Genomic DNA, 144,179 nt, shown 5'->3' on the forward strand with positions numbered 1-144,179 from the left:
ATTAAATAATGAGAGTCATGGTTCCCCACTCATCCTAGCCTTTACTTTCCTGCTCCATATCCCACCCTAACAAGTGGCAACAGAGCAATTAAAATCAGTGTGAAATCACTTAGAAGACAGCTAAAAATGCCTGTACCTCATCCTGCTGCAGGGAAAAGGAGAATGCTTTATCTTAGAAAAGGGAGCTTTTGGTCCAGTGAGCAAAGCAGAGTTGGATGAGGAAGACTAGGACCCTGGAGACAGACTGCCTGAGTTTGCTGTTTTGCTCTGCATTGTCTTCTCACTTAAATCTTCAATTTCCTGCCCCAGTTTCATCATCTGTAAAGTTGCTCAAGAGTAGTACATTTATCATGGAGTTGCTATAGGATTAAATGGGATAATCACATGTAGGCACTTAGAATACTTACTACTTGGCACATAGTAAGTGTTCAATAAATGTTAGCTGTTAGGATAGTTGAGTGTATAAGATCTGATCTTCTGGGATCCAATCAACATCTCTTGAGCTTGATACTCACTTGGACAATTCCTGACCCAGGAAGGTCAAGCATTCCAGAGGGTGTTCTACACCTGAATGTCATAGATGTTCATTGATTCATCCATGTTTGTGCATAGAGGGAAATGTGCTAACTAGCCGGTTGTCTTAAAATTACTGGCAGTACACTAACCTCCTACCTGAAATAGCTACAAGAGGAGGGAAGTGCAGCCTGTTTTCTAAAAAAAAAAAAAAAAAAAAAAAGTTATGTAGGGTTAGGGTTCACTTTTACTTCTTGAAACTTGGCTAGTCACTGCACAGACCTAAGGAAAGCAACCTATTTCATTCAACAATTGCTGGATCTGATTGTTGTGTCTTGTCTATTTATTTCTTCTTTTAGTGCATGAGGTTTTAAAATTTGATCTTCATTTTCACTAGTATATTACCCAGGAAACATCTTTTTTACTGTTGCAGTTATCCCTTTTATTTCATTATTGAAAAGGCATTACATTACCCTTTTTTTCTGAAACAGTGAGGTTGAGAACTAATGTCATTAAATATCATTTTGAAAAGAAACCTTTCCTGTTTCAGGCACATTATCGTAAAAGAAAGAAAGAAGGAAATGATGAGGCAGGGTTTTTCTAGGGCACAATGAGATCGCATTAAAATGACACACAGTTCAAAATGGGAATATAAGATGACTGAAAAGAACTGAGAGGTAAGACATGAAATATGTTTCTAACACATTTATGTTCCCCAAATGTTCCTGATTGATAGTTCCCCATGTAAATGTAACTCCTTTTTTCCCCCCAAACTCAGTCCTCCAGTGGAGAAATCAAGAGCCAATGTTCCAATGATCTTGGCAGATGCAGACAATCTCACTTCTAAAAGGGTATTTCCAAACAAAACTCTAGCCTGAAGGAAGATAACATTTTACTAGTTGCCTGCCCTTTATTAGGGAACCAGTTTATGCAAATCCTATGTAGTGACCTCAAGTGGCAGTTTGAAATGCAAAACATTGAGACAGAGAGAGAGATTATACTTTGTACTTTGATAACGCATAGCATTTTGCCAAGAAAGAACTTGGAAGAGAATTTAAAATGAAATCTTTTCTGATGAGGTTTCTAGCTTTTTTAAAGTTTGTACTGACTCCTTCACCTGGTTTTTTAACATCCAGCCCCATCGAGAATTAAAAAAAAACACACACACTTTTTTTTTGCCTCCCTGATACTGTATTTTGTTGTGCTCTGGGATGTAAGATGGTATTGTGGGAGACACCAGGCTCTGTCCCCCAGCATAAAACTCAAAGACAGCCATACATGAACAAAGATAGAAAGCTGAGTCCACCTAAGAAACTTCTGCCACTTAGAGGAGCAAAATGCTGGGAGTAACTGCAACTTAGCAGCAGCAGCAGCAGCAACTGCATAAAAAGAGTAGGAAGAACCGTTTTATTTTGCCTACCTCATCTCATCCTTCAGGCTGATATTGTTCAACACCAAGAGGAAACTTCTCAGACTGAGTGTCCCTCCCTTAGAACAGGAGAGCAGGGTAGATGACCAGATTCCCCCACCTTCCAGGGTACTGCATGAAGGAACTTCAGTTGCAGTATACCAGGAGACTATCACAGCTGATGCTTCTTGAGATGCTGAAAGTGAAAGTCGCTCAGCCTTCTCCGACTCTTTGCGGCCCCATGGATTATGGAGTCCGTGGAATTCTTTAGGTCAGAATACTGGAGTGGGTAACCTTTCCCATCTCCAGGGTATCTCCACAACTCAGGGATCGAACCCAGGTCTCCCGCACTGCAGGCAGATTCTTCACCTGCTGAGCCACAAGGGAAGCCTAAGAATACCGAAGTGGGTAACCTATCCCTTCTCCGGGGGGTCTTCCCCACCCAGGACTCGAACCGGAGTCTCCTGCATTGCAGGAAGATTCTTTACCAACCGAGCTATCAGGGAAGCCCAAGCCACAAGGAAACGGGCAAGGCTACCAGTATCTTCCACACAGAAGGAGTCACCACGTGTCCCACTGGCCTGTTCTGCAGAAAACCCCAGCAGCCTTTGCCTATGAGAAACTCAGTAGCCCTTGTTAACACTGGGGACCCCTCATAGGCCTAAGCAGAATAGCAAAGATCTATGTTGGATCCCAATAGCATTTACCACTGATGAAAGCATATCTCCTACAACCTCTGTACCTTCTGCAGCTTCCCTGCACATTACAAAGAAAGACAGCAAGAGAAGGAGAAAGGGTATATAAAAATGCCTAGCAAACAGTTCAGTTTGCAAAATAGCAGTAGTACAGCCATATCTATCCATACATACTTTAAATATAAATGAACTAAATTTTCCAATCAAAAGATATAGAATGGCTAAATGGATTAAAACAACAAAGGTAACCCCATGCATGCTGCCTACAAAAAAACTAGCTTAAGCTTTAAAGACGCACACTGGCTAAAAGTGAAGGAATAGGAAACAATATTCTATGCAAATGGAAACAGCGCAGAAGTAGCTATACTTCAATCAGACAAAATAGATTGAGGCAGAAACTGTAATAAGAGGCAAAGAAGGTGATTCTATAATGATAAAGAAGCCAGTCCATCATGACAAAGTAACATACATATGCACTCAGCTTTGGAACACCTAAATATACAAAGCAAATTTTAACAGATTATTAAGAGTAAAATAGAGTATAATAATAATAAAAGACTTCAGTACCCCACTTTCAACAATGGCTAGATCACCCAGACAGAAAATCAATAATGAAACATTGAATCTAAGCTATACTTTACACCAAATGAAGCTAACAGAATTTTATCCAAATGAAGGTAACAGAACATTCTATCCAACAGCAATGAAATACACATTTTTCTAGAACCCAGGAAACATTCTCCAGAATAGAGCATACATTAGGCCATAAGACCTAACAGAAAATCAATTCAAAAAGGATTAAAGGTTTGAACATAGGTCTTGAAATCATACAACTTCTAAAAGAAAGCATAGGAGATAAGCTTCTAAACATTGGCCTTGGCAATGATTTTTTTTTTTTTTTTTTAAGATTTGACACAAAATATAAGTCAACAAAGGCAAAAATAAACAGATGGGACTTCTTGAAACTAGCCAGTTTGTACACAACAAAGAAAACAGTCAACAAAATGAAAAGTTAACCTACACAATTGGGGAAAGTGTTCATAAGCCATAAGGAGTTAATATTCAAAATATATGAAGAACTCATTCAACTCAATAGCAAACAAACAACCTAAATTAGTTTACAAATGAACAAAACACCTGGATAGACATTTTCCAAAGACATACAGTCAACAGGTAGATGCAAAAGTGTGTTTTCATCTTAGTACCTACTGTCATGCCACCTCTAAATCAATTCTTTGTTCTCTGGGATAACCAGTAATCACCTACAGTCTTAATTTCTCTTCAACAGTCCACCTACTCTTTTCTGTAAATGTTAGGTTTGTACTCAAATTGATTTGGGGCTAATAATATTCCTATTGAACCAGTCCTTTTTTGGGGGACTTTAGTTTGCTTTGGTTCTATCATCCAATTTTATATCTCTGCATTCACTAAAATAAACTAATAAGGACTTATTTTCCCATCTTAATATTTGAGTCTTAATTCCCTCTAAGATAAGGCCTTCTCTGGCCTAGTTTATATCCAGAGAGAAATAATAATACGATAAATACATCCACTCATTAATCTATTCATCGAATATTTTCTGAAGATGGCACATCACACTCTGTAAAGGCTTCAGGAGACGATGGACAAGCACATTTGGAAGTTAAGATAAAATGCACAGCTACAGTATAAGGGCTGCCACTATCAGGTCAAAAATAACTGACATATTGATAGCAAAAACTGTAACTGGTAACTGTAAAAGTCAATAAAGACATTTTATTACTAAAGGGTATAAAACTGGGTTTTGAAAGTTGTTTGTCTCTCAAGAAATCCTGGAGCTATGATAAGGGCATCCAGACAAGAGAACTAGGATTTCAGAGGTTTGGAATAAAATGATCATACCTTCCCTCCAAAGCTTCAAGTTGCTTATGCAGAAGGAGACCATTTTTGAAGCATGGGTGATAGACGATTATGAGCAACACACCAAAGAGAATGGGTTTTATAGTTAATGTGATGCCATTGCAAGTTTGTCAAATGAATGAAGATGAAAGTCTCTAATACTGTTGCTTGCGTAATGTGTAACCTAAGTTGGATACACTCAGCTGTCAACTCCTTCAAGACTGGGACACATTGCATGTATCTTTGTATTCCCTGAATCACTTAAATAATGGCTTAATGAAAGAAAGAAGAACAGTAGTGCTTACCTGGATATATTTACAGAGGGTTAGACTAAGAGATGAGCTGTAAGTCAAGGTATCACAGCTCATTACATGGGACTACATCAGAGAAGGAGACAGGTAGTCCTGAAAAATTATTTGGACAGAGGAGCCTGGAGTGTTTGGGGGTTTGGATAGACAGTGTTCAAAATTGTACTTTGAAGGAGTCTAGAATGTTTCTCTGGTAATGGAAATCAATCAAAGGGATTAAAGTATGGATCAGAAGTCAGACATTTTAAAGAGGTTCTCAGGATTATCTAGCATTTGTTCATCAGTATTTCTAATACAAAAATCTATGTAAATGATTAGTTAATAGTTCAGAATTTATTCATTTGTTTTGCAATATTAAGTAACACTAATGGTGGTTTAGTCACTAAGTCATGTCCAACTTTTGCAACCTCATAGACCAAGCCCTCCAGGCTCCTCTGTTCAAGGGATTTCCTAGGCAAAAATATTGAATGGGTAGCCATTTCCTTCTCCAGGGGATCTTCCCCACTCAGGGATTGAACCCAGGTTTTCTGCATTGGCAGGTGGGTTCTTTACCACTGATCCACCAGGGAAGCCCCATATGCTAATGGAGAAATTGAATTTACTGAAGAAACCGAGGTAAAGATCTCATAACTTCCTTTACAATTGCAATGAACACAACAAAGATAAAAGTTGGATATAAGTATTTTGTCTACATACCTGTGGAAACTTTTGAGAACAGAACTTTACCTTGGCAGTGATAAAGTGTGTGTTCATAAAATAGTTCAAATTTTATCTGAAATATTGCCATATTCTCCAGCTTATTCCTTTCCAAAGATAGTTTTGCTGTTACAGAGTCTAGAGCAATAAATTCTATGCTAATTATTTGCAAAGGCCTTTTTTCCAATTCCCCTGTTGAAAAAATATACATCTACTTACATAGGACCAAGTACATTATTTTAATCAAATTCAAAACATAGCATGTTACTATTGTCCATTGAGATTTAATGTCTTTGGATGGAATTCACACTTGCCCTCTATACTGAAAAAACATTTCCAAAGAGACTGTGGGAACAACTGTTATTTTCTCATTGTCAGACTGTCTAATAGTGATAGTTTAAAATTAACACTTCTCTAGCTTGACTAGAGGCATTAGTCAAACCAAGTGAAAATTACATTTCCCTAAGATGCTGAATCTGCCTCCAAATCACTTTACCTATATTACACCTCAGTTATTCTTGAAAATAAAATTAAAGTTACATGTATTTCATTTGTTGAGAAAACAAACTTGATATTTCAGTATTTTATAATACTCTTTTGTAATGGGACCTCTAGACTCTTACCTTTCATTGACTTTCTTTGGAAATCTGATTTTCTTTTATTGTTTTCCTGTAGACAGTGTTAACTTTTAAGGTGGAAAATATCTACTCAACTTGAAATGGTCATAGTTATCCAGACTCCCTTCTTAGATCATTCTTCCTGAGTTTAAGGCAAACATCTCCCCAAGTGACAAAACATGCTTGGAAGGTACTCTTTTCTGTCTCATGAAGTGGTATAAAACTCTGTAAATTATAGTATTCTAAATAGAAAACTTTACTTTCCAGTTTAAAAGTTGGCAGTATTCTCAAACCAACAGTTAAAAGGAGATCTCATGGTTCAAAACAACATAAATAACTGTAGGTAAAAGGGTAAAATCCTAATTCTCTCAATTCTCAATACCCTCAATACCTCTAGATTTATCATCTTGAAATAAGTGCATTTTTACAACATCTCTGTGGATAACAAATGTTCACTGTGCATGGGAAAAATGTAAATTATAAAGCACCAAGTTATAAAACCAAGAATTAGACACAGCGTGCTTATTTGGAGCTGTCTAATGCTTAAATTATAACAATGTGTTTTCCAGATCATGCTTTGGTCTGTGAAATCAGCTATCATTCTTGTTTTAGATCTGTATATGTTTGTATTTAAACCATTAGTCCAAATTTATTTTGCCATCTTATAAACTGAATACTTTGTTTTATGGTGCACATAAATGTGTTTTTAGATCTATAGTTTTTCCTTTCCTAAAGTAATAGATTGTTTCCTGAAGTCAAGGAGATAGGAATACATTATATGTGTGTGTGTGTGTTTATGTGCACGTATATTTTTTTTTCCATGTGTCACTCTTTGTGAAACACTCAGGACCAACTCGGATAATCTCCATTCCTCTCCTTTTAAGCTTTTGCTAAGCAAGATCCAGGCCTCACCTAACTAATTGAATCCTAAGTAAAACTAATCATTCTCTGGGTTTGCTAGATATCTGTATTAGTCTGCTTGGACTACTATAACCAAATACTATAGATTGGTGACTTAATCAACAGATATTTTTTCTCACAGTTCTGGAAGCTGGGAAGTCCAAAAAGAAGGTTCCAGCCAGTCTAATTTCCGGTGAAGCTTTCTTCTTGGCTTATAGATAGCTCTCAGAGCCAGGTCCTCATATGGTAGAGAGAGAAGTCTCTTATATCTCTTCTCATAAGAAGATTAATCCCATCATGAAGGCTCTGCCTTGCAGACTGAATTACTTCCCAAAGATCCCATTCCCAAATACCATCATCCTGGGGGTTAGGGCTTCAATGTGTGAATTGGGGGAAACAAAATTTAGAGCAATGCCAATTTTTCCAGAATTAGTCCACTCCAGTATTCTTTTTTTTTTCTTTTTTCATTTATTTTTATTAGTTGGAGGCTAATTGCTTTACAGTATTGTAGTGGTTTTTGTCATACATTGACATGAATCAACCATGGATTTACATGTATTCCCCATCCTGATCCCCGCTCCCACCTCCCTCTCCAGCCGATTCCTCTGGGTCTTCCCGGTGCACCAGGCCCGAGCACTTGTCTCATGCATCCAGCCTGGGCTGGTGATCTGTTTCACCCTAGATAATATACATGTTTTGATGCTGTTCTCTCAAAACATACCAGTATTCTTGCCTAGAGAATCCCGTGGACAGAGGAGCCTGGTGGGCTGCTGTCCATAGGGTCACACAGAGTCGGACACAACTGAAGCAACTTAGCATATAAATAATTAGTTAATGATGCAATGCTACAGGAAAAATTCTTTTATGATCATGTGTTCTTTTTTAAATCAATTCATTTACTTAATGGGATTAAAATTCTAACCATTAATAATTTTTGCGTATTGCTGGTTGGGAAGATCCCCTGGAAAAGGAAATGGCAACCCACTCTAGTACTCTTGCCTAGAAAACTCCATGGATGGAGGAGCCTGGTGGGCTACAGTCCATGGGGTCGCAAAGAGTCGGACACGACTGAGCGACTTCACTTTCTTTCACTTTTCACCATCAAACCTGATTTACCATCAGATCCCATTTAACTGAGGGCTTCTCTGGTGGCTCAGTGAGTAAAGAATCTGCCTGCAATGCATTAGATGCAGGAGATGCCGGTTCCTTCCCTGGGTTGGGAAGATCCCCTGGAGGAGAGCATGTCAGCCCATTCTACTGTTCTTGCCTGGAGAATCCCACGGACAGAAGAGCCTGATGGGCTACAGTCCATCGGGTCGCAAAGAGACACACATGAAGTGACTAGTCATGCACGTACTCATTTAACTTTTACCTTCAATGTCTTAACACAGAGTGATTAATGTAGGCAATTGAGAGATGATATCAAAGGTGGGAGGCATGCCTGTCATAGAATCAACCTTCATTCTCATCTAAAGATTGTCTACACATGTCCCTGGAAATTCATGTATCTGGAAGCTTTATTTATTTTAATCATTAAATGTGTCATTTTTCATTCATTTGTGTATTTATATAGCAAATGTATTTTGCTACACTTTACATTAAATATATACATATCTACTTATACTTTAAATACATTCTAAAAATTATACTACAAACTGAGTATTGGGAATAAAAAAAATGAGTAAGACAAACCCTTGCCCTCAATGGAATCATTACCTCTTAGGTGACAAGTTCATAGACAAAGAGTTACAAAGCACTAAAACTCTTACATTCTTATTTATATGTGAATTCTACTAGCAATTGTTATTAATCAATATCTTTTATTTTTTTACTTTTAACTTATTTTGCACTTTGATTTAGAGATTTTAAGTTTTTTTCTTTGTGTAACAATGGACAGACAGAAGATAATGTTAGTATATTATTAGGCGATATAACCCCACATATTGTATATTTCTGACCCAGGGGAGATAAAATTGGCTCTAGAGTAGCATGATAATAATGCTTGCAATGATATGTAAAGAAAATTTTTTAACTTGTATTAAATAACTGCAAGAGAATGTTGTACTTAAATAAGGATTCTTGTTATTTAACTATTATAGGAAGCCATAAAGACCCAAAGTCAAAGGGCCTGTTATAAGATATCTGAGGCATTAACTCTGTGAATGTAAGAAATACAAATGGAAGAAGAACAGTTCAGCTCTTTCAGGAGCTAGTCTATGTGAGACATCTAGAAGATCACAAATATTTTGACTTCAAAATTTTGCCTTCTATGCTGTTTCACAGTCACTGTTTTCTCCATTTTTTTTGCTCCATCATTTGCTATAGGATGGGCTGATATTACCAAGATATGTGTCTGTGCAGCGTTCCAATCTTCTTTTTGGTTTCTTGAAAGACCTATGCTGATCTATGAAGGAAATATGTTAGAATCTCATGAGCACTATTTCCATTAATTTCATTTATTTATTTTGTAAAAGAGAATGTGCCATCCCAGTTTGTCAGAAATGAATGAATAAGTAAATACAAAAACAAGCCAAGTGTATGGCAGTGAAAGTGATGTGCGTTTTAATGACCCTACGAATACAAGAAAGCATCAAAGACTAAGATAAGACAACTTAAATTTAGAAGATTAAGTAAATGCATTGTCAAGAATGTGCAAATAGTAAAGAATTGAGCAGGGTTCAAATTCTGATCCATCTGACCCCAAATAAGAACAGTTAAGCCAGAGAGGGGAGGGGCATAGGGAAGGGACAAGATCTGGGCGGGGGAGAGAGGGGAGGAAGAGGGGGTTGGAAGGAAGGACCTGGATGGATCCATTTGCCTTGGAATACCCCCTTGATTTCCTTATTACCCCCATGTTTATTCCCCGTAGTGGTCTGTCTGTAACACCTCATCTCACAACTAGTACTAAGAAAATTCTTCATGTTTTTAACACTAGGGATCTAAGAATCACTTCTGATGATTCTTGAAAAATCTAAGTATAGAAAACCTTGGTAAAAATAAATGGAGCCAGGAAAATGTCTTGGTTCAAATGACAGGGTGATCTTTACACATCCTGAAAACACTGTGAGTACAATCAGGTTTGAGTACAACACACAAACACACACAATTATAATATGAACAGACATGTCTACACATGTGTATGTACATAATTTAGCTTTGAATTGAATTGTTGAATATTTGTCAAAATATTTGTGGAAATACATTGAAACAAAATATATGCTGTTATCAGGCTGAAAGGTGTTTAGGAAAAAAACTAACAAGTGTATAAATTATCTTCACACCTCCATTGCCTAGTGTAGCACCTGAAAAATTTGACAGTTTTAATATTTGCTGAGTTGAATTATTTTAAGGGTGCTAAACTGACATTTCTTTAGTTTATAAAATCTAAGCCATGGCTCTTATCTGCTTAAAATACATAAACCAATAACTCCCTTTCTATTGAATAATTTATACTTTAACTGCCAAATTATTTGATGCTGTGAAGTTACGTAAGAATTTAATATCCTTTTGCTATAGAGATATCTGTGTGAGTAATTTTCATTCTATTTTTCTTTTAGAAACAGATGCTGGGGAGTTTCCACAAACGAGTGCTTCTCTGTGATGACTTGAGGACATATGTGATCTAGTGTGAATGTGTAATTTATTTCAACTTAGGGTAATGTCAGTGCATCGTATTTCTACATGGTAGCCTGCGATTCACATTGGTTGTTCTGGTAGTTTGCTGAGGTTAAAGTGATCATTCAACATTCACTCGTGAAATCAAGTATCTTCTTCTTCTTGCTCCCCATTTGTAAGTGCTATTTCTGGAAACACTGTTTTGCTGATCTAATGTAAAACACAGTTCTTTCCACCCCTCCCTTCACACTTCTCACTGCTGCAGCCAAAGTTTCAGGCCCCTTAAGCATTTGTGACTCTGTTCGGGAGACTTCCACCCCCCACTGTAAGAGCAGCAGGCTGACTGCCATGGTTGATTGCTAACACTCCATAACTCTGCCATGTCATATTTGAGTGTGTGCTTTATAGCATTCTGGTGCCGGCTGTATTTACAGTCATCCCTCAGCTCAGCCAGATGCTTGCTTAGGTATTACACTGTCCTCTCTAGTTCAAATACATGGACTGCAGAGCTTTGGTGTCAGAGTGCATAAAGCCTATGGGCTGGTAGAGGGGATTTGTTATGAGCAGGAGTTGATTGTTATGGCTTGTCATTGAATGTTGAATTTGCTTTAGATATGATCCTGTTTTGTTTTCTTTTTTTTTTAATCCAGTAAGCTACACAGAAAGTCATTGGTAAGTCCTGAATTTACAGCTGTTGGCACAACAAGAGACAAATAGTATTTCCTCAAATGATGGATATAAAAAGAGAAAGTATTGAGTGTATTGTGAATATTATTCAGCCTTGGGAGAAGGATGGTAATAGGATGACTCTCTGGGAGGGGAGGGGATCAGATTTTTGCATTTTTGGCTGGAAAGTTCTTTTAGAGAGTAAGTTTAGCTTTGTTTAGCTTTCACTTCGAGGATAACTTTCAGCTGCCACATTAGGATTTCTGGGACCTATTCAGCTCTGTCCCCACCTCACCTTTCTTCCATCACAGAGTCGATGAGATAGAACTTTTAAATTTATAGTGCGAAATTTAGATAAAACTCTCATCATGTAAGATTTCTGCTTGATCTAAAAAGTAACGTCTCACAAACATTAAACTCTGGCCAACTCACCAGAGTAGGCAGTATCTCAAAATCGGCCTGCAATCAGGAGGTACAGGAGGTGCGGATTTGATCCCTGGGTCAGGACGATCCCTTGGAGGAGGAAATATCCACCCACTCCAGTATTCTTGCCTGGAGAATTCCATGGACAGAGAAGCCTGGTGGGCTACAGTCCATGGGGTCTCAAAGAGTCTGAATAATTACAGCAACTAAACATGCACTCATACTTATTCTAGTTTTCAGATATTTTATCAAATGATATCTAATTTTGTTTCTCTGATTGAGGTTAAATCAATTGAAGTATCAGAATATTAAATTATTTCTAAGAAAAATTTGTTGATATACATGGTTTAATCATTTTTGCCTCGTCACTAGTGAAATGTCTGACTCTGCCAAAGGACTATAATTTGTTCACAGTCTAGATTTAATTATCTTGATATTATAGTGTTCAGCATAATTTTGATACATTGTCGTAAAGTTTGCTGTCTTAATTTCTTCAGGCAAATTAGTAATAAATCAGATACAATTGTATTTAAAATAATAAATGGGATATTTATGTCCTTAAAATGCATTGCATTCCTAAGTAATAGTACATTAAAAGTGTTTAACTTTACAGTCAGATTTTAAGGTGTATAATTGGATACTTTATCTGAAATATATATTTTTTCTTTTTTTCATTTTCAAAGAATAGTGGACATTTAAATTTTTAGGTAAAAAGAGGGAAAAATTGTGCCTGTGTGAAATATCTACATCATGTATTTCAGGATCATATGTTCTAATAGGTTAAAAAGAGCTAATAAAAATATAGCTGAAATATGTCACTAAATGAATTTAGACTGTCAAGTTACTTTTTAAAAGATCTATGAAATTAACTACCTTATGCCCCAGAATCTCTGGATAGTGTATCAGAGAGCTAGTAAGAAGTGATCAGGATCCGCTACTATTTAAGATCACCTTACAAATTCTGAAGTAATGTGCCTGCCAATGGAGATTCTAGTTCAAGATCCATCAGGAGTTCTCATCCAATAACAGCAATAATATGAAGATAAATGTAGAATATTATTGAAAATATTTAAAAAAATAAAAAAAGCAGTATTTTGCAATCTGTTAATAATCAAGGATAGCTACTTTAGCAAAGATCTCAAAATGATTATGGCTTAAAAAAGACGGAGATTTTTTTTTTTCTGACAAGACAGTCCAGGTGTAGGGACTGTGGTCCTGCTCTAGTACCTCTGTGACATGGAGGATCTGGTCCTTGCATCTCATGGCAGTCATTCTCAACATGCATCTTTAATCTAGTGACTCTGACAAAGCTGCTCTAGGTATGCCCTCTACCCTCCTCTCCCAAATCTGCATTGCTAAGCAGAGAGAAGGAGTAGAAGTCATGGCTCTTCCCCTTAAAGGCATGGCTTGGAAATTACACAATGCGCTTTTGCTCCTGCACCTCTGGCCAAGACTTGGTCGTATGCCTGTGCGTAGTTATAGGGGAGTCTGGAAATGCAGGCTTTAGATGGTCAGCCGCATGCTCAGCTATAATTCTGGATTCCATCTTAAAGGAAAGGAGGAGAAGAATGGGTATTGAGGGAACCATAAAACTTTCTGCCGTATAGGCATAATTATGAATAATTATCATAATTTATTGTGGTCTAGAGTAACCTTGAGAAACAGTGCCAGGTTTGGCTTCTATGTCTATGCTTAGACATCTGTCCAATGTGCTTCTAATTAGTTCCACTATACCTGACTAATTCCTGCTCAGACTTTGGTAGTTCTCTAAGGTAATATTTCCCTAAGAAACTTTCATAGGCACCTAGGTAATGATCCACAGTAATGGCTTAGGTAATCATTGACTGTATTTCCTTAATAGCTTATACATGTCCATTTGATTGCAGTTAAAATAATGCATTTTGATTATTTCTCCCCATATCTCTGTTCTCCTGTGTTCTAAGAACTTTTAGACAAGGACTGTTCTATTTTTGTATTCCTAGACCAGCACCTGGTATATGATAGGTATTCAGACACTTTTTAAATGAGTATATTAATGAATAAATAAATGAGGTTAGGTATTCCAGAATATTCAGTTAGATGTAGTAGGATCCCAGGCATAGAATTGTACCTGCCAAAGGCTTTCAGCTTCAGATCCAAAGACTGGTGTCATCTCATTAGTGAGCATGTTTTGTTCTTGATACTTAGTTAAGGATGTGCAGTAATCTTCCCAAGTGTTCAAATAAAATCAAAGGGAACGATGACATAGTTTCAGTGGCTGAGCACAGAGATGTAGGTTTGCACTGCACGCCTTAAGGAGGGCCTTCCACAGGGACTAAACTTTACAGTGACAATTCGCAAATACAGTTAGCACGGAGCACGTAAACACTTTTAACCTTATATAACAAAGCAAATTCTTTAAAGAAGCATTTAAAAATAGGGAAGGTTTCATAAAAGTTGAAGATACTTTAATTAGACTTTTAAAATAGTGTAAGATAAATATAGCATTCTGAGGAATAACACATCTATGATAATTAGTGCCATTTATAATTTGGCCTTAAAAAACTATTAGCATTTTTATTGTAAGATTTAGACACATATGAGAGAAAAGAAGCATTTAATGCTACAGTTCTCAGGTACGAAAAATTAGATCTATGTGTAAGGTTTATAATAAGTTGAAGTATAATAGTAAATTACTTAATCATACATATATATTATGTATGTATACACATATATACACACACAAATATATAATTATATTACAAATATTACAAATATATTACAAATATATACAAATATATTACAAATATATACAAATATATTACAAATATATTATAAATATATTACAAATATATTACAAATATATATTATATTAACCTCTGGTAGGTATTTCACCCACTTCATCTTATTTTGCTATTAATCAACTTTAGTTATTTTTTTTCTCTAGTTGAGGTTTGGGAAAATTTTACTAGCATTTGTATTAAATATACATAAGAATAAGGGAATATCATAATCTCTTTGTGGTTGAGTAGATTTCAATCCTTAATATTGAAAACTTTGTTTTTAAATAAGTTCTTTTTAAAGGTTATCAAAGGAAAAGTATATTTCTCAAAATATAATCATTTGTTAACATCAGCTTTCAAACAGATGTGTAATTAGTTGTGATTTTGGCTTTATATTATTACATTTCATCAAGTATGGTGCTTGGCATACAAGTCCTTAATACATGGTAACTTATTTTATGGTGATGCATTTCTGAGATGAGTGAATATTAAAAGTCACAAGTTAGGAAAATAAAATAACATTCTAAGACAATGCTGTCTAGTAGAACATTATGTAAAAATATTTGTGCAATTCAGTAACCCCCAGTGCATGTTGCTGTTGAGCCCTGGGATGTGACTAAGACAACTGAAGAGTTTAATAATTGATTTAATTTAATAATTTACACTTAAAACCAAATAGCCATAGATAGCTAGTGGGTACCATTGGCTAATGCAGTTCTAAATGATTCTGGAAAAATTATATGGGAAAGTTATCCATTTTAAGGCAGCACAGGAATTCAAAATTTTGCATCTATGTTTAAAAGCATAATTGAAATTAGTTTAATATTTGTGCTTGGAAGTAGAGTATGTGGTTTAATTATCTAATCCGTGGTATTTTATCAAAGAATAAAAACATGCTAAATAATTTTCTGTTTAGTCTTAGAAGCTACAGTAACTTAGGAATTCTATTTAAAAATTTCACCATCATCATCATGATAAATGGAGGTACAGATACATAAGTTGAATGATTTACATATTATATTGACATCTCTAATACATGCTAACATATCCAACTCATTATTTTGAAATATCAAATTTGGAAATGGAACAAGAAGACACATTAGGATAAGACTTCAAGTAAATAATAGTGCTATTGGTTTATAAAATGCAGTACTTAAATGACAACTTACTTGTTAATAGGAAAAAATGTTAGTAAAGTCATGCTGCTTTTAAACTAGAGTCAAAAGTGATTTTCACTATAGAAATGCCTTATTTTAAATCAAGTGGAAATATCAGATAGATTAGATTAAAATCTAAAGAATTAAATGATGAACAGATAGCAGCTGGCAACAAACCCAGGTAGCATGTCTCATTGCTTTCTCTGTGAGAGAGATACAATCAGATGAAAAGCAAATGGGAAAATGTGCATTAGGTGCCTGGTTTAAGGGGAAAAAAAGAAAAAAGCTGTCTGCAATCAGTTACAGTTGACTGCAACAAAAATTAGTTTCCAGGGATCAAAGGAAATGAACAGCTGACCAGGGCAACCCGAATATCCCACAGTGTGTTAAATATTTATTACTGAGCCACTCTGCCCAACACAATCTGAATCTTGGCACATTTCCACCAAAATAGCTCATCAGTAATTAATTTGGCATGCCATTTTGCATAATATTTGTAATTAATATTAGTCTATATTATCCGGAACTTTTTTCACTGCAGGATTCAATCTCCCTCCTTTCAAAAACGTGATAAAATGGCCATTTTCTGTTTTGTTTCGAACTCAGGCCATATATTAAAAAGAAAGAGGAAAACGCATTGCAATACCCATGAAGGAGACAGCGAAGTTTATAGACTCAATTTATTTGAGGTTTTTCAAGGTCATTGCATTTTTTTCCCTTCCACTGCTTCATATTATGAGGCTGTAATATGAATAGATCTCCAGGCCAGTACCAGAGTTTTAATGAACTATTAAGGCAGATCCATGATATTCTCTCGTCTTTTAAATGGGTCTCTCTCAAAGTTTAACAGGTTATAAATGGAACTTCTGCAAAATACATCATTTGGCATGGACTTTTTTCTTGATCTTTTGAAATTATTCCCTTTTCTAAATAAGAACAGTATTATAAGGAAATGGCTGCATTAGTTGATGAGCTGTCCCACCTACCTTTCTTAAGTTTCAGCAAAATCACAATGTTAAAGCATCATATTCTTTATGGACTTTAGTTTCAAGGAAGAAATTATTATATTTAATTCAGTTATTTAAAGTTAAATTCTACTTTGCCTAAATAAAAAGCAAGCTCAACTAGTTGTTCATTCCTATCTCTTGGTGACATTTCCTCTCCAATTTTTCTTTAGAAGCTACTTTTAGCAAAGGATGGCAGTGCGGGAGACCTGGGTTCAACCCTTTGGATGGGAAGATTCCCTGGAGGAGGACATGGCAAATCAATCCAGTATTCTTGCCTGGAGAATCCCCATGGACAGAGGAGTCTGGTGGGCTACAGTCCATGGGGTTGCAAAGAGTAGGACATGACCAAGCGACTAAGCGCAATGCACACATTTAAATGAAGTTTTATTATTGTAGTTTTTTTTGTTTGTACTTTTCTCCAAACCTAATTTATGGGAAATTTTGTTTAAAAAAAAAAAAACAAAAAACTTCACATATACTTGTTTTAGTTTCTTTTTCAAAAGCATGAGGTTAAGCACAAAAAAGATCAATACACACATAATTGCCCTATTCCTTGTCTCCTTGTAAGTTGCTCCAGGTCTTGTCTGCCTTCTCTGGATATCTGGCCATTATATGTATGATCCCTTCCCTTGCCTTTTCCTTCCATTTGTTTTTAATTTATTTTTTGGGGGGACAATTGCTTTAAAATATTGAGTTGGTTTCTGCTGTACATCAACATGAATCAGCCATGGGTATACGTTTGTCCACTCCCTTTAGAACCTCCCTCACACCCCCTTTTTCACCACACCCCTCTATCTTGTCACAGAGCACTGGGTTTGAGCTCCCTGCATCCTACAACAAATTCCCACTGGCTGTCTGTTTTACATATGGTAATGCAGAGGTTTCAATGCTACACTCTCAATTTGTCCCACCCTTTCCTGTCTTCTGAGATGGCATGCATGCTGAGATCAGCTGGCCTAAAGGCAGAGAAATATTAATGGTCCTCCTGCATTTCTAAGTCAGCTACTGCAACGTGATGGATACACATCTTTTGTATCTGGACCAAGCAGTGAACTAGGCACTTAACACTTGTTTCTGTTTCATTGAAGTTCAATAGCAACTTTGTAGAAAGTGTTACTCACTCCATTGTTCAGTTTAGAAAACTAGGGCTCAGTTCCAAGTCACTTGCTGAAGGCCATATAGTGATTAAAGCAGATGGAATGCAAATCCCTCTTTAAATAAGGAAACTGATTCAGCTCTACTGCTTCCCAAGTGCTGGTCTTATTTAACTGGCTGCACCACAGGGCACCCTCCTAGAGACAGACCTTCCCACAATGCAGGACGCTGTTAACTGATGCTGTGGGACCTGTGATCTCTGCCTTCCACCAGAGACATGTAGCAGAACAACACTCACACATGTGCTACTTGCCACCCAACTCATTTGACTGGCTCCCTGTTCCTGGTCTGACCCACGTGTTTCATGATCAGTCCTGATATCAGAGGTACTTTAAAGAGTCTTACGATGCAGGACTCCATGAGCTGGGTTTCTACTCTAAGAAGTTTTCATAGTTACAGTAATATCCCTGAAGATATTAGCACTTCTAAGGGCAGCGTATGTGACATTCCTGGGCTCTGCATGCCTAACTCTACTGCACTTGATATTCAGTCACTATGGCAGGAGAAATTAGTTAATTGAAGAGCAGCTGGTAGTCTCCTTTATCTGGTGACTAGTTAATGCACTAGGGACATCTTCATTAATACTTTTCAACACACCAATTAATAAATTAACCACTGCGTCTAACATCAGCTCGTTAGGTTACCAGTTGAACTAAAACCCCCAAAACATGTGATATGCAGGGTAATAAACTATGAGCATGGAAATTACAGTCAAATGAAAAAGTCTACAGTTTAGAACAGGACCTATAAGTTCATATTCTGGGAAGTACACAACAAATGGCAGTCTTAACAACTGAGGCTTTTAGAAGTGAACCAGGATATAAAGAATAAAGGGACAGGTTTCAGTCTAACAGTGATGATAACTAAGTGAAAACTTCCTTTTTTCACAGAGAAATCAACTTCTGTTCCTGTGGTGAAGTCTTCAGGCCATGCGTTCATTTTTTCAGCAGGCCAACAATGCCTGGTATCAAAGCACTGATGCTAGTGCTTACTGTCTAGTATCTAAAAGCTCATCCCTCAAGGACTTTACAGTATAAAAGGAAAGGAGGAAATTACTGTTCTACAACATATACAAACAATATATGCAATACAGGAGCATGATAAGATATTTAAGAGTCATGTCTTCAAGAGTTAAGACAAAGGTGGCAGTTTGGGGAGGTGGACCATTTTTGTCACTTAGCCAGCGTATATCCTTTTTATTCCAATAAAGGAAAGCACGATACCAATGACAAGGAAGGAACTGTGAGTTTTTTAAAAAGTAGTATTAGTTAATGCTCACAAAATTTTAAGGCTGTAAGTATTCATCAGTTCTCTGTTATGATGAATATTAGGTTCTTTTCCTGCAAATTGTTGAGTTGCAGATTTTTTTTTTTTTTTTTTTTTTTTATTGCAGAGATTGTTTTCATTCTTGGAATTTTATCTGCTTTCCAATAGTCTTTGGAAAGCAGATGAAAGTCCATTTTATTTGGACAATTGAGCACATATCTGTTTGTCAAGCAACCCCTGGGAAAAAAAAAAGAAATCCAGTAGCTGAATAATTTGGCTTTTCAACATCTGGTACTGCTGATTTTGTCTCCCTCTTGCCCCTCCCCCAACACTGACTGACTGATAGTGTTGCCTTTACATAAAAGCCCATGTGAGTCAGATTTTCCCCAGTGAATTTCATTTACTAGTAATGTCAAGTACAAATCCGTTTTAGGCCACGTTGATGCCCCGCGTAAACCCCTTTAATCGCCTAATTGTTTTGCCAGGGAGAAGCCGCTCTAGGAGAAGAATAAAGTTCCTTCAGTGTTCATGACAGTGTCCTCCAACCTTCTAGATTAAGAAGCAACAGAAAAACAAAGGCTCTAAACTCATTTAGAGAACCTATTATTGGATCTTAACCCCCTTTATTTTATTTCCTGTTTTTCAAAAGAATCTTTATCCTTCTGGACTGAGTGTGATTAATTATGGCATAATACATTAAGATAGCATTTTTCCCCCCTGAGTAAGCTATATTTCAGAGAGGCTTCGTGATATATAGATAAGCTTATCTTGACATACGAAATGATTAAGAAACAGACGCAGCAGAACTTCTCAGGAAAAATGCTCTCCATGGCTTAACTGTGAGCTTACCAAAATTTGTCTGGAGACAAAACTAAGCCTGCCTTCAAATTCTATATTTCTTGGCCATTTTCAAGTTGGAGCAGAAAATACTTTATTTTTACAGGCTGTGGTGTAGTTTTCCTGAATTTTAATTTCTTAGGTACTCTGTTAATACCTGTGCCACAAAGTGCTCTGTCCCTAAGGAAAAAATAGACACTATTTTAATGGCATAAAAATGTCCCAGTGGTGATTGCAAAGAACAGCAGTTATCCCAGCTTTATTTAGCTTATTTATTAATACTAAAAATAAATCAGACACGAAATTATCTAAATCAAGTATGATTTAAAAATACATGTACTCCAAAATCTAAGGTGGTTAACATTATGAACTAGAAACCAACATGTAGCTTGTAAAAGGCCAAATGAGAGAACTAAAGGAAGCATTGAGACATATTTTGGGAATGAGAGAGTGAATATGCAAATGCTACAAAACAGTTAGATGGTGGCACGTTGCTAGTGCGGTAGTAAAAAAAGGACATGGTGGGTGTGTATTCTGATCCAGCGTTTCTTGGTTTTGCTGATTCTGCATCACTTGCAGAGAAATACCTTGTCTAAAAGCCTGTAGTGGACTGAAGGTGAGTCCCTCCAGACTTCATGGGTTGAAATCCTAACCTCAGGTGCAATGGCATTTGGAGGGAGTCGTCTGGGAGGTGATGAGGTCGTGTGGGTGAAGCCCTCCTGAATGAGATTAGTGCCCTTATAAAGGGACCACACAGAGCTCCCTCATCGTCTCTCTGCCAGGTGAGGACACAATGAGACAATGGTCATATACAACCCCAAAGAGGGGTCTGACCAGATCACGATCATGCTGGCACTCTGTTTCAGAGCTGTGGCCTCCAGAGTAGATACATTTCTCTGTATAAGCCACCCAGTTTCAGGGAGGCTGTGATAGCAGCGTGAACAGACTGACAGAGCTGTTGTGTGAAGTCACTGTTGGCTCTTCGCCTGCTGGATCCTTTCCCATCCCTTCCTCAGACACCCAGTGTTTAATCCCACTCTTCACTCAAGGACACTCCCATCTGTGTGGGGTCTCATATTCTTCCTGCCACCTTTTAATGACTCATTGTTAAAGGGCTTTTGGATCTTGTAAGCCAAGGCTGCTGGTGACTACTGAATAGAGAAGACACGCCCGCTGAAAATGTGGGAAGAACTGAACCAAATGAGGCTTTTTGCCAATATTAGGGTAAATGCGGAGTGGCTGCCATCAGCATCACCTCCCCATAACACCAGGGCCAAAGGGAAGGAAGGATAGATTGCTTAAGTAAGTAGTGCTCGCACCTGAAAAGTGTCAAGGCATAAAACAGCTGTGAAGACAGGTAGACAGTCTTGGAAAAAGCACTGTCAAACTCTAATTGTCTGGAAACTGTTCACTGTTTTCAGCTTTAGTCCCTCTGGTGGCCACTGTGCTTTATTGTCTCCCCCACCCCAATGCACTGATTTAATAGGAGAAAAACTATTTAAATAATTTAAATTTCCTGGTGACTTTACAAATTCCTGGACGCCAGGGCAAATCATCTGACCTAGAAATACACTTAGTTGAAAGGGTGAACAATCTTTGTCTCTGCTGATTATCTGAATATATAGTAAAAAACAAATTGTCTATAAAATGTACTAATTTGTATTTGCCACAGTATTCTGTGAAATAAATATATGTTTATATATATATATGATATACATATTAGAACATGCTCATATGTGTCCTAGTGAAGATTTTTTTTCAAGGTTAACCTGTCACCTGTGTTTAGCAGTAAGAGTTCTTGATATGCTATGAACGTTCAAGGTATTACAATATTTTATGATTTCCTATCAATAACTAATATAAGCTATTTTCTGTTGTACAAGTGGTCATAAACAGGTCACAGCCTTAATAGAGAGAAAGCAGGTATTTAAATATGATTGCCAACAGATGCTATTTTTTTTTCTTGTCCTAGCCAAATAGTCATCACACTTAGCCCACCGATTCTTTACACAGGAAAAGTAGTCTTCTTCCTCCAGTGTTCTCACTTCCACCAAAATCCCTCAATTGAACTTTGAGTTCAAAGGGTCAGTTCTGCTTGCTGTCATTTGAAAGAAAACAGACAGACTTGGGTGGATCTGCTGAGAGCACCCCTTCACCGCCCTGCACCAGGCACCTGGCAGCATCACCCAGGCCCGAGGTGCCAGCATCAGGGCCTCTGGGAGGCGCTCTGGCGGAAACACACTCAGGTCAGTGCCCCTGTGATGTGCTGGGTGGCACAGGTACTTGAATGGGCAGCTACAAGGTCTCCAGAACCCATTATCTTCAGCCGTATCTGTTTGCTTGTTGATTCTTGGGCACTGGTCAACAATCCTTCCTTTTTTGGGATGTCCTAAACTTTGGCTTCTACTAACTGCTGACTTCTGTGAAGACCTTTCCAATAGATGAAACAAGACTTCAACATTTTGAATACAAAGAGAAGGCATTTTTGGTTTATAAGGCCTTTCCTCCCTGAGGAGTTTCTGACTCCCACCAATTTAACATCAGTCCCTTCTTTATTCAAATGGAAAAGCTCCACAGAGCAAAGGGTGTAAGACCACAGATGCAACCTCATCTCCCTGCACGGTGGAGCTCCTGGTTTGGCCTAAGGCAGCAAAACCCCCTTACCCTTCAACCCTTCTTTCTCAAGTGGGGTGTCTATTTACATCATACCTACACAACTAAAGGGACATTTCAGCGGTTCTTTTATAAACTAGTAAGGTTTGCTCCAAAATGACTTTGAACTTTTTTATTGGAGTATAGTTGATCTATGATGTGTTAGTCTCAGCAAACTGAATCAGTTACATGTATATATATATATATATATATCCACTCTTTTTAGAATCTTTTCCCATTAGGGTTCCCTGTGTCCTTATTAGTTATCTATTTTATATATGACACTGTGTATATGTCAGTTCAAATCTCCCGATTTACTCCTCCCTGCCTTTTTCTCTGGGTAACTATTGTTTTCTACATCTGTGCCTCTATTTCTGTTTTGTAAATAAGTTCCTTTGCACCATTTTTTTTTTAATTCCACATATAAGTGATATCACATGATATTTTTCTTTCTCTATCTGACTTCACTTAGTGTGATAACCTCTATGCCCATCCATGTTGCTGCAAATGGCATTATCTTGCTTTTTTGTTTCTCATCAGTTGAGTGGGTAGGGTTGACAATCCTTGTTCTGGGGTAAATCTTGCAATATATAATGATCATAGAAAGAGTCTGAATGTGAGAATAGATCGTCCCAGAGTATTGATGGAGTGACCTTGAGAAGCTGGTATGCTATATAATCACACTTCTAATGGAGCCAAAACTGAAATAGCAAAAGTAAGCTGAAAGTGTTAGTTGCTCAGTCATGTCTGACTCTTGGTGACCCCATAGACTGCCTGCCAGGCTTCTTTGTCCGTGGAATTCTCCAGGCAAGAATACTGGAGTGGGTAGTCATTCCATTCTCCACTTCTATGGCATCTTCTAAACTCAGGGATCAAACCCGGGCCCCCCTCATTGTAGGCAGATTCTTTACCGTCTGAGCCACCAGGGAAGCCCAAAAGTAAGCTGAGAGAAATGTAAATAACTTCATCTTTAACATATCACATAACTAGGATGTTTCTGAAAGCTTGTCAAATAACACAGCAGATGCCATAGTCCATGGCACAGGTAAAAGTCAACTTTTATAGGAAAGTCCACTCGGATATGTCTCCCTATTTTTTTCTTCTGCAGATGCTAGCATGTATGAATCTTGACAAGAGATATCCGTCTGTCTTTCCCTCAATCTGTGCAGCAGGAGCTGTCTGTCTTGTGCTACCATTTTTTCCCCAAATCCTTGCATGCTGCCTGACAGAGTATATATTTAATGAGTGAATGGATGTTGAGTTAAGAGATTTATAATATCACTGCAATAGGGATAATACTGATATCTCAAGTTCATTGCTCTGCAAATGCTGTTCTTGGGTTCTTGAACAGATGCCGTTGTATAAAATTTTTTAAAAATTGTTATAAAATTCAAGTAAAGATAGTCATTGATTAAAACAAAACATGAAATTTGGTACTGAAAACCTTGGAAAACTGCTAATATCTCTGTTAATTAGACCAATACCTCTTTACACTTCCTTTGACTTTTTAAATGCAAGGGAATATTATAGCACACACACAGCTGAAATAAGTCTTGTTAGGAATGAAATTCAGTATTAGCCTGAAAAAAGTCATGCTACTGTGCCACCATTTGGTGAGATTCTGGAGTTGCAAATAATTATTGCTAATTTTCAGATCAAAATAGAATAGAGATATTCCTATTTATATTATTTAAAATTAGAAATAAGGCTGGAGATTTTTAAGCCATGCCTTAATTATGCATGTAAGTGTAAACTCTAAATCCATAATTGAAAAATGTCATGAATCAGTTTCTAGTAAGAAGAAGTTTAGCAGTTAAGGGAAGTTCACGAAGGACAGGGAAGTCTGGCGTGGGGTCAGTCCATGGGGCCACAGAATCAGACACAACTTAGGGACTCAGCAACAAGATTTTTGTATGGCTGCCTGCTGGTGGTTGTTTTACGTGTTAATTTCTGACCAGTGTAAACAGGGGCAAAGGGATTCCAAGCTGTGGGGTCCCGTTTCTTTTCTAAGGTTTCAGGGCCTAAGAGGCTGTGCTTGCTGTTTTCTGTGAGGCTTGACCTTAAACTAATGAGACCAATTTTGCTTGTGTGGTTCCTAGGTTGGCTATAAAGCCAGTTCCCAAAGAGGACCTGAAAATGTTCAGCCTGAAAATGGACTGGACAAGGACAGCATTGTAGGAAACAGTATTTACCTTCCGAGGGGACAACCTCATCGACAGGAGAAGCTGTCGGTTAACTGGAGGTCACCTTGGTGAAGATGGATTTTCACCAGTTATCATTTTGTGGCCAGATCCCCCAAATTCTGTCTGATTCTGCCATTGGGGTTTTCTTGCTTTGGTGCCCGCTTCTCTAGGGCCACGTGGGGTCCTCTTGAAGGCGAGAATGCTGCCCACTGCAGCTGGGCTCCCTGCAAGTGACAGGGGCTACAGAGAAAAAGGTGTTTGAGGAAAACTTGAACTCTGGCTACCTGCTGTGATCTTCTTCCATCAAATTTCTCTGCCACTTGGGTCTTTTGGACACAGCTATTGTTAGCAGACTTCAGATTGTGCCCAAGCAAGAATAGATTTCCTTGTGGCTCAGCTGGTAAAAAATTCACCTGCAGTGCAGGAGACCTGGGTTCGATCCCTGGGTTAGGAAGATCCCCTGGAGAAGGGAAAGGCTACCCACTCCAGTATTCTGGCCTGGAGAATTCCAAGGACTGTATAGTCCATGGTTTCACAGGGAGTCGGACATGACTGAGGTACTTTCACTTTCACTTTCAAGAGTAGATTGGGAAGATTACACGTTTTGTTCATTTCAGATTTTTCTTTTCATTCTCTTTTCTAAGTTTGCTGATTTATATTCTCAAAAGAACTGAAAGTCTTATTCTTAGAAGGCACGGTATCGAAAAAGATTTAGAGGAATGCTGAAGTTAAGTTCTCTAAATGTGTACCCCAGCCATAGAAAATCATTTGAACATAATTGTGAGAAATACCATTTAAAATTAGCATAGTCCCCATTGAATTATTGTGATCTGTATGGAAACAAATAACTTTGATGTGACTTAATAAATCTCTGCAATTTTTGGATAAAATGCCTTTAACTTAGCTGCAAAATTCAGAGTAATCTTGCATATGCTATAGTTAACAGTTAAGTTAAAATGCCATACAGGTCAGGAAGAATAATCTTGTCTCTTATTACCTGGAAGTCACACCACCTCTTCAGGCCATAGAGATAAGTGTTTGGTGAAGACAGACTCTACATGAAATATTTTTACATTTAGATTACTGTATCATGTATTAAAACTGTCTAAAGGTGTCTTAGGCTATTCTTAGGCTTCCCTTGTGGCTCAGCTGTAAAGAATCTACCTGCCAAGGCAGGAGACATGGGTTTGATCTCTGGGTCAGGAAGATTCCCTGGAGAAGGAAATGGCAACCCACTCCAGTATTATTGCCTGGGAAATCCCATGGACAGAGGAGCCTGGCGGGCTACCGTCCATGGAGTCACAAATAGTCAGACACGACTGAGCAACTGAATTTGAGGACAAGCACACAGGATTATACATGAAATTCATTTAATGAATTCTATTTGAAGTTTGTTGTTTGTAGAGAACATGAAACATGTCATAGAGAGGGTATGCAGTTTCTGAAAACTAAAGCAATAGTCTGTGATTACTTTAAAAATGCATATAAGGATCATACAAAACATTACAACTATTATTTTGTTGTTTATGACATTGATTAATGCTGCTAAATAATTGGTAAGAAGGATTCAAATGCTGGAACAATAGGGCTATTTTTGTTTTCATTTCCACGTGGTGTTTTGTACCCAGATTTAATGAGAACTTCTGTAACCCATCTGCACTGTCTCATCCCGTGGGAATGGCAGTATCAAACCTCTGAAAAATTCACCTTCAGGGAAAGATGGCACACAGCTTCTGTTGCTGAATATTATATTTTAGGATGAAAATTCTCAGATATGTGTTGGATAAAATGTTTTTAGTTAAAGCTGTTCAGTCAGTAATGGCATAGGACAGCAATGAAAAAAGTGAACTCAGGAAAAAAAATATAATAGGTGGAAATAGTAGAATAAAAGAGTTAAATAACAATAAAATTAAACCTAGATTTTGAAATTCTAAATCATAGGAATTTTTACTAGAAAAAAGATTTCCTTTTGGATTTTAACCCAATAAAACATAATATTGTTGCTCAGTCTCCCAGTCATGTCCAACTCTTTGTGACCCCTCACTGTCCCTCACTGTCTCCCAGAGTTTTCTCAAGTTCATGTTCATTGCATTGGTGATGCTGTCCAGCTATCTCATCCTCTGATGCCCACTTCTCCTTCAGCCCTTAATCTTTCCCAGCATCCAGGACTTATCCAATGAGTTGTCTGTTCACATCAGATGACCAAAATACTGGAACTTCAGCTTCAGCATCAGTCCTTCCAGTGAATATTCAGGGTTGATCTCCCTTAAGATTCACTGGTTTGATCTCCTTGCCGTCCTGGGGACTTTCAGGAGTCTTCTCCAGCACCACAGTTCAGAGGTATTAATTTTTTAATGTTCTGCCTTCTTTGCGGTCCACCTCTCAGAACCATGCATGACCACTGGGAAGATCATAGCCTTGACTATATGGGCCTTTGTCGGCAGAGTAATGTCTCTGCTTTTCAACACACTGTCTAGGTTTGTCATCGCTTTCCTGTCAAGAAAAGCAATTGTCTGCTGATTTCATGGCTTCAGTCACCATCTGCAGTGATTTTCGAGCCCAAGAAGAGGAAATCTGTCACTACTTCCACCTTTTCCCCTTCCATCTTCATGCAGTAATGGGGTCAGATACAGGGCTTCCCTGCTGGCTCAGACAGTGAGGAATCCGCCTGGAATGTGGGAAACCTGGGTTCAGTCTCTGGGTTGGGAAGATCCCCTGGAGGAGGGCATGGCAAGCCACTCCAGCATTCTTGCCTGGAGAATCCCCATGGACAGAGGAGCCTGGCGGGCTACAGTCCTTGGGTTGCAAAGAGTCAGACATGACTGAGCAACTAGGCACAGCACAGCACTGCCATTATCTTATTTTTTTTAAATATTTAGTCTTAAGCTGGCTGTTTCACTCTCTTCCTTCACCCTTATCAAGAGGCTCTTTAGTTCCTCTTCACTTTCTGCCATTAGAGTGGTATCTGGGGTTGTTGATGTTTCTCCCGCCTGCCTTGAGTCCAGCTTATAAGTCATCCAGCCCGGATTTCTCACGATGTGCTTAGCGTATAGGTTAAACAAACTGTTCAGTTCAGTTCAGTCGCTCAGTGGTGTCTGACTCTTTGTGACCCTGTGGACTGCAGCATGCAAGGCCTCCCTGTCCATCACCAACTCCCGGAGTTTACTCAAACTCATGTCCATTGAGTCAGTGATGTCATCCAACCAACCAAACAGGATGACAGCAAACAGCCCTGTCGTACTCCTTTCTCGATCTTGAACTAATCAGTTGATCCATAAAGCATTCTAACTGTTGCTTTTTGACCCGGATACAGGTTTCTCAGGAGACAGATAAATGGTCTGGCATTCCCATCTGTCTTAAGAGCTTTCCACAGTTTGTCATGATCCATACAAAGGCTTTAGCATAGTGATGAAACAGAGATAGATGTTTTACTGAAATTCCTTTGCTTTATAATCCAGCTAATGTTGGCAATTTGATCTCTAGTTCCTCTCTAGTTCCTTTTCTAATCCCAGTTTAGACATCTGGCAGTTTTTAGTTTGCATAATGCTGAAGCCTAGCATGCGAGCTTTTAAGCATGATCTTACTAGCCTGGGAGATGAGTGTGATTGTCCAATGGTTGGCACATTCTTTGGTACTGCCCTTCCTGGGAACTGGGATGAGGATTGAATTTTTTCAGTCCTGTGGTCACTGCTGGGTGTTCCAGATTTGCTGACATAAAGAATGAAAAATCTTGATGGCATCATCCTCTAGGGATTTGAATAGTTCTGCTGGAATTTCATCGCATCCACTAGCTTTATTAACAGCAGTGCTTCTTCAGGCCCGCTTGACTTTGCACGCCGGAATGTCTGGTTCTGGGTGACTGACCACACCATCCTAGTAATCTGGTTGATTAAGATCTTTTTAATACAGTTCTTCCATATATTCTTTCCATCTCTTCTTGATCTCTTCAGCATCTACTAGGTCTCTACCTTTTTTATCCTTTATTGTGCCCATCTTTGCGTGGAATGCTCCCTTGACATTTCTAGTTTTCCTGGAGATCTCTAGTCTCTTTTGTATTTTCTTCTATTATCAAGTATTGTTCATTGAAGAAGGCTTTCTTGTCTCTTCTAGCTGTTTTTTTGAAACTCTGTTTGATTGGCCGTACCTTCCCCTCTCTCCCTTGCTTTTTGCTTCTCTTCATAAAAGATAATATTCAATAGTAAATACTATTTTAGACCCACTTTAGCAACACTCTAGACTGTTAGAAAAGTACATTTCAAAGCAATTTTAAAGCTTCTTAAATTATCAGCTAAATGATGATTACAACAAAGATATGGTTATCTCAAGTAATCAATGTAAAGGCCCTAATTACATGTGAAACATACTATGAAATGGCTTATATCCAGGCGTTGTCCAAACATCAATACACCTACTGTTTATTCTAAATTATTTTGCAGTATCTCCTTGCATCACTGTATTAGTAGCACCAAAAAGTTGCTTTTCCTTTTTTCTTCTATTTTTTGGGCTGACTTTGCTTCTTTGGAAAGCAGACACCTGGAATAATAAATCACTTGAAAGTGTTCTTTGTGCATTTCCTCTTGTTTTCCTTACAAAGAAATTCTAAGAATTAGCAAAAATTCATATCACCATTTGTTTGAGAGTGGATAGTTATGAATGGTTGTTTTTATCATAGAGTCTATCTAAAATTAATGGTATTTGAACGTTTACTGCTGTGCTGTGCTGAGTCAAGTCCAACACCTTTCGACCTTATGGACTGTAGCCCGCCAGTCTCCTCTGTCCATGGGATTTCCCAGGCAAGTTTACTGGAGTGGGTTGCCATTTCCTTTTCTAGGGGATTTTCCTGACTCAGGGATGGAACCTGTGTCTCCTGTATTGGTAGCTGGATTCTTTACCTCTGTGCCACCTGGGAAGCCCTTGAATGTTTATTAGTAATAATGCTTCGTTAATCAACAAGAATCAGTTGAGATGGGAGGTAGGAATTGCCAAACACATGAGGTTTATTTGAGCACTTAAGTGCTAAAAAACACTTTGTGTATTTTAAGGTATTTTAAAAAATAACTTACCCTTATTTTTATGGTAGTTTAGTGAGATGAGGATGAGAGAAAGATGAGGCAAGCACAATTGACATTTTATAAGACTTAAAATGGCATTCAAAGTTGCTTGCTAATATAGGTTCAAATGCTTTCCAGGTACTGCTGTGTCAAGAGAAGCACCTGGATTTATTTTGTTCTCATCTTCTTTGGATTAAATTTCAATATTGCAGCTCCAAAGTGCTCAAGACCTAGCAGGTCCCCACCCTAACCCCTGCCATTGGTGCCTTGAGGAACAAGCAACAACCAAACAACAAATCCTCAGTCATTTGACTAGAAGCCACTGTTACATCTCCCTTTATCATCAGCCCAGGAGGAATCAGGGCTTGTAACCAGGGTGGCTTCTAAGTACACAGCAACATATCACGTGGGATTTGAGTCATTTCATGGACTCTCCCCTTACGCTTTCTGTGTTACCCATCATGGGAAAGCATCCCACTGTGGACTTTTTGTTACCATGAGTAGTTGGGCAGAAAGAGTAACTCAGGCCACAGCTAGTGTAGAAAAAGCAGGTTGAATCTGGTTTACAAACAGATTTGTATTCTTTTTCCCTTTTCTTCCTTTGCTGGCTACAGCTCCTTCCAAGCACAGCTACCTTTTTTTGTTGTTGTTCTTTGATCTTATACTGTGCCTTAAACCACACTGAAATTGTGAACAGCTAATAATGTCACTGAATTATGGTATTTGGCCAACTCTCCCACATTACTGTGATTATAACATTGACCCTATGGCCAAAAGACACAACCAGGTAGAGAGGACATATATGTTAGTGGTACTTTATAATATGGTCTGCTATCTTGTAGGGATTATTAGTAACACTGTTCAGATCCCGTAACTGCGGTCACAGCTTTATAGGGGTAGTGAAGATTTAAGAAAACTATTGCAATAATTCCAACCAAAAGCACAATCCTCTGCTATCTATCTATTCATGTACTCTAAAATGGTCAGATGATTGATCCAAATTATAATACAGATTTAAGCATACAATATCCAGAGTTCAAGTTTTAAAACTCTCATGAAGCTTTATCTCAACTTAAGAATGTCTAAATCAGATGAAATATAAAGCGGGAACTATAATTTTCAAAAGATTCAGACTCCTAGATATGTCTGCTTGAAACATCTGGTGTGTGCTCCGTCATGTCTGACTCTATGCAACCCCGTGGACTGTAGCCTACCAGGCTCCTCTGTTCATAAGGTTTTCCAAGCAAGAATACTGGAATGGGTTGCCATTTCCTTCTCCAGAAGCATCTAGTAAATTGAAATAAAAATTCTACTTGAAACTGGAGCTTCTTTCAGTGTTTTCATGCACTGAAGCTTTTTTTTTTTTCCCCCTTCAGCACTGTATCTTTGCCAACACAGAATCAAAGTTGTTTAGGAAGAATAAAGAATATACATCAAATATCAGAATTACCACTCAGAAAACATCTTCTGCCACAGTGTGTGGTAGAGCTTTTCATGTTTGTTTTCCGGTCAGGATACATTGAATGTTGTTCTGACTTCATGTGGATAAGTGCAGAACCGTGATTACAGCAAATTTGCCTTTAATCAGCCATGGGTATTTTGGTCCATCTTAGAGAGTTTAGTTATCTGATGGAGTTTTAGGAAGCTTATAAAATGGAACGGGGAGTGTGGAAAGTCACTTCTCTGCTGTTTGGCAACTTTACATCATCATTATTATCATTTACTGTCTTTAAATGTAACTCACAAGAATCATAGATTCTGCATTAAAAAACCCTTTGTTCAATTAAAATTAAATTTTAATAAAATCAAATGGGGTGTCCCCCATTTACTTTTTTTTCCATAATCACTGATATCACCCCAAGTATTTATTGTTCTATTTATGTCTGTAAAGTGCCTTGAATAAGTACTAATTAATCCTATATTAAGCTTTTTCTCAAATTTTTCAATAATAGTCGACACTAAATAAGACATCATTGGTTTCACAAATATTGAATGTTGCTTTTAACTTTGATTTTTATAATTTTGCTTTTTTTTTTTTCAGTAAAATCTTGGTAAAGTGCAGCCATCTCATAGGTCTGTGATATTTAGAAGAATGATCTTGGATTAAGACCTTAGGGTTATTAAATGAAAGACTGCTGTCTTAAAACCTATGGATGTTTGTAGCCAAATTGCTACTGTGATAGTGTTTGAGGTTTAAGACTCTTGGTGAGAAAGCCACCATAGTGAGTTTACAGAAAATAACTCTTGTTATCTCTAATTTCATTATTTAAGCTCTACTGAATAGAGCATACATAATACAATTGTTTTCATTTATTATGCAGAATCTTTTTTCAAACAAATATGGAGACTGATGGAGGAGTTAGCCATTCTTCACTGAAGGAAATAAAGGATGAGGCTGATTTGGGAACACAAGAGAATTTTAATTTAGTTGAGATGAATACTGTTTTATGTGGGAAGGAAGAAAAAGGCAGGGAGTTTTTAAAGGAATTGTTTCATTTTACCATTTATCTTAAGCCTTTGTATATTACAGTTAAAATGACAAGACAAATCATTTCTGAAAAAAATCAAGCAATAGAAAATTTCTTCCTCAGGATAAAAGTACGCGATCACTAAGTGTTCCTTTCTCCTCTCAAAAATGGTAACTGTTCTTCCATATTAATACCTTTTTTATGTATAGCGCATTACTGTTTCTCAAAAGTACTACTAAAATTGAATAAATTGTTTTGAATAGCAATCATTATAGAATGCAATTACTATTTTAATTGGGAGCTAAATTTGTTTTAATATTATAAAAATTAGTCAAGATGGGCTTAATTAGAATCATTTTAATAATTTCATTTGGGCCTTTAATGTTATTTAATATAGATCAATGAATGCTATTTAAATGTAAAAATACAGTCATCCCTTGGTATCTGCAGGGGATTTATTCTAGCACCACCACCTTGCTCTACCCCTACCCCCAGGACACGAAAATCCTCAGATGCCCAAGTACCTTTTACACAGTGTATAGTGGTTGCATATAACCCACATTCGTCCTCCCATATACAGCCACACTTTGTCTGATTGTGCTTCTGGATGTTGCATTGTTTTCAAATTGAAGGTTTATGGCAACCTTTGGATGTCAGATGATGGTTAGCATTTTTCAGCAATAAAGTATCTTTAATTAAGGTATGTACATTTTTTTAGACATGGTGATGGGTTAGTCACTCAGTCGTGTCCAACTCTTTCTGACTCCATGGACTAGAGTCCCCCAGGCTCCTCTGTCTTTGGGATTTTCCAGGCAAGAACACTGGAGTGAGCTGCCATTTCCTTCTCTGGGGTATCTTCCCAAGCCAGGGATAGAACTCAAGTCTCCTGCATTGTAGGCAGATTCTTTACCAATTGAGCCATACTGAACAGATTACAGTATAGTATAAACATAATTTTTGTATCCACTTGGAAACCAAAACACTTGTGTGACTTACTTTAATGAGACACTCACTTTATTGTGGTGCTCTGCAACCAAATACACAGTATTTTCGAGGTTTGCCTGTATGTTAAATCATTTCTAGATTTCTTATAATGCCTAATACAAGGTAAACGCTATGTACATAGCTGTCAGCACACAGAGAATTCAGATTTTGCTTCGAAAATCTTTCTGGAATTTGTTGTTGTTGTTGTTTAATATATTTTCAGTTTGAGATTGGTCGAATCTGTGAACCTGAACATGCAGATTGAGTGAGCTGTACTCCTTGGTGTTTGAAAGTTTTCCACTCATAAGAGAAATCTGTGGATCCTTTTCCCATGTGCTTGGGCTTATTTCTCCTTTTCCAGGGCATCTTAAAGAAGAAAACGAACACAAAATTAGTATTCCCAAATTACTATTTCTTTGTATCGCATGTTTGTGTAAGGGAAGGAATGTATAACGTTCAGAAATGTAGTAGCTTTCTGATCAATAATATGGAGATAATGAGGTAGAAATGTATGTGAAGACTTTATAAGCAACAAAATTTTTTAGAATTTTTATTAAAGTACAGTTTATTTATATTTTTAAAATAGTAGTTGTGTTATTAAAATTATTTTAAAGTAGTATCTACAGTATTTGTTATGAGCATCAGTATACTTGACTTTTTTAAAGTTTCTTCTTTCTCTAACCATGATATATAATGTAGATATAACAAACAAGAGTAAAGTAATGAATGACAGTCAGTGGAACCATTTCCAAGTCAATAGTCAGTGTAAATTTCAAGACTTAAAAAATAAGGAAATCCTAGTACTTTTTTTGCAGATATATTCTACTACCCAAGTCAGTAGCCTCCCCTTTTCTCATCACTATAGAAACACTGCTTAAATATCATGTTTGCTTTTGTTAAACAGTTGTTTTCTTGTCATTTGCAATCCATTTAATTCTATAAGATTCATAAATAATTCAAAATTAAATCTGGAATAGTGCATAATTTCTTAGATCAAGAAACAGTGGACTTAGATTTTATTAACAGATTTTTTTTTAATCTATCACATTAAATTCTACCTGCTCTCACGATATTGTACTAAAAATTAACATGCTACAGTTTACAGTAGCAATTCATCAAGTGTGGCTCATCAGCGAGGTTTATTTGGGACCTCCAATTTCATCTTTTTATAGAAGTTGTCCCTTTCTAGTAGATGACTATTTTACACATTGTCACAGTAAACTGACAAAATCACTTTTGAGGTCAAATATTTTTATAACTAGGATTCTTTAAAGAGCAGTCATCAGAATTGGCCAAAATGCCCTTGTAAGCAAAATGTTTCAAAAGAAAAAGTACTCCCCTGATTGAAATGGCTCTACTCCTTTAGAATTAACATCATAAACGCTGCCTAAAGCAACAGCAATCACAGACAGAACCTGAGATTCTTCAGTATTTTAGGATGTTGAAAATATTTAAGCTGCAAGCAATCTGTTAAACCAAATAAAGGGTAGATTTTCAAATGAGAACGGTCTTGCTGCCAAAAACTGCCAAAGCTGCAGCAAAAACAAGTTGCTTGTGAGAGCTACGAAGAGGCCACAGGACGGGGTTGTCCATCCTTCCATGAAGATCAGTTTCTGTCTCCTCTCCTTGTGCCTGCCCAGTCTCTTTTTCTGTCTGGATTCGATAGTGTCTGTATCTTCACGAGCCCTGTAATCCATCTTGCTCCCGTGTGTCAGCAGCCCTCCGTGGAAAACAAATCCCTGACTTTGGGCTTAGAGTGAATCATGGAAGCAAATGTGCGCACGCGCAAAGGGGATTTGACCTGTGTTCCACCGAGATTGAGACGCTACAATGCCACAGGGCCCGTGGGTGTCACCAAATCCGCACACAACTTGGAAGGGATGCAGGCGGCTCTCTGGGCTTCCCTGGTGCCTCAGACAGTAAAGAATCCGCCTGCAATGCAAGAGACCCGGCTTCTGGCTCTGGATCAGGAAGATCCCCTGGAGAAGGGAATGGCCCTTCGGAGACATCTTCCTTTCTGTGAAAGCTCCCTCTCTCCGACTCTAGGCTTCTTCTCTGCTCCTGGGTCCTTCCTATTGCACAGAAGAGTGAGACTGTGAGCGAATGCTTCTTTCACAGCAAAGAATACAGACGCCTGTATTCTTGAAAGGAAATTGTAAAGACATCAGGGAGACAGTGAGAGCTTCCTTAATGCAAAGGGTGGCACATAAAAAAATTTTTTTTCTACTGTGAAAGAGAATTGCTGTATTTTTGGTTTTGGTTTTTTGGTTTTAGTGTGGGGTGACAAAATTCTCCCCACACCTTTTAAATTATAGAATGTGGTCTTATTATTATTTTTTTTTCAATCAATACCTGCTCACATGACTGGCTCTATAATTTATTTTCTGAGGCTACTTAATGAGCAACAGAGGTTGATCAGGAATTCAATTTCAGTGTAAGTATATAATTAGATATCTTTTCTCCAGGAGGAAAAAGCTTGCATTTGACTTGAATTGTTGGTTGGTTTGAAACCAACACCTACCAAACTCATATCTCCTTTAATGGTTGGAAAAATACATTCCACAAGAGAGAGATGTTGTATCTTTCTGTTACTGCTTTCTGTGAATTTGGCAGCAAAAGAAGATATCACAGAGATAGCATCATTTCGACAGATTAATGGAAACATTAAAAAATATGTTGAGTGGCCTTTCTATAGAAGATTGTAGGTTAATATCCTCATCTTCAGGATTTTTTCTCTTTGAATATATGCATGAAAGAGACTTCTAAAACTTTGATGTTACAACACTCATTATATAGCTAAATGTGGAGATGATTGTAGGGAATGATTTTCGAGTTGCTAAAAGGCAAGATTACTAAAAATTATAACATCTTACGTGTATATGGTTTAAATACTGCTTTTGTAGGTCTTGCTGGTTTTGTAAATTGTTTATTTCTTTTTTTTAAAATTTGGGCTTTTATTATCAGACTAGCATGAAAGCTAGATTAGCTTTTTTTTGTGTGTGTATGAAATTATTTTATATTAATTGTAGCAAATCACTATAGTAAAACAGTGCAACAAATAACCCTGGGAATATACTGTAATTCAAATACCAGCCACTGTTAACACTTCTCAGGAAAAGTTTCTCTGAGAACATATATATGTACTTATATATCATAAAGAAAGAAAGTGAAGTCGTTCAGTTATGTCTGACTCTTTGTGACCCCATGGACTGTAATCCACCAGGCTCTTCCATCCATGGGATTTTCCGGGCAAGAATACTGAAGTGCGTTGCCATTTCCTTCTCCAGGAGATCTTCCCGATCCAGGGACCGAACCCCGGTCTCCCACATTGTAGGCAGTCTGTATATATTGCAAGGTGGAATCATATATATACAAGCCATTTTTAACCTCTTTTCACTCAACAGTATACTGAGTAGTATGACACGTGACCTTTAAATGACAGACCATATAACAAGGGTCAAGTTCAGCTCCAAAACATTCCGCTGCTTATTCTGCTACGTCTTTCTTTATCCCTCTCTTCCCATCCCCGCTTTGGCTCCACTGACATGCAATTGTTTCTTACTCAGGTTTCTTCCCTGATGCTGAGTGAGCCAATAACCTGTTCTAGAAGAATAGCAGCCCAGGCTCACTTCTGTTCATTACAAGCTCTAATGTGATGGCTCCACACATGAAGTATAAATACTTTCAAGTTTCAGTTATGCTTTCATTGAGAGGGGTTATTGGTAGGGGTTATTGGTATGTGGCGAGATCTGACAAGTTTGCATGGATGTACCTGAGCAGGGTCCAGCTGTACGCTCTCAACAAATGCCCTGGAGTTGGGAAGTGTAGGAAATTGCAGCAGCGGCGATGTGTCCAGACTCGCTGGGGCAGGATTCGTGCTGGCTGACCTTGGGCAAATTAGCTAAACTCTCTGGGCTTGGTGTTCTCCTTTGTAAAATGGGGCTGGTGCTAGCACTTCCTTCATAGATGTTTCTGGGAAGCAGGGAGTTTGCACACACACACAACAGCCCAAACAAAGCACCCAGGACAGTGTCTGATGTGGGGCAGGTAGAACCTGAGAGGTGCGCTGGCTGACTTGCTTCAGCTCTTGGTCAATCGCTGGGGACACTGTTCTTGATCACTGTCTGTGCTAATAATAAAGCAAATGTGTAGTGGATTTTACAGAAGGAAGCTTGGTCAGTTAGCGTGAATGCATTACTTTGCTGATGGTAATCGTTAGAAGAAAAATTTAAACAACTCTGTTAATGCTTATCTGGAGTGCCAGAGGGTGACTCAAGGACATATGTTCCTTTATTAAATCTATCTTATTATTATTATTAATCACATCATTTATGACTAGATACTGCTGCATATCTGAGTAGATACATTCCATTTTGGAGGCATATGGAGACTTGCTTCTGTCAGTACATAAAATGTGGAGCCCAGGGCTTACTGCTGATAGAACACCTATGGAGAAGGGGCTACATTACTGACTCAGAAGTCCCACATTTTATGAAGTTTACCTTCTAGTGGAGTCACATTACAACACGTGACAACCAGAGTGCAGTCCAGGAGATGACACACTCTCCTCTTTGAAACAACATACATATGCATTTAGTAGTTTGGCAACAAGAAGCTTCATGAAGGACACAGGACTTTACAGTCTCCTTGAAGATGTGAAAGATTGGGGGAAGCAGGAAAAAGGTCAGAATTAATTTCAGGTAAGGGGAAAGCAACGAGAATAAAGGCAAGACTAAACTATGGAGCGGATGAGCCTGGGTTAGAAAGCTGAGAGTTTGCAGAAAGGATGTACAAAGAGTTAGGCAAGGCGCACACCAGGGGGAACGGTCCATATTACACTGATGTCCCGTGTGACATGAGCATTCAGGTGTCCTCGGGGCCACCAGCACTTCAGGCCTGCTGGCGATAAATTCAGGGGTTCCCATGGCCACTGTCAGATGTGGTGGTTCACTAGACAGACTCACAGATTTCACTCAGAGCTATTATGTGCATGTGAAAGTGAAAGTCACTCAGTCCTGTCCGACTCTTTGCAACGCCATGGAATATACAGTCCATGGAAATCTCCGTGGGTAGCCTTTCCCTTCTCCAGGGGATCTTCCCAACCCAGGGATCAGACCCAGGTCTTCCTCATTGCAGGTGGGTTCTTTACCACTTGAGCCACAAGGCAAGCCCAAGAATATTGGAATGGGTAGCCTATCCCTTCTCCAGTGGATCTTTCTGACGCAGGAATTGAACCAGGGTCTCCTGCATTGCAGGTGGATTCTTTACCTACTGAGCTGTCAGGGAAGATGATATTATGTGCGTGGTCACATTTTCATAGGGAAAAGATACCAGTAACCACCAATTGAAGAAAGAGACCCAGAGAAGGAGGAACTTGAACACTGAGCTTCCAAATATCTTGTCCATGGAGTCAAGGATGGCATTTTTCCTCCCTGGTCAATGAAGTGTGATAGTGCATAGACAACACAGCCCACCAAGGATGCTTAACCAAGCCTCTGGGGCCCTAGAGCTTTATGGGGGTTCTAGCACATCATATGCCTGACCAACATTTGTTCTCCAGCCCTTCCTAGAAGGTTAGAGCTAATACTTTTAGTCTTTAGTTCCTCTGGAGCTTGGAAGCTCTACGGCTTGTCCCAAAGCCTCCATTATTAATCACATCATTTGGCTGCCCTGTGGCCAAACCCCCAAGAAGACAAAGACATACCTACCAAGCAGGGTTTTACAGGTACTAAGTTATCTCCTCTCAAGACCTGAGTGAAGGCAAAGACCAGAACCCTCCCCAGATTAATTTGATCCTTCCCTCCAATGGATGTCATAGCAGTGTCAGATTGAAGCAGTTAGTACTGTGGAAATGCTGCAGTTTATTGAAACTGAGACAAACATATTAGATGCAATCTTTTAAAAAGTTGATTCCATTGTAACTGTAGCACCTAACACAATGCCTGACATGTGACTGATAAACATCCTGACAGAAGAGACTACTTTAACATAAAGGGATAACGTGTTTAAAAATATATATTTCACTTCCCTTGTAAATGTTGGTGTCAGAAAACCTTCATGAAAGGTTGGAAATGACATGGATGGTGTGGGGCAAATGTGCAGATGTGCTGAATCTGAGACGGTAGGAAATTCACTCGAAAATTTCCTGAAGCAGTTGGATGGTGGTCTCAAATCTAGTTAACAGATGGAGGGTAGGCATATTTTTCTTATTGTTCAGTTGCTAAGTTGTGTCTGTCGCTGCGACCCCTTGGAATGTAGCCCACCTGCCTCCTCTGTTCATGGGGTTTCCCAGGCAGGAAAACTGGAGTGGGTTGCCATTTCCTTCCCCAGGTAATCTTCCCGACCCAGAGATCAAACCCACGTCTCCTACATTAGTAGGCGGATTCTTTACCATTGAGCCACCAAGAAAGCCCTCGGCATAGAATATAATTCTGTGGTTATGGAATTGGGAATCGTGAGTGCAAATGATTCTTCAAACACATGATATTTTTTTTAACTTTTTTTTTAAAAACCAGGGATTTAGATTTTTTCACAGTTATTTACAAACACATAAGTACGTGAAACACATAAGCTACATATTCCCTTCATGTTTATGTGCTGTCTTCTCTATCGAGGAATGCACTGTGGAGTAAGACCATAAAAATGAACATTTCTTTCTTCTAGTCTAAGGGAAGTGGCGGTTGGCTTTCTCATTCTCCGTCATTCATCCCCTTTCCATCTCTGTCTTCCAGAGAGGTGGCTGCATAACTCAATCTGAAAATAGGTCAGGGGCTGAGGTCTACACTGCAGCTCTGGGCAGACTTTGTCTCCCTTTTCTTCTGCTCCTCTCTCCTTAATGCCAGAATGTAGCCACACTAGAGTCAAGAAGAAAGAAAAAACCTGAGAATACTTTGCAGGTGTCATGGAACTAGTGAACTGGCATTAGCTGCTGCCTAATTTTTGGACAACTTGTTATACAGACAATAAATCTCTATATATGCCAGACATTTTATTTGGGTTTACTGATGCAGTCGTATTCTGAATTTATAAGCTTGCTGACTCAGACCCCTCATTAGTAAAATGTAGATGATCTTCATAACACCTAACTACTCCTGTGGCTGGGAGGATTGAATTACATTTATGAAAATGGCCTCACAAATTGTAAAATGCCATACAAATGTTAGTTGTTATTGCTCATAAAAATCATGTGTTCCCTTTCTCCACATCCAGTTATGAAGCTCAATGATGATGGTTGAAACAGTAAGTTTGCTGAAGGAGAAAGGAATAGGTCTTAATGAGTTATTAAGAGCAGTCATCTTCCATGGCCACACTTCGAAAGAGGACATCTGACTGCTGTGGGGCTGGCTTCTGCTGTTCCACTCCAGAGGAATTCACATCTGTATTCTCATTTCTCCCAGGTTCATAGCTTCTGTTCCAGAATTGCTATTGGAATTTCTATGAAAGGAGAATATTGTGTTGATGATGTGACTAAATGTGGGACGTTTCTAAAAGAATTATGCAAAAGGTGAAGTCCTTTTTAAAAAAAGATGCTATGCCACAATATGCCCAGTGTCTCCACGCCAAACGAAAACACAAATAATTGCATTACAGTTCAGGGAAAGTTAAATTAATCAAGATGGCAAAGCACATAGTTCATATGCTAACCCGAGGCTGCTATTGAATGAAACAGAGTTCATCCACAGTGTGTTGGCCCGTCATGGAGAAAATGTTTAGGAGTTTACTTTCTTCACACAAAATGTGTAAAACTGTAGCTACCAGTTGTAATCTTTCATTTGACTTTCCTATACTTCCAAGTGCATGAGGATTTGTTCTGAGTGAGTCTTTTTACACCAGCCTTATAACACCAAGTGAATACTCAAGTCACAGCTCTTTGGATTCTATATCGTGCATGACATTGGACTCCTGAAAGAAGCTCCTTCACATGCCTTGACCTGGGACGCTATTCCAAATTTCCTTCTAGGAGGATGCAGATAGGCCTCCAGGAAAGCTGTTCTTGCAACCTGCTTCTCACCTACTTTAGAAATTATAACACAGGACAGAGACTGGGGTGAGGTGAGTAAAAACAAGCCTCAGTGAGCAAGACAAAAAGTTCATTGTGATATCTCAAGTGATCAAAAGAAATGGAAAACATCTGTGATGAGCAAAGTACCAAAAATATTTGCATTATTTTGAATTTTTAAAATTTGCATTAAAATACAGTTTATCCTAATTACTAAGGGTGTGTGTGTGTGTGTGTGTGTGTGTACTAAATTTTAGGTTCAAGACAAGTGCTTTACTAACCCTACCCTAGTTACAGTCCTACTTGAGAGGAAAAATAATTTATTATGAGAAAAGGTAAATCCTCCATGTTGCTTTATCATATGGTTCAATGTTCACTAATGGAGTGAGCTTCCTTAAAGTCAATGAGATGGCCAGTCTGGTTTATTTTTTCCTTGTAATTATTACCTGGCTTCAGGTAACTTTACCCATCGATCCAAACAGTCAGACATGAAGTATAGTGATGTAGTATGAGTATCATAAGCAATAATCAGCTTACTCTCTTAAATTCTTCCTGTTAATTATTGCAATGTGCCAGCTTTTCAAACATCTTTCCCAATATCTCAACCCATTACCCTAACAACTGAGGGAAGGAGAGCCCACCATAGTCTACTGATTCTTTTATTAAATGTACATCAACTAATATTTATTCATTGGCTCTTATTCAATACCTCTTTTGTGCAAGTAATTTTTAAGTTAACTAGGGATACAGAATTGAATAAGCTGTCAGTAAATTTATGTTCATTGTGGTGCTAGACAAAATAAGCAAATGAATATTTAATACTATGAAGAAAGTAAAGCAGAGTTAGAGAATAGAGTGATGGTAAAGAGACTTTCTTTTACATCAATCACTTCCTCTCTTTTCCCAATGTTATTATATTCTTGATATGTGAACAAAATTGTTGGCAGTCTTGCGAAGTTCCAAATTATGACTGAAATGTGATGTTGGTTGTCATCTTAATGAGGTTTGCTTAGTAATTTAGTGATCTTCTCCAACATATGAGACTTAAATAACCCTGCTTCGTAGTTCTGAAGGGAGCTGGCTGTACATTGCATTATTAATCCACTCAACAACAATCCTCACTGCAGATTAATATTATCATGGATATTAAAGGCCGTCTAGCAAGAGTGAAAACTGCCAGTGTTGGCTCATTGTCATGAATTGTGAGGGTGTCATATCAATGCTGCCATGTATTGTCAGTATTGTCAATTATTGTAATACCATCATGCATGGTCAGTATCAGATAACTAGATATGTTAGTAATCCTTCCAAAGTACATAAGCTTTAGGCTTCAATGCCCAGTATTTTAGTGGCTTGTTCTCTCTTAAAAGGAACAGAGAAGGGACCAACATATAAACATCACTTTCAAATGTTTCATTTTACACTTGATACATATGCAACTTACAGTGAAAGCAAAAGTCACTCAGTCATGTCCAACTCTTTGCAACCCCATGGACTATATAGTCCATGGAATTCTCCAGGCCAGAATACTAGAGTGGGTAGCCTTTTCCTTCTCTAGGGGATCTTCCCAACCCAGGGATTGAACCCAGGTATCCCACATTTCAGGAGGGTTTTTTACCAGCTGAGCCACAAGGGAAGCCCAAGAATACTGGAGTGGGTAGCCTATCCCTTCTCCAGTGGATCTTCCCAACCCAGGAATCAAACCTGGGTCTCCTGCATTGCAGGCGGATTCTTTACCAACTGAGCTATCAGGCAAGTCCAATATGGTTTTCTGTCCCTTTAAAATGGTTTTCTGTCTAGTTAAAAACCATTTAGTAAGCACTTTCTCTGGACCAGGAAATACTGTAAGGGTGAGGGATCGAGGAGGTTAACAATACAAACCTTGATTGTTCTCCAGTGGAGTCTATAAGGAAGGAGAGTATGGATTTGAACTATTACAAACATTACAAAGATGAAGAAGTAAAGAAGGATGTTTCCTGCATGACTGAAGAAATAGATCTAGGTTTGTGGGTCAAGGCAGGCTTCTTTGGGGCAAATGATGTTTAACTTAACTGAAGAAGTCATTCAAAAGATGTCAGTGTTTGGGAAGAGAAACTGAGAATATGCAGTATGAACTAAATCTATGAGGTAGGCACATGTTTGTGGTGTTTCAGGAAATAAAAATAAAACCAATGGGCTTGAAGCGTTGACATGAAAGCAGAAAATTGCCTTTTATGTTGGTGAGGTTAGCAGGAGCCCAGTCAGGCGAAGTCTAGCAAGACAGATTTAATTGTTCAGAGCTAAGGGGCAAGAGGAGGTGAACCATGGAGTTAAAGGGGAATGAGGAGACTGGTGTTTTAAATAAATCCTTCTGGCTTATTAAGATGAAAAAGTAAAGATAAGATTAGAAATGATTCCAGATGATGAGTTAAGTGCCTGGTATAGAAGTCAGTGCAAGGAATGATGCAGACAAATCTACAGCATTGATAGTTGACTTCTGCCAAATGGGTGGAATCCGCAGATGTGAAATGAAACAGCCTGCAAGATTCGGCAAATGACTGAATGAGGTTCATGAAAGAAGGTATCAGGATTAAATCCAGATTCCCGAGGAAATGAAAAGAGAGTGATGATCTTTATAAGATTGCTACCTCTGTGCCCGGATGACTGTCCATCTTCCCCAGGGAAGATGACTAGCATTTTCTACACCCACCTGGGCATTATTTTCTGATTCCTCAGCTTTAGTCACTTCCCAGGAGGATTCAGAAAGTCATTTCAAGTTGGAGGACTGATCAGGGTTTGCCATCAACCCCATGGCAATCACTATGAGGTTTCTCTAATGGGCAATTCATTTAGTTCAGAAATTTCAGCCAAAAACTTGGGTGAGGGAAAGCATTCTTGAGTTCCACTGGAAGGCTTAAAAGTCTGAGGCAGGGTACTGGTTGTGTTTGAAAGAAAAACATGGCTCTTATCGAGTTGTAAGCTGTAGCTCTCAAGTTCTCAGCTTCTGGAATGTTCAGTGAACATCAGGCTTCAATCCTTGCAAGACTTGAAACCCTGCAACTTTGCCTTCCCTGTCCTTCTTTTGTGGCATTTTGTTTTGTTTTTTCTATCCTTCTTTAAAGGATGAACCCTTGGTATTAACACCAAACATATTCATCTATTCTTTGCAAGCTATTTCTTCCCACTTCCTGATTTTGTGTATTTATATGTCTTTCAGTGCTTAAATTTTTAATAATTTTTTAATTATTCAGTGTGCTGTATTTTGCTTTTTACTAGAAAAAGAAACTGGATATTTCTCTTGTCCTACTACTGAGGATCTTAAAGAAGCTTAATCCCATAGAAACACCACTATTCTGAGCTCTTATCTTCTTATGCTTATACCCCAATCCCCTATATAAACCTCTGCCCTTTTTAATGTGTATGGTTCTCACTTGCTCATTGTAAGACTATACTCCTCAAATGTATTATCTGTCTATCCCACTGATGGGTATAAAACAATGATCTAATGGTATATACAGATTGTAAAAAGGGTTTGTCATCTAACTGCTTAAATCATGTGATAGTGCAAATGATAGAAAATTTGTATTAATCAATATTCAATTCAATTCAAAATGTATCTACATGTTCTCATCTGTCAAGCATATTGGTTCTCAATTGCAGATCACCTTCCATGCTAAGAAGGGTGACGTGGCATTCAGATCTACTCGTGAACCCTCTTTTGGACATCTGTTCATTCTCTGAAAAGAATAGGATCGCTTCAATTAGATTCAACATCATAAGTCCTGTCCTAGTCGAATGTGACCCACTTTTCGCAGTCTAGCTCTGTGCTTATATGTTCTGTTCTCCATCCAGAAGGCTGTAATAGTTAGTCCATGTTCTCAAAAAAAAAAAAAAATCAATATGTATAGATTAGATGAACCATCTCAAATCTGTATCTCATGCTTTCTAGCAATATTGAGCAAACTAATAACCACCAGAGAATCAGAAATCATTTTAGAAATTTTACATCTTGACTTTCTTTTGCAATTTTATAGTCAACCCAGATGAAGCATTTATCCCAGACTTCGAAGCCAAAGAATAAATCTAGGCATTCATGTCTGCAGAAATGTTACTATAAATGTTCTCCTTGCCTCCCTCTTTTCCACTGATAAATTAAATTAAACAGACTCTGAGGTCACTTCTAGGACTATATATTTCCATGATTTTTACTTAATTCACATTTTTTTTAAAAAATGGGAAATCAATAAATCGTGACATCTTCATAGATAACTTTAAAATTTTCTTGATGTGTGTTTTCGCTTCTAAAATTGTTGATTGTTCTTAAAAATGGAAAAATGCATACAGCCAAACTATATGATATTTTTCATGGCTCAGGTCAAAATTTACTGGACAGCCTTTCCAGTTCAGTGCCTGAGAATCCTGTGTTAATAATACTCATTCAGAAGAATGCATTTAAGAGTCTGTATCAACACCGTAGTATATATCAAACTCTTTCTATAAAAGAAGTAGTTTCAAAGACCTGTTAATGCTAGTATCATACACTAAAATAGGGTGTTATCATAATCACTGCATATTAAAATCTTTCATCACCTCAATCTTACTTTAATTCATTTCTGAACTGGCTCCTGTCACAAGCAGTACATTTATTACGTAGGTGTGTTATTTTATGTATTTGTACATAGCTGCTGCTGCTAAGTCGCTTCAGTCATGTCTGACTGTGCGACCCCAGAGACGGCAGCCCACCAGGCTCCCCCGTCCCTGGGATTCTCCAGGCAAGAACACTGGAGTGGGTTGCCATTTGCTTCTCCAATGCATGAAAGTGAATAGTGAAAGTGAAGTCACTCAGTTGTGTCCGACTTCCAGCGACCCCGTGGACTGCAGCCTACCAGACTCCTCTGTCCATGGGTACATAGAGGTTATTTCATTGCATTGTAGGTAGAGTTATGGATAGTTGGTTTGATTATTTTTAATATACTTTACAATGAAGAGAAAATAGAATACTTTTAAATTTTTAAAATATTTTTATTTATATATCCACTGGCAATTTTTAAAGGCTCTACGAATTTCAATATGAATAATATATGATCTGAGTATTTCAACTGGAGAAAACAGAACATATCAAGATAACAATTCTCTTTTTAGTCAGGGGAAATTTCGAGATTTATTTTAAAACAAGACAAAAAAAAAAAAAAACCCTCAAATTCAATCCAGTGCCATCCTGACTTCAGTGTCTGCAAAAGTCAGGTGACATTTAGTGAGAAAACAACTAACAGATAGAAACCACCCCTCCCACTACTGCTTTGTGACCAGATCTTACTATGTAATGAAGGAAACAATACTATTATTACTTGCTCATGAAGTGTCCACTTTTGATTCCTCCTGTAATTTATCTTCAATTGAACTGATATTGATTTTGTGGGGAAAATTGCATATTCTCCAAGGAGAGTTTTACAGGACTAATCTCAGTTTGTGCTTTATTTCCCGCCCCCCTTCCCCCCAACCCTGGTTTATTCTTCCCAGTGATTTATCTACCTAATAACATTATAGATAAAACCTGGTCTTTCAATTTATTTCTTCAGGAGCTGTTCATGTTTGAGCATGCTTTGCCTTAATTGCCTGGGGATTTTTAGATAGCCCTGTCTTCAGTGGTCTGAAACAAGTCGCAATGTAAGTAATTAAAGCACTGAGCAGCAGACGTCTATAAACGGCTGTTTTGCTTCCATGTGTGATATTTAACTAATTGCTCATTGCTGTGAAAACCTTTCACTTCATAGATGCCATGACTTTAAGTGAATAAACATTGCTTTTGTATTTATTAAAACAGTGTAGTGTAATAATGAATACTACAGCTTCCAAGTACTCAGAAACACTATATGCTGTGTCGGTTGATTGCAGATGGTTGAGATGATCATCCATGCCTTAAAAACCTGTAACATACATTAGACTTCTACAGAGAAACTACAGGATGTGGTAGGGTGAACTGGGTTAGCTGGGATTGAGAGACTTGGATCCTAGTTCATTCCTGCCTACTTTTACTTCTGTGGTCTTATTGCCTCATGGAGAAAATTAGGGATTACATTAGGTGACTGTAAATAGACCTTTCAACAGAATGTTTCCATGGGAGATAAAAAAGGAGATGTGTATGGAGTGAGACGAATGCCTTGTATCATTCAAACATTGTCATCTAGATAGGCAGTCTGCTATTTGGAAGATATTTTTTGAAAAAACAAAACAAAAACAAATTTAAATAGATGTTTCTTTGGCCCCTAAGTTTTGACACATTGGTAAAACCTTTTCCTGAACTTGAATGCTCAAATGATATTCTTGACCAATCTACCAAATGCTGCTTTAGGGAAGACTTTTACTTGCTGGCTCTGTGTTTCTTGAAAAATATATTCAAGAAATGTGATGTGTGAACTTGTTCTGAAGTTTACATTACGCATCCTGAACTCTGTACCTGCTATTTATTTTTTATCATGGTCCTTTCCCTTGAAATGTCATTGGCAGCTTTTCTCCTCCCTGCAGTTTAATGCCTGGTAATAATAATGTCCCCCAAAATACAACCACAACGAGTAAATAGCAATAGTTCTTTTAAGTCCCTCTCAAAGGAAAATTTGATGCCTCGCAAGACATTTTCTTCTTCTTCAGGCATTTAAAATGACCTGAGTCTGCAGACACAATCTGGTATCATCTCTGCCTATAATAGAGATGTCAATATTAGAAAGCGTGCTTTTCAACACTTTGCATCTTGGATGGATCACTAGTTGGATGATTTTATTCCTAGAAGGCTGGCAATTGAGTGCACACAAGACAGACTTGAAATATTCTCTCCGGTAGGATTTTTTTTTTTTCCTTGTTGTGGTTTCCAGCTTGAAAAGGAAAAGAGGGATTTCAGTCTGAAGCTGACTTTATAAAAGAGAGACGGCTTCAAAGCAATAAGAAGTAACAACATTTTTATTCAAAGACACTTGAAGCTTGTGGATATTTATGCAGAGTTTGCAGGGCTTTTCTGCAGATACTTGAGGTTTTTATCAATAAGAATCATAAAGCCTTGGCAAAGGAATACATAGAGGAGAAATAGCAGGTCTTATTAGACCTTTTCAGCCAGCTGGTGTAAAATTCCTTCTTTCTTTTACAAAGGAAACATTCCTTTATAAAATTGCCAGGGACCTGGAAGTCGTCCATCTTTATTAGAAGGCTGATTGTTGACACCGCTAGGTGGCAGTAGAGTCACGTACTTATGTTTTTTCACGGTTTCTTCCCGACCGGGAGGGCTTCAGGCCACAGTGATTCTAAACCCCTCCTGCCTCCTGATAATCTGTCTCCTTTATTCAGAGGACAAGCATGTCTGTGCTAAATGACTTAATCTGTGTATCAAACTCTGAAATTTCCACTTATGTTTGCCTTTATTTTCAAATAAAATGTTTCACTGTATTTTCAACCCGGTAGTACAAGTTACCGTGTAGTTTTGTTTTTTTTTTTTTTTTTAAATGATCAATAGGAGAATGCTCTTATGAGGATATGAAAATGTAAAAAAAAAAGAGAGAGAGAGATGACAGTGTTTTGAAAATTCATTCTAAACAAAAATAAAGCTTAAATTTGTCTGATTATTTTGAAGGATAAATGAACCTATATGATCCAAATCTCAGAGTATTATCAAGGGCATCAATGCTTGAATCACTTAATGTATTCATGTAAAATATTTTCTCTTATTAGACTTTTTGGGAATAATTATGTTTAGAGGGGTGCATTTTATATAGTTATATTTTTTGTATGGTTCTGAATAATTTATGTAGATTATTATAAATTCTTTCCTAGAAATAAACTAATTTGTTAACAACTGATATATTCTCACATTCCTTTGCAGAGAAACTTGTAATACCCCATTTCATATATTTTTGGAAGACTTCCATGTTTCAGGCTTTTATCACCTTCTTTGACGTACAAAGTACAGTATCTGTAATTCAGAGGGTTTTTAAAAAACTCAATAGCATTATTTTCCGCTTCTCATGACTTTTCTTGTTATACTAAAATAAAAGAAAATAAAAATCAAGCCCAGAGAGGTATACATCTGACTAAACTTGTTTTGCATATGAAAATTCTAAGCTTTGTTTATTCAGCTGCCTCTTCATTCTTGGTCTGATTCTTTCTAGAGAAGCTGATCTAAAGAAAACTTGAAAGAACCACTCTTAGCTCCTCCCCTTGCAGGAGACAGAAGGGAGCTCACAAATACAGCTTCTTATAGAGGAGGGACCCCACACCTACTTCCCTTCCTCAATCTCACCCAGAAATTCTCCATACTGAGGGCCATGCCTCACACCGCCCTATCCTGTGAGGTCTGGGAATTGCTGACTCAGATTAGGAAACCCCACTGCAGGGGAGAAAGCGAGGAAAAGACAGTGGGCAAGAGCTGAATGTCATGTTTTGTGGGGCTGATGAGAATATTTTTAGGACGACATATGGGTCTACAGTGCCAGACTACCACAGTTTCATCATAATGCGATGAGTGTCTGCAAACGAAACAAAAATCGATCAACCGTAGAAAAACTTTTCCTTACTGACCTTCAAAACATTCATCTGCTAGGCTTTATAACTTCTCAAACTTCATTGTTTATCTCATAGGGTTTTTTCCCCGGTTGTTTCGTTTTTGTTTTTCCCAGTAGGTGGGAATGATAACGTAGAAGGACTGTATTCAGTTGTCCCATCCAAGGCTTTGTGACCCCATGGGCTGTAGCCCGCCAGGCTCCTCTGTTCCTGGGGATTCTCCAGGCAAGGATACTGGAGTGGCTTGCCACCTTCTACTCCAGGGACAGGAGGAGTGTTGCAAATTCCTATCAGATGTGTAATTCTAGTGGTTCTCCTCAGGGCATGTGGCTTCATCTGTGCTTCACAGTGCCTGCTGGTGGCAAAAGAGATAAAAACCTCCGATGTGTTCTGAAATTCCTGCTCTTCTGCAAATGTTCATTCTGACCTGTTTTCATTGTCTCGACCTGGTTACTTTTGAGATAGATTGTATCAGAACATCTTTTGGACTCCTGTGAGCAAGAACATTCATGATTAAACTCATGCATCCGGCTTTAAGCCATGCATGGAGGAGGCGGACACATCTTGGAAGGGTAAGAGTCTCTGATAGAACACACAGCTCTACATTTTATTAATACAACCACTGACCCTGGGGAGGCGAGAGACTGGATATGGGACTACCAATCTTCACTCTTGGTGACATTCTTACTGGATTTGTAAGGGTACGATAGAGACAATAGACAAATCAGAATGCATCATTTATCCATAGAGAACAAGTTAGGTCCTGGGGAATCCTGGAGTGCAACATAAAGGAAGGCATAGATTTTCTTCTGTCTCCATCTTTCATAATTCGAGCTATTTAGATTTAATGCCCAAACAATTGACTTTTCAATATTTAAATTCCCCCAGTTGAATGACATGACCACCCTCTTACTTGTCACATTTTGGCTTTTTCTAAAGATTTCCATTATTTATCTACATTGATTGGATGACCTTTGCCATCTATTTGCCAGCTTTTAAGAGAATGTAAATCTTCCATAAGTATAATCTGACTGCATTCTCCCAGGTTAATTAGTATTACTGGTCTCCTGCCATATATTTATGAATTATACTTTCTTTACTTTTGTACCTGCTCTGACTCATTTCAAGACTGTATTATCCTTATGAGGTACAAAGATTAACCTTTATTGCACAACCTTAAGAAAAACATACGACTTTTATGGAACTAGAATTTAAAACCTTTCTTTCAACATCTGCTTACTCTTGTAATGTTGAAACTATTGTACATATCAACTACTCCATATCAAAACATACACAGACCAATTTGTGAAGACAATAGTGCAATGCAGAGTCAAATGAAATGAAAATTTTTGTGTCTTCTCTGGCTTTGGAAATAAGGAAAGACTATAACATAGGTTTGAATAGCTTTGATTTTTCTCAGTTCACTACAGGGTTTCAGAGCACTGAAGTTATCTTTTGAACTATCTAAAATTTTCCAGACTTTTCAAGGAAGAATGATATAGGTATATTCGCTGTGATATAAAATAAGTGCAGTTCGAATACTGAAAGAAAATATGCTACAACCCCTTCATGTAGAAAATTGGGAAAACAGTAAGTCAGATTTGTAAGGCTGTGTGGGAAAAGTGTTGACACATAAATTTCCAAACCCTTCTCCAAGGTTTCAATAGGATCAGTGACTTCCTGTCGTGTTCATGTATGGAGGATCATCTACGATAATTGTGAAACTTGGGGTCAAAATTCATTTGATATCCGTGTGTCTTGGTACTGTCCCTTCAGCCTCAAGAATGTGGTACCACAATTTAGTCATGTGGGAATAGCATATCCCTTGAAACAAGGCTGTAATTTTATTTCATTATGTAATGATTATAACAACTTTGTGAATAACCAAGATCAAAATATTTCCTTTGTCCTTTCACACATGACACTATTCAACCATCCCTACAGGTACTGCAGCAATGCTGCTCCCCACAGAACTTACAAACTCAACTCAAAATCAATTGCATCCACAGTCAGTAAGGCGCTGTATCACATGCACAATGACCAGCTCTTTAAAATGTAAAATGATATGTCCATTTTGCTAAGTTCTAACTTACCATGTTAAAAACTTCCGAACAGTAGGCGAAGTTCCTGTTTTAAGATCTAAAAATTTGGTTCTAGAGTCTTTTTTAAAAAAAAAAAAACCCTCTCTAAAAGCTTTTCCTCTTGAAGAAAAAGGAAAAGCAGAGTTGGTGTTTTATATTTATTAATTAACCTAATTTGTGGCTACGTGTTTGGGTCATGAATGTAAACATTTTGCAGGAGCTCAAAGGAAAGTTAAATTTCTAGGAACTCTTGAGCAGAGTGGACAGACCTAAGTGGGAACAGGTGAACAAGAAGACAGAATGCTCAAGGTTTGAGTGGTGACATCACTGAATACAGCTCAGAGGAAGGAGCCCACACAGGACAGTCTTGATTTACTCGACAAGATGGCCATGGCCTCGAGTGAGGAAGCAGACAGTACACAGTAGTTTCCAGGTGGGGTTTCCCAAAACAAATGCTTACCCTGGGTGGAAAACAGGAAGGCTTTACCTCCATCCCAACTTGTCCATCTTCTTCAATGTCTCCTGTTTTCAGCATAAGTTTGTTTGGTCTCCTCACACTTTCCTTCTTGCTGGTCTTGAGTTTTCAAATTTATCATAATTTAACATTACTTATATTGACTTGCAAAGGACGATTTAACATTACTCACATTTACTTGGAAAGAACAAGAAAGGGAGGGTCGGTTATGGATCGTAAAGACCACGTGTTTCTGACGTTCGGGTATAAGTTTGAAGTGGTGTCGTGGTAGAGAGGATGTGGTCCAACCTCAGTTAGACTAGGTGACTCAGAAAACATCCCAGGGGTAGAACCAAGTCTTCTTGTACCCCTCTGCATAAATTGTTTGCAAAGTGGAGGGTGGCTTCTCCATGTAAGACTATGTCTGATTCCTCTTTCAGCCACCTGAATCACCTGCACTCATGACTCACTGGTGCTCAGGTTGGGACAGTTCACTGATGTGACTCTAGGAGGGATGAGGGACAGTCACCAGGATGGCAGAGCATGTGCTGTACATATTGGTGAACTGCACATAGGCGTGTTTGCCGCCCTCTTCAGGAGATACTCATTTACTCCCCAAATGCCATCCTCTGTCCAAGCAGAGACTGCGCTGAGAAGCCGCTGGTTGCATGTGTGTGGATGGAGGAAAAGAGGATGGACTTCATCAGCTCCACAAGGCCCCCCTCCCCACCCCCACTTACAAAGAAAAAAAAAAATCTAGGTAAAATCAGGTGAAAACTTAGAAGCCATGATATCACCACCATGATAGTATCTTAAAGAATACTTTAAAATGTTTAATGTGGAAGCAAAAGCAACTTAATTTTTATGCAGCCATATTCTGAGAGACTTATATTTCCTAAAGCTTTGCTGGCATTTTTTGGGATATATTATGACATAATAAGCATTGAGTCTCAGTGCTACATGGCAACTTTTTGAGGTCTTGGGCTTAGTTTTCCTAATCGTGTTTACTCCAAAGATTTTGGATCATTCTACATATTCTCCCAACTTCTCTGTTAAATGGGGGAGGACAATAATGCACCAGAAGTGTGAAGCTAAAGCTTACTTACAGAAATAGATCAACAACTAGAAAGCACATTTTAAAGTTTCCAGAAGTGTGCTTTATGAAAGTCATGAGAATAAATGTTTTCTCTTAACGTGAATCCTGACTCAGATAATGAATTGTTTTTGCTCTGATAAGAATCTTTCACATTTAAGATTTTAAAATGTTGAGGGCAGGGGCTTGCTTTGTCTCGTGCTTCTGGATTGCATAGAGGTTTCTGCTAACTCCGAGTTTTTGAACAGCTCTCTGGGAATCCATGCAATAGGAAACAGGCAAGGAAAAGCAGTCTAAAGGGGCTTCAAGTGGTCAGAGAACATGAAAGTCATTCTAGAACTCAACTACTATTTTAACTGGTTCTGATGACTCTGCGGTTCGTGTTTGGCAACTTGGTGGCCGTATGTCTCCAATCTCACCTTCTAGTAGCACACTGACTTAGATTTAAGTAGGTGTGATGCTCTTGTCCTTGGGGCCATTGTGACCCTTACTCCTTAGCCTAAGAGGAAGACTACTGAGTCAGTACCCCAAGTATCTTAAGTATTTCAGGCGTGTCCTAAAATTGTACTGCTTCTTTTATGCTCTAGTAATAATCACGTGGCTTGGAAGGTTTACCATGTATCATTATACCATTTTAGTGCAATGAATGTTTTCTCTTGAGTGGTTACATGGCATATGTTGCAAATAAGCGAAATAAGATGAAAGACATAGTATATTAACCCGTGTATCTATCCAGTATTACTGGATCAGAAAGCACTCAATTCTCTCTCAAAGAATCTGGTCAGGTAATAGAATTTTCGCTCTGGTTTGAAATCCTAGAAAGCCGGTCCAATGAAGTTTATATTAAATGCATCATCCTTGTCAAGTGCTAACTTAAATATGTTTCAACAAGAAATATTATTTCCTCACCCCTGCGCATGGCTTCCACTGATAACATATAGTTAGCCTAGGATGGAGATTTCAAGGGTGACAAAATGTCATTTACATAATAAATGTTACCCTCATTTTCAGTTTCAGGGATGTCTTATCAATAATTTAGAAAGAATTAATAATATATTTATAATACATGCTAGAAGTAGGATAAAATTATTTATAAATGCTTAATAAATGTTTGATAATGCTTTTGCCATCCATGTTATAAATGATAAATAGGTGACTATAGATACCTTGTTAAAAATTAATGCCCACTGGTTATGGTTATTCTATAATGGCTTGAAAATGTTATTAAAAAAGTGAATTAACCTCATACTTTCTATAAACCAATTGTGGCAAAATATAAACTTTAAGGTAGTTTGTACAAATTCTTGGGTTATTATAGCGAATCATATTTATTCAGTGCTGGTGATTTTCTATGCATAATGCCAAGGCCACAAAAATCCAGTTTCTCTTAATCCTAAATTCTAACTCAGTAGTTGCCAAACTTTGATTTATTACATCCTGAGATATTACAGCTTTAAGGAAATGACATTTAAATCCTTTACACTCAAATGTGAACTTCAAATTGTACTTTTTAAAATTAGTTTTTACTGGAGTAGTGTTGATTCTCCATGTTATGTTACTTTCTGCTGTACGGCAAAGTGAATCAGATATATGTGTATAAATATTCACTCTGTTTTGGATCCTGTTCCCATAAGGGCCATTACAGAGTAGTAGATTCACTGTGTTATACGGTAAGTCCTTGCTAGTTACCTAATGCACTTATATTGTAGTGTGTATACATCAGTGTCAATCTCCCAGTTTATCCCTCCCCCACCTATCCTCTTGGTAACTGTAGGTTTGTTTTCTACATCTCTGACTCTACTTCTGCTTTGTAAATAGGTTCATTTGTACCATTGTTTTAATTCCACACATAAGCAATATCATATGATATTTGCCTTTTTCTGTCTGACTTGCTTCACTCAGTATGACAGTCCCTAGGTCCATCCATGTTGCCGAAAATGACATTAGTTTGTTCTTTTTCATGACTGAGTGGTATCCCATTGTATATTTGTACCACATCTTCTTTATCCCTTCATCTGTTGATGGACATTTAGGTTGCTCCATGTCTTAGCTATTGTGAATAGTGCTGCTATGAACATTGAGAGTCATGTATCTTTTTGAATTATCTCTGGATAAATGGCCAGGAGTGGGATGTTTGGGCATATATCCAGCATAGAATGAATAGTAGCAGAGGACCCTGGACAAGTAAAAGGACAAGAATGATCCTCTGTAATGGCATAGAATGAAAGAGATATTTAAAAAACGAATCAGTTGCACTTTTGTGTGAGAAAAAATTCAAGGTTGTAGCATAGGATTGCAGTTTCCTAAGGAGGTTTTTATTTATTTATTTACTTTTCTTTGCATTTATTTTTTGCGGCATTTATTCCCAGGCCATAAGTTTTTGTTTATTCAGTTTCTTCTGGGATATCTTTTTCTTCTGTGCAAGCTCCTCTTCTGGTTTAGGAACAATCTGTTCTTTTTCAGCAAAGGATCATCTCAGTGTTGCAGGGAGAGCTCATGGAGGGGTTGATCTGACTGTGAACTCTGTCTGTTACTTCCTGCACCACATCTTGGGGGCTTTGTTCACCTGGATGTGCTCAATGAGCAGAGAATCTACATCTAAGCCCTTAAGTTCAGCATTACTCTCTGCGTTTTTGAGCATATGTAGTAAAAATTCAGCACTCTTTTAGGGTCACCGACCTTGCATCCAGTCCCGCTGCTTGGCCTGTGCACACCTCCCAACTCCACCATTGTAACGACGGAATGGACACATTGCTTCTTTAAAGTGACAGCCTTCAGATACTTGGTGGCTTTTTGGGTATGCATACCCTTTATGGCCTGGGCAGTTTCACGAGTGTTCTTAAAGTGAACACAAAGATTTGAACCTCTTGATTTGCATGCCTTTGTGGGGTTTTCTGGGTCGAGTGACTAGCGCACCATTTTTAGGAGTCACCTCCAGCTGCTTACTGGAAAAGCCCTAAGGAAGTTTTTAATTTGGAATTGTCGCCCAATCTGTTGGACTCTTATAAAGAAAAGCATGGAGTGATGAGTAAGTGATGAGGGCTCTTAAAGGTCAGAAGCATCAACACTGGGCAACCATTGGGATTTGAGGTATGTAATAAGCCATTTCTCTCACATCCCAGACAAAGGAGGGGCTAAGTTTCTGCTATAGTCTGTAAAAAGTGTGCCCCCACCGCCTACATCATCCATATCATTTCTACGTATTATATGTTTATGTATAACATTTTTGGAAACTTATTCAGTATTTGTGAAATCATGCAATTGCCTGCTCCCCAGAGAAGGAGGGAGCTGTGAGGAGCTTCCAGGAAGACCCCTCTGCAAATTCCAGATATGTCTACTAGCCCACTGATCTCATGAAACGTGAGATGCTGGGGCTGCTGGCCTAACACAGGGGGTGTAATCAGAAAAAGCCGTTGCCTCCACTATCTGACCAAAAGTGCAGGAATTTGCTGAGACAAAGTGAGAAACTCTCAAACGGACTGTTGTGGGGTTATTCTTGGTTATTCTGAAAGAAGCTTTTCTCTAGACATATTTTGCCAAAGGGTGCATGACTTTAACAAGAAGGCCGTGAGTGGGGCAGGAGTAGCCCCATGGGTGCAGTGTGGGAAGTGTTCCTACCAAAGGCAATATCGCATCTCCACAGGCACGCATGCACCCGTCACCCTGCTGAGTCGGGGGGAGGCCGCCGCTGATTCTGAGTGCCCAGCATCAGTGGGGTGTGCACTCAGTGGGGGCACAGCTGCCTTAGGTGACAAGGGAAAATGGTTCAGTAAGGTTTTCCTGTCCACGGCTCCATACACAAGGACAGACACACTCAGACTTGGCCCCAGCACACTTATCTTTATTACATTAATAAAAACAGTTCCAAAGTTTAAGAGTTCAACAGAACTCATTCTATAGAAGATGGCAACAATATAAAATACACAGTGTTCCTGGAGTGAATTTAAAGGACTGCAACCAGGTAAGGAGGAATAAGCATCTCTGAGGATGAGAGGCAGTTTTAAGATATTTATGATGAAAGTGAAGGTGTGCCTTGGTAAAGTAAACACAGTATTCAAGAAGGGGTATATCACTTGCAGTGGGTATTATCCCAGGATGTGCAAGGGAGTGAGTCATTTGTGGGAATATAAAGTATGTTTGCTTTATTGGAGCAAAAACTGAGATTGAGGATTAAGAGTTTTAAGAAATTCAAAACTTGAGTAAAAACTCAGGGATGACCTCATTCTGCTCTTAATTCACCTGTTACAGATCATCCAAGCAGTTTATGTCATAGATAGCAAGCACTGCCCTTCCTCATTATTCAGTTAAGTTCAGTTCAGTTCAGTCGCTCAGTCGTGTCTGACTCTTTGTGACCCCGTGGACTGCAGCATGCCAGGCCTCCCTGTCCATCAAAAACTCCCAGAGTTTACTCAGACTCATGTCCATTGAGTCGGTGATGCCATTCAACCATCTCATCCTCTCTCATCCCCTTCTCCTCTTGCCCTCAATCTTTCCCAGGATCAGGGTCTTTTCCAATGAGTCAGTTCTTTGCATCAGGTGTCCAAAGTATTGGAGTTTCAGCTTCAGCATCAGTCCTCATTATTACTATAGGGCTGCTTTTTGTCTCCTTAATTAAATTATCAGCTTTTGGGGAGTAAAAAATACCTGCTGTCTCATCAAGCCCTGACCTGGGTACCTAACTGGAATCCGAAAATCATTCATGGGTTTCAGGGTTAGTCACAGCATCATGCACAGTTGGTCACTTTTTCCTTCTTTAGTTCACTCTATTGGATCCAGTTGCAGTAATTCATTCTGTCAGGTCACTCCAGGATTGTGGCAGAACATAAAATGGAAATTAAGGGACTGACTTGAGAAATAGGGAGAAAATCATCAGTTGAATTTAGTGACAAACCGGATAGAGTATGACAGAAACTCAGGTGCCATTTTGGAAAATGCCAACAGCGTCGTTGAGGGCAGAATCACCTGAGCAGGTGCCTTTATGCAATCAGGCAGTGCCATAAAAGATCTCGTTATCACAGGAGGCTTCTCTCCCCTTCTCCTTCCTGGCGTGCAAATACTGTCAAGCTACATTAGCACCGAAAGGAGTTAGATTGCAGTGACCTTTACTAATCCACCACATTTATGTTTGTACTTTTCTCGCAATAAATGTAACATTACAATTATTAATGTCAGCATTTTCTTTGGAAACAGTGGTGAACTCATTAAGCACACTGCCAGGTGTTGCCCACCCCAGGTGTGAACCTCGTGGTTAGTGAGATGTAAATAACTCTTTATGGAAAATTTGCAGTCTACCGAATTAGTAACCACACACAAAGCCAAACTAGTTTCCTGTGATTAGCTTTGTTACACCACTAGCTGCTTTGGTGCAGGTTGAATGTAAGAGTAACAGATGCCCCTCCCTTTAGGATATAAATCAGATTAGTATCTACCTCGTTGCCCTCTGTTTTCCAGAGAGAGCTGTCAGCCTTTGCACAAAAATGGGGAGAGATCCACAGTGAAGTGAATGTCAGGACATTTGGTATAATTTCACCCCGTTTCTCTGAGATGCGAGCCCTGTGAGCAGTGATGACGTTTGCCCAACCACTAAGATATTTGTTGTTGCCTCAGCATCTCCTGTATCACTTGCTGTTTAAAGGAATGGCATCTGGTGCGGGGTGGGGAGAGGCGAACAGTACTTTCGGATCCTTGTATGACAGCTGCTGGGCGGCTAGCAGCTGTTTCGAGGTTCCTTTCCTGGTTCAGATGCTGTTTTCCATTTCTCTTTCTGTAATCTCTGAAACAAATGTCAACATGATTAGGATAGGGAAAAAAAGATGCATGTTGAGATCTCCAAGTCCAGATGAGCCAGTCTGTTAGGCTACTGTGACTGCTGTTTGTTACTGCCTGATGTCATCTTTAAAGAGGCCAGATCCTTGAACAGGTTGTGAATTCCCACGCGTGACATGATAGCGCTAACGACGGTACCCTGCCCCCTGCCGCCAGCGACAGTTGGCAGCCATACTAAGTATGTGGGTCCATGAAATAGATTCGATTAACGTAATTTACACTGGATAACTTGTAAAGCAGTCGTGTTTCACTGTTTCCGTAGCCTGAGTTATTTTGCAGCATGGAAACTGCTTATTTTTACTTACTTGATGCTGCTGTGGGTACAGGTAGGAAGTAATTATTTTGATGAAATGTTGTTATGTTGCGCAAGTGGGCCACCCAGCTACAGGGTCTTGGGCAAGTGACTTAACCTCCCAGGGAAAGCAGGGGTAATAATTTCAACCTCATAATGCTGCGGTGAGTAATGCATGAGGTACCATGTAATTATCTATCAATTAATACTGAATATAGCCTGTGTTCATGACTGCTGGTGTCTCGCTGTTTTAGTGAAGCAGTAATCAATGCAGTACCGCGCACATTCGCGTTCTTCGGTAAACACACATTGACTGAGGATGAATTATGTGTTGTTGCAGTTTCTTCGTTGGCATCAATCATCCCCATGCCTCCCATACCCAGTGTTCTTGCCTCCAGCAGCACTGTTCATCGCAAGTGTTCACTGTCGGGGGGAGCCCTTCTGCAGGGCCCACACTAGTAGCCTGCGGCCATCGCCTCTGCACTTCACCCACAATTTCCAGGTAGATTGGTTGAGGACAGTCATTTTTTTATACAGTTTAGTTTCCTCCTCTGTGTAATATGATAATAATAATAATCACCACAAAAGGACCCTTTGGCTTAGCATTGCACTATCAATACAGTGTGAGTACAAGAAGAAATGAAGGGGCAGTTTGATTGGAATCAACCCCTTGATGGCAAGGACTGTTGTCTTCACTGCTTGTTACCCATACCCATGAAGGCCAGTGTATCTAGCAGGCTTTCAACAGAGTCATTGACTGAATGGTGAGATGAAAGAGCCAGAAATTTTTTAAGCATAATTGGTGGGATAAATTTAACTAGGAGCTCTCATGGGATAGATCATTTATAATGTTCTTCCCTGCATACATGATGTGTACAGGGCAGATGTTAAATGATTTTGACATCAACTCAGAAGAAAGTAAAGATAGCAGGTTCAAGTTCATCTTGGTAGAATTCATTGCAGTTTTCTTAATCAGGTCCTAGAAAGAAGTATAATTTTGTTATTATTTGTTTAATTCACTAAATAGCTCTGTATTTGCTATGAGCCATAGTTAGGTCATTTCTTCCTCATAGTAACCCCATGAGGAAGGTACTGTAACTATCCCCACTGTATACCAGTAGAAATAAATGCATAGAAAGTTTAAGCACCTTGACCTCATTCATACATTTGGTTGGCCATGGCAGTCAAGCCCTCTGTTATTGCAACATCCTTCTGAGACAACACACTGCCTGTCTACTTAGTGGATTATTTTATATGGTGGACATGTGAGGGAGAGGCAAAGTAGAGTGAGAAATAAAAATAATAATTTCTAAAGCTATTGTCAAAGGAAACGGGGTGATAGTGCAGTTGAGAGAAACCAAGAATTGGGGATTTACCATAGTGAGTGAACTCTGGGCACAAAATAATTGTGCTATAATCTAGCCCCTGTCTACTTTTGCACTCCTGTCATGTAACCTCCTCCATACACACAGTGATTTATTCAGAGCTGGCAGTGTCTTCTATTATTAATCTTCTTCTTCAGCCTCTGCCCCATCTGCATGTTCACATGCTTTTACCCAAAACTGAGCTCAAACATCACCTTCTCTGGGAAGGAATCCCCTATTTGGGTAACTTCTTTCCCATGTTTCTCTTGCATGTTTTTGAACACTTGATTATAAGTGCACTGTGTTGCCTAAAGAGCATTTGCTTCTGAAAGTGTCATACTGATGAAAAAATAATTAGCCTTGAAAAAAGAAAAGGTGTTATGTCCTCTGTAGGGGTGAAGGTATTCTTCCTCCTGACTTAGATTTTGAGATTTTCTAAAATAATTAAGGTTGGGAGTACCTTATAGTTAATTCAGTCTTTCTCTATTCTGTGTTCTATCTAGTTATATTCAAAAAGGAAATATAGATTCTGAGGGGAAAAAGATGTATCAAATATATAGAATGAGTAAGGGACAGGGTTAGCTCCCAGTTGGAGACACTTTAATGAAATGTTCTTATCAATAAAAAGCTGACACTTACCACTTAATAAGCTGTGCACTTTGCCTGGAAAATTATATTCAAAAACAATATTAACAATTGCTAAAACTGCCTGAATAGCTAACTTGTCCAAAACCGTGTATCTGCTAAAGTATATGTGAAACCCAGCCTAAGCCCAGAACTCAAACTCTTTATCATCTTCACACTGGACCTCTCAGCTCTGTGTCTGCTTTTAAATGGGGAAAAAAGGCGGAAATACTTAGTATGAAATTCTGGTCAGCGTCACAACCCAAAAGAGGACATGATGAAGGTCATAAGTTGGCCTTTTCTTGGAGTCAAAGGGGGCAGAGTGTAACTGTTCCTTTTGGAAGGGAAACCTACAAAGGGGAGTGCGGGATAAAGGTCTACCCAGGGAGGGGCTAGGTGAGCAGAACGGGGCAGAAAGCAGGCCCTGCAACCGGCCGTGCAAAGCTCTGCCAATATGCTGGAGACCAACTCTGTTTTCCCTTACACACACAGAAAAGGCCAACTGAGTGGTTTGTGGGAGGTCTACGCATCCTTATTTTTAGCATTTTATATCCATGCCATTAAGAGGGAAGCTAACGTCTTGTATTGTTTACCACTCATATTCAGGTTGTATTATCTGTGCTTTAAACATCACACAAAAGCACTTGTGTAACTAACAGCTGCCTTTCCCCAGCCAAATAAGGGTCACAAGAGGCGACATGCCTAGAAGAGTTACGCAGTATCTCAGGCCTTTGCTCTTCTAATCGCTGGGTGGAAAAGCCATTAATACGTTTCTTCAGAAGCATTTTCTGTTGTTCTCAGATGAAAGGTAGCCTCTCACTGTAGGCATACTGTACTCGGTAATCGCAAAAGTAGGCGATGGAGGTAAGAAGTCAGTTTGGATCGCAGGGCGCTTACCCCAGCAAGAGTACCAGTTAACCTGTGAGATGGAGCTGTATGCATTTCATCAAGAGAGTGTAGAGGTTTCTTTTCACGTGAATGTATAGTAAAATAGAGGAACTTCTGTTTTAAAGAACAGTTAACCGAAGTTCCCTACTGCCCCTACCATTCAAGGCAGAGACATATCCTGAATACATTCTCCAGGGTGACGTTTGCGTGTTTGAGGTTTATTTCCTTCACCACAAACTTGTGTCTAAGTGACAGTGGCAGGTTTCCATAAATCAATTAGCTCAAGTGCCGTTTTTCCTTAAACTCTGAGAAATGTCCTTATAAATCTTTCCCTTCCCTATCAAGCAGGAAGGAATGGGGCAGTAAGAAAAAGAGTTCTGCTAGTTCCAGCAGCAGGCTCAGCAGGTGCCCACTGGTAGTAGATTTTTTGTAAACATCTTCATGATGCCACCTATTGCTTCCCTGTTTGAGAAATGGGCAATTATTAGCCAAGCAGACCGAGTCCCAGGACTCTGAATGCACAGGGCCTGTGACTTTGCAGCCTCAAGCCCATATTGTGCTGTCCTCTGGAGAAGGGGGCTGCAGAGAATTAGATGGTTACATGGCACCGTTGGCTCAGGGGACATGGGTTAGAGCAAACTCGGAGAGAGGGAGGGACGGGGAAGCCTGGAGTGTTGCAGTCCATGGGGTCACAGAGCCGGACACGTTCGAGCAACGGAGCAACAGGACTTCAAGTTTCCGGCTACTTGGCGTCAGTATTTACACTTGACATTGCGTGACAAGTGAACATGAGGCCTCGAGTGGTGCCCATTATGCCCACTTTGCCTTTGAGACTGTTCTCCACTTGCCTCTCACAGGGTCACCCAGGTGACATCAGATTGTGGGTATTTGGGGGTAAAAGGCGATGGGGGCCAGACTGGATAAAGAGTGATTTGGGTTCAGTGGAAAAGTAGTATTTTTAGAGATGGGAGGCATATTTATACTCTAATTATAGGCTGGGAAAACAGAAAAAAAATTATTTAAAGAGGAGATGCATTTTGTTTATTATTAAAGAAAAGGCTTTGTTGTATTTTTACTTATAATACCTGTTTTCTTGATGATACTAGACTAATTATATAACTTATTTTTTAATAATAAAGGTCAGTATATATCAAAGAGAGCCATTTGATTACATGTCTTTTATTTATAAGATAATCCTATTAAAATGCCAATTTATATAATCTTTCAATATTTATGCAGAATAATAATTATTCTACCATCTATATAATTAATATTGCAAATTATCTTATTTGAAATAAAATAGAGCATTAAAAAGGAACAAGTGCATAATGTTTCATATCTTAGCAAGCTATTATTTTAGCGTTTTTAAGACAAATTGTATTAAGCCTTCCAAGAGTGTTCTTCTCCTATCTAAGTAAGATAATCTATAAAAGTAAGATGTTTGCTCGGAATGCTGTCTTTGTTCCTTCGGTCCCTAGGATATACTTTAGGGCATAATTGCTGCAATGGGTATTTTTTTCATTAATAGTATATGATGTATTCTAAAGCATAGAGATGGAATTCGTATTTAAATATGCAGAAAGATAGACTAGTATGTGTGTTGGCTTCCAATTTGTTCTTTTCCAGCACAGCAGGATGCTAATAATAGGGCAGAAAAAGGCTACAATGACTTCTCAAGGTAGTTGCCAACTCTTGTTTTCTACTTAACTATAATCCGAGGTGGCAGCACAATTCAAACACAAAGGAATAATTCTGAAACAAAAATAATGTGTCCATTCCAAATACTTATATATTTGAAATTGGTGATTTTTATGACCTATTCTGTCTTTTGGCAAACATTTACTACACTTAAGCTAATTTTCCTGTAGCAGGTCTTTAGTATGATCACAGATTATGAAGGGCCACGTGAAAATTCTTAGTTGTCCTCAAGGTAATTGTGCATGAAAGTCATGGCAAAAGAGTGGGCCAGACTGGGTGCCCACTGTTGTTTCTTCCAATTATTATTTTGAGATGAGTCCATTGTATGACCTTAGACATAACAGGAAACTTCCTTAGTTGAATTCATTCATTTATCACAGCCAGCAACTGCTCTGAGGACATAGTGGCCTCACAGATCTTATATTCTGGTGAGGGAACTGTCAAATAAATAAGCATATGAATATTTAAATAACATCATTACAAGTTGCCGCTGCTGCCCTGAAGGAAATAAACTCACTGCTCTGAGAGAGGAAAAAAAAAGAAGGATAGATCTAATTTAGATGGTGTGTTTCAGGAAGGTGTCAACTAGAAACATGTAGGAGCAGGAGTAGTTGAGAACAAAACTGTGACATGTGATAATTCTGGATCAGCTTACCTCTCGAGTTTGTTGTAAGATTGATGGGAGGTCATTGTTGTGGAAGGACATTAAAAAATTGAAAATGAAATATAAATCTACAATTTTGTAAATTTTATGAAGTGTTAGAAAGATGCCTTTCCTTCCCTGATACTCAGAGGGCCATATGTCTATGACCAACCTTAGTTCTCTGGAGAAGGAAATGGCAACTCATTCCAATATTCTTGCCTGGAAAATCCCATGGACAGAGGAGCCTGGCGGGCCTCAGTCCATGGGGTCTCAAAAGAGTTGAACGTGACTTACCGACTAAACAACAATTAACAGACCTTAGTCCACTGCTAGGATAAGAAAGGAAATTAGACAGGATTTAAGAAGTGACTGCAAATCTAAGAATTTTGTTTGATAAATCAATTTGGCATACAATACCACCTTAAAGCCCAGTTCTATTATTCTAGCTGATAGAGTCATTTGGTTGAATGTTGCTTCTTAATATACTAAAATCCGTTATAATATAAACACAACATTTTTCATATTCCTGAATTTTATCATAGAGTTATTTAAAGTTTTTAAAGATTTAATAAACACAGATATAGAAAGCCAAGCAGAAGCACAAAAACATTTTTCTCTAACAGCAGGGCCTATTTAATTTAATCTTAGAATACATGATTTATCTTTAAAGAGAGATACTGTTAGGGAAAAAAAAAAAGAAAAACATTGTTCGTGGCCATATGTTATTGTAAAACAGCATATTTGAATATTTTAAAGACACTAAATTTGGTCCAAATTGAAGTAGGCTTTTTTCTTTTGTTGACAGTATGAAGCATATGCTAGGAATATGAGCCATAATTAAGCAGTAAGTCACAACAGGGTGTGTGTGCTGTGCTGGAACGGTCCATGCACTGGGTGTGTGAAGTATGTGGCCAAAAAGAGAGACGCCCACAGCCGCCATGGTGGTGGCCGTCATCCAGCCCAACATACGAGCATATGCCTTTCAGCACGCTTTTGCTGTGTGAACATGCTCTTGTTATGAATCATGTTATTTTATCCTATAAGAACATTTTCAATCATTATACTTTGGGCGAAAACCAGAAAAATGCAAATTCCACAATGAGACCTCTTCTTTTCCTTGATATGGAAAGGGTTTTCTTGACAGCATTTCCTGTGTGTTTCGGCTTTGCTTCAGTTGGGAATATGGCTTTCATACTAGTTGGAGAAGTAGACAACCAGAGAGACGGAGGTGGTCTGAACTAGCAGGGAAGTGCTAAGAGCTAAATCTTGAACACTTGCATGCAGTTGAAATCTGAAGTCATTTGTTTTGCCTCTCTGATTTCAAGAAATAGGTTTGACCCTCTGACGTTCTTAAATAAGAGAAGCATAAATCTTATTCCAAGGACCCTTTGAGCTTTAAAAAATAAAAAGTGTTTTTTTGTTTTTTGTTTTTTTTTAAGTAACAGAACAGAGAGAATTTCAAATTCACCAAGTTCTGGTTGCATTTAGGATTGTGTTTTGAGAAACTGACAAAATATATGTCACTTTTTACTCTAATTAACTATGTGGTGTTGCATTTAAGAGTTGGAAAGTGTCATAGGCAAATTATTTGTCTTTCAACCATTTTCTTTAAAAATGCACTGTGACAAGCGAGGCTTTGAAAAGGAGAGGGAAGACTTTTTGAGATGAGAAGCTAAGGAACGCCCTGCAGACATCAGGCAACCTGTTACTCTCACAGAGCAGATGTGTCTAATACACAAGCTCCAACCCAGAATGAAGGCACATAGAATAGAGTATATACTCTTTGTCATAAAATTAGGTCTAGACTGGGTGGCTGTTTTTTAATGATACATTGTTGTTTAACTGGGAATAACCAAAATTAAATGAAACAGTATTTGTAACCATGTACAGTAATTACAATGCCAATACCCATTGAAATTGGATGAATAATAACTCTGATATGACTTGGTCTGAGAAAATTTAAAGAGTTAAAGTTTGAGGTAAAACTTGTTGAGTTGGGGGGATCTGTTCTACAAAGAGAAAGAGAAAAACAGGAAAAGATCCCACTGTAACTGAAAGTTGTATTTCAGTATATTGAATTTTCTAGAATATTTTCACAATTTTTATAATAAAGCCCTTATAATATTTTCATAGTTAAAATCTTAGGTTTTAAAATTCAAATTATATCTTGTCTGCAATGTATGAAATTTACGCAGATAGAAGTAAAGAATAATTCCTTTTCTCAAGAAGCTCAAAATGTAGGGAGACAGACAAGAAGATTCAAAGGGGGTTGTGATACAACAAGGAGGTAGGTCAAGTACCAAAAGAAACAGATGGGGATTCAAAGGAGGGAATGATTTGTTTTGGAGATGTGAGGAGTGGTCTTCTGGAGGGAGTTTGAGGTAGCGATTCTGGTGTGGATGGGCCATGAGTAAGCAGAGGAGCGGTAACTGGGGCCGCATGATTAGATGACTTTAGGTGGAGTGACTAAGTCACTGCAGTCATGTCCGACTCTTTGTGACAATATGGACTATGTCCCGCCAGGCACCTCTGTCCGTGGAATTCTCCAGGCAAGAATAACGGAGTGGTTTGCCATGCCCTCTTCCAAAGGGTATCTTTCCAACCCAGGGATCAAACCCGAGTCTCCTGTGTCTCCTGTATTGCTGGTGGATTCTTAACCCACTAAACCACCAGGGAAGCCCAGAGCGACTACACAGTAGATAGTAAGGAGGCCCAGTTTGCCCTAGAAATCAGTGGGTCGAAGTGTAGAATGTTACAGAAGAATGGTTTTTGTGATCTTTGCTTCTGATCACCTTCTTTTCAGAGGAAAACTCCAGTGACCCCAGAGTTACTGGTGGCTGAAAGATACACAGATAGAATAAGCCCAGAGCTTAATGCCAATGTGCTGACTTCATTATCCGTTGATATTTTTGTATTGTGAACTAATTTGAAAGGCATAACAAAGAAGTATTTTATCTTAGCAGCACTACAAATCTGTGAAGGATTGTGCATGAGGTGGGTTGAGACAAGCTTTCAAGTAAGATCCCTCAAATGTTGTGTATAGGAAGGGTAGAACCCTTTTATCAGATTGTGTCAATCAATTCAAAAAGCAATAAAATATATCCATGAAGATAGACGTATAATGGATTACTAAGGAGACATTGAGTACTTGGGGATTACATTTTTTATGTAGATCATGAAATCATGGAAGATAGTTTCTATGTCTGAAGAATCAAGGAAACAGTCCACCAGAGAATCTTAATTTCCTCAGACTTGGAGAAAATCTCCCCACGTTTATGTACTTCTGTCTTATTTCACAAATGTTATGGTCTTGAGAAAAATAATATATGCATCAAAAGAGATAAATGATCACACAGAAATGGGGAAATAGAAAAATAGGTAGATTGTTTGTTCTTAGGTATCTTATTATTTTCATTTCCATTCACTAAAAAATAAAAATTTGTTGTTAGTAGAGGGAATAAAATAGTTAACAATCATGAAGTATTAGTCACTCAGTCATGTCCAACTCTGTGACCCCATGGACTGTAGCTCTCTAGACTCCTCCATTCCATGGAATTCTCCAGGCAAGAATACTAGAGTGGGTAGCCATTCCCTTCTCCAGGAGATCTTCCTGACCCAGGGATTGAACCTGGGTCTCCTGCATTCCAGGTGGATTCTTTACCATCTGAGCCACTTCATGAATACCTGTCAAACCAAAAGAAAGTCCAGACTATAAGATTTTGAACTTAAAATCAGTATGCTACAACTGACTTAAGAGGAAAACAAAGACTCATGGACAGTGGTTCTTTAGAGAAATCCACCTTATCATGAAAGCAACCACATCATAGTTGTCTTAAATAACATGGCTCATTGATAAAGATGCTACTAGAGAAATTGGTGTTTTGGATGACAGCCTGAGTAGTCAGGCTAATGAACTTCTTTTGGTGGCCAAGGGTGTGTTAGTTACCTGTCTCTTTGCTCCCCATGGATGGACAGCTTCAGCCTGGGGAAAAGCATGTGTGTATGCCCAGAAACATGACTCCCTTCCCCTTCTTTTCAGCCTTGTGGTTGGAACTGCTAGGTTTTTCTGCTTAAATACAACACAAGAGGAGGTCTGTATCTTTTACGGGCAGAAAGCCCATTCATATAAGCAAATAATTAAGGATACAAACTGAGGTGAAAATAATTTGAGGTGAATAAGCTGAAAAAAAGAAAGCTTCAGGTTTTGTGAAATAGTTCCTTTTAGTGGGGCAAGTAAGTAGGTCTATCGTCACTGAAATGTTCCTGTCCCACATTTGCTTTTATTTTGCTATTGCAGACCAGGAGGCAAAATATCCCCTGGAAAATAAGGGAAAATTGTTCATTCTTTATTCACCATAATTGAACCTGAAAATTTCAAGTAACGCCGCTCAGATGGAAAGTGCCACAGAAAGCACAATGAGGGTCTAGTTCAAGTAGCAAATGTGAAGCATTTGTTAAGCAAAATGTACCTTTCAAACACAGCTGAAAACATCAACAGGAAGATAGGAATGGTTCATCACATTTCTTTATCTTTTAAATTTTTTCATATTTGTCTAAGGTTAGCACAGGCATTAGAGATCTATTACTTAGATTCATAAACATGAATTTATTTGAAGATTAAAACAATTCATTTTGTAACTATCAAGAGTTATGGACATTCTTGTGATTGCAAAGGTAATTCCATAAATTGACCTCAAGTTGCTCAAGTTACAAATGGAGGAAAGTTTGGAGGGAACTTGGCTTAGACAGTGAGAGGATGTTCCGATAGTTTGGTGATGATGTCAATAGCTGTGTTTATTAGTAGTTACTAGGCTCCTGGGCTTCTGCTGATGCTTCACATGTATCTTTCAACTGGGCATAGCCTAAAGTTAAGGTTATACTTTTTTCTTTTTTGCTGAGTCTGGCAATCCCACTCATATGAAAAATAAGAAAATTGAAATTAAAGAACTCTTCCTAAATCAGAGTTGTTAAGAAATAAGCTGGACCTGGAACCAAGATCTTTTTTGTTTCAGAGCCTATATGTTAACTTCTGTGCTATAATTTAGCGTGCTCTAATGAAACAACCCACAAGTTCAATAAGCAGAAAGACGATGACACAAACAATGGGTGGAATTTATCTCATTGACAAGAATTCTCAGATACTGTGAGAATGAAGAAAAGTGTCTTTCACTTTTCTTTGAATTTATATTTGACATATTTATTGTGTCTTTATAGGAGAAGTTTCTCTTCAACTTGATTTTAATAGGCACTGAAGGAACACAGCTGTTTTACTTTAAATTTGGCACAAACAGAAATGTATGTAAAGTTTCTAAAGAGAATGAGAAGAAACTCTTTTGAGAGAAATGGAGAAACAGAAGTAGATTTCTGGTAGGTTGGTGCAAAAATAATTGCAGTTTTTGCACTGTTGCCATTTATCATTTGATACTAGAATACATTCTTAGATATGGTTATATTATTCATCACTTTAAAACACAATTCCCACTTTATTTTTTTTTTTGCTAGTGACTTATTACTAGTTTGTTTTATATGTATTTAGATTATCGAAATGATATTATACAAAAAGCAAATTTGAGTGATTTTCTTATTCAAGTTGAAAATGGGTCATAAAGCAGCAGTGATAACTCGCAACATCCACAATGCATTTGGCCCAGGAACTGCTAATGAAAGTACGGTGTAGTAGTGGTCTAAGAAGCTTTGCAAAGTTGATGAGCGTCTTGAAGGTGAGGCGCACAGTGGCCGGTCATTGAAAGTTTACAACAACCAGTTGAAAGCCAGCATCGAAGCTGATCCTCTTACAACTATGTGAGAAGTTGCCGAAGAACTCAGTACTGACCATTCTACAGTTGTTCAGCATTTGAAGAAAATGGTGAAGGTGAAAAGGCTCGGTACGTGGGTCTCGGGAGCTGACCACAAATCAAAAAAATAAAAGATCATCGTTTGGAAGTGTTGTTTTCTCTTTTTCTGTGCAACAATGAACCGTTTCTCAATTGGACTGTGACATGTGATGAAACGTGGATTTTATGCCACAACCAGTGATGACCAGCTCGGTGGATAAAGTGAGAAGAAGCCCCAAAGCACTCCCCAAAGCCACACTTGCACCAACAAAGGGTCATGATCACTTTTGGTGGTCTGCTGCTGGCCTGATCCGCTAAAATTTTCTGAATCTGACTGAAACAATTACATCTGAGAAGTATACTCCACAAATGGATGAGATGCTCCGCAAACTGCAAGCACTGCAGCAGGCATTGGTCAACAGAATGGGCCCAATTCTCCATGACAGCACCCGGCCACATGTTACACACCAATGCTTCCAAAGATGAATGAATTGTGCCACAAAGTTTTACCTTGTTTGCCATATTCACCTGACCCCTTGCTAACCGACTACTACTTCTTCAAGTGCCTCAGAAACTTTTTGCAGGGAAAACATTTCCACAACCAGCAGGAGGCAGAAAATGCTTTCCAAGAGTTCATCTAATCCTGAAGCATGGATTTTTATGCTTCAGAAATAAACAAACTTATTTCTCTATGGCAAAAATGCATTGAGTGTAATTGTTCCTATTCTGATTAATAAAGATGTGTTTGAGCACAGTTATAATGATTTGAAATTCACAGTCCAAAACCACAATCACTCTTCCACCAACCTCATACAAATATTTTAAGGAAAGAAAAGAAGTGATTTCTTACTGTAAATCCCAGTAGATTGATTATGTGAAGGAAATAATTACTCATCAGTTATTCATTATGTGCAACAGTGTACCATCATTTTGGAGTTAAAAGGGTGAGGATTAACTATGATTACTGCCCCCATGAAACAAGAGAGACACACAAGATAGGGATGAGAGAGCAGAGGGTAGGATGATGGCCTCCAGACCATCTGATTAATTTCCTGCTCTATCACTTACCAGCAGTACATCTATCTCTATGATCAGTTTTCTCATCTGTCAATTGGGCATAATCATAATGCTATCTCCTGTTATGAAATGCAATTAAAAAAATTCAACTCATGAAAGAAAAAGAGAAAAAATCTTTCCACAAAGGTAGAAGAGAAAATAAGTTTTCATCATCAGACAAGCATTACACCAGAGCACATACCTCAGGCAATCCACTAAAGAAATTACGAAGACAGAAATAAATCCCACCCCTCCCCATAGAGCTAACTAAATACAACTCACTGCACGCTTACTCAATCCTGACAATAACTAATCCCTAAATAGGAGGATGTGATGATGGCACTGTTGGTCAGACATCATTCAACCCAAATTCATCTGGTGAATTCTGGCATTACTGTGTGTATTGGTTCATTGGTTTTCTCTGAAGGAAAAACAAACTTTTCATATTTTTACAACACGAGATAGCGTTACAATTTGGAAGAGGGTGCCTTCTGAAGCTAGGCTCCTATGCTCCCAGGGAGACGGGGAGACAATGTGATCATCTTTCTTGATGAATCCATTTCAAAGAGATGCTTCCCAAGTCCTTGAAAAAGATACCCCTGGATCCCAAAGCTGGAATAAGGCTTATTTAGATTTAAAAAAAAAAATACATACATCTCAACCAAAGAGAAAAAAATCTTAGAATTATGTTTCCTAAGGTAAATGTTCTACAAAAATGAAGAGGGAGAATGCTTTTTCTCTTATTTTCCACTGGTAGAATTAAACCTTTTATTTTTAATGGTCATTTGCCCTTACACTTAAATACAGAAGGTGTTTGGGACAGTGACTATTGTTGTTCAGCCACTAATCTATGTCTGACTCTTTTAAATGCAATAAAATATTGTTGCTATTATCATTTCTACATATTACTGTTGTTCATTCACTGTCATGTCCAACTCTTTGTGACCCCATGGACTGCAGCATGCCAGGCTTTCCTGTCCTTCAGTATCTCTTAGAGTTTGCTCAGATTTATTTTCATTGAATTGGTGATGCCATCCAACATCTCACCCTCTGCCACCCTTTTCTCCTTTTGCCTTCAATATTTCCCGGCATCTGGGTCTTTTCCAATGAACCAGCTCTTCGCATCAAGTGGGCAAAATATTGGATCTTCAACTTCAGCATCAGTCCTTCCAATGAATATTCAGGGTTGGTTTCCCTTAGTATTGACTGGTTTGATCTCCTTGCAGTCCAAAGAACTCTCAAGAGTCTTCGCCAGCATCTCAATTTGAAAGCATCAATTCTTCAGTGCTCAGCCTTCTTTACGGTCCAACTCTCATGTCTATGTATAACTACTGGAAAAACCATAGCTTTGACTATACAGACCTTTTTCAGCAAAGGTCTCTGCTTTTTAATATTCTGTCTAGGTTTGTCATAGCTTTCCTTCCAAGGAGTAAATGTCTTTTAATTTCATGGCTGCAGTTACAGTCTGCAATGATTTTGGAGCCCAAGAAAATAAAACCTGTCACTACTTCTACTTCTCCCCCTCCTATATATATCTGAAATGACTGGTCGTATAATCAGTTGCTCATGTATGTTTGTATGATCATTGATATAAATTGAATAGGTAGATAAAAGCCCCCTAAAAGACATGGTTGTTGGAGTCGTCAGAAAGATGTTAAAAAGCAGAACTGTGAGTGGGACACAAATTATTGGGTGTTTGAGTGGGGAGAGGGAGATTATACAAGGAGGGTTGGAATTTTCAAACATGAATGAAAACAGTATTATCTGCTAGGAGGTTAGAGTCAAAGGAAATAAATAAATAGGTCTGACCTAATAAAAAGACTATGTTTGGGGGCATTTGAGAAATTTGGTAAGTGATATTAATGGGGATCTTTTAATATGGAATTAAATTTGATGAAAAGAGAAAGTGCCATCTAGGAGATGGTAGAAGAGGAGAGTCAAGTGCTAAGTCTTTCTGTGCTATGTGTATAGAAATTTTATGAATGCAAGATTATCAAATTTATCAGTGTAACCACAGTTGGCCCCTCCCTATCTACAGGTGTGGGTACAAATGCACTAAAATACCCTTTTATTTAAAGAACTTGAGCATCCATGCATTTTGGTACTCGTGGGATTCTGGAACCAATCTCCCATGGATTTGGAGAGACAACTGTATAAATCCACATTCTAAAGTCTCCCTCCATTGAAACTTCCTGGTAATCTGATGGCTGGGGCTTGGTCTCCAGTGCAGGGGGATCAGGTTCAATCCCTAGTTGGAGAGCTAAGATCCTACATAGCTTGCAGCCAAAAAACCAATCATAAAACCAAAAATAAATACAATAAGGACTTTAAAAATGGTCTACATTAAAAAAAAAAAAAAATCTTGAGAAAATTAAGGTTTTCCTCCCTGATTCCTAGGGTCCCTCACAAAGCTTTTCACATGTTTATGAGCAGCTTCCTCTCCTTCTCTAAAAGTGGCACGTGATAAATTAGATCCTGTTGTTGAAATACAGAATAGTGAGATAAGGAGAGGAGAGTACTTATGACTCATAAAAGCATTTTATTTGTTTACAACATGAGCGTCAGTCACTTTAAATACAAAGACTGTGTTTTTTTATCTTGCATTGTTTTACCTTTCACTTGCCAAGCACTTGGGCCAGTGTTGGTTCGTCATTGTTGCTTAGTTGCTTTAAGTCCTGTCCAACTCTTTTGCGACCCCACATGCTGCAGGCCCACCAAGCTCCTCTGTCTGTGGGATTCTCCAGGCAAGAAGACTGGAGTGGGTTGTGGGTTCCTTCTCCATGGTTCTTCATAAAGGATTGTTAAACTGAGTTGTGCAGCTGAAGCAATGGTGTAAGAAGCATGTGAGTTTCTGGGAATTGCTGCTCAGGAAGATGGTCTGGGGAGCCAAGGTGGTTTGGTGAGATTCCCAACCAACAAGGGCAAGTGGGATATGCAATAGGTTAGAACAATTTGGTTATTTGTGTTCCTATAAAAGAGTGTCCCAGAGTGTGAGAAGAGGCAAAGAAAACTGAGAGTGGCATTAGTATAAAATTAGAATTTCTATAAAATGCTCAGGAGAAGGTCAAAAGAAGGAAGAAGTTTGCTTTGAAAAACTATAACCTTCACCCCCTTCTCAACTCTCTCTTTGTCATTTAAGGGGACTTCTCCAGTCAGTTTTCCCAGCAAGAATTGTAGGCACCTCATTAAGCTGCCTCTAAATTGTATTGTATGAATATTTTATGAGGCAATTCTGTTCATCTAATCATCATTTTGAGATTGACTAAAGAGAAGAGAAGGATTGGTTCCTTTCAGATATCTGCACTATTTGTTGTTGTTTTTAAAAGTACTTTCCCTTTCCTCTACAGAACTGGATTTTATTATCCTAAGGACGTTTATGCTTTATTCAGAATTTCTTCCTATTTGAATTGGCAAATTCAGTACTGGTATTTAACAATGAAGTCTCAGTGGAATATTCCATTTTTATGTTGTCTTTTTTTTTTTTCTTTCCATCCTACGCAAAAAAAAAAAAAAGAAAGTGATGATGCCAAAGTGCCATAGGCACTGGCAAATTATCCACCCTATACAGAAAATTCAAACTCTTAAATTTTTTTCTAAGGATCTGTCCTTCTTGCTAAGAAGAGTGAGAGTGAGAGTCTCTGAGAATGAAAATAAGAGCTCTCTGGTCAATATGCAAGGTGGCATTTCTTTTCCAATTTCTAATAACCCTGTATAGCCCTTCAGTTATCTTTGTTTAAGAATAGTGGTATCATTTCATATCTAAGATTCAAAAAAAAACAAACCAAGAAAAGCCAGAGGAAGCAACTGTATTATCTGGTAATACTGTGAGAAATAAGGAAAAAAAAAAAAAAACAACTTGTTTCTTTTTCCAGAAAACATTGTTTTAATCCCAATACAAAGCAAAATTCCTTCCATTATTAACCATAGGCCGAGTCTAATATTCTAAAGTACCTAACATTTTTCTGGGTGAGAATTTTTCCTTAATTTATTTTGTAATGGACATTTTCCTTGAGATTTCTATTATAACTTATAGTAATTTTAAACTTTTGGTGAATGATTTAGCTTCATCAATTGGGGTTTAAAATAAAACTAAGAAAGGAATGGTACCCTGTACTCAGTAGTCCTGAATTCACCTGGGTTATGTTACTTTCCTGAATCTATATTTTCAAGGAATTATTCATAAATTACAAAATGTGCAGTGGAGGGTAAACAGAAAGAAATATCTAAATGTATCAAGGATCTGATCATGTTTAGCAAGGAGAAGAGAAGGCTTTGGGACAACTTGATTAAGTAAGTTAAAATATTGAATGGGTTGGCACTTAAAAGAAATATTCTTTCACTAAATCACATTTGTGTAGTACATATGTGAGCAGCATGTGTATATTTCACAGTAGGCACATTTGGAAAGAGTATATTGAAAAATAATTTTGCATGTATAAAGCTGTAATACATATACTCAGGAAAGTGAGTTCTCTATCTTTAATAACTATTAAAACAAAGATATTTTTCCATAGAAAGCTAATAATATTTGACAAGAGATCACTATGTGTAACATTTTAAATTCATTTTACATGAAATATAAACAATATTACTTTTAATAGTACAACACAAAATAATATTTGTTCTATATATATATACATTTGTTTATAGAGTATTAGAGCTTATGATTATGTTTTAATAATCCATTCAATACAAACATATATAAATATTTGTTTGCTAAATTATTTTTTATAATTATCTCAATATTATACATGTTGTCTATAATGTTATCTTTGTGTGTATGTGTGTGCTCAGTCGTTATCAACTCTGCGACCCCATAGACTGTAGCCATCCAGACTGTTTTGCTCATGGAATTCTCCAGGCAGGAATACTGGAGTAGGTTGCCATTTCCTCCTCTAGGGAATCTTCCCTGCTCAGGGTTCAAAGCCACCTCTCTTGCAACTCCTGCATTGGCAGGCAGATTCTTTACCACTGTGCCACCTGGGAAGCCAAATATTATCATTATTTCAAGTTGTAACTTTTTTTTTTCTTTTTAAGGACCTCTTTTGTAGCAGTTGGTCATATGAAACATAGTTACTCAACTTCTGCTAAATCTTGGTTTTTCTCATCAGCAAGAATTAAGCTTGATTTGCCTTATTCTTTGTCTTTTGCCTATGAACATATAGTCCAGGCCAATCTGCTTATAGTGTCATGAGTTTCTAACAAGTTTTGAAAGAAAAATAAAATTAATAGGGTCAGAAATGTCTTAAGGGACATTTAAAAGTATAGTTTTATCTGTTAGGTATGTTTTTTTTGTTGTTATGTAGCTAATATTTCTGGGGTGTTTCTACGTGAAACTAGTGGTCCTTCTGTATTTTGCTACATAATGTGATATTTCCGTGCTGTTTGTATGGATATAAACACAGAATGAAAAGAAAAAAGTACAAAGACTGCAAAATGTGCTGGACTAGATTCCAGTCATTTCAGGGTCAGATAAGTCATTGAGTCTGAGCCTAACAGCTTATCAAATCCCCACCCATGAGATATGCGAAACCTGGTTGATAGAAACTTCCTGGCTACAGAGTTAAGGAACTTTGTGAAAAGACTGATTTCAGAAACTAATAAGTCTACTATTGGAGATGTCCTCCACTAAAATATAATTTTACTCATGATTATTTACTGACTTTACAATATATAGTATACTCTGCCAGATGTTGAGAATCAAAGAGGTGTGTGTATCTTTTCCTGCCACCAAACAGGTTAAAAATCAATTTTATGGTCAATGATATGGAGAGAGATCTGGTTTGAGGGGAGAGGGAGATAGTGAGTTACATTTTATTTGAGCTTTAAAGCAATGGTAATACATACAGGCTTAGAGTCCTATTGGTAGAAAACGAGTTAAGACCTAGAGTCTGTATTTGACAGTCATTTAGGCAGAAGTGGACCATGAAACTAGAAGGAAAATGGCAAATAAAATATAAGGAGTCTGTCCCTTTCTAGGGGCTGACAGGAGGGTAGGTGTAGCTTGTGGAGGATGAGAGAACCAAGATCAGGACTGGGTAGACTCACTCAATCCCTCGTCGAAATATTATTGATATAAATAAATCTCTTGAGCATGTTTACAAAATGCCAGTATGTTGAGTAATGGCTTCTGCTGCCTTCCATACTGGCTGTCCCTGTAAAGATATGGCCTGCTTCAGGTCTGTAGATAAAGCTTCATTGTTCTGTTCAGGGATCCTGTTTAGATTACAAATCAGCCCACAGTGGCTCCCTCTTAGTCACATAGAGGTCTGATGCCATCATCTTCAGAGGACATTTAAAAAGGCAACTCCTTTCTCAAAAAGATACACCTAAACATATGCATCACTTCCCCATGCTATAGAAACCCCAGCATTCAAATTCTAGAAGAAAATCTGAAAAAACATCCTCACTCAGACATAAGTGAGTGCATCTGCTTATTTATTAGTGTGATGTGCATGTTTAAGAGCCCACTAAGTCTTAAAGGAAATGTTACACTTGTTTATGATTTGAAATTTCCCAACACAAAGAGAAAAATGACAGTGTATTTAGAGTTTTTAAAAGTAATGATATATTCTGATATATATGGATAATCAAAAAATATACAATTACATGTTTATGCAAATACTGAGAAATATGCTAAGCTAAAATATATGATTAAAATACATTTTAGAAACTTGATTAATAGCTGTACATAGTAAATTATTAGGTATCTTGTGTGGGTATGTGAGATTTAGTAAAAGTTTTTGTGATTTGAGAAATTATTCCTCTTGCATAGGTTTATTTACTTCATTATACCCATAACTTTATGGCAAAGAACAATAGAAAATAGGGTTTTACATATGGTAAAAATCAATTTTCTAGTAAATAGATGCACTCCAGATTTAGCCATGAGTCTGATCTAATCCCTCATGATAAAGTAAATTTTGCAAACCTTAATACAGAAAATATCTGCATATCTTTATGTTTTATTTATTTTATTGTCCTAATCCACAACCCACCCTATTGGAGTTATCAAATTTTTCATTTCAACATTTATGAAAAATCAATAACAGGAACTCAGATAGACAGAATTTAAATTGGTGTCTAGAGAAATTCCTCAATGCCCTCCTCCCTCATTATTGAAGAGGCCAGGGTTGTGGTTCCAGAGAGTATCTACCATTTATAGGCCAATTTCCAATGAGGTAATTCGAGTCATAAATCTTAGTGGGAAATGCTGTTGTTGAACACTCTTGGTGTTCCATTAATTGAGAGGGATGGTGGGCCTGTGATGATGCTGTTCTAACCCAAGGGCCTTCTTTCTTCCCTGTGTTTGGGTGCACTCAGCTATCAAAACGGCACTGATTTAACTCTGGCCATTGCAACTGGGATTTCCAGATGCTAAGTGCTAATGCATGATTTAAAAGTAGGCTATTTCCTGGTTCTTTTTGGGTGGCAACACTTTTGTCTCTAAGCTACAAACATCAAGGTCACTTGAAGGTGCAGCTGAGAATCAACCACATGATATAAAATTTTGTGGTTGGGTTCTGCTCCATGAACAAGCCTGTGGTCTCTTAAGTTCTACTTGTAGGCTTTGATAACTGTTCCTTTAGAGAATAAAAACAGAAAGTTGCTTAATTTTAGTTGATCCAGTGTTTCTAAAAGATTAAACTATATCAACTTAAATAGAATCATTGGTGAGGATAAAGGAAATTTTAGTATAGTTTATATTCTTTTAAATGATGGCTATTAATTCCTAGAAACCCCAATACACTATATACATTTTCAGAAGTTAATTTTGTAGTAATAATTTAAGTTGACCAGTTATATTATATTACTAATAAAATATGTCACATCAAAGTATCCCACAATACTATTTAATTTTGATACAAGTCTTCCATTTTTCATGAAGGCATATAATTTTCTTTATGGAAACTCATTATTTGATGCTGCACAATCAAAAATTATGAAAAATAAAAGTGCCGCTCCAAGTTCCAAATTGAAGGATCCTTTTTCTTTCCAATGCTAGATCAGTCAGTAAAAATAAGAGATGAAGGATATTTGAGGCTCTCCTTGCTATATAATTCTTTTTGAATTGCATCTTTCTAATGTGTTTATGTGCTTTTCCTGTCACATTAGAAGATATAATACAGCTCTAGAAAGACTGGTGGTAAAGAAACATTAAGTACCAGAAATTAATTTCCTCAATGGTTCTTGAAAAATTTCATTAGCCTAGAGGGTTAATTTTACAGTTTTAGTGCAATCATTATTTATCATCTCTTGGTTTACGGGAAAGAATTAGAGTTATTAGCTATTAAATTATCCATGAAAATTTGACACTCTTCTAGACCAAACAAACCCTGGGGCATGCTGATTTTCCCAGTGTGAAACATCTGTGGCTTCAACTAGAAAGAACTTAACATTGTCTAATTAGATTTCCAAGATTTATAAGGTTTAAATACTCTGTTATTAGAAACCTGAGAATTAGCCCAAAAGTTGAAATTCTCACTTAGTAAAGTTTATTTAAAGCATCCTTAACAAGAGCAGTATTTTTACCAGAGGAATTGATTTCTAATCTATTCAAATCAACCAAGAACCACCTGTGATTACAAGATTGGTCTTAGATAACACGTCTGGTATAAATATGCATAAATCTGTTCTAAAAACTTTGAAGTGATTTTGACAATGATTAGAAAGTATTGGAGAAGTTTTTAAACCTGACATTTTCTCCAAACCATTGAATTACAGATATATTATGTTCTTGCTAAAGATGTTGATGGGTCTCTGATTCTTGATTACCTGAGGAATAAAAGACAACATTAACTTTAAAATGATTCATTTTACAAATTTCCTGCATCCAATTTGATAGCAAACACTTGAAAGAATTATAGGTCTAGACTAGGGGATTTGTAAAGCTGTTGACTCTCCATTTTATACTCCCCTTGGCATATTCTCCCAAATAAACCAATGGAATTATCTTTTAACATTTTTCCACAGAGGGCCCACTGGAATTAGAATATCATTTTGTTTTGCAACAGGGAGGGCGGGTGCAGAGAAGACCATGTGTGGTGTCCACTCCTAGTTCAGGATACTGAACAAGGGAGCAGAATCTTTTCTGCCAACTATGCTACTACCCACCATCTTAACCCTGTGCTTTCAGTGATTTATCTCATCCAAGTTGGTTCCAGGGGTTATGTTGACAACAGAACCCTGCTGCCTAGGTATAGGAGGGGTCTCCAAATAACAGAACCAGAATTACTACCAAAGAGAACATGCAGATTTCACCTCAGAGTTGGAACAAGTTTATTCCTCCAACCTAGGAAAAATACATTGCAACGTTATAGTGGATTTCAAGGACTTGTATTTAATTGATTCATCGTGGAACTTACAAACTGTCTCAGTTATTTAAAATACATGAAAGGTAAATTCAAGGAAAATTATTCTAGCAGATAATAAATAATCTATGTATATTATATGCTATATGTAAATAAGCCATGTTTATATATATACATATACAGAATTACTATATATTTAATAATTATATTTAGAAAGGAAGGTGATGTTTCCTTGGCATTAATTTTTGAATACCATGTAGATTTTTTGGTTTGCATTAATTTTGGCTTAATTGACAAAAATGAATACAAAGTACAACAAAAATTAGAAAAATCCTATAAAATTTCAATTCAATCCTAAAGAATTGAGAATGTTGAGAATGGTGGCTAAAAGACAAGGAAGGGAAAAGCCCACGGAAATAGAACAAAGGATGGTCTGAGGACTGGAGTGAGGACCTCGGGTAAAACAAACAGCACTCCTGGCTAACCCAATTTACATAGTGCAGGCCCAGGGGGAGGAGAAAAAACACATAAAAGAGGAGCCAAAGTTGGGTGGGGGCCTCTCTTCTCTTCAGGTCTTTTGGGTCATCATGCCCTCACACCTTGAGGATGTATTTTCCTTTATTTTCTAAATAAAACTGAGGTGTAACGCAGAGCTGTAACACTGGTCACCCGAGGGCTGTAACGCTGGTCCGATGCTTCAAATTTTTGTTGTGACGAGACAGAACCGAGGAAATTACACACTCCCCGGACATCTAGATGACATCATCAACTCAGTGGACAGGAGTTTGGGCAAATTTCAGGAGATAATCAAGGTCAAGGAAGCCTGGTGTGCTGCAGTCCATGGGGTGGCAAAGAGTGGAACATTACTTAGTGACTGAAGAACAGCAACAAATTTGAAATAAAGATCTGTTTTTGATCTGAAAGCTTTCAATCAAGTTTCTCTTTAATAGTTATAAAAAGCCAAAACTTCTTGAAAAAAAAAAATAAAGGAAATGAATTTTGGCTTTAACAAAGAAATTTATAATAGCAAAAAAACAATAATAATTGTTTTCCAAATGTTATCTGAGTGTAACAGGAAGTATAATATAATCCTAGATATTAAAATCAATTTTCACATGCACTTCAAAGGTTGTATCCATTTCAAATATCATGTGTAAAAAAAAGGAATCTGTCATACAATGAACTTTTTTTAAAATTCAAAATATGCAGAAATTAATCGAGACTATTCTTTGAATTTGAAACTAACTCCTAATCATACAATAGGGGCACTTATTTCTTTGTCATCTGAATTGATGAGGCTGTTATATGCTAATTTCAGGGTGTCACTAGCAACCATTTTGAGAGTAAAGATTGATTTGAATAACAGTAGGTTTTCCTTGCGGTAAAGTAGAAATATAATTAGAGAAGGAAGCTCATAATTTATCTCAGCTTTATGTAAAAATATTATCAAAAAGAATAAAAGCAACTAACAAATGCTAAAATGTGCCAAGAATTCTTAATTTTCTGTCAGATTTAGAAAAAAATTTTAATCAAATTCTCTTTAGTTTGTCTTATTAATGTTGCTGAAAATCCTGGCAGCTTTAAACTTAGTGTTAGATGTCATACCTAGAGTAGGTTTAGACCAGATTTTAGGACACAGTGTGTAGTAAACTTGTGCACACAGACATTCAGAATTTGAATTGTTGATGAAATGTCACAATTTTCCAGAAACATCAATATTGCCATTATCTACCTGATAAAAAAATTAGACATCTAATAGTAGGTAATCTACAGAGCAAAAGCTTATCTTTGTGAACTTAGAAAGACTGCTTGAAAGTACTGGAATGTATTTACCTTGCAGTGTATTTCTAGAAATGACATTGTTGTTGAACCTGAGTTCATATGACTGACACACGAAGAGGCCAAATAAACTGAAACATTGGAGTTTGGAGCAGAGAAAGGCTTTATTGCAAGAGCCAAACAAGGAGAACAGGTGGCTGGTGCTCAAAAGCTCAAACTCCCTAATGGCCTTTGGGGGGAGTTTTTATAGGCAAAATCTGTGGGTAGGGCTGCAGGGTGTGTGATCTTTCCTTGATTGATGGGGGTGTGGCAGGGTTGTGTTCCAGGAATCCCAATCATCAGCCTTTTGATTCCAGCCACTCTGGAGTCCACATGCTTGTGCTCAGCCTAATGTCACCTTCTTCCACATAGTGGAGGCTCCAGCTCCTGTGGAAGAACTCAGAACAGATTGCCATGCATCATCCTCTGAGAAGGAACCAGAACCCTGCCCCAAGTCTGCACAATTGTTTCCTGACTGCCTTTCCTTTGTTTCTGGATTCCCTCACTCCTCGAATCAGCAATTTTGAATTTGCTCTTTGGAACTCAGGAAAGGTGAAAGGGGCTGAAAGTCTTTTCCCCACAAACAAGAAGCAGGGGACATGAAAAGGCTTTTGTAATCAGGAGGGCCTCAGAGGGTCCTGTTCAGTTTCAGTACTATAACATTTGGATAGAATATGAAGTAAGAACTTGCTCTTTAATATTAATAGACTCTGAAAATGTTCAGGGCAGAATAGAATATTTAGTGACAAAGTCTTTATTTTATGTTTTACACTGGAATGTTTGTGACTTAGTTAGATTTGTGTTCTTCAGGATTGACATGATGCAATATGTAGGATTTTTTTTTCTAAATCATATTTTGTATATTAAAAGCCTCAAATAATTTCTTTTGAGTGGTTTTCCCACTGGGTCACTTTCTCATTTTAATGATAGCATTGCTGTAAAACCCTGACATGGAGTTCTTATCTACATTTATATCATGTATAAGAGAGGGAAAGTCTTCCTTCTGCCATCTTAGATTTCATTTGTTGGATGTGTGAATGAAGCTGACAAAAGACGGATTCACAGGAGAAAAGGCTAGCATGTTTGTGAATGTTTTGAATGTTATGTTCACGGGGGTTTCAAATAAGTCAGAACAAAAACAGAGGCAAAGTCTGGGACTTATACTTCATTTTAACAAAGAGTAATACATTATGGAAATTGGATAAAGGAAAGGGTTTTTTAAGCTTGTATCAGTGATAAATTATGGAAAGATGACTAGAAAATCTGTGGTGGAAACTGAAGGTAGATAAAAGTTTGTTTATGCAGATTCATCTTTGCGCCATCTCTCCAATGATAAAGGTTGTTCTCTTTCTGGTATAGGAGAAAGGAATGCCTTCATAACTTCAATTTATACCGTGCCTTTAAGCAGAAGAAGGAAGGGAAGAGAGCTCTTCCTGACTGCTTTTTCTCATTTACCTTCAGCTCTAAGTAATCCTTATACAAAAGTGACATATTTTGGGTGATAAATTCTGATCCTTTTCAATTTCATTAAATTTACTAGAATGAATGCATGAATAAATGAAGAAAAGAATGAATAATATATGTTTGTTTGTTTGCTTACTTGTTTACACCTCACCTCATTACTAAAAAGCATTGAGGTGTTTTCACATCATTTCAAAAATAAAGCATCTATAGACTTTCACCTTCTAATGAATTAAAGATTCTTTTTAGATATGAAGATTCTTTAATTTAGGAAATATTGATGTTTATTATATCTATAGTCTTTACCTCTGTTTCATTTATTCCACTTTACTTGGAGTTTAGTTTACATATACTAAATATAAATTGTTGAGATTCCACACCTATGGGAGTAGTTAGGTCTCAGAACCCATAAACAGGCAGTTCAGTATCTGAACATAAGTGGTCTCATCTGTAAAAATTGAGATAATTTTTGATAACACTTGTGGTCCTAGTGGTAAAGAACCCACCTGCCGTAGCAGGAGACATAAAGAGATGTGGATTTGATCCCTAGGTTGGGAAGATCCCCTGGAGGAGGACATGGCAACCCATTCCAGTATTCTTGCCTGGAGAATCCCTTGAACAGAGGAGCCTGGCAAGCTATAGTCCATAGAGTTGCAAAGAGTTGGACGTGACAGAATCGACTTAACATGTACGCACATGGCATTTACAACAGTAACAAATGCAAAATTTTCCTTTGGCATTTCAGGAATCCTTTACAAATTAATAGTTGGATTTTATGGAGTACATGGTTGCTTTACTGTCTTTTTATCATTAATATGCCTCAATAAACATATTCTGTTTGAATTGTCAAACTATCCATTCACATCCACTCACACATCCAAAAAATCTTTAGAGTATACATTTATCCCCATGAGATTAAAATATTATTTCTCCCTGATCTGCTGTACTTGTATTGTAAAGTTTTAAATGGTCTGAATAATCTTATTCCTATGCTAATCTATTTCAATTGTTTGAAAGTTTCACACTGATTCTCATCAAGCTTGAGTTCTACTAACATGCATAATCTTTTAATGTTTGTGTGTTTTAATATTGGAAAGAACTGGCAATGAATCCAAGGAAAAGAACCATAAGGCAGGTTAAAGTGAAAACTACTATAGAGTATTTGAACTAATTTAAGTCTTATCTGTACTCTTATATCAGAGATAGGAGACTCTGAGTCCATATGTATTATGCAAATTAACAGCAAGTTAATCTAATTTTTTCTGAATATCCATAGAGATATAACATAACTTGTTATGAAACAGGTCAGTCTTTTAGAACAAGCACATTAATCTTTTTCTTTTTTTCTTACTGAATGCATGACAGCTAATACATAACAACAAAGTGCTTTTAAAGGATGGAAAGTATTTTATGTTTACAAAATATGCTTGGGCAACAACTCATTTCAAATTGCAACTTTATGAATTTATTTTGTGTTTCATCAATCTGAACAAATTAATGTACTGTTCATGTGGATCTTACATATATTTTCATTAATGCTTTAATATTCCATTGAAATACAGCATTGCTTTAAGAAGGAATTAATTAACATTGAACAAGTTTGTTTTTATTTTCCTAAATCAGTCTCTATAAAATTTGGCTGTTATGGACTTAACTAGTAAGTAATTAAAATTATTTTTATGGTTTTTTAGACCTTTATTTAATTTTTCTAACATATTATGGCTCAAAGAGGGGAGTTACCTGCCATCTCAGAAACCCTTCTCACACTATCCTCCCTGATTTCTTTACAGAAAATAACAGCATAAAATTCTGTGCTCCTTATCTGCCCACTGTTTTAAACTTTTTTTTTTTTTTTTTCAGTTGAAGTAAGGTTGATTTACAATGGTATGTTAGTTTCAGGGGTACAGCACCTCCCTTCCTTTGGTAATCAAAAGTTGTTTTTTTTTCCCCCCCTGTGTTTGTGGGTATATTTTTGTTATGTAAACAAGTCTTTTTTTAATTTTCATATTGTTTTCCTTTTTAAATATCTTATCAAATACCCTAGTTATTTTCTTTTACTTATTTTGGGGTTTATTTGTTGATGTTTTCCTAGATACTTAAAGAGGAAGTGTAGATCATTGATATTAAGCTTTTTCTTTCCCTAATATAAGCATTTAACACCATAAATGGCCCTCTGAGAAATGCTTTCATTTCAGGTCAGTTCAGTTGCTCTGTCGTGTCTGACTCTTTGCGACCCCATGGACTGCAGCACACCAGGCCCCCCTGTCCATCACCAACTCCCGGAGTTTACTCAAATTCATGTCCATTGAGTTGGTGATTCCATCCAACCATCTCATTCTCTGTTGTCCCCTTCTCCTCCCGCCTTCAATCTTTCCCAGCATCAGGGTCTTTTCCAATGAGTCAGTTCTTCGTGTCAGGTGGCCAAAATATTGGAGTTTCAGCTTCAGTATCAGTCCTTCCAATGAATATTCAGGACTGATTTCCTTTAGGATGGACTGGTTGGATCTCCTTGCATTCCAAGGGACTCTCAAGAGTCTTCTCGTATACCACAGTTCAAAAGTATCAATTCTATAGCACTCAGCTTTCTTTAGGGTCCAACTCTCACATCTATACATGACCACTGGAAAAACCATAGCTTTGACTAGACAGACCTTTGTTGGCAAAGTAATATCTCTGCTTTTTAATGTGCTGTCTAGGTTGGTCATAACTTTTCTTCCAAGGAGCAAGCGTCTTTTAATTTCATGGCTGCAGTCACTATCTGTGGTAATTTTGGAGCCCAAAAAAGTAAAGTCTGTCACTGTTTCTATTTAGTATTTAATCTTTTATTATTATTCTGTTTAAGATGTTTTTAATATACCTAACTGATTCACGTAGTGCTAAACTCTAGCAAATATGATTTGCTCATGGTACAAGAAATGCAAGGCATTCCACGTGGTTGAGGTTTAATTTAGGTAAAATACCTAAAGCCTTTCTCCTCTACACAATATGACAATCTTTTCCTGCTGAAAACAGTCCCCCTTGTTATATGTCCTCTATTCAATATTGAAACTCATCCTTCCTTAATTCTAGTTTATAGATGTTTTATCTTTTTTAAACATTTTTATATACCCTGCAGTTTATTTTCATATTTAGAATTACTGTTTCTATTAGTTCATCTGTGGGCCCAGTCTTCATTCTATCAAATCTGGAGTTTGATGTTCCTATATGCCAAATTATTTATACTAACCTCAGTAATGAATATTGACTGTCTTTTCTATTGCTAATTAAATTTTTCTCTTGATTTTAACAATACATTCTTATCCTTTGATCTTAATCAATTGTAAATGCATTTTCTTTTGTCTTCAACATCCCTAGATAGTTGGCAAGTTAAAGTTGAAAACACTATGTTTATAGTCCACCAAAAGAGAGAGAGTGAATTAGTGAGAAAACTGAATTCCTTGAGAGTTCATGCTGAAGGGACAGTGAGTCAGTATGTTACTAAGAATCCTGAGATTTAGAGAAGATAGTAGAGTCAATGGGTACATTGAGCTACATTGAAATGGCTGGACAGTTCTTTCCTGGAATATCCATAAATACAGATTCAGGAAAGAGCACCACGGAAAACCCAAAATGTGCTGTTTGGAAATGGAGGCTCAGTTCAGAAGAGCCTAATGAGATCCTCAGTGCCCAGAGCATAGATGAAGCTAGTTAAGGGAATTCTGAGCAGGGAAACTAAAGAAGCAGGTGGGTCCTAGAAATCCTTTAAGGAATCCCAGAGAATATAAATAGCTCCTCTGAAGGTGGGTCAGGGAATAACAGGCAGAAAAGGATCTCAAGTCTTGGAGAGTTGGATAAATTTGTAAATGGAAGAAAGTAAAACTGATTGGTCCCAGAATAAATGGGATAAATGTTGTGAAATATGCTAAGATATCTACGCAATGTGATGTCTTATCAATAGTTCTTGAGTGTGCTTTTCTAAGTTCATAATTTCAAAGGCAGTCCTGGATTCCTACATGTTGTACCTTACCTGTGTAAGAATACCCTGCACCATCCCTAAGAGCCTGCTTGACTGTGTATGACCCTGGAAAGAACAGACATTTATGAGTGCCTCTTCTATTGCTAATACCTCAGATGATTAGAAAATTCTTCATTCTTTTGGTATCCTATTTGCCTTTCAATGATTATTACCTGTTAGCTTTAGTTCTACTTTATGAGACAGCACTAACCATATTTTTATGGGAGCCTTCCATGTGCACAATTTTTTTTTTTTCCTCAATGCCTATTTTCTTTGTCAGGGAAAATGTCTCAGTTTTCATTAACTATTTATGTGACATGATTTTTAGAATCCTCAGCATTTTAATTGCCCTCCTCCTGGAAGTCTTCAGCTGTCAATTTCCTTAAAATGATTCAGGTAGGTTTTTTTTTTTTTTTTTAATGGCATTTCTCCTTGCATATGAAAGATGCTTATCATACTAAGTGAACAAGAAATGAATATGTGAAGAGGAAAGAGTGCCACAAAGCTGGTCTGACTAATGGAAAATATGAACAGTCGACTTATTCTGTGACTAAGAAATTACATTTCTGTTTACTCAAACTAAAATTACATTTAGCTTGTATTTATGCATATTTGTTTTAATATTCACCTTAAAGCAGTTTTTGTATCACTGTTTTATTTTATAGTTTGTTGAAATGCATTTGGATCTTTTTCACATGAACCACATTGAATCTTTTGCTTATATTTATTTTTTAAACCTAAATCTGGAACTTAGTAATTACTCCATTTAAATTCCATTTTGTTAGCTTTGGTTTATTGTACTAGGAAAATAATTTTAAATTTCAATTCTTTTAATGTGATCTTCATATTTGTAAAATAAATTAAATTTTTGTGCCATTTGCTAAGTCATTGATTTAAAATGTTGCCTGGGCTTATATTATACTTTAATTACAATTTGAGTTTGTTTAGTAAACACTAAATCTTATATAACTTACAATTATTTAATTCCCAGAAAATATCTTTACGTTTTCTCTACAAGAATAGACTTAGATGACCTGTCAAACCCAGCTGAGATCAAGGTTATCTTTGGTGGCCCCCTGATAAACCAACCAATCAGTTATATCTTTACAATGATTGATGTTAGTTGTATAACTCTTGGTGGCTCCTAGTGGGTATCATTTTTATTTCATATGTTCAAAGTATTTTTCAACTTTTTTCTCACTGTCCTATAGTTTCTTAATGATTTTTTTTTCAAATTTTATGTATGTAAATATGGAAAAGATATATTAATCTATGAGGAAAATTGGTTTACTCATTTCTAATCTTTTGCTGCTCCTAATAATCATTATTTAAATATTTCTAGTTACAACTATAAGATCATAGCATTTTGGGAGTTGGTTCACGGAGGCCTAAAATCTTGAGCTCATTTGAGAATATTACAGGAAATATTAGCTAATATTTGGACTAATTAATTAAAGTTAGTCCAAATAGCACCTCCTGTTTTCAAGGACCATTATCCTTCCTAGGAAAAAAAAAAAAAAAAGAACAGAAAGAGAGAAGGAAACATAAAATAGGTTTATCTTCACACAAATTGTCTTGAACAATTCTGTCTCCTGACTATGGCTGGGAGGGATGTTGCTAGAGAAGAAAGGAGAGGAAAAGAAATAATTGCCTAAGATTTTAACGGGAGAATCATTTATTGTTGATGGCTAAAGAAATAAAACTCAGCAGGAGTGCACCTTGTTTTGAGAATCAGCCATTTACTTGTGCTTTTCTCTAAATACTGTCTTTCCTCTACTTCAAAGGGTAAGCATTGCTGGATACATAAAATTCTCCCAAAATAGTGTCATCTGGCATTTGTAACTTTCAGAATCTTTCTAACCTTCATGTGCATCAACAAATGGTGAATTTTGTATTTATTAGTTGAACTTAACACTTCTTTTCATCAACTGTGACATCTTACAGTAGTATGTAACCAGTCCTTAATTAAACTCACAAGAGCAGGGAGAGCATGGTATCCAAAATTTTTGCTTATCAAAAGAAAATTTAGATATCTTAAAATGGCAAGAGGAAAAGCAAATTGATATTTAGAGTTTCGTTAGGATAAAGTCTTGGAACCTCACTGTTGGCTCACATGCCTTAGGGAAGAGGCAAGTGTGGAGAAGTTCTGAGCATGGAGCTAAATGCAACTGTACAGTTTCCATTTATTATTTTCCTGCTGTGATTAGATAATTAGTAAGGTACTTTGTGTTTAGGTGAATTTTCATTAGAAAAGCAGTAGAATTAAATTGAAATGGCAAAAAGTACTACTTATTTCTTCTCTTCTTTAATGTGTTGATTTCTCCATGGCAGTCTTCAAGGATGAGCACAGCATGTGAGCTCCCATAATTTCACATTTATTTCTTATAATTAAATCTAAACGTATATTGAAATCAAGGCCATCTTGTTATTTTAAGGGCATTTCTCATAGTTGTAAATGAACATGATCAACTATAACAAACTAAGAAGGATACCTGTGGTCATTCATGAATTCAGTGTATAGTGGTAAATGCATAATCCCTGAGAAGAAAGAGCAAATCTGCTTATCACTCAGAGGTGACTCTTGATCTCTGTGGCACAAACATACGTTTCCATTGAAATTAATTGTGTCAATGAAAGAGTAGCTTGTAAATACTCTGTATCTCCTATTAGTCTATATAGAATAGGAGATGGAAAAGAAGTTTATTATTTCCTTTGAGTTTCAGTTTAAGAGAAACTTGCAGTCAAATTGGAGAGAGATTCCTATTCAGGAAAATGAAAAATGAGAGAAAAGAAAAGAGAGATGAATTTGATGTATAAATAATATGTTGTAATATTAAGGGAGATGATTAGCAGAAAGTAGGGTTGGCACAGAGAGGTGTTTAATAAATGTGTGTGAATGATTGAATGGATTCATGGTCTATAAAGGAGGATAAGTGAAGATTATTGTCACCAGAAAATAACCATAGAACAAGAATGGCTGAAGGTGAAATACTAAAGTGTTTGATAAATAAGGATGTGGATGGTTTTTTGTGGAGGGTAGTATCCCAGATTTGGAGAAAAATCAAGGACAGTATTTGTTCAGGGGAGGATGAAGCATACATAAAAGGCAGAATGAGCCCTGTTCTGACCTGGGTCTCAAGGGGGGAATTAGTTACATTACTTAAATTATAATGCTGCAGCCAGATTGTGTTGATTTTTGAATGATACTGAATTTTGCTAATGTTATTTCTAGTTTGCTTTTGTATTTGAACATAATGTATTCTAGGTCAGAGGAAGGTGAAAGAATATACTGGGGTTCTGGGTTTTTTCTCTCCATTATCTCTTTAAATTACCCCTGCTTTGACATACTAATGATGTAAAAGTATGTGAAAACACAAGACTGCCATTACAGTACATTTTAAGTGAACATTGTGAATATACATTTTTTATATCTTTTGTTACTAGAAGCTGACTGTACATTCATGTGGTAAATCATACATATTTTACACTTTTCCACCCATATTTTCTGATATTCTAAATAAACAAGTATTAGAAAACATTTATATAATTTCAAAATATTTAGAATTAAAACCCATTATTCTTACACAAGAGTAGAAATTGGACTTTCTCTAGTTGTATATTCCCTCTCATAAATCCCTAGAATATCCAGTTCTTCAAAACATGCAAATTTTCCTAGAAATGTAGTAACGTAAATTTTTAAAATGTAAGTGATCCATCTGTCTTCTAAAAATATCCTGTATATTCATCTAGAAAATTAGTAAAATAAATTTTCCATCAGAATAAATTGTATAAAATAATACCTTTTTTTTTTTACTGTTATAACTTGTACAAAAACTTAGGATATTGAAAACTTTTGTTTTTTATTTTTGAAACCACTAAAGGCATTGTGTTCATAGTGATTAAAACAAAACAGGATCCTCTTATATCATTCATTGGCAAATACGTATTGGCTTCCTGCTCAGGTAGGAAGCACTAGGATTTGGTCCAGGCTCATTCTAGAGTCATGTGATTCATCACAGATACACCAGCCTTATTATTCAAAACTATCTCAGTAAGGTTAAAAAATAATAAAATAAAATAAAGCTATACAATTAGACCTCTGATATTGCTTATGCATGCATAGTTGCTTCAGTACTGTCAGACTCTTTTGGGACTCCATGGATTGCAGCCTGTCCATGGGATTTCCCAGGGAAGAATACTGGAGTGAGTTACCATTTCCTTCTCCAGGGGATCTTCTGGACTCAAGGATTGAACTTGTGTCTCCTGTGTCTCCAGCACTGGAAAGTGAATTCTTTACCACTGAGTCACATGGGAAGCCCACTATTGTTGTTTATGACATTCCTATTGAAATCTACAAATAAATTAAATAGATTTGATTGCATGGTTGCATCTTGCCTGTTAAAGAATACATTTCAAATAAGTGAAAGATCTTGTTAGCCTCATTCAGTGTTTCATGCCTTGGGCATCCGAGCTAGTAGATTAAGAGGCTCTCCAAAGGGTTGTGGAACTGGAGAGGGTTTTATAGGGCAAACTGACAGGAAAAAGGAAGTGACACTGGTCATGTGCTGTTTGGTGGAAGCAGGTCGCTTCCCTTCTACGGAGCAGAGAAAATTCTGGGAGCAACTCAGGTAGCTTGTGCCGATTAGCTGTCCCAGGCCGCCTTCTTTCTGGGAAGACAAAGCTTAGAAACTTAATTAAGTTTTGCTGACATGGGGCTTAGCATGAGTGACTTTATCTTGAGCCTAATCTCATTTCTTTAGCACTCCAAAGAGACACAGAATTCAAAATGATTAAATCAAAAGTGACTTCTTAAGTAAAAAATAATAATACTGGGTTTATAGTCTAGAAAGTTCAAAATAGTAGGAGTCCCCATCCTTTTTTGTCACTTTTGATTACTGGCTTCTGCAGTTGACGTCAGGGACTATTTTATCAGATAGAACCCCCCTCCCCGACTTAGTCCCAGCCTCTCCCCTGTGCGGGTCCAGAGCTGGACAAGGACCAGTCTTTGGTGATTGGGTGGCAGTCTCAGTGCCCGGTATGCGCTATACCCTCGTGTGTCCAGAACCAGCCTTTTCCATTATTAATAACTTCTGTTCCCCTTGAAGTCACACTGGGATGAAAGGCGGAGCTTTAGGAAACATACAGCTCAATACGTTTAACAAGGCCCAGGCCTTCCTTTTCCTGACGCTCTTGGGTCACCTCCCTGTAGATGGTGGTGGAAGAGATTCTGCAAGTTCCAAGCCCTGATGAAGTGGAGAGCTCCCTGGACATTAAGGGTTAGGTCTTCTACTTGGGCTTCCCAGGTGGCACAGTGGTAAAGAACCTGCCTGCCAGTGCAGGAGGCACGGAGACTCAAGTTCTATCCCTGGGTCTAAAGATCCCCCGGAGAAGGAAATGGCCACCCGCTCCAGTATTCTTGCCTGGGAGAGCCCATGGACAGAGGAGTATGGTGGGCTACAGTCCATGGGGTTAGAGAGTCAGAGGCGACTGTGCATGCTTCTGTTGGTTATTTTCCTTTCTTCCTGGCACACAGTATGGTTCAAAGAGCACTATGCCACTCACTGAATTATGCAGAAATTCCCCCAATTTGTTTTTTCAGTTCCCTTTTTTTGCAATATTCTGATACTTAAGGAACCACAGAAATAGAAATCAGAACTAATACTGACATCATGAATTCTCCTAAAACTATTGAACGGGACAGTGCAAATTGCATACTGCACCAATTCAGAGATTCTTTTTTTTTTTTGCTTTCTGAAGTCAAATGTGAATGCTAATTAACAGTATACTTGTGAGCTGTGCCTTAGGGTTATTGCCTTTGGTGAGATAAATGAATAGACATTTAATGTCAGCTGGATTTTTGAAACTTAAAAGTTTAATTGTGTTTCTCAAAATTTTATTTTCTTGTAATGGACTTGGACATTTATTCAGCATGCTTAGAAAAAAAAAAACACTATTAAAAATGCCAAAAGCAAGCTTTGCTATATTGCAATCCATATGGCCATTATCTGTACTATGTTCTGAAAACAGTCTGTGACAGCAATGTAGATATAATGGTTTAAAAAGTTATAATTCTAAATGTGTGATGCTGAATTGATGCAGGTGTATTAATTAGTGTATATAGTGGATATTCGTAGTCTTTGTGATGGTTAAATTTAGTGGATATAAATATCAATGCTTTTTTGACATGTAAGCTTTTGATTATTAATCATATTTGATGATGCCAAAACTAGTATGGAATTACTGAGAGGTATTTAAGTAAACCTTGTTTTTCTCAAGAGAAGTAAAAAAATATTTCTAATTTTCATATCTATAAAAGCAAAATGCAAAGCATACAATATTAAACATATGAATTCAAAATATCAGTATAGATTGTACCACTAAATCAGTTTTCAATTGAACTAATAGCTTCATAGTTTCAAAAAAGAAAATGTTCATAAATGTGATCTTTAATAAGAAATGTCATTGATTTGCTTGGGTTATACTGACAATCTCCATAGGCTAATTCAAAGAAACTAATTCAGAGGAATGTGTACACATAAATGGACATCATCAGAGGAGTAGCATGCTAACCAGTTCAGAGCTTAACTATTTCCTCAGGTTGTACTACTGTCTTTTCTTTGTAGGTGAGCGATCTACCCAGTGATAGATTAAAATATCAGAGAACAGGATATGTGTGCTCACTTTGTGGCTTAACGATGTAAGGTCCCCAGTTTGAAGAGCTTGGAAGTGCGGGCCCCACGTTTTGCACCCATATACTCTGCCAATGGTCCATGCCGTTTGCTGTCACTGTGTCTGCCTTCCTATGAGAAAACTTCAATGAACATTAAGTACAACAGTGTACAATTAATTTTCCTGAAGATAGTATATAATAAACTATCTTAGTTGTCTCTAATACGCCATACCACGTCATTCAAGCTCATTTTCATTGGATACCTAGTATCTTTCCAGTTCTTGTGAGATCTGAGAATGGACTAGAGAAAGATCTATGGAGTTTACACTCTTTCTTTGTATCATTTTATCATATTCACATACAGTTAATTTGCAGAGTATGTTATTTTTTTTTATAAAAGTAAGTTATTTTAGAAGCCCAAATGAGTTTAATATAGACACAGTGTTTTAAAAAGGTGAAGTTCAGGGACTTCGCTGGAAGTCCAGTGGATAGGACTCCATGTTTCCACTGTGCTGGGCACAGGTCCCATCCCCAACTGGGGAACTAAGATCCTGAAAGTTGTACAGCTAAACAAAATATTGAAACTAATCCAGAACATTAAAAAAAAAAAAAAACAAGTTTCCCAATTCTTTATTTTAAAAAGTGAAGTTCATAAAAGACCACTGAAATCTCAGAAAGGTTTAATTTATTCTAAATTTTAAGAGATAGCAGAGATGAAGGAAATGCCCCACTTATTAAGAAGTTTATTCCAGTTTTAAGTCTGTACAATTCTAAGTACTTGAACAAGCCAGTTCTCTTACCAAGCAAATGAGAGGCATAGGCAAGTTTTTGTTCAAAGATTATTTATCCCCCCACTCTCTGTATAGACTGTGGCTTTGGAACCAGGAAGCTGGCCATAAATGAGGCATAGCACTTTGGGTAAATGAAGAAAGGGGTTTAGAAGTAGAATGCTCATGAATCCCACTTGTAAATTTTTACCTTTGAAAAGAGCTAAATCAGGGGATGAACCTGCCTCGCGGGTAGATTCTCTTATCATTTCTACTCCCTGTTCCTCTGATTAGGTTATTTATTTATTTTTTTTCCTCAGCTAGCACACTGCAACCTTCTTACATTCGTGTTCTTAAAGTCCTCTCGGCTATGTGTGTGTATGGGGGTGACGAGGACAGAAATGCAATAATAAAACTTAGAATATACTCCAAGTGTTACATTAAGGAACATATAAATGCATGAGTCCATTAACCACATGCTTGATTTAAAAGGCCAGAAAGGAAGGGGATGAAGCAATCAGCTGACTTGCCATAAAGGAAAAAGTATTCAGGTCAAATGCAGACATATATTCCAAGCAGAGTAAACAATCAGCCATGGATATATGTATATGGAACGGTGACAATAGTAGACACGTTCAGAAAATGATGAAAATCTCATGTAGCGTGTGCAGTGGGCAGTAGTGGAAAGGGGGGATTGTGTTCTGAGTGGTTTCAGATTCCACATCTGATATGTGAGTTTGCACATTTATCCCACCACCATATATCCCACCACCAACATATCTCTTGTTATGAGAATATTTTCAATTTTTTTAAGCTAGTAACAGTAAAACTGAGTCACAAGTAAGATAATATAGAAAATTACAATTTCAAAAGCCCTTCCTGACTTTCTTTTTCTTCTCTGGACCTCAGATCCTGGACCTTCCCTGAATTTCAATCTTATCCATCCCAAATTCCTCCAAGCTTCCGCCACTGTTCTTTTGCATGTTCTGATGTTCTCAGTGAATCTAGAGAAAGATCCAGCTGCCAGTTTGGGGGAATGGTTTGTCACATGACTGCCAACCTCCATAACTATGTAGCTGGCAGAAACCCACCCTCCACTAAAAATGGTTGGGTATTTGACTGAGAAGCTGTGAGGGAGAAACATCCACAAAAGGTTTAAATAAATCTACTCTTATTTCCCACCACGTACTCATGAAGCCATGTTGTTAAATTTTTGTCTGTAACTACTATGAACATGTTGTTGTTCTGTCGCTTAGTCGTGTCCAACTCTTAGTGACCTCATGGACTGCAGCACACCAGGCTTCCCTGCCCTTCACCATCTTCCAGAGTTTTCTCAAACTTATGTCCATTGAGTTGGTGATGCCCTCCAACCATCTCATTCTGTTTCCCCCTTCTCCTCCTGCCTTCAATCTTTCCCAACATCAGGGTCTTTTCCAATGAGTCAGTTCTTCACATCAGGTGGACAAAGTATTGGAGCTTCAGCTTCAGCATCAGTCCTTCCAATGAATATTCAGAACTGATTTCCATTCAGATTAGCTGCTTTGATCTCCTTGCTGTCCAAGGGACTCTCAAGAGTCTTCTCCAACACCGCAGTTCAAAAGCATCACTACTTCAGCACTCAGCCTTCTTTATGGTTGAATTCTCACATCCGTACATGACTACTGGAAAAGCTAAAGCTTTGACTATACGGACCTTTGTCCACAAACTGATGTCTCTGCTTTTAGGTTTGCCATAGGTGTTCTTCCAAGGAGCGAGCATCTTTTAATTTCATGGCTGCAGTCACTGTCCACAGTGATTTTAGAGCCCAAGAAAATAAAATGGCACTGTTTCCACTTTTTCCTCATCTATTTGCCATGAAGTGATGGGACCAGATGCCATGATCTTAGTTTTCTGAAAGTTGAGTTTTAAGCCAACTTTTTCACTCTCCTCCTTTACCCTCATGCAGAGCGTCTTTAGTTCCTCTTGGCTTTCTGCCATTACAGAGGTATCATCTCCATATTCTGATGTTATTGACATTTCTCTGGGCAATCCTGATTCCAGCTTGTGATTCTTCCTGCCTGGCATTTTACATGATGTACTCTGTTAAATAGGCAGGGTTATAATATACAGATTTGCCATATTCACTTCTCAATAATCATGTGCATATATTTAAAATATAAACTCAGTATAATACAGCACTTCTTACTTAGAGAACCTTTTTAACAGATTAACTGGTCTTTTTTTTTTTTTTTTAAATTTTGAAGTATAGTTGATTCAACTTAAACTTATTTTGGGCTTCCCTGGTGGCTCAGATGGTAAAAAAAATCTGCCTGCAGTGAAGGAGACCCAGGTTCGATCCCTGGGTCAGGAAGATCTCCTGGAGAAGGGAATGGCAAACCATTCTTGCCTGGAAAATTCCATGCACAGAGGAGCCTGGCAAACTACAGTCCATGGGGTTGCAAAGAGTTGGACATGACTGAACAACTAACACTTTCATAATTGCTTTACAATGCTTTTTTTTAATTACTGCTGTATAGTAAACTGATTCAGTTATTCATATATATATTCCTTTGTATATTATTTTCCATTATAGTTTATCAAAGTATATTGAATATAGTTCTCTGTGCTATACAGGATGCCCTTGTTGTTTAATGGTTCACTAGTCTTGATGATAATATTATAATTATTTTATTTTATTAAAACTATTTAAAACATATCTTCAACTTCCCATCCAGTATGGTCTTTACTTTACTGTGTAATGTATAACATTAAAAGGGAAACATTTAAATCTGAGTTTTTTTAGGAAAAGTTTCACATCTGTTCATTCCAGTGTTACATTTTTTAATGTCCTTTTTATCCAGTTAAGGAAAAAAGTGTTTTGAATATAAGGAAAGACTAAAAGCAATGATCTGAAACACTTCTCGTTTATTTGGTTCATAGTAATCACAGAATCTAATCAAACAAAAATTTTTGAATGACATACTCTATGTAAAAGTGTTATTTTCTCAAAAACAAGTTAAAAGTAAGATTTTGGATATTTCATACCGTGTTTTTACTAAATTTTGAAGTTTTTGACATACAATCTCTGTTCCTTAAAATCCCGGAATAATTCAAGGATAGAAACAAAGAATCGAGAAGTTCATGAAACTAAAGTATATGTATTCATAACTCTCTTGAGATGTTTAACCTTAAGAGTGGATTTTTTTTTTTTCAGGATAATTGTTTGAATTTCGTGGTCTCCTTTAATGGAATAACTGCTCTCATTTCATAATAAGAGGCAGTATGTAAAGTATGGAATTTGAGGGGATATGCATGTTGTATAATCTTTACTTTCTAACATTTATGTCAACAGCACTCATACTAAAAGCATTACTGCAGTCCTCTAAAAATCCCTTGCACACTTGATAACTTATTGTTAGGACTGGCTACACAAACAGAAAACCAAAAACAACAGTGGCTTTGCACACTGTAAGTTATTTTTCCATGCAAAATAAGTCCAGGGATTGGGGGTCTAGTGCTGTCTCATTAGATCGTGAATAAATCAGGCCTCATGTGCCTTGCATCTTTTTCTTCCTTTGTCCTGGACTGCTGGCACTTCAGCCTAGACCCCTGAGTTCCAGGGAGCAAAAACTAGAAAAGGGAGATGCAGAAGGAGGTCTATACCTATCCAGGCTTGTTTATAAAACCTTCCATGAATTCCTTCCCTGCAACATTCACTTCTTCTATATACTGGGTCAGAACATATAGTCATACATGTTACTTCTATGAGATGCTGAGAAATGTGGACCTTTAGCTGGATATGTTGGAATCTCTCAATAATACAGAGTTTCATTAATTATAAAGAGCACAGAGTAGATTTTAGGTAAATTCTCGCCACTTCTCTCCATAATTAAAAGTTTAACTTTGAAGATACTAGGTTAGCTAAGTAATGAAGATACTAGGTGTTTAATGGAGATACTAGGTGTCCTAAGTAGCAAGAACCCATGCCCTTCTGTATTTCTTCATCTGTTCTTGTAACTCCACTTTTATTTAACTTATTTCTATCATTAGCTTATAAATACATTTCTTTATATTCACATATTTCTGAGATATGCATCTTTTTTCTTAATCAGATTTTCCTGCATCTATATTAATTAATAGTCTATCATTATACAAATATTTGTTTATGTACTTGTCTCTAAGCTCTCTATAGTATTTATTTCTCTGTTAAGTTTAAACTATTTTAATCATAAAACCTTTATAGACTTTTGGTGAAGCATGTTTCTCATTATATATTTTCACAAGTATTTTTTGGCAATTTTTTATTTACTCATCTATAGAAACTTCAAAATTAGCTAATTTTGTTACAAATGATAGTAATGACAATTTTGATTTTGCTTGGAATGACATTGAATTTGTAAATTAATTTGAGGATAGTTTCAGATTGTATCTTCCCTTTCAGGAACATGGTATGCGTCCTTATTCTATCCCTTTGATGTGTGTGTCCTTCAGTAAAGTTTTGTGTGAAACTAATATAGATTGTGTAGTTTACTTTAATATATATATTAGTTTTTGTTGATATATTGAGTAGGGTTTTTGGGCATAAATTTAACAAATTGATTATCATTGACATATAAGCTACTAATTTTTGATTATTTAACTTGCATCCGTCATATTATAGAACACATATTTGTTCTCAGAATTTTTCAATTAGTTTGCTCAGATTTTTTAAGAAGTCAATGTTATCTTCAGATTCTAAGATTAATCTATATTTTCTTACACCATTGGATTAGATAGAACTTTCTTTACAGCACTGAAAATAGTGTTAATGATAAACATCTGCACATTGATTCTATTTTAATGTTAAATGTTAAAACATTTACTCGTATGGTCTTTCCTTGTATTTCTAGCTTCCTAAACTTATATATATATATATATATATATATACATATATATTTAGTATATATATATATATTTAGTAATATATTTTGAATTTGATCAAATGACTTTTCATCATCTATTAAGAAGACATATGCTTTTTTTTCTTTTAATCGATTATAGTATTAAGTTAAATGAGATCTCTTAATATTGAATAATCCTTTCATTTCTTGGTTGGAGTCTCCTGGCTCATGATGTATCTTTTTTTAGCACTCAGAAAAAAACCTGTTTATTAATATTTTATTCATCTATTTTGCAGGAAAATGAGTTTAATTTCCTGTCTTCTTACCTTCTCTATTCATTTTGTTACCATCATATTGACTGTGAAATTTCAATTTTTTAAAGTGCTAATGTTTAAAAAATAAAAATCACATATATTTTAAACAGATGCCTAAAACTAATTGAATGCATTTTATTCTTTGATTATTAAGATATTTACTGAGATTTAATCTGTATGTTTTCTAAATCAAGGTCCATTAAATTAATTCTTACTTAAGTATCAATACAAAAGAGTATAAGTATTTTCCTTCTGTAATTCATTACTTCCTATCTATTATAAACATTTTCATTATTAATGTGATTTATATTTTCCATGCTTTTTTTTGACCCTTTGTCAAGCAAGCAAGTTATATTTTATGAAATATTATAAAGAAGTGACTTATTTTACTGATTAATTTCCATTTATGTTCTTTTAATTTTACTAATATTACTTTTTATTAATTTCTTCCTTCTATATTTTTATTGTATATTTTTTCTTTCTTAAAAAAACTATGTCATTTTAATATTCTTTGTTTCCCTTATACATACATTGTATGTCACATTTTTCATAAGTACTAGTGTATACACATTCTGAATGCAACATCTCATATATTGTTCATTTCAAAATACATTACAGTGTCAGTGGGCTTCCCTGGTAGCTCAGCTGGAAACGAATCCACCTGCAATGCAGGAGACTCCAGTTTGATTCCTGGGTTGGGAAGATCCGTTGGAGAAGGGTTAGGCTACCCTCCCGTATTCTTGGGCTTCCCTGGTAGCTCAGCTGGTAAAGAATCCACATGCAATGTGGGAGACCTGGGTTTGATTCATGGTTGGGAAGACCCCCCGGAAAAGGGAAAAGTTACCCACTCCAGTATTCTGGCCTGGAGAATTCCATGGACTGTAAAGTCCATGGGGTCACAAAGAGTCAGACATGACTGAGCTACTTTCACTTCAACAGTTTCAATATCTATTTCTAGAATATCCCAAATGTCATAAACAAAACCAGTTATTCTGTTTTTAGTTTGTTTACCCAAAGTATTGGACTTTATTTTCTATCTTCTTAATTCTAATTTCCAGTTTAATTGCATTTATGTCAGAGAATATAGCTTTGATGATTTTGCTCTCTAATTTTTTTTTGAGAATTTTCTTTCTATTCTGATTTACTTATAAATATTCATGTAGTATTAGAAGTAGTCATGTTTTTTTTCCTTTGTTTTATGCAGGGCAGAACTTTCTCTCCCTACACATACATAAAAAATGCTTTTATTCACAGACTATATGTGTGCTGTGTGAAAATTTAGGACTAGAGTTTTGTATATCCTGTCTTATATGCCTCATAGATCGCTCTTTATGTGTCTCAGTACCCTTTTGTTATTTAATGTGTAAATGTCAAAGCCTGCTGTATCATCTTTGAAAAGTGTATGCTGCTAAGTCACTTCAGTCGTGTCCGACTCTGTGCGACCCCATAGACGGCAGCCCACCAGGCCCCCCTGTCCCTGGGAATCTCCAGGCAAGAACACTGGAGCGGGTTGCCATTTCCTTCTCCAATGCATGAAAGTGAAAAATGAAAGTGAAGTCACTCAGTCGTGTCCGACTCTTAGCGACCTCATGGACTGCAGCCTACCAGGCTCCTCCGTCCATGGAATTTTCCAGGCAAGAGGACTGGAGTGGGGTGCCATTGCCTTCTCCGTTCAAAACTGTATAGTATAGTGTAAAAGGAAACAAGAAAAGCTATTTTCTTGTTTAGTTTTCTGCTATGTTAAGTTCTTCCTTGCAAGTAAACATTTTTTTAAAATTAATTTTTAATTAATGCCATGTCATCTTCTGGGATTGTTCAGTTAAAGTTCAGGTATGTGCATGCGAAGTATTTTTAAGATACAGGACTTTGTCAGATAGCAGTACTAAGAAGTTCAAATTTAAATAAAAGAGCTATTATGCATGATGCTCAGATGTGATGAAATATCAATAGTGATTTTTATTTAAGTTTCATACATGGGCAAGTGAGATTTCACTAAAGAATTTATATACAAGACTTATTCAAGTTGTGATAGCCATAAAACATATTACATTTATGCTTATTTTCATGAACATTCAGGACTAAAATCTCGTGATCCAAATATGTATCCATTCATATCAGTGCACTGAAAAATATAACAAAAGAAAGTCTCTGAGTTTTAAATAAACTGTTAACATTGCCTTCTGAGAGTCAAGTTATTCTTGGAAAACCAGAGAATGATAATGCATTGGTATGAGTACTGACAATTCAATAAGAGTGCTCCTTTATAAAACATATAAATTTTATTTGGCAAGTAGGCACTTTCCTTCTGTTTAGCAAAGAAAAAAGCAATTGCATTCTGGAGAATATTGTTAGTAGCACTTGCTGATGAACTTTTAATGAGACCCTACGGTCTTAATATTTCAAATGAAAGACAACTGTAACACAGTTTCCAGAAAATAAAGTTTTATAAAATCAAGATCCATCCTCCTGATTCCCAGATAGCAGTCACTTAGTTTTGCTCAAAACATTTCCTCAAAACTAACAATAAGGGGATTTGTTTTCTTCAGGTTATCCTAAAGAACGGAAAATTTGCATTTTACTTTGATGCCAGTTGTTCTAGGCAACGATAGATACATTTTTTTCCCCCCAAGATAATATGCCTTCCAGAAAGCTACAGAACTGTGTCTAATAAAAACACATCTCTAGGGTGAAGAGGATACCTGTTGACTTGATATGCTTTTGAGTATTAGCTTTAAATTTTATGAGACGTCTGTGGTTCTATCCTTTTCTTGATCTCAGAGAAATGAAGAGGCCTTTACAATTGGAAGGTACACATATTGCCCTGGTTGTTGATTTTAACAAACTATGTGATGGTATATGTCACACAGGATTTGAAAAATGTGATGGCTACATCTTCCCTGGCAGAAGAATATCTTTCAAGCTCAGTAATGTAGAGTAGCATATTTGGTGTTATATACACTGTGTTTTCTTTCCCTCCTTAGACTATTCACATAAACTTTCACCACTCATAGAGAGGATTGCTTTAGGTAACTTTTTTCAGGGAAGATACTCAACTTTGTGTATTTTCTAAAGCTTCTTGTACAATATGTTTATTCTCTTCATCTGACAAGGCATATCACCTACTCCTTGACACTTTTGGAATCCCAGTGAATTAATGAGCAAACACAGACAGGCCTCTCATGATGAACAACAGCTCCTGGTACCAGTATTGTCTTAAATGTATACATGCTACAAATATCAGAGCTTAAAATTCTTACCCTATGGTTCACAGATACTTTCTAATCATAGATAATGATTACAGTATAATTTATAATTGATTAAATGTATATTGCCAATATTTTGCTGTGCATATTCTTGGATGGACCTATCAGATTGTGGAATTCTTTCTCACTGTCCATAACCCACTGCTCTTCCCCACTTCCCTGGTGACCCAGAAGATAAAGAATCTACCTGTAGTGTGGGAGACCTGGGTTCAATCCCTGAGCTGGGAAGATCCCCTGGAGGAGGGCATGGCAACCCACTCCAGCATTCTTGCCTGGAGAATCCCCACGGACAGAGGAGCCTGGTGGGCTACAGTCCATGGGGTTGCAAAGAGTTGGACACGACTGAATGACTAAGCCACATATGCACAGTGGGGGCAGGTAGATGATTTTTCTACCCTCTGCCCGGCCCCAGGGAGAGAAGACAGGAGTTAGGGGAGTTGTATACTGTAATTGAACTCTAACTGTGATCTGGACACTTGGATTCAGAGAGAGAAGGCAGAGAAGCAGAGGCGGATACAATGGAAGAGCCGAAGAGGTGGTGTGTGGAGAAACGGGGAAGAATGGGGACCACTAAGGAGGTTAGTCAGGTTAAGAAGGCAGTGGGACAGCAACTGTGCTTGGATGGGCTGTGTTTGCTCTTAGTGTCACGGAGCTGTTTGACTTGACTTCCTGGGTAAGACTAGGGCCTCTGACTCTCTCTCTGTTGAGGTCATCTCTAATACCTTCCTTGGTCAAACGCCTGGCATGCTTTCATTCTTGGTCATGACCGCAGTACGGGAATCTTCGGTGAGGCTGAGAATCTGGGGTCCATTTAACCAGGCACAGTGCGACCCCAGGTGCTCTGAAGTCACCCCAGTCCCCGAAGACTGTGAAGCTGGGTGTCCTCAACCCCCACACTGGTCACTCAGATATCTAAAGCCCTCTCCTTCTTTCCCCTTGCTGCCTCCGAAGGCACTTAGGACAGCCTTCAATTCGCAGACCGCAGCAAAACAAGCCAGGCTGAGAAGATCCTTCCAAACAACTTTTACTTCGGGGTTTAATAAGACAGACCTCTTCTAAGGAGAGGTGCTCAAAGATGGCTTGTGACAGTGTGGGTGCCGGAAGATAAAATTCAGCTAGAAATAAAATAGCATACGTACCAATAAATTATTCTGACAGTTCTCAGCACATCCTCCCACATACCCTTATAACTTTTTCATGAAATCTCCACACTAAGTAGAATAATGCAGTATAGTAATAAGGCTCAGTCATCATTACATTTCAGAATCTGTGTGTCCAGTGCTGTGGGATCCCACTGCTGTTCCACGCTGGGTGCGTTTGCTCTTAAATATCATCCACTTGTGCTTTTACACTATGCTAAGTTGCTCCCATAACGGTGTTTTCTCCTTTCCTAGGAGATAAGAAATTGCTGCTAGAACAAGCCAGAATTTCCCTATTTCTTTACTTTGGTTTTCATAATGAAAAGAGCTTCATTTGTTTTGATTTATATAACTGCTTAAACTCTGAAATTATAAAACTGAAATCAAATTAACAAAATGTAATTAACCTAATTGAAGCACCTGTAGCTATTTCATGGCCACATTTTTTTGTGCTTATAAAAAAAAAAGCATTTGCAATTTTATGTGTATAGAGATGAGTATGGTGGGCATATATGTATACACAATCAGTTCTGCTATAATGTGACATGCATTCCTGCAAATCACTATGCTATGCATAATTGGGCAGAAAAAAACCACAGGGCTTTACCATCTTCATCAGTGACAAACTAATAGAGACAGACAGTACTCTGTTAAAACAGTAATATTGTTTTACCCATGATAGATAGATTATAAATACATAATTACTACAGTAAGTAAGACACACTTTACCTTAAAAAAAAAAAAAAGTTTTGAGGCCTTCTGTGGAAGTGAGCATTGGAGAAGCTGTTGCTTTTCAGTTATTATAAAATTGTGGAGTGAGGGTGATTTGAGATTGGAAGGAAGGTTGTAACACTGGGTGTGCGTGAGTGTGGGTCACGGTTCTGGGGACCAAACATGGCAGTTAAGTCATCTTGAATGGCCTTAAATCTCGGTGCAGATGTTTGCCTTTGATTTGTACGTCCTGTGATGCGTGTGCTTATAATAGGTATTTTATCTTATCAACGTTTTATCAAAATTGAATATTTGACCCAGTGTTATAGCTTCTCCTTTATTGCCTGTATTACTGTAGACGTGCTTTTATGACCATTTTCCTTGAACCTGCAGCTTTGCTGCATAGTTTTTGGCTTTGAAAATTGTAGGGATGTTTGAAAGCACTGAAGCAGTCACTGTAAGTGCAAATAGTAGCCCCTTCTGTAGGCTTTGGCTGTGTTCCTTTCACGTCTAAATGCATAAAGAGCAATGTACTTGTCTCATGCACTTCTTGGCATTTTGAAGCAGGATGTTGAAATACATTTGAGATGTGGAGTAAGTTTTTTAAATATGTGTAGAGAAGTTCACAAACAAGAAAAATAGGACAGACTGCAACCCTGTAGCGTAACACATGCATTGACTAAGGTGGCTGGTGACGTTCGCAGTGTGGGCTTGTGGGCATCTCGTGTGTTCCTGGGGTTGACTTGGGGACTTCTGCCCTCATCTAGTGACATTAGTGAGAAAATAGCACATAAACTCACTCAAAATTTATATTATGCTCCAAATGTCCCCAAATATATCAACCATATGGAAACAGAATTGTTACGAGTGGTATAGATGAAACGATAGTGTGTGTATATATATATACCTTTTCTCTTAACTTTTAGATGCCATTCTAACATTTATAAGCTTCCAGTGGTGTAAAGTCCATAATTAGCTGGATTACTTTTCTTTTGCGAGCTACTTTTTACTGACAGAAAGCTTGCATTTTCACTTTATTCCTTTTTGGTTGTTGTTCTTTGTATTGATTCATCAGTTCTTGGAATCTGGTAGATGCCTTGCCTTATCAGTCCTGCCTGGAACTAAGTGAGCTATATCAATGAGTATTTATTCAGATCAAAACATGAAGTATTCATTATAGCTTATATTCCATTTATTATCTCTTCTGCTCCTGAAATTTATATTATTTAAATACCAAGCCTCTCAAATCTTCCAAATTTCTTCCAGTGTTAGACTTTCACAAACGGTATTCCAAGAAACCCTGTATTCTTTGTGGAGGATGGTATTTAGATGTGCTCATTGTTTTTGCAATTTTATTACCAGGCCCACTCAGTAGTCAGAGCTTAAAAGTGCATGTGTATATGTGTATGAGTGTGTGTGTGTGTGTGTACATAGAAATGTGTATTGCTAGGCATATACTCGGAGAAGGCAATGGCACCCCACTCTAGTACTCTTGGCTGGAATATCCCATGACTGAAGAAACTTAGCAGCAGCAGCAGCAGGCATATACTCAGCAAACAACTTTAGCTCTCAGGCCCTTTAGGGTTAATATCCACTGCAGAGAACTCCTTCACATGCATGTCCTTCATGAAGAAACCCACATGCAATGACTGACCGTCTCAGGAGTATAAAAGCCTGGGCACTTTAGCCAAAAGAGGGGTAAGTGTGAATGGTTACATATGCTTCAGAAATTCCCTTGAGGTTGACCAAATCCTTGGAAAAGTTTGACTTCTCTCTTTGCCCACCTTGTCCCGCTCCTCAGCACCTTCTGTAAGTTTAGATGCCTTATAAATATCTTGCAAATATCTCACATATCAAACGCTAGCTTAGCATGTGCTTCCAGAGAACCCATATACAGCAAAGTAGGTAGGTAGGTAGATTGAAGATAGAAATAATTTTTATACTTATTTGTAAATATGAATGTCACTCAGCATATGGTGTCTATTTGTGAAGTTCTAATCCAGGTATAAAAGTGTGAATACTCTGTACTTGAGTGTAGAGTTCTATAAAGGGCAATTAAATTTACTTGGTTGATAGTGGTTTTTCACCATTCTCTGGGCTTCCCTGGTAGCCCAGCTGGTAAAGAATCTGCCTGCCATGCAGGAGACGCTGGTTCAATTCTGGGGTTGGGAAAACCCCTGGAGAAGTGAAAGGCTACCCACTCCAGTATTCATGGTCTTCCCTGGTTCCTCAGATGGTAAAGAATTTGCCTGCAGTGCGGGAGACCTGGGTTCGATCCCTGGCTTGGGAAGATCCCCTGGAGGAGGACACTCCAGTATTCTTGCCTGGAGAATCCCATGGACAGAGGAGCCGGGGGGCTACAGTCCATGGGGTAACAAAGAGTTGGAGAAGATTGGGCGACGAAGCACTGCACAGTACGATTCTCTACCCTTGCTGGTTTTTTCCTGCTGGTTTTATCAGTTGCAGAAGGGACTTCAGTAAAATCTCTAATTATATAATGGATGCATTTCTTTTTCTCTTTGTTATTGCCAGTTTTTATTCATGTATTTTGAAGATCTCTTATTGAGTGCACATATATTTTTTAAAAATATTTTTACCATTTCTAAATGCCACATTTTATGCCTGCTCTTATTGCTTATCTTGGTGTCTATTTGTTCTGATAGTAAAATAAGTACCTTCTATTTAGGGTTGCATGATTCTTTTTTTATCCTTCTTTTACATATAACTTAATTTTTATTTTATATTTAAAGTTTATCTCTTGCACTTGGGTATTTTCTAATTCAGCTTGTTCTCTGTCTTTTATTTGAAATGTTTAGTCCATTAGGGTGCTCCCCAGTGGCTCAGACGGTAAAAGCATCTGCCTGCAGTGCAGGAGACCCGGGTTCAATCCCTGGGTTGGGAAGATCCCCTGGAGAAGGAAATGGCAACCCACTCCAATATTCTTGTCTGGAAAATCCCATGGATGGAGAAGCCTAGCAGGCTACACTCCATGGGGTTGCAAAGAGTCAGACATGACTGAGCTACTTTACTTTACTTTTTAGTCTATTTACATTTGCTAGTATTGATAGGGTTTCATTTAAATCTATTGTCCTGCTATTTCATCATAATATTTAATAATACAATGATTTAAGCAAAAATGTTGCTGACAAGATACAAACCCACCAAATTGTGAACAGCTTTTCCTTTTTTTAAATTCCCACAAATATCCCCGAGATTATATATTACTGTGAAAGAGTTGCTCTGGTAAATGAAGTTTAGGAAATTTTGTTGTAGATCCTATCCTGTCAGCTGATAACAACCTTCCTTTTGAAATGTCAACCATACTGACCATGTCATAGTTTTAAATATCATAATAAGACTAACTGTCAAATAGATAACCAAACTCTTTCAGCCCTCTGTTCATATACTGAGATGATGTAACTTACTTGCCAGGATATACTGTATATATGACCTTTGTGGTTGTCTTTATGTAAATATTAATGAAAGCGCTCAGTCGTGTCCAACTCTTTGCAACCCCACGGACTTAGTCCATGGAGTTCTCCAGCCCAGAATACTGGAGTGGGTAGCCTTTCCCTTCTCCAGGGGATCTTCCCAACCCAGGGATCAAACCCAGGTCTCCCACATTGCAGGCGGATTCTTTACCAGCTGAGCCACAAGGGAAGCCCAAGAATACTGGAGTGGGTAGCCTATCTTTTCTCCAGGGAATCTTCCTGACTCAGGAATCGAACCGGGGTCTCCGGCATTGCAGGCAGATACTTTACCAACTGAGTTATATTATGATCTAGTAATAAGGAACCAGGGACCAGAGGTCTTCTCTTGGGAGAAGAGTGAAAATATAAAGCAGCTATTTATAGCATCGCATCATCATCAGTGTAAAGCATAGCAGATTTCAAGATGGATATTAAACTAGATATCCAATGGTAGACTAGACAGTGAAGCTTCAAATTGCTGTCCGTCGCATAAAAGCCGCAGATATAACTGAATTGACACGTCACAGTGTGAATGATTCCTCTGTCCTATCTTTTTTTTTTCTGTCTTATCTTCTACGTCAGGTCTCTTTACATATATTGGGGTTTCAATTTCATACCTTTCTTTTTTCCTTAAATCACAAAGCAATTTCTGAAATACAGCATATAGATTAAAACAGTTGGATTTTCTAAAAGAATATTCTTTGGTTATGTAGATGTGTGTGTATGTATATACATACATACGCACATGTGCACGCACGCACACACACACACACACACACACACACACACACAACACACACACACACACACACACACACACACACACAGTACCAAAGTTCTGTCCCAGTGAGAGCTATCTAAAGAAATACCACCATGAAAATGTCACAAAAGCCATTACGTTTTTATAGAGGTGGCAAGCTAAGCTCATTAGCTTTAGGAAAAGGTAAAGAAAGAAAGAATAATTATCTGAGAAGTGAAAAGTGAATCAGACAAAGAAGATAAAGTTGCCTTGTCTAGATTGTTGCTCCTTGAATTAATTTTATTGCTTAAGAAAATTTGTCTTGTAGCAGTTCTAATTGTTCTTATAGTATCACTCTGCTGATATATCCATTGGAGTAGAAGACTATCATTGTAATCTTGTCAACTATTAAAAGTTTCTATCATCATATATAGTGAACCACTTGATTGATGAAAACTGTCAAAATTGTAACTACTTTTGTAAATATTCATATGAATATTTGAAAACGAATTTGATCTTGACAAGGGAAGATAAGAAAGAACATTTTATTTATAAAGCTTTTATACAGAAATGGATATTACTACCTTTTCTTGCTTGATTTGTGATAATCTACTAATAATAGTTGTCACTGGTTCAGACACCCCACATCTTAAGAATAACGTTCAAGGACAGAATCAATAAGTCTCACAGTATAAAGTGATAGGGTGCTATAAATTCTTCAACAGCTGATCTTGAGTTTGCCAGTAGACACTTTTTTTTTTTTTTTTGCTGGATATCTGAAGGCCCAAAGGGCATCAAAGATGCCGCGGATGTTCAGTCTTGCTTTTGCATCGTTGGCGCTAAAATATAGATTTCATTTTTAGATAATTCATGTAATTTTTTTTAACTTAAGAAAAGATGGGAAAACAACAGTCCAGATTGTTTGACCTTAGGTATAGCAATTGCTACAGTTAAATTCAGTTAAGTGTGTACAGTTTATAAAATGTTTTTAACATGAGTTCTCTCACAGAGAAAATTCTTATCTTTTAGTCTGTCTCCAGCCTCTGTTTTCCTATCTACCCATTTATCATACATCTTTGAAGCATATAAAGGAAAGCCTGTGACAGTTATTTTTTGCCTGGGTTGAGGCAGCAATATACTGTTGGTCTACACTATGGATCTCAAAATTTTATGAGATTTCACAGAATGGCTGAAGTGAACTCAGATTTTATGTTGAAAACATTCATGTCAAGCGTGTTTGTGCCTTGAAGAATTATATGTTGATGAGAGTCAGGGAAATCACTGATGGCAGTGTTTTGTTTATGTTTTGCTTTCCTTGAGAGAGCTCCTCAAACCAAATTCCAATTCATTTCTATTTGGTTTCAAAATTACTGTATTCAGTCCTGTTTGTGTTCTCCCAAGACTAAAGCACAGGAAGAAATATGTTGTCTTAGAATTTTAACCAGTGCTTAAAAAGCACAAAAACTCAGAACTTGAAAACAAAAGGTGATGAGGACTCAGGCTTTGTCTTTAATTGGAACATGGTCATAGTAGATATAAACTTGAAGGATTTTTAAACTGACATTTATAGGTAGCCATATTTATTTTAAATATCATCTGAGAGTAGTAAGAAGCCACTCCTAATAAGGCTGCTCATTCGAGAAGAGAAATGGGACAGACACCTTGCTCAGAGTTCACCTGCAAAGCTCTTTCTTCACTTTCAGCAGCACCATTCAGAGCCACTGACTAGTCATTTTTTGTCATCAACAGAGGCCAAGAAAACACAAAGGACATCATTCTAGACAGAGGGTCTTTTTTTCTAAGACACCTTTGTTTCCTGGCGAAATATTTCACTTTTGCCCCTACCATTTCTACATTATTTAACACGGGAAGTCTGAAATCACTCCTTATTGTGGACACTGAACATAGAGTAAAAGCAGAAGGCAGGATAATTCACCAAAAATGTGGCTTCCATTCTTGAATCGTACTATGTTAATGCTAATTTGGAAAATATTAACAGCATGGTTTCATCCACCGTATAACATTTCCAGTGAATAAGTATTCTGAATATTTACTGGGTATTTTTAAAAAGCAATAAAATGATATTACAAGCTGTCAAGTCTAGCATTGTTCTTCCTCTCACATGAGGAAGAACAACAAACTTCGCAGAACTGGAATGAGGTTGACACATGACAAAGTCGGTATATGAAGCAGGTAAAAAGATCCATCAGTTCTAAGATGCAAACCCCAATTACTTTTTAAAAATCAAAGCGGTGCTAGGAGTACATGATTGAATTAGAAAAAGAGATCTAAAGATACTCTTCTCTTATTAACCATGGCACCCATCCGACCCTTTTAAAGCACTGAATATGTTAGATTGCCGTTAATTCTATTTATAAGAAAATAAGACTCTATCTAATTTGATTTTCTCCACAATCTAGTGGTAGAAAGAAATGACTATTGTCATTTTTGAAATAGGAAAACTGAGTTCAGCTGGAGGTTAAAAGAGTTGCCCAAGACCAGACACTGCTGATAAATGCCAAAGACAACATGAAAAACAAATCTCGGGCCTCTCAGTGAGTTTCCTTTCTCTTTGCATGCAAAGCCTCACATTTTTGATACTGGCTCTCACAGTTCATAACCACGAAAGCCGACTTTTCAAAAACTACATATTTTACAGATACCGTCTAAATAGTCATTGGGGGACTGTAAGTAGACATAAGTGGAAGAACTAGGGATGTAATTTAATTCATTTGTACTTTGTGTTTTTCTGCCCAAAACAACCTATGTTAAGAAGTCATCTGGGAATACTGACTCAGGTTTGGAGGGCATTTAAAATAATGAACTTGGAGCAAATGACTTACTTTGAAAGAGCTTATCTTCCTGTTCATTGAGTAAATATTTACAGATAAAGATAAATGCAGAATGAGAGATTAGATGCATTTCTATGAATCAGTGTAGCTCCTATTATGTTCTTGGGCACTGTACTGATTCCATTTTCTAGCAATTTAATTGATTTCTCTTGGCTTTGAAATTTCCTAGGGAAGTTCCAAAAAATTAGAACTCAGATCAATTATCTTTCTCACACATCCAATAATACAGATCTTAAGTATTTTAAAAGTTTCATGAATGCTCTTTTTGACAGTTTTACAAGCTCTAACTCCCCTGCATGAGGAAAATCCAGTACTTCAGTAATTCTCAAAGTGCAGTCCTTGGACCAGATGAGTTGGCCGCATCGAGAAAGCAACTTAGAAATACAGATTTTTGGCATCATTTCAGATCTACTCAATCAGAATCTGGATGTGAGTCTCATCAGTTTATTTTAACAAGCCATCCAGATGATTCTGATGCCTGCTAAAGTCTGAGAATCACACTTCATTAAAGCAAAGATTATAAAGGCAGGGCCATTCTTTCAATTTTATAAGAAAGCATTGTTAGAGAACTATATTCCTCTTGATTATTGATATACTGAACATCAATCGAAATAAAAAAACTAGAGTTGTTTGTTCATCACATCTCTTTCTATAATGACTTAATAGCCACTTGATGGGAAAGATGCTTTTGCGTTTCTGCCAATACTATCTACTCAGCTTGGAAAAGTCCATTTTAAAACAGAGCAATCAATCATATGGTCTCTGTATAAGACACAAGATCTCTGTACCTTTTCTGCAATGGCCCACAAAGACAACTATATATGCACATATATATGTGTGTGTGTGTATGTGTATATATCTAAAAAATATACATATATATATATTACTGAAAAATCCCATTTTTGAATTAAAAAAGATTCAGATTATTAATAATAAAAATTTTCACAGAAAATTTAATTTGGTCTTTTGCTATACTTTATAGCTTTTCTAAAAGAGTAACCATCAGAAAAGTTTGCTTTATATGTTACATATAAACATTTGTATTTGAAATATAAAATTTATATGAAACTATTTTAAGCTCCTGGAAATAAGATACTAAATATGTTTAAGCACTAGCTCCTTGTGACATATAGCATACTTGTACCTATATGAATAAGTATGCAAGTTATTAATTTATTAGATTTTTGTACTCAGGTATAAATGTTACACATATAATTTAGGAAATGTGGCTTTAAAGATGTATACCTGAAAAAAAGACCATATTTCAGAGGATAATATTTGTCAACTCAGAATGTTAAAAAATATGTATATATCATAGAGGTAGTTTAAAGTGATATTTGACTTTTTATTTATTTATTTTTTGATATTTGACTTTTTAAAAAGATAACTACTGTTGTTATTCATTTCAAAACATTTAAGTGGTAGAGAAAAACCCATGGACATCTTTAAGTTTGCCTACTAGACATTTTATCTGTAGAGATGAAAATGGTAAGTGCACTTAAAAGTTACCTTTGGTGTTTTCAAAGAGAGCAGAGGGTTTTACTTTGCATATAGCATATCTTTGCTTCTCATATGCTTCAAAGGATTAAATACCAAAGTCCTCGATTAAAGGCAGCTAGTTTCTCTGATTTTGATATTCGCCTGGATATTTTTGACAGAAATTCTTCTCAGAGCCACATCACAAGCCACAAATATAAATGAATTTTCTGCTGCGCACCCTCCACACACCTTTTTAAAAAGACATGTATAATTTGTTTACCTTGTATTATAGAAAAAGCAAGTATATGAGGTGTATCTTAAGAAATACTTTTTTGCTTTTCCCTAAATTTTGCCACTTTCTTATTGGGAAAAAAGATCTTAATGGCAAGATCTAAATAAAATCTATTTCTCTACAAAATAAAAAAAAACCTGAAATCTTACTGGGATTTTGATTAGTATGTATAAATGGGACTGAAAACAAATTTCTGAAACCAAGTTGCGTCTTTCTGTTGTTGTTGTTCAGAGTGGGTGTGAATTTCTGCCCCCATAGCATGTTAAATGGGAGTGGGTTGACGGTTACAGCTGGTGGCTTGAGCCCTGAATGATACTGGTTATAAACCAGAGACACAACTATATTCAGAACAATGAGCAAAATATACCCTGAGTTTAGGTTTATCTTCAAATACAAACAGACTTCAGAGATATTGAGGGTTCAGTTCTAGACCACCATGATAAAGCAAAGAAAGTAATAAAGTGAACCTCACAATTTTATTTTTTGGTTTCTCGGTGCACATAAAAGTTATATTAAAAAATAATTTTTAATTGGAGGATAATTGCTTTAGATATTGTGTTGGCTTCTGCCATGCAGCAACTTGAATCAGCCTCAAGTACACATGTCCCCTCATCCTGAACCTGTCCCCCTCACCCCCCACCCATCCCACCCTCTAGGTTGCACAGACCAATTGGTTAAGATCCCTGGGCCCACGCAGCAACTTCCCTCTGACCATCTGTTTTACATGTGAAAGTGTATGCGAGTCAAGGCTTCTCTCTCAACGCATCTCACCTGGGCCTTCGCCCGCTGTGTCCAAAGTCTGTTCTCTATGTCTGTGTCTCTATTCCTGCCCTGCAAATAGGTTCATGGGTACCATTTTTCTAGATTCCATATATATATAATGTAAAAAGGAACAAAAAAGTTATACTTACACTGTATTGTAGTCTATTGAGTGTACAGTAGCATTATGTCAAAAATTCCAATTAAACAAAAAAGACTGTGTTAATTAAAAAATGAGGTAAACTCAAGAGGGAGGGCAGTATCTGTATACTCATGGTTGATTCACGTTGTTGTATGGCAGAACAAGTAAAACATTATAAAGATTACCCTCCAATTAAAAATTAAAATTAAAAAAATTATTAAAAAGTGTGCTGGAAAGAGCACGTGGACAAATCTTGAGTCCACGTGGAATGAGAAGCCGTCTGATTATTAAACACTGCATTTAAGACAGAAAATGCAAAAGAAATTGATTTTTACTCAATTATAAAAATATCAACTAGAAAAAAAATACAGCAATCATGATATGTTTGTCTAAAACTGTATGTATATACACTCATTTAAAAGAAAATTTGACAAACTGTTAAGAGAAATTGATAAATCTATAGTTACAGTGGGAAATATTGCCAGCTCTTTTAGCAACTGATAAATCAGTTAAAGTAAAGAAACAGAATATATAAATAATACAAAGAACTAGTTTATTCTAAATTTTATACATATATATATATATATAGGACACTGCACTATGACTTACCTAGATAATGTATTAAAAAACAGAGACACCACTTTGCCAACAAAAGTCCCTACAATCAAAGCAATGATTCTTCCAGTAGTCATTTATGGGTGTGAGAGTTGGATAATATAAAAGGCTGAATGCCAAAAAATTGATGCTTTTGAATTTTGGTGCTGGAGAAGACTCTTGAGATTCCCTTGGACAGGAAGGAGATCCAACCAATCAGTCCTAAAGGAAATCAGCCCAAAATATTCACTAGAAGGACTGATGCTAAAGCTGAAACTCCAATACTTTGGCCACCTGATTCATTGGAAGAGAACCTGATGCTGGGAAAAACGGAAGGCAGGAGGAGAAGGGGGTGACAGAGGATGATATGGTTAGATAGCCCCACTGACTCAATAGACATGAATCCAAGCAAATTCCTGGAGACAGTGAAGGACAGAGAAGCCTGGTGTGCTGAAGTCTGTGGGGTCACAAAAATCAGACATGACTTAGTGACTGAACAATAACAAGCTTGTCTTTCCCAAATTAGATGGACATACTGGCTCAATCATGTGTGGCTTTAGCAAGAAAGCTATGAACCACTCAGAAACCAAGAAGAGAGCTCTCATCAGGCACCAGATCTGCCTGCATCTTGATCTTGGACTTCCCAACCTTCAGAGCTGTGAGAAATGAGTCTCTATTGTTTAAGCTACCCTGTCTATTTGATGTTGTTACAGCAACCTGAAATGACCAGAGTGTATCTACTTCTGCAACTGGGAATGAAGGAAGTCTTTAGGGAATTTGGGTGTCTTTCTTTTAATGAAGGTCATACAGACAAAACAAAATAGGTACATGTTTAAATCACTAAGAACTTTGTATATTTGCCAACATTCTGTAATTTTGAATGAGAGAAATTAAAACAGTGGACAGGGCCTCAAGAGTTAATGCTTTAGCATGATTCACTTTTTCTAAAAAATGGAAAATTTATGGTGACAGATTTTGAAAGAAAATGGATATTCATAGTAATTGTTCTCAATTTATAATAAAATAACCACTGAAATGGAACATCTGAGCCCATTTGCATATGTTGATACAAAATTATGAAGTTCTAATAAAACTTAAACTAAAAAATGTTTTAAAAAATCCTCCATGTATCAAAATCTTTACAGTGAACTCTCTTGAAATATTTCCATAAGTTTATATGTCTTCTACTTAATATACATTACATTTTCTTGCTCTTTCTCTTTGTTTTTTCAGTTGTAGCTTCAACAGTGTATGGCATTTTCCACGTGAAAAGGATTCAGTTGTTAACATATAACTAGCAGCAATTATCCTAAGTGGTTTATATATACTAATTGAATCCTATAAGAGGTATTATTATTGTCTTCATTTAACAGGCAAGCTAACTGAGATCCAGTGATGTTATAGGTTACTTGCTTAAGCTCCTACTGCTAACAACAGTGTGATACTGCCAAAGTGATCAATAAAGAACATGTAAGCCTTTAATATTCTGTGTATTTATAAAGCTACATGTTACTGGTGTTGTCACAGCAATGAGGGAAACAGCAACCATTCTAAGTGAAAGCTTACATTCTGGTACTAAAGGCAGAGTCTAGAGATAACCTGTCTGTTTTCCTAAGTAGATTTACAGATAGAATCAACAGTTTTGTTTTGTTTTTTTCTTATTTTTTTTTCTTTTGAGTTTTATTTAAATTGGGATTTAGTTGATGTACAATGTTATTCTAGCTTCAGGTGTAGAGCAAAGTGGTTCGGTTATACATATACAGACAATTCATTCCTTTTCAGATTGTTTTCCCATATAGCTTATCACCGAATATTGAGTAGAGTTCCCTCTGCTATATAGTAAGTCCTTGTTGATTAGTGACTTTAGATATGTATGTACTGCATGTAGGTTATCCTACACTTTGTAGTGTGTGTAGGATAATGTAAAACTCCTAGTTTATCACTGTCCCCAACCTTTTCCCTTTGGTAGCTATAACTTTGTTTGGAAAGCCTGTGAGTCTATTTCTGTCTTGTAAATAAATTAATTTTTATCATCTATTTTATATTCCAGATAAAAGTGTTATCATATGCTATGTCTTTCATTGTCTGATTTACTTCATTTATGAAAATCTCTAGGTCCATTTGTGTTTCTGCAAATCATATTTCTTTTTTTTGTGGCTGGGTAATATTCTATTGTGTATATGTAGCATATGTACTTTATCCACTCCTCTGTCAATTGACATTTAGGTTGCTTCCATGTCTCCACTATTGTAAATAGTGCTGGTGTGAACATCACAGTCATGTATCTTTCTGAATTATGGTTTTCTCCAGATATATGCCAGGAGTGGGATTGCTGAATCATATAGTAGTTCTATTTTTTCGGGAACATCCATACTGTTCTCCACAGTGGCTGTATTCATTTACATTCCATCAACAGTGTAAGAAGATTCCCTTTTGTCCACACATTCTCCAGAATTTACTGTTTGTAGAATTTTGATGATGGCCATTTTGACCACTGCAGATGTCTCTCAAATGGGGACATTTACACAAAAGGTGAAAAGTCACATGGATACAAAAGGGAAGTACTTTCTAAGCAGGAAGAACAATGGCTGTGATATCCTAGCATGATAGACATATTTGAAGAACTGAGCCAGTATGACTGGAGTGGGGTAAGTGAGGTCAGAGCCCAGGGAATGAGGTTAGAGAATTAGTTGAGAATGGGATCATGGGAAGCCTATAGGCAATCGTGAAAACTTCTTTAATTCTGAGTGAGATGCAAAGTCACTAGAGTTTGGGTTATTCATGTGAAACATTCCAACCTGAATTTTATAATGCTCTTTTTAACAAATGGGCTAAGAACAGACATTTCCTGTAGAAGAAGTGGGGCAACAGATTACAGGAATCCACTGGGATGACTGAAGTTAGAGGTGATGGTGGCTTAAGTCACAGTTGTGATGTGAAGGTGATTCAGTGTGAATATTCCAGAATGTGGTTTATAGAAGATCTAACAAGACTCCCTGGTTGCTGGGTTGTGAAGTAAAAGAAAAAGAGGGGACTTGATTATGAGCTCAGTTGTTTGACCTGAGCAATTGGAAGGCTGAATTTCCGTTTGTGGAGATGGGAAATACTGTAGTAGATGCTGGGGGTGTGGGGAGAAAAGGAGTTGAGTTTTGGTCAAATTTCAGCACATTTTAGGCATGGGGAAATCTTGATTAAACACTGAGATGCACTGGTTAGGAATTCACTGCAGTAACTATAAATATATTATTTAATGATAAGTTCATTTTATAACTTTCATTTCAGCTAGGCTATGATTTGCAACATAGTAAATATAGAGTGAAAAAAAGCACTGGATTCAAGTCAATCAAATTGTGTTTGAATTTTGGCTCTTCCACTTCTTTATATAAAATGTAGGGGAAATCAATCCGTTAGAACGGATTCCAACAACAAGAGTTGACTCTACACATGGACATCACCAGATGGTCAGTACCAAAATCAGATTGATTGTATTCTTTGCAGCTGAAGATGGAGAAGCTCTGTATAGTCAGCAAAAACAAGACCTGGAGCTGACTGTGACTCAGATCATGAGCTCTTATGCAAAATTCAAAGTTAAATTGAAGAAAGTAGAGAAAACCACTAGGCCATTGATGTATGACCTAAATCAAATCCCTTATGGTTTTTACACTGGAGGTGATGGATAAATTCAAGGTATAAGATCTGGTAGAGAGAGTCCCTGAACAACTATGGATGGACATTTATAAAATTATACAGGATTCAGTGACCAAAATCATCCCAAAGAAAAATATATGCAAGAAAGCAAAGTGGTTGTCTGAGGAGGCCCTACAAATAGTTGAGAAAAAAATAAAAGCAAAAGGCAAAGGAGAAAGGGAAAGATATGCCCAACTGAATGCAGAGTTCCAGATAATAGCAAGGAGAAACAAGCAAGCCTTCTTAAGTGAACAATGCAAAGAAATTGAGAAAAACAAGAAAATGAAAAAGGCTAGAGATCTCTTCAAGAAAATTGGAGATACCAAATGAATATTTCATGCAAAGGTGGGCACAATAAAAGAGAAATGTTAAGGACCTCAGGGAAGCAGAAAAGATTAAGAAGAGTTGCAAGAACACACAGAAGAACTATACAAGAAAGGCCTTAATGACCCGAATAACCACAATGGTGTGGTCACTCATGTAGAACCAGACATCCTGAAGTCATGAACTCATGTAGAACTTTGAATCTTGAAGTGTGAAGTCAAATGGGTCTTAGGAAATATTACTGAAAACAAAGCTAGTGGAGGTAATGGAATTCCAGCTGATCTATTTCAAATCCTAATGCTGTTAAAGTGCTGCACTCAATATGCCAGCACATTTGGAAAACTCAGCAGTGACCACAGGACTGGAAAAGGTCAGTTTTCATTTCAGTCCCAAAGAATGGCAATGCCAAGCATTGTTTAAACTACTGTGAAATTGTACTCATTTCACATGCTAGCAAGGTAATGCACAATATCTTTCAGGCTCAACTTCAGCATTCTGTGAACCAATAACTTCCAGATGTTCAGGCTAGATTTAGAAAAGGCAGAGGAACCAGAGATCAAATTGCCAACATCCGTTGGATCATAGAAAAAGAAGATAAATCCAGAAAAACATCTACTTCTGCATTATTGATTATGCTAAATTAGCCTTTGACTCTGTGGATCACAGCAAACTTTGGAAAATTCTTAAAGAGATGGGGATACCAGACCACCTTACCTGCCTCCTGGGAAAGCTGTATGCAGGTCAAGAAGCAGCAGTTAGAACCAGACATGGAACAGCTGACTGGTTCAAAAATGGGAAAGGACTACATCAAGGCTGTATATTGTCACTCTACTTATTTAACTTTTATGCAGTGTACATCATGCAAAATGTCAGGAAGGATGAAGCTTAAGCTGGAATCAAGATTGTCGGGGGAAATATCAATAATCTCAGATATGCAGATGATACCACACTAATGGTAGAAAGTGAAGAGGAACTAAAGAGCCTCTTGGTGAAAGTGAAAGAGGAGAGTGAAAACGTTGGCTCAAAACTCAATATTCAGAAAACTAAGGTCATGGCTAAACATTTTGCAAGTAAAATCCTACTGAATCCTTATGACTAACTTGTAACCATTTTTCCCAACAACAGGATTGAAGTTTAATGGAGGTTAAGTTCATAAAGTTAGGAAGTGACTGATCTGTGTTTGGAACATATCAATTTTTTACTACAAAGCTATATTCTTTTATGTTCAGGAAAACTAAATCCAAATGAAACAGTTAGCTATTTGAATTTGATCCAGTCCTTTCACTAATTAATTCTATGTCTAGCTGTTCTTAGATTTAAGTCTAATAAAATGTAATAGATACCTTTGATCAAGAATACCTGTAAGTTTGCAGACCTTTGTTAGAACTTTGTATCTACTGATATTACATACAATTGAACCCCGATTTTTAAGCATGAAGATAATAATAAAAACTAATATTTATTTATTTTTGTGAGTCAGAAAAATGTGAGCAATTCTTATATGAAGAGAAAGAGGGAGAAAAATAAGTTGTAAAATAAAAAAAGAAATGGGACATTTAGGTTCAGGGGGAGTCCAGAGTTATTTCTGAAAATATTTTGAAGGTGCCACAAAAATATCAGCAGTTATAGAACTTGGTGTTCTCATGCCTAATGATGTTTTATTTCTTTAAATGCACATATTTTTGTCACTTAAGAGGGACGTTTCTGGTTATGGAAATAAATTTACTATCTTGAAACAGATGTTAGTTAGAAAGTAGAATTCCTTTTAGAGAACTTCATATTACTGTCACCTTTTCTAAAGCAAATCTCTCAGTTGAAGAGAAATGTTTTTTTTTTTTTGATTTGATTTTTTATTTAACACTGACATTTATCTTAAAATATTCCACATTTTGGTACACATTAATTGTAATCCTGGTTTTCCCCTGTGCACTTTGTCTCTTGACAATAATGTTAAACACATTAATATAACTGCTTATTTATAGGACAGTCCTCTTGAATGGGCTTTTTTAGCTCTTAGAGGGTGGGGACTATGTTGTGTCACTAGTTTAATCCTCCATATAAAGAGTAAAAATAATCAATGTTTATAAAAAGGACAACAGGAAGTTGATAATTGACCTCTAGGTACCATAATAGACTGTTGTTAACCCAAGTTGCTGCCCTATCCCAGCCTGTTAAGCACATTTCATCACAGGTCGTATAAGCCACTTGTGTATCAACAGAAGTGACCTTCATCAGCAGATGTTTAAGGTCAGTCTGTGTGTGCAAGCTAAGTCGCTTCAGTTGTGTCCAACTCGTTGTGATCTAGCCCACCAGGCTCCTCTGTCCATGGGAATTCTCCAGGCAAGAATGCTGGAGTGGGTTGTCATGCCCTCCTCCAGGGGATCTTCCCGACCCAGGGATTGAACCCATGTCTCTTATGTCTCCTGCATTGGCAGGTGGGTTCTTTATCACTAGCACCAACTGGGAAGTCAGGTGGTGCTGCTGCTGCTAAGTCACTTCAGTCGTGTCCGACTCTCTGCGACCCCATAGACGGCAGCCCACCAGGCTCCGCCATCCCTGGGATTCTCCAGGCAAGAACATTGGAGTGGGTTGCCATTGCCTTCTCCAATGCATGAAAGTGATAAGTGAAAGTGAATTCGCTCAGTCGTGTCTGACTCTTAGCGACTCCATGGACTGCAGCCCACCAGGCTCCTCCGTCCATGAGATTTTCCAGGCAAGAGTACTGGAGTGGGGTGCCATTGCCTTCTCCCAGGTAGTGCTAATACTCTGCAAAAACCAGTAAAACCAAAGTATTTCATATAGGCAAGTGGTCCTTACAGGAAAATGACTTCTCCCTAAACAAGCGGAAGATTTCTCTTCGTCTTGAATTGAGTAATGATTCATAACTCATGTCATAATGTGAAAATTTCACATTGTCTAGGTGACACTCTCCAGGAAAGTGATTGGAATACTTGTCTCAGTTGTTCAGAATGAGTGGATATTTCGCCTTGTTGGAAGTCACTAACCATTTGTTAGATAGGCAGGAACTTTTTCATGTGTTGGTTTTGTAAACAGCAAGGAAACAAAAGGACCACATTTTTCTCAGCAGATATTTAAATATATAACTTGATTATTAATTCAATAAACTTATGGGTAATGCCTATTATCTTTATAAATAGATATAAAAAGCATATATATGTGTGAGAAGCATTGATGTGGAGAATGCTACAATAACAAATCTTATTACAAGAAAGAATTTTGAAATAACTTGCCAGGAGGGTAATGACCTCAATTAAATTTTATGTGAAATAATAATTGGTGATTTTAATAAAGGAACTCTACTGCAAATTGCATATTTGATAATATAATATTTTGGTATTACTTATTTCCCTCTGGCTTGCATTTATATTAAGTAAAAATCTTTGAGATAATCAAGGAAGATTTATAATTTGAAGTGCTTTTTCTTTCAACCTAATCAAATAGATTTTAAATGATTTTAAATTCAAAAGGAGGGAGGGAAGAACATTTCACATCTTCTTGGAGATTTAGAGATATTTATCAGTGAGGGAAATAATGGAATATAAAAATAGACAGTGAATATCAAAGTGACACCAATGTAAGACAGGAGAAGTTAAATGCCACAGTATTTAGAAACCCTGGAATGTGAGATAGATATGTTTGGTGTGAATCATATGAAAAGTAGTGAATTAAATGACACTTTTGGCATGCATGCAGTCTATCCCCATTTTTAGATGTTATTGTTTGTGCTTAAAGAATTTTTGAGCAAAACTGTTATTTCATAGTGGTTGCACATTTTCAGTTTAACGCACACAAAGCACTCCCTTATGTGTGGTTTTGAGTTGAAATAACTTACAACTCAACTCAGAAGGACTTTTGTTTCTGTCACTACAAACAAAAAAGATTTTGTAAAACAGTGCCGAGATACATCATATAAGAGGGCTGTTGTGCACGCTTCAATGTTAAATTTAATTTAGAGACAGCAAAACTTGCACTGTGATGTTCATATTATTTAGTCCTTAAAAATCTGTTGTATTCATTTTTCTATAGCATTACTTGTGAGATATTCTGGTTCAGGATGAAGCCAATAAGCCCATGGGGCAAAGCCCCCTCTTGTTATTTATGTGGCGTAGTTGTTTTCCGATGATGTTCAGTATTGTTAGCAACAATAATAATGAAGTGAGCTTGGAGTGAAATGAGCAACTATTAGTAGCAAGCTTGTCTGAGGGTATACAAGAGACATGTTAATAGCCTGGTTTAAAAACACTGAACATGATCACACCCACACCGCCCAGATATAAAATATTTCCAGAGCCACTGACATTCACTAACCACTGTATTTCCATTGTATGCTATCCTTCCATATTTTGCATCAAATTATATCTTCCTCGCATAGTTCTGGTTTTACCAGCTCTATTTTGAGGGACCATAAGGCAATATTCCTAGTCTTATAAGTTCTCTGTGTTATTGAATAGGGTTTCCAAACCTTGAATGTGTCAGTACAAACAAGTGAAATGAGATGGGCAGCTGGTTACCTTCTAGAAGGCTTGCGCTGGTAGTTCTCCTCGTTGTTCAGTTGCTTAGCTGTGTCTTACTTTTTGTAATCCCATGGACCGCTGCACACCAGGCTCAACTCTTCTCCACTGTCTTCTGGAGTTTGCTCAAATTCATGGCCATTGAGTCAGTGATGCTGTCTAACCATCTCATCCTCTGTCGCCCCCTTCTCCTCCTGCCCTCAAACTTTCCCATCACCTTTTCCAGTGAGTCAGTTCTTCCCATTATGTGGCCGAAGTATTGGAGCTTCAGCTTCAACATCAGTCCTTCCAATGAATATTCAGGGTTGATTTCCTTTAGGATTTACTGATTTGATCTCCTTGCTGTCCAAGGGACACTCAAGACTCAAGAGTCTTCTTCAGCAATGGACACACTTTAATACTGTCATTTTCCTTCTTAAACATGTCAGCAGAAACAAACATAATATTCTAGATAGATACAGAGAAATGCAGACATGGGTGAAAATCATTTTTTCTTCTTTATTGTATATTGGATACCATATTTACTAAGGAAGCTTAAGGCTCTGTTAACTTATTTCATAATCCTATGTTGCTACTGGTATATGGAGTTTGTGGTCATTTTATAGGAGTCTAGCACAGTCACCAGGGAATTTAGTAATCAGCTCACTGCTGAATTCATCTCTCAGAGTTAGAGTGCCTGGGACCTCGGAACCTCCAGGGGGAGCTGGAGGTGTCAGAAGGTCAGTTGAGAGCAACTCAGATTTTTCTCTTGGGAATTTCTTAGGACATGTACTGCTTAGTTGTAGTAACATTAATAGAAACACCAGAAAACCACAGTCTTGTATGCCATTCTGATGAAGGAAAGCTCTGGGCTCAGAGATTCTGTTTCCTTATGTCAGGCAGTGATCGGGCATTCTCGTAATTCACCCGCATGTGGAATTTCAGACACAATTTCCAAATGCATTGATATTAACAACTAATGCATTGCTTTATTTCCAGAAAGTTAACACCTGTGATGGTTTAAAGAGAGGTATTAGGTATAACCAGAAGATTTTCAAAAATATAACTTGCTATATTTTCTTATAACTTGTTATAAAAATATAACTTGTCTTATTATAAATGAGTTTATCTACTGGAGAGGGGCTAACACAGCACACGTTTATAGTATTGGAACCAGTTCTTCGTGAGACCAAGTAGTGACCTTTCCCTTCTCCTCACTGCTCCCCTAAAGCTTGCACACATGCTACCATCTTACTACATGCCTTAGACGTTGTAGAATAAAGTGGGTCTAGTTTACGCTGTGATAGATGGACTATTCTAGCACTTCTCAAGATGAATTAACCAAGGATGCTCAACTAAGGGCTGCTCTGGCCATTAGAGGGAGACTGACAAGGTCTGAAGACATTTCTGGCTGTCACTGGAGGGATGCTATTGGGTAGAGACTGAGGTTACCTTTAAACATCATACAAAGCACAGGGAAGTTCCCACTGTAAAGAATCATCTGGTCCTAAATGTTAGCTTGCCTGGAGAATCCCATGGACAGAAGAACCTGGCGTGCTACAGTCCATGGGGTTGCAAAGAGTCAGGCTCCACTGAACACTCTGCAGAAATGTTAGCAGTGTTGAAGCTGCACAACCCTGACTGAGACATCTGCGTCCCCTGACTGAGTCTTGTGCCGACTTCATAGAGTGAAGCGAAGGGCACCGGCCAGCTATGCTTCTCTGAGCCAGACTGTGTTCTTCCCATAGCTGCACCGTCCCTGAGTGAATGCTTCCTTCACCAAACACATTTTCCCCTGAATTCCTCTCTGATCTGGGTAGTTGACTCTTATTAATATTTAATTGGTAGTCACAGTTTTGTGAGTTTTTCCCCCATGGATGATGATAATGAGTTACATTTTCTGCCTCACAATTCCTGCCAAGATTCCCCAGGTTTAGCAAAACAAAAAACAAACAAACAAAAAAACTTTCATCTAACTAATGCAGTAACTCCTCACTCTTCTCTCTGTTTCGTGGACCCGGTTCATCTACCACCATCCAAGTGACTTCACCTTTTGCAGCTGTCAAAATAATCTGTCCAGAAAATGGGCCTGACCTCTTCCCTTACCGGCCTGCAAACCTTCTGAACGGCTGCCCCTTGCCATCCTGATGAGAAGCAAGCTGTTCCCTTCAGCAGAGCGGAGCACACCCTCTCCCACCAGCCCCCGCCTGGCTCCGCAGCCTAAGCTTTTGTCCCAGTGCTCCCTCCTCACTGGATTCCTTCAGTTCTTTACACCAGTCACTCTGTCCCTCACCTCAGTGACTGTATTTCCGCCTGCCTCTAGCTTTACAGGTTTACTCTTCACCTTCTTCAACTCTAATTCCCATGTGGCTCGCTTACCACTTCCTCTAGGAAACTTCTCTAATCCTCCGAGGTAGGGTTACTCCTGTACTGGCCTGTCTGTATTTCTATCATTATCCTTCCCAGGTTGTTTTAAAAGCAGACCTTTGTGTGTTTCTCTCGATTCCATGAAGTCATGACCTAACTCCCTAACCAGGAACCTGGAAGATGTCTGTCTTTCTTAATCATTGTAAAGTGATCAAGCGAATGAATGAGTGTCTGGACTTGTCTCTTCACTGTTGCAAGTGAATTGAATTGATCTGAGTGGAATAGTGAGTCCTGATTGACTCACAGAGCACGCTTAGAATCATGTACTCTGTAATTTCTGTATGATGATCATGAAAACAAAGTTTACCCATTTTTTACTATTAACTTGTTTGTTTAGATGGACTCAAGTTACTAAAGATTCAAGGAGTTCTAAGTATTGAAACATACAGTCTGAGTACTATTATCCTGTGAATTCCCAATAGACCTTTGGTCCAAGGCACAACTGAATGCAGCAGAAACAAGTAATAATATGTGTAATATTAGTATTGAGCAACTATCATTAAGTCAGGTGCTGTTCTCAGAAATAGAAGTTTTTTTCACCTAACCTGTAAAATAGAATGATAATTATTCCCAGTTTACATATGTCAACATTTTCAGGAGGAAACAGACATAGAGAGGTTAAATAACATTTCCCAAATGTAACAATTGACCAGGTAGTACATAAAGAAGCAGGCATTCAATCCAATCAGGAGCTTTAACTTCTGCCCAGAACAGTCTGGCTGGCCTTCCATATCCAAAGCTGGAGTCCACAGTTGGTTGAATTTGAGGATGTGGAACCATCAAATACAGAGGGCCAGCCCTACTAGGCCATTGTATATAAGGGATTGAACATCCGCAGATTTTGGTATGGTGGATGGTTCCATACCCAATTCCCCCACAGATACCAAGGGAGACTGTATTTTCTGGCACACGTACATACTGACAAATTAATACCTAAGCCTTTAATTTAAGCTCAAAGATTAGTTTTAGCTAATTACTCCTTGTATGCATGTCATAATTTGCTTCAGTTGTGTCTGACTCTTTGTAACCCTATGAACCATAGCCTGCCAGGCTCCTCTGTTCATGAGATTCTCCAAGCAAGAATATTGGAGTGGGTTGCCATGCCTTTTCTTATGGAATTTTCATGACCCAGGGATCAAACCAGTGTCTCTTATATCTCCTGCATTGTCAGGCAAGTCTTTTACCACTGTGCCACTTGGGGAATGGGAATTACTCCTTGATGATGATTAAATGAGATTATGTGAATAAAAGCACATAGTAAGTGGTACACAGTAAAGGTTAGCTACTAGAATTATTATTAAGCTTTGAGATTAAAACACTGATCTTTTTGCATCATAGTGTTTATTTTTCCCCAGAATGTCATATAGTAAACATCACATAGGATGTAGCATTTCCAGATTGGGTTCTTTTTTTTTTTTTTTTTAAGATTTATTTATTGATTGATTGATTCTGGGGCTGTGGGGGGGTCTTTGCTGCTGCAGGCAGCCTTGCTCTAGTTGTGGAGAGAGGGGGCTTCTCTTCCCTGTGGTGTGGTGGCTTCTCCTGTCCTGGAGTACAGTCTCTAGATGTGAGAGCTTCAGCGGTCATGTCGTGTGGGCTCAGCAGTTGTGGCCCGCGGGCTCTATAGCCTTGGCTCAGGAGTTGTGGCACACAGGTTGCATGGCGTGTGGGATCTCCTTGGACCATGGATTGAACACGTGTACCCAGCATTACAAGGCAAATATTTTAGCCACCAGACCACCAGGGAAACCCCCCAGATTGGATTCTTTTCATAGCAATATGCCCTTAAGATTCTTTCATGTCTTTTCATGGTTTCATTTCTTTTCAGGACTAAATGATATTCTGTTTTCTAAATGTACCACAGTTTACTAATCCATTCATCTACCAAAGGACATCTTCCTTGCTTTCAAGTTTCAGCAATTATGAGTAAAGCTGCAGGGTTTTTTTTTTGTTGTTGCTGTTGTTTTTTGTTTTTTTAATAGACATAAGTTTTCAACTCCTTTGAGTAAATACCAAAGAATATAGTTGCTGGATCATCTGATAGAAGTATGTTTAGTTTTCTAAGAAACCGCCAAACAACAAATCACAAAACGAAACACCAAAGCCTTCCAAAGTAGATGAACCATACTGCATTCTCACCAGCAGTGGTTGCAAGTTCCTGTTATTTCAGATCTTCACCAGTGTTTAGTGGTGTCAGGGTTCTGGATTTGGCCATTCTGTTAAGTATGTGGTGGTATGTCATTGTTATTTTGATTTTCATTTTCTTGATGATTTGTGATATGGAACATCTTCTTATGTGCAGATTTTCCATCTGTATATCTTCTATGATGAGGTGTCCATTAAAGTCTTTGGCTCATTTTTTAACTGGTTTATCTTCTTATTGTTCAGATATGAGTCCTGTGAATATTTTAGTAACAGCGCTTATCAGTCGCATTGTGCTCTGTATGCTTAATCCCTCAGTCGTGTCTGACTCTTTGCGACCCCGTGAACTGTAGCCGGCCAGGCTCTTCTGTCCATAGTGGTTTCCCAGGCAAGAATACTAGAGTAGGTTGCTGCCGGGAGCTGGCACACGAGACCCTACCCATGACAAGGTCATGAGGGAGAAAACCTGACGGGCAAGGCGGATCAGGTTTTCAGGGATTCCGAAAAGCTGCCCCCGGCGCTCACCTTAAAAATGATATCTGTCTTTCTGATGCTTGCTTCAATAGACTACTCCCTAATTTCTGTGACACAGGCAGAAGGCCTTCCCTGATCTCTTCCCAAATAAGAGTCAATTTAGAACTTTAATCAATAAGTTTCCCAGGTGGTGGTATTTTATGAGATTATCCAGGGTGAAAGGAGTGTTTTAATTTAAACTCCTTTGCTGGTAGTTTGTTTGCCAAATGCATTTATGTACTTGGTACTAATATTATGACTGCTTATAATACCCTACTCATAAAATAGCATAAGGAACCTGATTATATAAAAGCCCTAATAGACATAGAGCCTTTTTGAGGGGTGAAGGAGTCCTATTAGAAAACATAAGAAAAATTATTCTAAAGGTGGTTATTGGGTTGACGTTTGCTTGCTGTGTTTTGCTTGCTGTGTTTTTGCTTTTAACGTGCTAAGGTTGTGTTATAGAAACCATTGTTAATATAGTTATAGATCTAGAAAAATAAGAGCTTAGCCCTAGTGTGGTAACAATGAAACTGTTGTTAATTATTAGTCAAGAGTGCTAGGCAGGGGCTGCCTCACCAAAGTCGCAGAGTCAGTGTGGGGTAAACTTCTTAGATAAACGCAACTGACAACTTCTGCAGAAGGATTAATTTTTGTGTTAACAAGGTTATACTTCTACTCTGTACTGTTGCCCTATGAGACTGCCACCTTTCAGTTAAGGTCACCATAGAAACAGAAAATAGGTTTACATTCATCTACTTGCATAAAATGTTAATAGGCCCCAAGGCCAGAAGATCATGTGCTAAGATTTACTATAGAATTAGAAAGCAAAAAACATCCTGCTTTTCCTAAAAAACAAAATGATGTAATACTAATCCTGTGTAAGCATGAGTAAGCATCTTGTACCTTGAAAACGTTCTGAGTAAGGGTATAAAACCTGTTGTCAAAAAATAAAACACAGACATGGCCCTATCAAGGCTGGTCTTACGTGTCTTCTCTCTCTCGCCAACGCCGTTCATCCTGAGGGTACCCCCTGGATCCTGCCGAGGCTGGACCCCGGCAGGTTGCTGTGCCCTTTTCCGGGGAATCTTCCCAACCCAGGGATCGAACCCAGGTCTCCCACATTGCAGGAGGATTCTTTACCATCTGAGCCATCAAGGAAGCCCAGATGTATTGAATATAAATATTTTCTCCCACTTTTGTGGTTTGTCTTCTCATTCTCTAGACATTGTCTTTAACAGAGCTGAAGTTTTAATTTTAATGAAATTCTGCTTATTAATTATTTCTTTTGCCAGTTGTGTCTTGATGTTACACCAAAAAGGTCATACTCAAGGACATCTGGATTTTCTCCTATGTTATTTTAGAGGACTTTTCCAGTTTTTTGTATTTTACATTTAGGTCTATGATCCATTTTGAGTTTTTTTTGTTTGTTTGTTTGTTTTTTTGTGAAGGATGTAATCTGTGTCTAGATAATTTTTTTTTGCATATAAATGTCCAATTGGTCTAGCACCACTTGTTGAAAAGACTATCTTTGTCCCTTTGTCAAAAGTCAGTTGATTATATTCATATGTGTATATTTCTGGGCCCTCTATTCTGTCCCAACAACTATTTCTTAAAAAAGTCAATTTTTAATTTTGCAGTCTTTAGAATTTGTCATAGTGTTTTGCTCTTTAAGAGGATAAATAGCTTTCCACATCATTTAAGGAAAATGGTATTAAGATAGGTATTATAGAAGTTTAGGTAGTTAAAAAGTATAAGTCAGCTTGTGGAGTCTCATGTCAAGTGAGTTTTGATAAATGAAGTAATACTGACAGTGGATCTTGAAGGGCATGTAAAAATTCCATCATTTTTATTTTATTCATTTATCAAAAATTTGCTGAATGCCTCCAAGGGTTAATGTCGGATGAATCAGTAAGGGTGCATTGTCAGTCACACAGGCTGAGTCCCTGTCCTCATGAAGCTGACATTCATGAACAAGAATCAATGAATAAGTGACACATGATGTGAGGTATTTGATAAGGACCATGGAGAAAACACTACCAACAACTCCCATAAATAATTTTGGACATGATAGTGTTTTATAAATGGTGATCTAAAAGTTTCTCTGAGGAGTTAATACTGTGAAGAAAGAGGAAAACTGCATATGGGGTTGTGCATTCCAGGCAGAGAAACATGCAAATGCCAAAGCCGTGAGATAGGAACATGCTTGATATTTGTGAGGAACAATGTGGAGATCAATAAACTATTGTGCAATCATTGAATGGAAGTAAAAGTAGGAAGTGTAGTCAGAGCCGTCACCTGGGGCCAGATCCAGTAAAGTCTTAACTGAGAAAACTGCTGGTGAAAGAGATATGGAGTCCAAGTTCTCTGCCTGCCGGTGAGTTGGAGATGAAGTGTTGAGGCTAGGAGTACTTTATTCAGAACCCTGGCAGACCAAGAATATGGCAGACTAATGGCTTCCCTGGTGGCTTAGCAGGTAAAGAAGCTTCCTGCAATGCGGGAGGCGTGGGTTTGGTCCCTGGGTTGGGAAGATGCCCTGAAGGAGGGCATGGCAACCCACTGCAGTACTCTTGCCTGAAGAGTCCTCATGGACAGAGGAGCCTGGTGGGCTACAGTCCATGGGGTTGCAAGAATCGGGCATGACTGAGCGACTTAAGCACAGCACAAAGCAATGTCTTAAAATAGCGAACTCGTCTGGGTCCAGATGCAGGTTCCTCAGTGGCTCAGCTGGTAAAGAATCTCCCTGCAATGCAGGAGACCCGGGTTCCATCCCTGGGTTGGGAAGATCCCCTGGAGGAGGAAATGGTGACCCACTCAAGTGTTCTTGCCTGGAGAATTCCATGGACAGAGGAGCCTGGGGTGCTTACAGTCCTTGGGGTCACAGAGAGTCGGACAGGACTGAGTGACTAACACTTTATAGAACAGAGATGGGGGGAAGTGAGGAAACAAAAGTAGCAAGGCAGAATAGAGAGGGAAAGATGGTGAGAAGTCAAAAGGGCCATCAGCCTTGTAAGTCATCTCTGGGAATGGTCAGCCTGTGGAAGGGAGGTGTTAATCTCTTCTTGCCTGAAGCCATTCACAGGTGGGCAGGGTTAGATTAACTCCCTGTGAGCGGAACAAAGGCACTTTAGTTTAACAGTCAGGCAGAGGGGCAGGGTCCTCTGAGGCAGACCATTATGTGTGATGTTAATAACAAAGCACCTACAAGCAATTCAACGAACAGTTCCAACAAGGAGTCAGAATTGGCTCTTCTCTGCAACAAAGAGTGGTTCAAGCAGAAGGAATAAGGTGTAGGAAGACTTGCGAACTGGAATAAGGGTGGTTTGAAGATTTTTCAAGCAGTTTTTATAACTTGCAGTATAGGAAAGAATTAAGAAACAAACAGTGTGAAGATTTTCAGCAACTTTAGAGGGAGAATCACATAAGGAGTCTGTGTTGGAGTATGAAGTATCATGGAGAAGGAAATGGCAACCCACTCTAGTATTCTTGCCTGGAGGATCCTGTGGACAGGGGAGCCTGGTGGGCTGCCATCTATGGGGTCGCACAGTCTGACATGACTGAAGCGACTTAGCAGCAGCAGCAGCATGAAGTATCACATTTGATTTTTAGCAGGATCACTGTTAGCAGAAGGGAGAGGGGCAATGGGAGAGGGGAAAGCCTGAAGGCCAGGAAACCAGCTAGGAGACTATTATAGTAAAATAAACTGTCAGAATTAGGACAGAAAGGTGACATTAGACACTGTTAAACAGTGTAATCTTCTGATCAAGAAAAGCACATTGTAAGGTTCTAACCAGCAAGGACATAAATTTCTTAGTATCAGTATCTTGAGTATAAAAAATTACCAATATCTTTGTGACCCCATGGACTATACAGTCCATGGAATTCTCCAGGCCAGAATACTGGAGTGGGTAGCCTTTCCCTTCTCCAGGGGATCTTCCCAACCCAGGGATCAAACCCAGGTCTCCTGCAAGCAGGCGGATTCTTTACCAGCAGAGCCACAAGGAAAGCTCTTCACTTTCACTTGAAGAAGCTGTTCGTTTTGATTTGAAATGTATATTATATAAAATAAGTAAATAAGATAGTGAAACCCTTACATAATCACAAAGAAATATTATACCTGTAGGAAAAAAAAATGTAAGTTTTTGTTAAAATATGCACATCGATAGATGAAAAAAATTGTAAAACATTGGAGAATAGTATACTTGGCAGGATTTCTGCCAAAATTAGTTTAAGTTGACAGTAAATGAATGTAATTAAATTTGTGTTGTCTTGAAACAGAATTCTGACACTTTAGTAGTCAGTGTTGTTTAAGGTAACAGGGGAAGTAGTTTTGGTTAGTTGGATCCAGTGTAATGATAATTAAGACTTTGAAAGAAACCCTGCTGGTCACTGTAATTCATCAAATAATTCTACATAGCTTGACGCCATTATACAAGGCCTTTTCCATCCCCTTAGGCAAAGTAAAAACCATTTGGAAACATTTCATGGAAGAGTAACACAAACAATTAAGGTGTAATATGGCTAAATGACAGTTTAAAAACACTTAAAAGTCTTAATTGAAATAAGAATACTTGTAAAACTGGCTTGAGGTGGTAGAAGAATTACTTAGATTAATGTGAGTAAAATGAGATAATGACATGAAATTAAGTAAATCATGCTGACCCTAGAGTTTGTTGATCATCAAAGATACAAATGAATGTATTAAAATCACTATTTTTTTTTCGAGGGTTTAAGTGTAAGGATTTACTATTATCAGGAGATTGTGTAATTTCCTCGGTTCTCTCTCGCTGCAGCAAAAATTTGAAGAGAGGACAGACTAGTGTTATAGCTCAGTTTTATTGGCAAGAAAAGGAAAACACATCCTCCGGACGTGAGGGCAGGCCGACCCAAAAGATGCAAAGAGAAGAGAAACCCCCAGCTCAATTTTGGCTTCTCTTTTTGTGTGTTTTTTTCTCCTCCCCCTGAGCCTACCGTATATAGATTGGGATATCCAGAAGGGCTGTTTGTTTTACTTGAGGTCCTCACTCTGATCTTCAGACCTTCCTTTGTTCTATTTTCACAGGCTTTTCCCTTCTCTGTCTTTTAGCCACTGCCATTTTGGACTCCTTTTTCCTATTCTAACTACCTGACATTATGACATCCTTTAGATTATAAAATAATAGGTATATTCTAACTTTTAAAATTATTCCTCCAAGTGACATATTTTAAATACTAATATTTTCCTTCAGTAGTTCATCAGTGAGACAAGTTGAATCATTGGGATGTGAGTTTAAATGCTCAGGAAATCAAGTTTGGCTAGTAACCTAGAGTCAGAAGTATACCTTACAATCATCCATTTCAAGAGAAAGAATCAAAGCAAAACAAGTTACTGAACAGATGGGAAAATAATGAATATTTACATTTTCATTTTTCTAATGTTTTTAATGTTTTTCATTAATATAGTCCAGTCTCCTATTTCATTTAGAAATTGGTATATGAATAACTAGATGAAGAAATGTCAGAGAAAAAAAATTAGCCTGAAGTAGTTAGTTCTCATTAGAAACATTGTATTATGGGTTATGGGTAAGCTCTTTATAATGAACACCAATAGCATTTTGAGCACTAATAAAAATTATTTGTGTATGTATATATTTATATGTACTTTTAAATGAGGAGACATTTGTAAGTACTTATACTTGGTTGATTGTAGGCTTATATGGTAAAGAGTTACTATCATCAAACCTGCCTTCCTCTCATCATCATTTATAGAAGACCCAGTAGTCAAGCATTTACCATCTAGGAGTGGAAACAAAACAAAACAATTTGTCTAAACTAATTATTGAAAACTAGACCAGCAGAAGTGTGATGTTCCAGACCACAGCTCTGCACATTTGACAATTAGGTTTCTGACCTCTTTACTCCAACCACAGCAAAATATCTAAATTTTTTGTCACCTTTCCTCAAATGCTTGCTAATTTCAAGCCCCTCATAGGCAGAGTGAAGATACCAAATTCTCTTCTATTTCTCCTAACCTTAAACAGATTTAAAAAAAAAAAAAGATATTTGAGGGAAGCCTGAAGAACAACAGCAGCAACAAGATAAAAACAGTGGTTAACCACAAAGAAATTGACTCCAGAGAAAAGAGAAATGATAAAAAGAACAGAAGGTAACATGTCAAGAATTTTGAAGGGTCTGAGATTTTACCCTACTCACCTTGATTTTGTAGATGCTGAGACATGATGCTTTTGAGTCAGAGATAAAGTAATACTAACAACAATAGCTGTGTACAGAATATTTACTTTTTTTTTCCCCATCAGTTTGTTAAGGCTTTATTCCCAGAGGTTGATGCAAACATTGCCAAGTGGCTCCTTCCCATACAACGGATTGAGTTACAGGACAGAAACTCTGGTCTTGGGAATTTTCAAAACAGGCAAACAGTCTGCCTGACATTTGCATCAAAGTGAGGGGCTTCCCTTGTGTTTTAGCAGTAAAGAATCCACCTGCCAATTTGGAGATGCAGGTTTGATCCCTGGGTCAATAAGGGATCAAACTTGTATCTCCTGTAAGATCCCCTGGAGAAAGAAGTGGCAAACCACTCCAGTATTCTTGCTTGGGAAATCCTATGGACAGAGGAGCCTGGCAGGGTACAGTCCATGGGGTCACAAAGATTCAGATACGACTTAGCAACTATACCACCACCAAGTCAACATTATTAAACTGGACAGTAAACAGACCTCCCCTTTGTTCCAAAGGGAGACTGTATCTTTCAAAGCTTTTATCTACACATTGTTGAAAAGATAATGTGGAGTGAAGGATACCACTTCCATTTACAAGATGTACAGGAATGTGAAACCCTTTGAAAATTACCCAGAGACATGTGAAAAGTCGGTATATGCACAAAACCTAAAAAAAGGACACTATCAAAAGTGGACAGTCAGAAAAGAATATGTCTTTTAGAATTTAAAAATAATTGATTTACTTAAAAAATGGTGCAAGTGGCAGAAAATTGAGTTTCCCAGAATATAGCATGATTTTTAAACAAGACAACATGAAAAAAAGACAACATGAAGTCAGTATGAAACTATAGGTATGTCAGGATCAATCCAATAAACTTAACATTCAAATAGTATACTTCCAGAAAGAAACTACAGAGATAGGAAAAGTACAGAAATTATCTGAGAAATAATACAAGAAAACTTTTCCAGAGAAAGAAAGATGTAGAACTTCAAATTCTCCCACCAAATTGAGACAATAAAAATGTTCTGGCTGTACGGCATAGTGGTGCAATTTTAGAGTGTAAAGAAAGGTAGAGAATATAATAATACAACAAAGTGCATGAAAATTTCAGGAAGAAGGAAAGCTATTTAAATAGTTATTCTCCAGCTACGAAATAAACATGGTCAACTTAGAAAAAGGGAGTCACTGAATTTAAAGAAACAATGAAACACATCAGAGTGAATGAGAATCTGAAAGACAATAGTAACATGGTCCTTTTTGTGCTAGCAAGAAAAGAGACCATTTTATAAGTTTAAAACTAACACATGAATAATAAATATGTAAGCTAATAAAGGTATGCCAGTAATTCATGGTCAAACATGGGGGAAAACTTATTTTGAATGACTTTCATAGAAATGAAGGGAATCCACTTGACCTGTCCCCTTGGAAGGGCAGCAAAGTCCTGTTTTACCATAGAGAAGGACATCTTTCCTTAGCCCCTGACTTGCTGTTGTAGCATACCATATTCTCATCATCAAAATGATATCAGTGCTGCTAAGTGGTTTTCAGTATTTTGAGTCAATCTGTAACAAATCATGTGACTGTAAAATACAAAACACTGTGAACATTATCAAACATTACAATGTAAAGTTAAGGGCAGCTGACCCATGTGGGGAAAAGAGGTACAAAGTATGTCTTACAAAGCGTAAGCTTGATTACCTAAGATAAAATTTTAATTGTATTATGAAAAGCCTAACAGTAAACACAAATTGAATTAAAATAGCAATATAAAATGAGAGGGTGGTAGGAAAAACGAAAAGTCAGCTAATTCTCATATATAATAGCAGATATGTGTGTGTGTGTGTATATATATGGTGATTAATATTAATGAATCAGAAAATTACCCAGAGATATGGAAGTAACTACCAGAGGAAGTAAAAGGAGAAAATAGTTAAAAGTGTTTGCCTCTGGGAAGTAGCACTGGGAATGGGTAAGGATTCAGCGGGACCATTATTTTTCATTATACTTCTGTACAACTATTATTAAAATTCCTATGTGTAACAGTATATTAGCATTGTAAAATTATTCATTCTGTATGAAAATTTTTAAAAGGCAGGCAATCTTAATTATAGTATTTCCCTTATGTGTTGGAATGAGGTCATGCTTTAAAAATCAGAATCGTAGAAACCCAGAAAATTTTAAACTGTAGTTATATTTTAATTTGAATATAGTTTTACTATATTTTTTGAGAACTAGTGTAATATATTTTAGAATTATGTTGTTCATGAACTGTATGCTTTTAGTAATCTTAATCCATTTCTTTGGTAGTAATTTAGAATTTATTTTCTAAAATGAACTTTTGGTTCACTTTCTTTTCTCTGGTAATAAGATGTTATTACTGAAGCTATTAATGGATGTAATTTTATAAGTATTTATTGAGAACATAAGCCTGATTTTACATTTCTACACTGCCTTCAAAAAATGCATACTTATCTTTTTTTTTTTTTTCCTTGAAACTTTTATTTCTGCCTACTAGTTCCAGCAACTTTTATAATGGGGATCTTCAGACTAATGCAAAGGGCAATTTACACTTAACCTTTTTTAACAGAATTCCCTAAGCAGGATGTCTCAGCAGCTCATTTACAATTCTCACTACAGACAACAGACTACAGCTTGTCTCCAAGACTGGCTTTATGAATTGTAACCATAGGAGTAAACAGTAAGGGTCTTGCATTCATTGCATCTTGGCAGAGGGATTATACCTCAAGCAGCTTTCCCTGGAGTCCAGTCAAATAGAATCAGGGGCGAGGAAATTACTGACCTTTTGCCTCTGAGCTGCCACGAACCTTATGCAAAGAGACCCTTTGCTGAGGAAGGGCAAGAAATAACTTTAGTGTCTTTTTCTGATCCATGAAGAAGTCTCTCTGTCTCTGTTGATTTTTCATAGTCTTTTACTCTGTATCCTCTCACTCTGTCTGTCTCTCTTTCCCCCTGAGACAGACAGATACACAGAAATTATGGGAGGCATTGACAGAACATATTGAGGGGAAATCACAGAGTCTTCTTCAAAAATCCTGATGAGTGATAGAACAGTTGGGCATATTCTATAATAATACCCTTCAGTGTATTTCTTCAGAAGCACCCAAATCCTACAGTGGGAACAATGCTGTCTTTTTCTCAAAGGACTTGGACTGCTAGAGAAAGCAAATAAACCTATGAGATCTTGAGATAATTATAGGCACCTAATAAACATTTAATGGAGGAAGGAGTAAATGCAACTGGGCATAATCCTTGGAATCACAGTAAAACAAATGTTAATAAAACATGATACCTCAAGGCATTAGGCCATTAATTCCTATGGATGATTGATGGAGAATATTTTTCAGTGTCAACATTAAAATTTGATCTTAATTTTGAGCCTGTATAGTAATAGAAAGCTGAAATCTAGACCTTCCTTATCAGAGTTATTTCATTTGAGAAATGCTTTTACCCTATTTTGAACAACTTCTTAAAATCTTATGTAAACTATGAACAGTTAATACTCTAAAATTTCAAATAAGAATACTCAAGTCAGACTGTAGCCTCAAATACGATGTAGAAATTTCTCCTGTTCATTTTTGGAAAAAAAGATTCTTTGTAGTTTCATATATATGTATATGTGTGTGTGTGTGTATATATATATATATGTATGTATATATACCTACTATATATGTATATATATAATATATCTCCTATATAAAACATACTAATGTATATAGATGTTTAAGATTTCACGCCTAGTTTGAATTTTAAAGACATTTTTCTCTATTACTTTGTTCCTCAAGATCAAGGGAGTTTGGAGCATAAAAATAGCTTTTGAATAAGAATATCATAGAAAAAGCTAATGCATGTGAATGTGTGTCATAGCCATTGACTTATATACTTAGTAAACATATTTTCAGATTTCAGTATAGAAAATAAATTTCCTTTAAATACTCACTTATAACTTAGAAAATAATTTGTGCAGGTTTAAATGTATTCCTTGAAGTCGGTAGGGTGAATATCATTATCATTATTTTTTTTTTGTTTGAGATGTGGCACTTATTATAAGAATGGAGGTACAAAGAACAATAGAAGCATATTTTTTTTTCAGAAAATACATTAATAATATGGTCTTTCATGTCTATTAAAATTATATAATATTTGTGGCCTAATGTGGCTAATCTGTGGATTTATTTTCTGTCTGATTTACTTAGTAGATAGGTAGGTAGGTAGGTAGGTAGATAGATAGCTAGATTAGATTCAAAAGCAACTGAAGCAATGTCTTACCTAATACTTGATTCAAACTTCTTTCATGACTACCCAATTCCATATATAAATTATTTCAAACGCTTAGATGTTTGAATCTAACACCGTAGATGCTTCCACATATACTAAAGTATTCAAATTGCTGTTTTCATGCAGAAGTGCTTTTTGTCATGATAATTTGAGGCTGTCACTTGCTTGGAATCATGGTGCCTCCAAGGTGGCAAATAGCAGAAGGAATTTCATCACCTGCAGGGGAAGGGAATTAGGTAGCAGAGACGTCTGGGAACTGAGACAGAGCCCTTTCTCTGTACCCTAGTCCTGCTCCAGGGATCGAGCAGTCCAGCCAGGAGTCTCATGATTCCAGGCTTGAGGGGAGGCAGGTGCTTGAATTCTGTTCTCTGTCTCCCATTTTCCAATGAACATCAGTGAAGGCTCTCATCTGCCCCCCGTTGCAAAGGTATTGCTAATCTTCACCTGCAAAACGTAGTGACTATGTAATAATTGCTTTCCTTTAAATGTAATAAGGGTATCAACTTTTGTATGTCAGACATGTATCTCTATTAAACTTTCAAAGCATTTTCAGAAGTGCTGTACTTAGGGAAGTGATGAGCTGCTCATAAAGCTGTTATTAAATATATTAAATATCAGTAAATATAATATTTATTATATATTTTATATGTTTAAAATATATTAAATATTTGAAGTAATTTTCAGCCCTTAAAACAATATTAGGGGGGACTCACTTGGCATTTGACAATCCCCACATTTGAAGAGGTTCAAAAAGTGTTCACATGTATTACCTTGCCTGTTGTGGAAATGACATAGAGTGATCTGTTAATGGAACAGTTAACCTCATTTTTCTGTTACCAATAAAAAACTCATGCTGACTAGAGTGAAAGATTTTCATTTCACCTCCTACAAAAGGAATGCCAAGCTAATAGGAGCCAAAGTCCCCAGAGATTTTTTTTTCTTTTTTTAAATTTATGGTTGTGCTGGGTCTTTGCTGCTGTGTGGAATTTTCTCTAGTTGTGGAAAATAGGGGCTACTCTCTAGTTGCAGTGCATGGGTCTCTCATTGCAGGGGCTTCTGTTGCAGAGCTCTGGCTCCGGGCGCGGGGGCTTCAGTAGCTGCAGCAGGTGGGCTCATTAGTGGCAGCTCCCGGGCTCTAGAACACAGGCTTAGTAGTTGTAGCCCATGGACTTAGTTGCATGGACTTTGTTGCTCCATGGCATGTGGGATCTTCCCAGACCAGGGATCAGACCCACATCTCCTGCACTGGAGATGGATTCTTTATCATGAGTCAGCAGGGAAGACCCTCAGAAATTCTTATATTAGTCATCTTCTTGGTTTTAAAATAATCACAATTGTCGTTGAGACACCAGTTCCTCTTACCTACAAAGTATCTGATGTCACATACCTCAGTTTCCCCAATTAGAACCCACATCCCTTCATACAAAACAGAATCTCTTTCTCCTGTCTATATGTCTATCTGTCCAAGACCAACAGGGAGAGGCTATTTGAAGTTCATTTTGAGATATAAAAGTAAGAAAATTATTCTCAGGAATTTAATATTAAGACAATTATTAATTTTCTTAATAATGTAAGAAAATTATTCTCAGGAATTCTCAGGCACTGCGTAATTTATGCCTTGGAGGAAAACTCCCATGGATAAGTGTGTAGGAAAAGCAGAAATTACCTGAAACAGGTCCTTCAGAAACTTTTCTCATGTTTTAACTACACCACACGAAGCTGTCCAGAGACCCTTCACTATATCCTCCTCACATGTCTGGAACACACCCTCATCTAATTGCCCTCTTTGAAAAGAAACTTCTTTCTTCTGATAGAGCGGATTTGAACACTACCTCTGTTATTTTCTAACTTTTCACAAAGCTAAACCATCTATGATGCCTTTTTACCCCTAAAACTAATACTAGAAATAATGCCATAGTTAATGAATTTGGTGTTTCTTAAAAGATCCCATTTTATATAGGGAAAAGCATATTCATTTTCTGTCTATAATACCGAGGGCCCGAAAGGCTGGTGTGGTTCAGCCCCTCCTCACTAGGCAGTTGTCCAGGTGTGAGCGTGACTGAAGGCTTTCCAAAAATCATATTTTAAACTCAATTTTAATGAAACACACTGCTAGAGATGTGCCACGAAAATTGTTCCTTAACATTTGCCTGCAGGATCGTGACCCCTAATATCTTTACTGGGCTGATAACTCTGGGCAGCGGAGTCAGCCTGCATTCGTGAAATCTCTCAGCAGATGCGCTTCTAAAGGGGAGGGACACTGATGTCGCTTGGAAACTGTTACCAGTGAATGTTGTTAGCTTGCGTATTATTCCAAGTACGTTAAGAGAAACGAATGACACCTTTGTTAGCTAATGCGTTTCACCTGCAAGGGGACCGTTGCATTCTGAATAAGTTTGGGCAGACAGATGAAAAAAAAAAAAAAACTGCTGTTCTCCCTGATTTCGCACACACCATTTACACAATTTGGTGAGTCTTGTCTCTGGGAAATCCATCTTATCAGTGTAAGCTACCGTAGATCAGTCATTTGCTTCTTGTTTCCCCTCTTTAAGCTGTAGAGATGTCATATTCTGGCTCCCTCTGTGTTTCTTCTTATAAAGGAGACTCTTGATACTAGATTAAGATACAGACATCTTTATAAAATGAAGAGCTTGGCAAGGGAGGTGAGGGTGCCGGTGTGCTTTTGTTATTGCAATACCAAACTTTTTCAAGCACCTTTTGTGAAAAAAGACTTCACTGACTATTTTTTTCCCCTTCAAGGCATTTTTCTATAGTGCATTTGGATAGTTTCAGTCTGCAGAGGAGTCTTCTGAATGTTCATATTAATTTTTCAGCTGTTTAAAAGTTTCAGCATTTGCACGTGGATTCTTTACCAACTCAGCTATCAGGGAAGCCCTTTACCTAATTTAATCTGGAGTTAAATTGCTTCTCTAAGAGCTGTGTTGAGAGAAGGAAAAAACTCATGGCTAGAGGCCATCCACTAAAAACCTGGCCATGGCCATGGGCTCACAGGTTTTTTGGTAGCTTCTTGAGACTTCCGTTCCCACCAACCTTCTGAGCATCTCCTGCGTGGTTTTGTCTCCCTGTATAATACAAAGGTCAAAGCTATGGATTTTCCAGTAGTCATGTATGGGTTGAGAGTTGGACTATAAAGAAAGCTGAGCACTGAAGAATTGATCCTTTTGAACTGTGGTGTTGAAGAAGACTCTTGAGAGTCCCTTGGACTACAAGGAGATCCAACCTGTCCGTCCTAAAGGAAATCAGTCTTGGGTGTTCATTGGAAGGACTGATGCTGAAGCTGAAACCCCAATACTGTGGCCACCTGATGCGAAGAGCTGACTCACTGGAAAAGACCCTGATGCTGGGAATGATTGAAGGCAGGAGGATAAGGGGACGACAAAGGATGAGAGGGCTGGATGGCATCACCGACTCGATGGACAGGAGTTTGAGTAAACTCTGGGAGTTGGTGATGGACAAGGAAGCCTGGTGTGCTGGAGTCCATGGGGTCGCAAAGAGTTGGACACGACTGAGCAACTGACTGAACTGAAGAATAATACATGGGTAGGGAGATGGAGCATCCAGAACACCATTGTTGTTGTTCAGTTGCTCAGCCGTGTGCAACTCTTTGTGACCCCATGGATTGCAGCACGCCAGGCCTCCCTGTCCATCACCAACTCCCAGAGTTTACTCAAACTCATGTCCATTGAGTCGATGATGCCATCCAACCCTCTCATCCTCTGTCGTCCCCTTCTCTTCCTGTACTCAATCTTTCCCAGTATCAGGGTGTCTCTTATTCCAATAGCCTCAAAGTAT

This window comes from Cervus elaphus, chromosome 32 (assembly GCF_910594005.1).
Source record: "Cervus elaphus chromosome 32, mCerEla1.1, whole genome shotgun sequence".
Lineage (NCBI taxonomy): Eukaryota > Metazoa > Chordata > Mammalia > Artiodactyla > Cervidae > Cervus > Cervus elaphus.